General features: G+C 39.5%; 1 protein-coding gene across 4 annotated transcripts; it reads left to right on the top strand.

Moving 5' to 3' along the window:
* The first annotated feature begins 33,123 nt into the window (after nucleotides 1-33,123).
* rerea (arginine-glutamic acid dipeptide (RE) repeats a) lies at nucleotides 33,124-141,708 on the top strand. Of its 4 annotated transcripts, none has more exons than XM_082144752.1 (22): nucleotides 33,124-33,719; nucleotides 59,223-59,694; nucleotides 72,043-72,113; nucleotides 97,621-97,726; nucleotides 98,591-98,687; nucleotides 100,404-100,508; nucleotides 106,040-106,088; nucleotides 108,608-108,732; nucleotides 108,827-108,926; nucleotides 115,383-115,481; nucleotides 122,659-122,739; nucleotides 132,262-132,424; nucleotides 132,743-132,835; nucleotides 133,805-134,004; nucleotides 134,118-134,276; nucleotides 134,372-134,485; nucleotides 135,019-136,403; nucleotides 137,279-137,501; nucleotides 137,613-138,333; nucleotides 139,034-139,174; nucleotides 139,260-139,428; nucleotides 139,521-141,708. In XM_082144752.1, exons 2-22 carry the CDS (start codon nucleotides 59,367-59,369, stop codon nucleotides 139,552-139,554), a joined length of 4,563 nt encoding a protein of 1,520 aa, XP_082000878.1. In that variant the 5' UTR covers nucleotides 33,124-33,719; nucleotides 59,223-59,366; the 3' UTR covers nucleotides 139,555-141,708. The 4 variants fall into 4 exon arrangements, with proteins under 4 accessions (XP_082000878.1, XP_082000877.1, XP_082000879.1 ...); XM_082144751.1 differs by having other exon boundaries at nucleotides 33,126-33,719; nucleotides 139,004-139,174; XM_082144753.1 differs by lacking the exons at nucleotides 33,124-33,719; nucleotides 59,223-59,694; nucleotides 72,043-72,113; ... (1 more) ...; nucleotides 98,591-98,687; nucleotides 100,404-100,508 and adding an exon at nucleotides 102,409-103,134.
* Nucleotides 141,709-144,179: the final 2,471 nt, after the last annotated feature.

The following is a 144,179-nucleotide window of genomic DNA, read 5'->3' as shown; positions in this document are numbered from 1 at the left end:
TAATCCTGTTTTTATCTGCCTGTGGAGGAGGAGATGAGCACAGCACCTCCCCAATACCAGCATTGCTCTTTGTTTTGTGAAAGACTCCAGTAGCTCTAGGCCTAGGGGACAGACTGGAGAGCAGAAGAGGGGCTCTGCCACTTACTTTCCCCAGAGATCGTTCACTGCTGCCAACCCGGCGACTGCTGCCGAGTCGCCCACTGTCACCTGACCTGGGTGTAACCCACAGAGAGACCACATGCTCCTCTGAGCAGAATGCTAATTAGTGGGGAATTAAATTTCTCTCAGTCTCATTCATCTACACTGAGCAGCAGGAGGCCTGTGTATTCTCCAGCACAATCAGTTTATTGCTTGGGAAAAAAAAAAATCCTCCCGGTAATGCTTGATAGTACTGCTAATCTGCTGTGAAGCTTTATGCCTGTTTTGGTTGACATATATATATATATATATATATATATATATATATATATATATATATATATATATATATATTTATATAAAAAAAATACAATATAAATATAAACCCTAAACTTTTGAATAGTAATGTATCACAGTATCTGTGAAAATATTAAACAGCAAAACTTGTTTTCAACATTTATAGTAATAAATGTTTCTTGAGCAGCAAATCATAATGATTTCTGAAGGATCATGTGACACTGAAGACTGAAGTAATGGCTGCTAAAAATTCTGTTTTGCCATTGCAGGAATAAATTACATTTTAAAATTTATCAAAATAGAAAACAGTTATTTTAAATTGTAATAATATTTCACAATATTACTGTTTTGCTGGGGGTTTTTTTTGCCAACTCGGCGTCTGCTGCTGCGACTACTGAAAGTGGAATGTAGTATGCCAATAAAAGGTCAAATTATCTGACATTTTTAAGAGACATATTGACCTTGACACACTGTAATGAATTTATTTTTCATTTTTTATTATGCTTTCAGGATAGTTTGAAGTTGTATGAATTGCATTTTTAAAGCAATTGATACAAAATATAGCATTTTTATTTTTTTCTCTATATCTTCGCCACGCAGCTTAGAACCAACATATGGGATATTATTAAATGCCCATCCATTGTGTTTGTCCATGTTGTCATCTCTCACCTCTGTGTCGACTGTCAGTGCACAAAGCGGGTTTTCTGTCAACAATTATCATGTACGAGCTCATTGCAAACATGAATTAATAAAAGGGAGGAGAGGCGGTGTTGCCTCATTTGCCTCACGTAGAGACGGGCTTGTCTCAGGCAACCGGAGCAGCACGTCGTAATAAAAGCCAAATAATGCTCCTGACAGCAGCAGTTTAAATTTCACTCCTCACCCAGGCAGCTTTTTTCACATTGCAGCCATCAGTCACTCCACAGTGTGCCCTAGAGTAAAAGAGAAAGAGAGTGAGAGAGAGAGAGATAGTTGTGGAACAGCATTATTCCTTCAGTGCCTCACCAAGGCTCAGTGTCGCAGTCTGCTCTGCTAATCAACGCCATGCGCTGTGAATTACAGAGTAAACAATACACAATGCTTCCTCTCACTCGTGCATACAGTCTCTCTCTTTCTCTCTTCCTCCTCCCTAGAGCATTTTGTCTTGCCTCTGCAGCCGTGGAAACAACAACAACAAAAAACAGGGGAAAATAAATGGCAGATTCATTTCATTGTCCCTTCTAACCTACCTTCTTGAGCTTGTGCCAGCGGAGAGCTTGTCTGCCTTGTAAATGGCAGTATGGTGATAAGAATGATGAAAGGGGGCAGTGAGTGTGACCTTTCCTCTGATAGAACGATGGTCAGAAGCGGGAAATGGAGAGCAGGGGAGAGGTAGAGAATATGGATATGTTTGGGAAAACATACTGCCATAGTCCTCTTACTACTGAATGTGGAATGTAGTGTGTATATTGTGCAGAGCATGCACATTTTCTCTCTGCATGCAGAGTGTGTGTGTATATGTATTTGCTGAGAAAAGCCCTTCAATGAAGATAATTCAAAGACTTTAACTGATATTGTGGCAGAAGAGTAACTCATTTTGTAATAGGTGTCACAAAAGTGGTTTTAGTGATTGTATAATTTTCATTTTTCTGACCATTTAATTGAACAGCCTATGGTAGATTTAGGGGCCGTTCACAATTAATCACACTAAATCACTCTGCTTAATTGCCAACCCTAAAAATAACAATTTGTAATTCCAATATAAGGGACGCCACTTGATAAATTAAACATGCGGAGTGATAAAGTCAAGTGACAACAATGTAGCTGCTGTCTCATATAACAAGGACAGTTTTACTAACTGCCTTTAAGAAACAGTAGCTGCTGTTTTCATATTATTCAGTAAGTAATTGAGAAGCTAGTATTCGATTCCAAAGAGCGTGTCACTTAAAAGGGAAAAAAAATTTGAGTTTGGAAATGGTCCCGAGAAACCATAACAGGGTAACAGTTGGCCTGTGAGATTATAATCTCAGGCTGCAGAGATCTGAGAGCGGCGGAGGGGGCGAGCCATGAGAGCAGAGTGTTTTATATTCTCTCCCAGGCTGTGATGGTGATGCTCACAGTGCTGGCTGTTATGTGTTGGTGTGAGGCGAGCTCTGCAGCACCACCTGATTTGACTTGGTAATGCGGCATTGATGAGTCTGGGGGGAAATCGGCCAGAGGAGCACAAATGTGCTGCAAAACTGCAATGTTAAATATGCTGTCATTTCTCTCTCAGCCGCTGATAAAAAGAGAGAATGGAGTGAGAGGGAAAAGGAGGAGAGGGCAAGGAGAGCGATATAGCTGTCAAGTGCACATGCCCGTCACCGCCCGCCTCTCCTGACGGACGTGAATGCGCCGGCTAAAAGGTTTTGATTGGCACCGATGTCAACGCTAAACTCATAATGTGTTTCTGCAATGCTAGATCTCTCCTTGAGAAATGATTAGGCCATATCAGAGAAAGGAAACACTTTCACTGTTTAAAACATCGTGGTGAGAGAATATTGAATATGTTCTGGAGGGATGAAAGCTGAGAGTGGAAATAAGGCCAAGCTATTAATTCCTCTGATGGTTTTTAAGAGCACAGTTTTATTGGTGCTGTGGCCTTTCTTTGCACTCAATCTCACAAGCACAGTAGTTTCCTGAGGACGAGGGTATTGGCCTTGACTAAAGGTAATTAACTTAAAGATTAGGTATAGTCAATTTCCAACACTTAGTTTATAGGTCAATGACAAATAAGAGTGTTCACGATGAAAAAAAAAAGAAGGAAAATTCCTTTAAACATTTAGTTTAAAACACATGTTGTCAAGGTTTTGGAAAGGTACTCTTTAGATTTAGATTCAGTACTCTTTACTGTTTTATACGGTTTTGAAAAACATTTTAAAACTTTTTAAACATCTTAAAACATCTTAAAACTAAGTTTCTTATGCTCACTGATGCTGCATGTAATATGATGAAATATTATTACAATTTAAAATAACTCTAGTTTTTCAATATATTTTAAAATGTAATTTATTTCTGTTATGGCAAAGCAGAATTTTCTTTAATAAATCATTCTAATATGTATTTTCTAATATTTTAATAATATCTGATTTGGTGCTCAAAAACATTTATTATTATTTTCCTTCTTAATATGATGCAATTATTTTTTTTTGCATTATAAATGTCTTTACTGTCACTTTTTAAAATGTAATTCATTCATTCACAATAGTGTGTGTGTGTATATATATATATGTATATGTGTGTGTGTGTGTGTGTGTAGAGAGAGAGAGAGACTAATTGATACAGTGATGAGGGTGTACATGGTTTCTCTCAATTAAATAATTTCGTGTTTTGTTTTTTCACAACCCAACCTCCTGCTTCATGCTGCCGATGTTAATTCCAAATTCTGTGCTATCAGTGGATGTGGACGCAGTTAATATTAATGCACTCTGAACCGAAGAATGCCAGCATAGCTTTATCCCTGTGACTAGGTAGAAGAGGAGCAATAAAGCCTTGTCTGGAAAAGGATCAATACAGGATATGACAGTCCTAATGTGATGTCTGAGCTGGAGAAAAGGATAAAGAGAGAGGATTTAGGTGGACGCAAACACAGTAGCAGCACCATGATGTTGCCACCTAGCTGCAGTGCTGTTTATTTAGTTGTTTGATAATGATGCTTGACCTTTCCATTCAAGTCTGCCTCTGAGCATTCACACCCCTCTGCAGCGAATCTTTATTCGTGCCTGTAGTCCGAGGCCAAAAAAAGCTGTTTGTTTGTGTGTATGCGTGTCATCGACGTTCCTGGCTGTTAGTGTTGATGAGCGCCTCGCTTCTCTCAGGCCAGTCCCTTCATGCTTTTCCAGTCCCAGGAGTGGATTGTTTCAAATTAGTATGCATTAGGTGGTTAGTGCAGAGCGTTTCATTATGCAAGATTGCACTAAACTGTCTATGTTATGATTAGCCAGTTTCCCCTAAATCAAAGTCAGGCACATGCTACTGCCTTAATCTCTTCATTTTCTCACAGGGAGCCGGCGCTGCGGAGAGAATCAACGAGCGAGCGAGCCAGCGAGGGAGGGGCCGAACGAGAGGATAGAGGAAATCAGGGAAAAATGGTGTCTGAAGGAGAGATAGTAAATCATCTGGCATTAGATGAGCTTGGGTAGTCTGTGCGGTTAGTGTTTCACACTGAGAGATCTGGGGTGTCCCGGTGTTTAATAAAAAAAAATGGGAAGGGGAAGAAATATGTGATGTTTTGTTCCATTAAGTGAGGCAAATCTTGCACCTGTGTGTCCCTGAGTTTGCACCGAACCGCTTTCATCCGTGAGATGTTTTATTTTTTATCACGTTGGCCGGTGCTGCAGTGCAAGCCTCACCTAGAGGAGCCTATTATATCAAACCATGAATCATTTACACCACACGTGCCGTCTGCATTTTTAATAAGAGATTATTGCATTTCATAAACAGAGCTTTAAAAAATTCAAATCGTATTGATCCGCGCTGGGAAGCACCAAGCTCGATTTTATCTTAGACGTTTCGCCCGTCCCACTCCCCGCTGTTTCTCTCCGGGGTTGATTGACACTCCTTTTTTTGTTGCTCTCTAGCTTCTTCTCATTTAATCAATTAATTTGGTCTATCACGGCTTCATTTTGTGTTCGGTAGCTGTGTTGGCAGGCTCCATCATCAGCCACCCACGTGTAATGAGAAGACATTTTAACAATTAGCGCAGGTGAGAGACAGGGGCTCTGTTTAAAATGGTGGCGGCAGCGGCGACGTGCCTCTTGTGGTGTTGCGTTCCTGCGAGGTGTTTGGACAGGCACCGGGGTTAATGTGCTGGAAAAGAGTGATTTAGGTCAATGGTGGTGTCTACATCTGTCACAGAGAGAGAATAAGAGGGAGGAAGGGAAGAGAAAAGCTAGTGTGAAAGAATATTATAAGCTGATGCTCACGGCAAGCTGCAACGGTAACAAATAAGCAGTTTCACCACTTTATAAGGGGGCAGACGGTTAAAACCTGAGCAAATACAGAATGTACATCTCTCTCCTGTCTCGTCTCAGGAGTACGCTCCAGTTTCTGTGTAAATATCACACTCGCTGATGAGGAAAAAGTACTTGGCTCTGCACAAGGGGATTAGAGCAGCTATTTTATCATTTATTAATGCGTGTCTGTGTCTGCCACTGACTCATGCTTTTTAACTTTCAAATAGCATCGTGCTGGTTCAGGAACCATGGTATGATGTGATTTTATTGTGAGTAATTGGTCTACTTGTAAAGTAGACATGCATTGTGTGTCAAATTATATTTTTGTGCCAGTTTGTGCAGCTAACACTTTTAATCATATTTAAAGGGATAGTCCACCCTCATGGAGGATTTTCTTTCTTCTGTGGAACACAAAAGAAGATATTTTGAAGAATTTTGGTAACCAATTGTATGGACAAAAAAAACCAAAACGAATCATTTCTCAAAAATGTCTAAAGAATATTCAATACAAGGTAGGCTCAACTGACTGCATTTATGACATAATGTTAATTACAAAAAAAAATATTTTGACTTGACACTGTTACACTCAAGATCTAACAATGGAAGTGAATTGGGGCTATAATGGATTGTACATGTTAAAATACTCAATGTTTCAATAGTATAGCCACAGTACATAAACAATGTGTGTGGTAACATGATTTTGGTGTAAAAAAAAAAAATGCTTTACAACCTTTTCGGTGTAGTTATATCTAGTTTTACTTTGCTGCCATGACAACCTAACACATAAACCCCTAAAATGACAAAAAATTATGAAACCAACTGAACAGAAGAAAAATTTTGCCTCTGTAAAATTATAAACTTTATGCTTTAAAGTCCTCTAAATATTGGCCCAATTCACTTTCATTGTAAGTCCCTCACTGTAATCTTTTTTTAAATTATTATTATGTAAGTAAAAACATAAATTGAAACCAGAACACGTTTTTGGGATGTAAATGCAGGAGAATGCATGAAAAGCTTTAAACATTTTTTTTTTTTTTATGAATAGTGTTAGGCCAGACTCATTTAATATGACCCCTCATTTGAAACAATTTTCTGTAGCTTGGCATTTAAATAATTACTTGGAAGTATAATAGATGCATTTTGGCTTGTTTTGCATGGAAAAAATGAAGCATGCAACAAACACGCTTCCCACTCAACCAAATTATTGTGTATAATAATTATCCTGTGTGATCTCGAGTTCATAAGCTGTTGTTGCAATGCTAATAGAAGGCTTTTTGCAGTTTGCATTTGTTTTTGTTTTTTTCCACAATAGTGTCAGCAGCCTTAACTGCGACCTCTTCCACTCTGGTATTTCGCAGGCTGTCCCTTCAGAGCGGCCCGTTTTTGACCGTGCCAGCAGTGATTAATGGGGGCACAGGCTACGCAGTATAAAACTGGATTTACATGGAAGCTTATGGCACACAAGTGGATTAGCTGGCTTTAGAGGTGAACGGATGTAATTGATTCTGATGTGTTTTTTTGCCAAACAGCGGTGGAAAAAACAGAGTTTGACCAGGTGCAGTGACCCCTTCCGCCTTTTTTCACTGTGGCTGCCCGCGTCATGTGGTCATGAATGCAGCACAGCCCCGAGGGGCACTGGTCGTCCTGTCTAACCTCTGCGTTTGAATTACATTTGTGTGTGGTTTGTTCATGGTGGGTGGTGAGATGGTTGCATACACGACTATGACTGAACCGGACTCTGCTAGTGACAGCTGTGTAGGCTCCGAACAAATAGCTTCCTTCTTTTCTGAGCATGAGCCCTGCCCCCTTCCTTCACACACAGTGTCACATCTGTAGCACTGGGGGGTGGCAGGGCCTTTCAGCTGTCATGATGCCGTTCAGCCGAGGATCCTCTTGGGGCTCGGAGATTGATGCATTTATTTATCTCTTTATCTTAATCAGTGATATTAAGAGGGGAAGGTAATTAATTGGCTTTGACTCTATTGGACAGGACGTGGCGAGGTGTCTGCAGGCGGGCCGGTGACACGGCGTTCTGGGCGGGGCAAACCACAGTATCCATGTAAGTAATAGGCTCTCATGTCTTCTAGTAGGTGCAGTGATTTTGTTTCCTGTAGGGATGGGAATTGTGCTGAATTTAGTGATTCCGATTCCATTAATGCTTTGTGTTTTTGAGGTAGAAATATTTATAAAATCATTTCGGATTTTAACAAAACAAATCAGAAAAATAAATAACCCTTACAGAAAACGTGCATTTTTACATTTTCAAACACATATACATATACATATACATATACATATACATATACATATATATAAATAATATATGAGGGGTGTGACAAGACACTTATCTCACGAGTCGAGACACGAGATTGGGTTCATGAGAACGAGATGAGATTTTTGCACTATATTTGATAAAAATCCTCAATCACAAAATTCATGACTGGAAAAATAATCTGCATGTGCATTTTGAAATGTTTTAACTAATAATCTTGTAATGAATGTCATTTCAGTTCTACTTTATGAGTATGAATTATCAAATGCATTAAAAGACAACAATAAACAAGCACTGTAAAATGTTTGGCCACAAACTCAACTGACTGGCTTTTCTCCTGTATGATTTCACAAGTCCTTTCAGACCTTACTGTACATGAATACTGTACATGAATTATGAGTTTCCAGAACTTCTGATTGAGGCTGTGTGTGATGACCTAATTGAACTTTCCACATATTGAACAGTATAAATCAAAATTTTAAATAAAATAAAAATTCTTAGTCTTATAAAGTGCAAACAATAAGTGCCAGTGCAACCATAATCAAAGTACTCTCTCAGTATTCAAACAGTGCAAACAGAGACCAAAACGGAGACCAGAGCCACAACTACACAGTCCAGAGATTGGTTTGATATTGAGAAACAGGCTATTGAATGCGGCATCAGGGAGCTTGCGTTTTACTTTCTACAAGATAAGAAATTTATCAGACATTTAGGTTCTGTTGCGATATCGCGAGGCAGCTCTTTACTCTACGAGAAATCTCATCACATTTTAGTCTCGCGAGATCTTGTGGCACCCCTAAAATATATAAATAAATATATAAATATATATATATATATATATATATATATATATGTGTATATAATATAATATAATATAATATAATATAATATAATAGTATAATTGTCTACTATCCTGAAAGGAATACCTGGACCACACATACATATATTTTGTTTATATAGATTTAAATGGACAGTTTATTCATTCTTGACAACCAGTCAGTAACTACACTGTCTTAACTTACACTGAGCCTTAAAATCATAAACCACAGTAACAATTAGGTCTATTAGGTCTAAACTTACACAAGCAGCATAATATCTTAATGTCTGGAAGCATCGACTCTCTTCAATATGTCCATTCCACTGTTTCCTCTCCATTTTTATCCCTGTCAGTTTATTACAGCCAAGTAGTTGCCTGTGCTGTTTGTTTGATTCCTACAGCAGGCAGGACTGTCAACGCTGATGAAACGGTCTCCTCTAGTTTGCTGCTCAGCATCTGTGTTTACTCGTCTGTCATACTGTGCACTGCTAGGGAAGAGAGAGCGACAAGAGGGGGCGAGAGACAAGAGTTTGAGCAGAGGGCAGGACATCTCCATCTCTCCTGGATTCTTATCAACAGAGAAGTGGATGACTCATATGAAGTGCAAGTATGTGTATGTGTTAATCCTGCCTCAGCCCAATGTAGTCAAATTTCTGAACGTGACCTGTCATCAGAGTAAAGTACTCATCACACTTGGATCATTTAATTATCCTTGCATCATCTTCTGAATATATTTATCCAAACATTTAGTCTCCTGTTGTGGTGTTAGCAGAAGGTACATGTGATGATCTCTTGATTTTATGATGAGCTAGTGTCAATGGGTGTCAATAGTTGATGGTTGGTTGAATAGTAGGTGAAGTGAGTGATCCTGAAGCCAGCCTAACCATTAGAGATGCACAAAATATCAGTACTATATTGGTTATCTTTTTATTTTATTTTATTTTATTCACTGTTAAAATAAGAAAATATTTTCTACTGTAATATGATAAAACCGTAACACTTTAAAATTACAAGACTAATATTTCTACTTTACATTAAGCTGGGTGCACACTGTATGATTTATAATTTGTAAAAAAGGTTGTCTAAAAGTAATTTAAGACTGTATGAACATGATCCTCGCTGTAAGCCATGTCACACTGTAGGATCTCAGTTGTCATTAATGTCAGACTGTAAGGCAGTCAAGGTGCTTTATGAACGGACGCACACAAGAAGACTCGTCTGGAGTTTTTTATTAAGCCGTTACACGTTCGGCGACTGTGAGCTGCATTTACAGGTGGGATAGAAATGGCGGCTAGCAAACAAAAACAATCTCTAGCGTTAGTTTTGATTTTCTCTAGAAAAGAAAACTGGAAAAAACAAAGTCTGGCGAAGTGGTGGTTTGTTTTTGTTTCACTAATCGTCAGGTTCGGAGTTTCTTTTGGTTTTTGATTTGTCGGTTGTCGTAGGAGAAGCCACACTACAGGACTGTCTGTCAAAACTACTGAGACTGCCAGAAATTCGTTTGAGGTAAAATCTTAGCGCAACGGTCATTAATTGGCTGTCGGTGAACATGTCAAACTAATAATCAAAGACTTCAGATTTGGGCCCTGGATCCGAGGAATGTTTTAGGATTGAACCTGGCTTTAGACAAAATAGTAAAGAATTTTAGCCATAACATGAAAATAATTATTGGCTTATCATATCAGGCAGAATTTGTATATTTCATCAGTATTAATTATATAGGGCATCATAAACCGTTTCGTACATCCCATGGCTAGTGCAAGTCATGTTTTAAACCAAGGAAAACAACCACAGTTACAGTGAGAGAGGGTAGGAAAGATTAAACACTTTAAGTACTTTATTTGTCCTTTGAGAGAAACTAATAAGTGTTCTAAAATAGTGCCACGGATGAACCTGTAATTTCAGCGGGTTGTTGGAGAATTCAGGTGATGCATTTGGCTTAGCCCTCAAGCTTAATGGAGAAAAATCACTCTCCGACATGTTTAAGCACAGCAGTTGGTAGAAGTGTAATTTTACACCTGCAGTTTTGAAAAGGGGAGAAAAAAAGTCCCTTCCATCCAATATGCGGAGGACCACTTTGCCAAAAGGGTGACAGGAGGGTGTAATGTATTCACAACCACTCCCAGAACAAGCATTATTTTACCTGGGCTTAATTGAGGGTACGCTCCCTTGACACGGGCTCTTGTTCGCTGAATCCTGTTAGAAATAAAGCTCCAGAAGGCCACTGAGGGGACCGAAAAGGAAATTTATTAAGTTGGGCTCCTTCCTCTCCTTTATGTTATCTTGATCATCTTTACCTGAGCCTGTCTGGAAACTCAGCTCTGGAGCCATTCTAAAATAGATGTGCTAGTGCCGTTATCACAGAGAGAGACAGCAAACATCTGAAAAGAGTAATGGAGGGAGGGGATGGGGGAGGACAGCGGACAGAAGGTTTTGACACCCATTGTTTAGGTGGAAAGAGAGAAAACAGACAGTGGAGTCCAGGGCAGGAAGGGGCAGAGCTCTCATTGGTCCACAGGGTGTTTGTTGCCAGCTGCCTGCCTGATACCTGAACAAACCCTCTGAAAATATTGATGTTTGGCTGTGTGCTCTTTTCGCTGTGGTCTCAATATTGATCTAAATTACGTAGAATGTAACAATATTATTCCTTCTCTTCACGCCAATTACGTTTGCCGTAATCACTAGCATTGCGGAAGTTTCATATTTAGCAGCTAAATGAGTGATGATGGGAGGTGTCGTGACAGGTGCTATATTCTTTGTCATAACCCCAACTGCTGTGTTTAATCAAGCGGGTCCTGCGGGTATCGGCCTCGGGCCGCGGCTATCTCAGCATCCCACCGGAGAGTGGCAGATTAGGTGTCAGTTGCAGGGATATCGAGGTGCTGAAGAGAAAGCATAAGTGTTCATGGGATTGATGGTGTGCTCATATGGTTAACCCCCAAGGAAAGGGTAAATACACACACCATATTTTATTCGCATCGCGCCCTGTATGTGCAGACGAGGATGTTTTTGCAAACACTTTGATTAGCTGATAATTAAGCAGTGAATTATTTCTTCCTGCAATCACTGTTATTGCTTCAGGGATGTTCACACAGCAAACAAAGACAAAGCGACCAGAAGTAATTTATTTTCAACAAAAGTTGTTAAGGTAATGTGAGAGACAGATTGTTGGCAGTGCAACTGAAGTTGAGAAGAGTTTGTGTATTGATTTATATTTTCTGATCTTTCTCTGATTCTCAAGCTTGATTTGATTCCAATTAAATAGATTCTGATTCATTTTGGGATATTTCAGTTATAATGTCTGTTTAGCTTGCATACTCTTACATGTAGAAAAAATGTCTGTAATTTTTTTCAAGAATTGGGGCGGGGGGTTGATTTCAAATCAGTTAAAATCAGGCTCATAAGAGGCATTTTTCATCAGTATGACTACATTAGTTGCGTCGTATATTTTTAATTCACTTAAACAAACCGCCTGTTAAAGCTTCTTTTGTTTCAGGAATTAGGTTACACAGGTTGGCCTGTATGTTTTTGATTCACAAAGAATTGGCTCAGAAGAGTCATTTGTTTGTGAATCGGACTACACTGCTCATGTTGTATGTTTGGTTTTGCTTGCAGCTTTTAAAGACGACTCAGTTGAAAGATTTATTACTATTTTACCTTCTAATTTGCTACATATCTTTAAAAAACAACAGTGCCTATATATGTTTTCTATCAGTATAATAGGTGAAGACATATGGTACAAAAGGACGTGTGTTTTAAGTAGATAATTTATGAAGGAATGCTCTTTAGAGGAAAAAGCCAGAGGGTTGAGGTCATAGTGAGGAATTCCTCTCTGCATTTAGAGCCATTTCATTCATAATCTCTCTCTAGCTCTCATCCCTATGCTGGATTACGCTAAATAGGCTTATGTTACACAAAGCATGTTGGAGCCTGTGTTCAGAGAGAATTCCACAGAGGTGACAGGTCCAGTGTTTTTGGATATTTAATTGAAGATTCAGATTCCTTTAATTAGCCAGCTGCAGTATGTTCCCCATCTGCCACTGTGCTTCACCCTAAGAGATGGCTGATGGGGGAGGGAGGAAGGCCACAGCTCTCGTCTACAAGAGAGAATAAGAGGAGGGAGGTACAAGGGCCAAAGCTGTAAAGTGAAAAGAGAGTGACAGAACCGGCAGAGAAAGGGCGACTGAATGGAAGTATTTTTGGGGATGTTTTGTTAGAGCTTTTCCTGATCAGACAATCAGATTAAATCATTGTGCCTTCATCAAGAGGATGAAGAGTGTCAGCACTGGTGCCTTGCTGTTTATTTTAAAATGGAGGATGTGCGTATGTTCAATGCATCAAAAAAAAAAAAAAAACTTAAATGTCATGTAAGTTTACTGCTTGAATGCTGTAAAATAATAATGCAAACTATTTGTGAACTGAAAATGAAATTGAAAATTTTTTTTTATTTTATTTTACTTTACCACAGTCTGGTTGCACAACAGCGAATTACACTAAAATCCACATGCAAAAGTGGTTATTTTTTCATTTTGTTTATTTTATTTTTATCTTATCTCCAAGTCTCCAACAGTCAGATCTGCTTGTAAAAGTGGTCTGTTGTACAGTTAATGTGACCTGTTACAGCATATCGGTTATCGGTTGATATTCAATTTTATTTAATTATTGGTATTGTTTGATATTGAATATTTAATTATGATAATTTACCCTATTTTTACCTTATGATTACCTTTGCTGTCATCTAATGGTCACTTGAAGTTCACCTATAAAAATGCCTAATCATTTAATAACACTTTTAAATATAATCTTTATCAAATCTCAGAATTAATTTCCTTTTTTCATACATTATAATGATGCCTAAATTCCCTTGTAGCATTCAGAATTATTGATGTCAGTTTTTATGGTTTTATTTTACATTTATTTAGACTTAATAGTATAGATTTTTAGTATATTACAGTATACAGTTATCGGCTTATTGGTATATCTTGCATACTGCTGGTCTCTGAATACATTTCCTGAAAAGAGCACCTCGTATTCTTTGCATTTCGCAAACCAACCTAAAATCAAGTTAGTTCTCTTCATCATGCATAATATTTCCTTTTCGCCATTCTCCCATCTCTTCCAACTGCAAAAAATAAATAAAAAATAAATACATTATGATCATCAGAGCTTTGCTTTATCTAGCTTTTGCTCTAGTCACTTACACTTTGGACCACAGAAACGCTGGCTTTGGTATGAGTAACCCAAGTTGTGTAAAGTAAGCGTTATGTAGCCTAAATGTTATTTCCCAAGGCACTTTGAGTGTTAACCTACCGTGAAGTACTGTGATGACTCCAGAGCCTTACCCACACACATTCAAACGCACACCAACTGCTCAGCCAAGCAATCAGCACGCATACTGCTCAGCATTAATGGTGTTTGCTTGTGAGATTCGAGTGGACTACGGTCTCTCATAAAGTCGTGTTGGGTAAAATTCTTGTAGCATTTTAATGTTTACTGCAAATTCAGACGTGCTGTGAAAATTTTGCTGCTCAGATTGAAATCTACACAACCTGTAGTCTGTTTAGCGCAGTGTTCGTTTGCATGCTAACCCTATTTCCTTTTATACAGCCGAGTCAATAGCTTGCATAAGAGTCTGGAGTGGTTTGCAGTCCGTACCGTCTCTGTGCAGATGATTGTGTTAGCGCGTCTCTTCCGGGCCTCGCTCTGTGATTGTGATAGAAAAATAGCACGGTGAGGAAATGGAGCTGACCTTGGATCAGTCTCCTCTGTAGCCGGGGTGATGTATAGGCTCAGCGCACAGGCTGGCAGTAAGTGAAAGCCATGTTTTTATTTTCCTGCAGAGGGCACCGTGTCAAGGCGCATAAGCGGGTTCATTTCTTCCCCCTCCGTCTCTGCTGCCAAGGAATGTTAAATGTCAGCCATCGGGCCAGTGTGGTAGAGCACTGATATTAGCCTGGATTGAATAAGCATCGGCCCGAGCAATGATTTGAATTTATTTGCAGCGCGAGGCACTGTGTAGGAGAGGGTCAGTCTCTGTGGGCAGTGGAACTGAGTTTGAATGACTTGGAACAGTTCTTGCCTGTCTCGTCTTTTGTCTGTTTATTTTTAAGGCCAATTTGTAATTGTCAAATGGAAAATTGGACGCCATCTGTCGTCGCGGTATTAAATTAAATGGACAAGACTGTACACGATAAGTGCACTCTGTTCTGCTAAGCTTCTGTAATAGAAAGGGAATGATTTGAATTTGATGACATATGGCATAAATATTAGTCATATAGGCCTTCATCTATTTGTCATTTAGCATAAAAATTTATAATTTGTATTGCAGACAATTTTTTTTTATTTTATTAACTTGCAACTAAGGCTACTTGCTATTGCTCACACTTAAGTATAATTGAATATTACAATTATACTACATCCAACTCCTTGCATTCACACACATTGTTCCTGTTATGGTCTAATTCAGGGGTCAGGAACCTTTTTTGACCAAAGAGCCATTTTTTCATTTTTGATTTAATGATTAAATTAGATTTTTCCAAAAGACCCACAGCAAAAAATAATGATATATATGTATATGTATGTGTGTGTATACAGTACAGGCCAAAAGTTTGGACACATTACTATTTTTAATGTTTTTGAAAGAAGTTTCTTCTGCTCATCAAGCCTGCATTTATTTGATCAAAAATACTGAAAAAAATGCAATATTGTGATATATTATTACAATTTAAAATAATTGGTTTTCAATTTATTATACTTTAAATTATCATTTATTTCTGTGATGCAAAGCTGAATTTTCAGGATCATTACTCCAGTCTTCAGTGTCACATGTGACATCCAGTCTATAACATGATCCTTTAGAAATCATTCTAATATGATGATTCATTTTCAAAGTTGGAAACAGTTCTGCTGCTTAATATTTTTTCATAACCTGTGATACTTTTTTAGGATACTTTGATGAATAAAAAGTAAATACAATAAAATAAAATAAAAATAAAAGAAGCAAATGTTTTAAAAATAGAAATCTTTTGTAACAACAATATACACTACTGGTCAGTAATTTGGGGTCAGTAATTTTTTTCTTTCTTTTTTTGAAATAAATCAATACTTTTATTCAGTAAGGATGTGTTAAATGGATAAAAAGACTGGAGTGATGATCCTGAAAATTCAGCTTTGCATCACAGAAAATAAATGATCATTTAAAGTATAATAAATTGAAAAACAATTATTTTAAATTGTAATAATATATCACAATATTACTTTTTTTTTTTTTCTGTATTTTTGATCAAATAAATGCAGGCTTGATGAGCAGAAGAAACTTCTTTCAAAAACATTAAAAATAGTAATCTGTCCAAACTTTTGGCCTGTACTGTATGTATATATGTATGTATATCCCCATAAATAAATAAGCAATATGGAATTAATTGTGCAGGGCTTTCACTGCGAGGTTGAGTTACCTGCTGAGTCGCATAAATCTTCTTCTTGTGTGTGTGTGTGTGTGTGTGTGTGAGGGATGGAGGAACAACGCACGCAAAGTGCTTACGTCGAATGTGTTTATGTGAATAGTCACCAGGTGGGCCTTTTGACATATTCTGTGGCTACTATGCTTGTCCGCGTCCCGCTCTGAGCGTGCGCACAAAGCATCCTGTCAGTAAAAGATTCAGTTCTCTTTTTGCGGCTTATTGCGCTTTTAATATTTTTTTTAAATATCAAGTACATCCTGCTCTTTACTATCTCATTCATCCTTGTTTTGTTATTAATAACTTATTATTTACTGTAAAAAACAGTATTGTCCACTGAAAACTGCGCGTATTATCAGAAATTCGACACATTTATGTGTCTCTGCAGCAAAAGCGAAAGTACCTGTAAAATGTTTTGAAATGTCTCTTGGCACGGCACGGCACCAGTTTCAATAAAATATGTTTCAGCCCAGTCACTTTTTTTATATAGCCTACTTTTACATGTTCACTGCTATTAAATAAATAGTTTTTCCATACCACAAACAAGCTATGTAGCTGTTTGAGCTCTAGGAATGCTGTCGTGACACTCGCGAACAGCACTGAAGACACTTTGGCCATTACAACTTGAAAGCTAGGAAACTGATCTATTGATGTTTAATTTTTAATTTATCAATCATTAATTGGTAAAGGGTGCGAGACCTCGTGAGCCACATGATTTTTTAGTCAAAGAGCCACATACAGTTTGCAAGCCATAGGTTCCTGATCGCTGGTCTAATTGAATCTCACTTCAGTTTGGTTCTCAGTTCTCACTGTGTTTTTTATTCACATTTATGGTTTCTACACTCTCAGAAAAAAAGATACAAAAGCAGTCACTGGGACTGTACCCTTTAAAAAGGTTCTAATATGTACCATTTAGGCACTAATATGTACACTTTTGGTACCAATATGTACCTTTTAAGGTATTGATGAGCACTCTTTAGGTACAAATGTGTACGTTTTGAAAGGTCCACTGACAACTTCTGTAACTTTTTTTTTCTGAGAGTGTATAATAATAATAATATTTGTATAAATTATATTGTTGAATTATTTATATATTTATATATACACTCACCTAAAGGATTATTAGGAACACCATACTAATACTGTGTTTGACCCCCTTTCGCCTTCAGAACTGCCTTAATTCTACGTGGCATTGATTCAACGAGGTGCTGAAAACATTCTTTAGAAATGTTGGCCCATATTGATAGGATAGCATCTTGCAGTTGATGGAGATTTGTGGGATGCACATCCAGGGCATGAAGCTCCCGTTCCACCACATCCCAAAGATGCTCTATTGGGTTGAGATCTGGTGACTGTGGGGGCCATTTTAGTACAGTGAACTCATTGTCATGTTCAAGAAACCAATTTGAAATGATTCGAACTTTGTGACATGGTGCATTATCCTGCTGGAAGTAGCCATCAGAGGATGGGTACATGGTGGTCATAAAGGGATGGACATGGTCAGAAACAATGCTCAGGTAGGCTGTGGCATTTAAACAATGCCCAATTGGCACTAAGGGGCCTAAAGTGTGCCAAGAATACATCCCCCACACCATTACACCACCACCACCAGCCTGCACAGTGGTAACAAGGCATGATGGATCCATGTTCTCATTCTGTTTACGCCAAATTCTGACTCTACCATCTGAATGTCTCAACAGAAATCGAGACTCATCAGACCAGGCAACATTTTTCCAGTCTTCAACTGTCCAATTTTGGTGAGCTCGTGCAAATTGTAGCCTCTTTTTCCTATTTTGTAGTGGAGATGAGTGGTACCCGGTGGGGTCTTCTGCTGTTGTAGCCCATCCGCCTCAAGGTTGTGCATGTTGTGGCTTCACAAATGCTTTGCTGCATACCTCGGTTGTAACGAGTGGTTATTTCAGTCAAAGTTGCTCTTCTATCAGCTTGTATCAGTCGGCCCATTCTCCTCTGACCTCTAGCATCAACAAGGCATTTTCGCCCACAGGACTGCCGCATACTGGATGTTTTTCCCTTTTCACACCATTCTTTGTAAACCCTAGAAATGGTTGTGCGTGAAAATCCCAGTAACTGAGCAGATTGTGAAATACTCAGACCGGCCCGTCTGGCACCAACAACCATGCCACGCTCAAAATTGCTTAAATCACCTTTCTTTCCCATTCTGACATTCAGTTTGGAGTTCAGGAGATTGTCTTGACCAGGACCACACCCCTAAATGCATTGAAGCAACTGCCATGTGATTGGTTGATTAGATAATTGCATTAATGAGAAATTGAACAGGTGCTCCTAATAATCCTTTAGGTGAGTGTATATACTGTATTTTTTTATTAACTTTATTACATGAATGATATATTTTTATTATTAATTAAAAATTACAGTATGTAATAATTATTATAATAATACAATAAATAAAAATAGTACAGTCAAATAAAAAATACCACACTCAAGAATCAATATGTCATAGATACTTGAGGGACTATTTTAAACTTGGGCCAGTAAGCAACTGCCCAGAACACCCTAGTAACCACATAACAACGCCTTGGAAACCACCCACACCCTAACATAAGTGTTGCAGTTAACATAAGTGTTGCTCTATTGCTTTTTAATAAGTCTCTTGCCAGTTCTGAGAGGGAGTGTGTTTTTTGCTGTGTGAGAAGCTAGCATCTCAAACCTTTTAAAGTTCCCCTGTGGTGAAAATACAGCTTTTAATGTTATTAATATGCTTATGTGGTATGCTTTAAGACAAACCATGTGCAAATTCATAAATCAACACCATTGCTGAATTTTTTCTCTTAAAACTGCTGTGAACTAAAGACAGTCTCAAAAATGCAGCTTGAAATCGCTGGTGTTTTTGACGTCACAAACTACCTTGTAACCAATCAGTTCAACGTGTGATCGTCAACGAGTGGATCTCTGAGCTTGTGTGAGTGAGTGGAGGTGGGACTAATTTGCATATTCATAGTACTGCGTATACTAAATGAGGCAAGGGTGTAGAGTTACATTCAAGCTATTTTAAGAAAGAAAAAAACATTTAAATATGTAATTTTGGTGATCAAAGATGAGTTTTTAGGGATATAATTATTGACTACAGGGGGACTTTTAAAGACCTTTTATTACTTGCATACGTTTTGTTTTTGAAGTATCATCGAGTATTGACATGCTCAGTTTTGTCTGTCATCGGTGCTTATTTGTGTTTTCGAGTGTTGGATTATCATTTCACAGCCTCACAGCCACCAGCACTCAAAATTATGAATAATTTCCTGTCACCATCTAAGGCCAAAGAACTAAGCGAACACGACACCTCTTTCTCCGAAAAAAAAGAAGAAGAGGGAGGCTGGTGGATGGCAGGACTGTGTGTCATTGTGTGCTGATGGATGTGCAAGGCTCACTGCTCAGAGCGCTTACTTAATAGGGAGCGGTAGGCTTGTCGTGGCACTTCTCTCTCTCAGCTGGGAAAGACGAGGAGGAGCCATGCTTGGCTTAGCACAGAACTGGCAGTCTGTTTCACAAAGGATAGAGCTGCCCCATAATACAGGCTAATCAGCAGGTGATCTGTTTTCTTTCCTTTATATTCTCCCTGCTCAACAGTGACCAAAGTCCACATCTCAGTGCAGAGGATTGGAAATTCTCATTTTCCAATATAAGGTTATATGATTGTTGTCAGGGTTACGTTTCTATTGGGCTGACAAACTCTCGAGATGCTCTGCAACCTGTGGGCAAACTGAGACCACTGGCTGTGGTCTAAAAAAGCCGGCAGAAGCTTTTTTCCGAGAGCATTAACATTAAATCACGCTGATCTAGTTAAAGCAGGAGCGTTTAAACCTATAATCCCAGCCACCAGCCTGGAAAAGGAAGCAAAGCTTTTTTTAAAGTACAATCTAGATTGCATTTTTTAATAATGTACGTTTTCTGGCGGCTGTTGGGTTGAAATAAGAGGTAGCACAAGAGACAGTACTGCAGCACTGCTAAGTGCTTGAAAATGTCACTAAAGCAGTGTTACGGGAATGAATGGATGGCTGATATAATGGTGTTTGACATGAGAGTCTTAGTCATGAAAGCTGTCAGTAGAGTTTGAAATCAGCCAGAGAAGCAGGGGCCGTGGCAGGCAGGGAGGTGAAGAATTTCTAAAGCTGATTCTGAAGAGGAAGTAAAAGAGACAGTTTAGAGAGAAAAAGGGAGATGAGTTGCATAATGAGATTGAAGCTGCTTTAAAAAAGGTCAGTTGTTTTCAGCCATTTGTAGTCATTCACAGACTCGCTGCACTTAGTGAACTGAGCTTTTGAGGTTTAATTCATCAGTGTTTTCAGGCATTTCTACTGACCATCTCCTTTTGGAGTTCACCCAAAGATTCTGTCATCATTTACTCACCCTTATGATGCCACAAACCTGTATGACTTTCATTCTGAACACAAATGGAGAAATTTTAAAGATGGCAATTATAAAAAAAAAAAAGATTGGAGCTTTAAAGCATCATAAAAGTGGTCCATATGACTTGTACACTACATTCCTAGTCTTAGTCGTGTGAGAAACAGACCAGTTGTTATTCTATTGAAAATATTAATGCCCATAGCAGCTCTTCTTGGCATGCCCATGACACAGTGTCATGGTTCATAAATGAATAATTCTTTTGAGTCAGATCTTTTCAATGAAATGGTTCACAAAACTCATCTGCATGATCAGATCAGAGAGAGAGAGAGCGAGATTGTTAGTGTGCGTGCGCCTTATGTAATAGTGAAGCTTGTTAGTTTATTTATAAAAACAGTTATCACCTCGTTGCTGGGAAATATAATGTAGCTTACAGTAGCGAAGCTGTTTTATTTATAAAATTCATGGGGCAGAGGTTGAAAACCGGTTTCTATGCTCCTGATTGTTTCTGTGTGTGTAATTTCTTTACTATAAAGTTTCCATCTCAATAAATAAAGCTGTGAGTTTTAGTGTGAGCTCATACAGGCATGTCTGCTTCATAATACAAAAGCCATCTTTGTGGGCAAACATGTCATCCTCGCCTTATGGTGGCTTGGTATTCCTAGGGAATCGGGTACGTGTTTAGACTTAGGTCAGATGTCCAGATGTCAGATATGTATCTGATTTAAAACCACATTTGGAAGTGGCTCAGAACGGATGCGAAAAAAAATATAGATTTGTGTGTTTACACTTGTGCAACAAATTCCGTTCTGTGTCAGATCACGTGAGTAAAAAATATGATTTTTGTGCCAGTGTGAACAGCCAGAGTCATACGGTTTTGAAACATGGGGGTGAACTTTTCCTTTAATAAATCTCCTTGGTCTCATTGGACCTCATGATGAAATGCAAACCAGTGAATTTCGGTACAAATCAATTGTAAAACCATCTCTGCATAAAGTGTCGCATTTAATTTATGCGTCAATGTGTGCGAGAATGGTTTTACACTGAATATTCTGTATTCAAATACATCACAACACAGAGGGTAAATGTGATGTGGATGTTGCTTCATATTGAGTCGATCTTTTTTTTTTTTGCTCCTTCCATTACAAATCAATGACGGAGGCTGAACAAAAACAAACCAGTGATGAATTACTCATTATAAAAATATGACCCACTCAAATCAAGGCTGAAGCATCCTTCCAAGCTCAGTCTCTCTCAGTCAGGTTATTTTCCATTTTCTGTGTGCATGGCTGTGTTCGACGGCCATGTTGCTGTGGATCAATATCAAGTGATGTCTGGAGGAAGACAGAGGTTGTGTTCAGAATTGAATACAAGCTCACTACTGAATACTGCACAGTATAACCTTTACTGCTGTTTTTACAAATAGTAAGTGTAAACATTACTCCATCCATGATTTTAAACTTTAAACGGTATATGCAACAGTATGTTGTCGTCATATAACCTATGTTTTCCTCATGATTGTTATCTTTGATTCTTTATTCAATTTTATGAAAAAATGTCGTTAGTAAATATGTCTTAACATTTGGTAATTAGTTACTTTTGGTTCATCTATTGCTTTGAAAGTGCGATGACCCAAATTAAATAGTCAAGTCAAGAACACTGCACCAAGGATAGTTTTCCACAGAATATGCTTTGTTGCTCACTGTGCACCTTTTTTTTTTTTTTTTTTTTTAACAAAAGTAGGTCATTGGATATTCAATGCATACTGAAAATGTGCATACTGTGCACATTATACATACTACATACTTCAGCATTAGTATGGTGGTGTCATCCAAAAATGTAAAAAAAGGTTGGTAACCTAACAGTTTAAGGGTAAATAGGTAACCCTATTTACATGTTGTATAGACCCCAAAAAAACTGTTTCATGGAGGAAAGTAAGTCAGTAATACAGGTTTGGAGTGATGTGAGAGTGAGTAAAAAATTTATTTAGGGTGAACCATCCCTTTAAACATCATGTTCTGTTGAATTTACTATTCCTTGAGATAGAAACACACAAATGGACAGACGTGAGCATGCAGCTGTTTATGAGGAAAAAGCCCAATGTTTTAATACAGTGATCTAATCCTGTGAGTTAATAACCTTTATCTGTAGTAATTGCAGCCGGCTAAATGCTCTAATTCTGCGGAACAGATGTCCCAGAGGCTCAGAGACCGTTCAGCAGACCAACGGCCATGTCACAGGCGTGTGTTGGGGAAACAGCGCTTTATTTTTTTTTAACTGTATTAAATAAAGCAGACCATATGCTCGGACACACACGACAAATCCAAAGCATACGCAACCGGTGAATGTTGTTTTCCTCCCACTTTTGGTCAAGGGCTTGCTAAATATTACCTTAGCACAATAGATACACACACACAGATAAAGGGAACACTGTCTCTCCTGTGTGAAATGCTTGGGATTAGCAGTAAGTGTGTTTTAGTCCTCATAAATCAGCCCTTCCAGCTGCTTTCTGTTTTCTCTTTGAAAGGCTTGCGAGTGCACGGATGCTCCACCGAGCGACAATGCTGAATGTAAAATGTCAATGTTTTTGAACAGGTGCTGTGAGGCAAGGTCCTGATGTTTTTATTTCCACTGCGCTGGCTGGGAGGGAGAGCTGCTTAAGAAGCAGGATAGGAGTTAAAGGCGCGTGGAGGAGGGATAGAAATCGGTGTGTGTGTGTGTGTGTTTTTAAGGTGGCAGAGGGGGGGAGGCAAATCGAGTCTCCAAAGGGAGTTCATGTTTGGATTCATTTCTAAAACGCAAATCAAGTGGTTGTGAAAGCAGCCATTGCTTAACTTGCACACTGTTCTTTTTCTTCCATTTCCCCCCCTCATTGTTTATGACAGCAGTTGCCATTTTAAATAAATCATCAGCGTTAATACCAGGTGACGCATTAATCTTCAGTTTGTTTCCTCGTGTGCATAAAGCCCCGATGGCTGGGTGCTGTTTCTTCATTTATTGCCTGCTTTTATTCACTTGCTCACTCATGCATTCATGATTTATTTCCTTCCTTTCTTTTCTTTTGTCTATTTTTCGCTTCCCCGCTTCCCCCAGAGTGTGGGACTGTGAATGCCTGTAAGAGGGCTGCAGGTCCTTGGAGACACAGTCGAGGTTAGTCAGCATTACAGCTGTAAATCCACCTGTTCCTTTTCTAACATCTTCTTGTTTTCCACCTCCAATGCCAACAGCACACGTATGATGCTTCCCAGTACTCCCCTTTGTTTGAATCAATTACCACATACGATCTGCTCATTGTCCTATAAAGCAGTGTTTTCCAACCGCTATTCGTCTTGAGCCCCATCAGGGCTCAAGCACCTCTTCATCGCCACCAAGCCAAAAACATGCTCCTTTTAATCATATTATACTGTTTTGTTTTAGTTTTTTATGAATGAATTTACATTCATATTGTACTAGATATCATTTAGCGTAAATTTTTTTTTTTTTTTTTTTTGCTTTCTTATTTTAAAGTCATACAATTTTCCCCCTGCTTTTTTTCTGCATAGTGGTCACACAAAGTGTGTGTGTGTCACATTTGTTTCTAATATTTGTAATGCATTTTTTCATCATTATGAAATAAGGAAAGTTGTATCACCTTGAAATTTTTTACTTTTTGTCCCTAAAAATAGCTCGTACATAATAGGTGTATAAAAGTCATGGTATGTATGAATTGCAATTTTAATATATTTTAGAATAAATTAAAAGATCCAGAAAATAAAAAGAGCATCAATATACTGTTTTATCGGTTAAAAGCAAAATCTTTTCTCGGTAGTGACTTGAACCTGTACCCAATGTGGTAGCCCTGGTTGGGAATCACTGCTTTAAACCTCATCATATATTGTGCTAACAGTGAGTAATACTGTGTAATAACAGTGTCCTTGTAATAATGTTTGAACGACCCCACCCTGTTTAGCATGACAAACACAACCGTACCACTGTTGTCCGTTCTCAATGCCACCCACATTGCATGCCGACCCAGAATGTGTGATGCATGTGATTGTTTTGGTGTGACCCCTCCTGTTAGCTCGTTGAAAAAGTGACGGGCTGCATCAGAGGATGCAAATGACGGTAATAAATCCAGCAATGATATTGAGGCAGTGCCTCTTAAAGCACCAGAGCGGCTTACTTAATGAGTTTGATAATTGGCTTTCTACTGGCTACGTCTCCCTTTTTCTCGTTACACCTCCCTCTCTTTCTCTCTGTTTCTCCTTCTCTTTAGCTTTTGCTGTGCTTCATTGTAGGGATGGGCAACTGAATGGAACAAAATACTTTAAATACTCGGTTGAATTATGATTTAAAGTACCCAAGCTTTCAAAATGACCAAAATTCACCTCCCTTTTTACACTATCTAACTTTTTTTGTCAATACACCACCAATCCTTCCTCCAAAACAGGGTTTTGTCTTACCCTGATTCACTGTGGTAAGCCTATTATAAGTGTTTATAATTTAGACCTGAGGGGATAGTTTTCGCTGGAAATTGTATATATGCGTCATATCTGCAAATAGAGAAAAATTGAACTGGCTTAGACTAGTTGTCACGCTAATTCATGGAGGACGCTAATTCTCGAACCTCCGTTTAACAGAGGAAAGTCTGCTGGCAAAAAGAGAATACGATGGAGCCCGTAATAAAATGAGAATCAACATTGGCTGAGATATCGAGAACTGAGGGATTTGAAATGTTGTAAAGGCGATATGGAGATGGCTATTTCTTAACAAGTTATTTTATTGAACAGATATATTTCCATATGTAGTTCTCTAACAGAGTTCATTGTAAAGCATTATCTATTGTGAAGGGTCATTTCATTATGGGTTGTTGAAGAGCTGTGCTGGAATTTATTTTCTAGGAAGTACAGTGTCTGTTATTGGGTGTAATGTCTTCAGCTAGTCAGCTTGAGATCCTTTCAATCTAAACTGGTTAAATCTCTTAAGCCTATAGTGAATGTTTTATGAGCAGTAGGATAATCTCTGTCTTTTTTAGATATGAGAAAGAACCATATTCATCCGCACAGACATGCAAAGCCGAAGCACAATCAAAACAATGTTCTTCTACAAAATGCATGCAATTTAGTTTTTTGTTTACCGCTAGAGGGCCAAAAGTTACATACTGTACCTTTTAAGCTGCGTTACATTAGCGAAATGTTTGTGGGCAAAAAAGTCCATTCGTCTGTTGTCAATACTACACTCTAAACAAAAATGGTGCTAAATAGCACTAAAAGTGGTTCATTGGCTTGTAATCATAGGGGAACCACTTTAAGTGCCATATAGCACCTACCTTTGTCAAATGGTGCTATGTAGAACCATAAGAGGTGCCATATAGCACCTTAACCACCCCAAAGAACCGCTAAAGAACCGCTGAAGAACCAAACTGGGCTTAACAGGTTCTTTAAATGGTAGTGGTGCTATATAGCACCTTAACCACCGCAAAGAACCCCTGAAGAACCGCTGAAGAACCATTTTTTTTTAGTGTGTAGTGTAGCGACGTTTGAAGCACCGTTTACACAGAAGTCACGTTCAAACAAGTAGCTTTATGTTGGTCAACGAGGCAAATACTCGTGTCCAACTTAAACCCGATGCAAAATCTGCATGGGGAAATGTTTCACCCCCACACAAAATTCGCAGTTGCTGGAGGGGAATATTGAAATTACTAGATTTCACCACAAAATTTTGAAGGACGTTAAATTTAAAGGGATAGTTCACCCAAAAATGTATGCTGTCATCATTAACTTGCCCTCCGCTCATTGCAAACCTGTATGACTTTCTTCTGCGGAACACAAAAGACATATTTTTTTGTTGTTGTTGTTGTTGTTTTTTTCAAAGAAAGCCAGTGGGTTCCAATTCTGTTTTGGACCCCATAGACTTTAATTGTAGGGAGAAAAAGTTCAAATGTTCTTCAAAATATTGTCTTTTGTGTTCCACAGAAGAAAGTCATACAGGTTTGCAACAACATGAGGAATAATAAATAATGACAGACTTTTAATTTGAGAGTGAACTATCCCTTTAACTGTCTCGTTTTGAAGTGAATTTAAGACAGCTTCTCAGAGTCTTCTCTAAAATCTGTGCTGAAGAAGGCCCCATTGCATGTAATTTCTTAACCGATAGCATGCAGATATGTGAGAAATCTGTTGTGACACGAAGACAGGCTACGGAGACAACTGTCATGATGTCTTTGCTTGAGATTTTCACAATCGTTCACGAGCCCACACACACAACTGCCCTAAATGCATGCTGACTTCAGCGTTGAGAACGTCTCTGGAAAGATGTCAGCGTTCAGGATGATTCAGTGCCCCAGCGGAGTGACTGTGACACCGTTTCACTCAGCCAGGCTTGTGTAGCTGGCATTGTGGGGTTTGTTTTCCACCATCTGGAAGAATGTACCTGATGTAAAGGGAGAAAACAATGCTCCCTCTGTACTTCCTGTGAGCGTTTTGGGCCACTACATCGAAGATGAACCCGTTTTGTTGTCATTCCTTGTCGTTCTCCTGTGAAGAGCGATACGAGGGCGCATGGAGGGTGCAAACCTGACAGTGAGATCTTAGGACGGGGCGAGAGAAGTGTGAAAATAACACCTTCCCAATTGAGTATGATCTCATCTGCATTTGAATGGTTTTCCAGCTGGTAAGCACAGCCTAGGGCATGATGACTGCTGAAACAACAGTGTGAGATACTGCTGAGAGCATTTACTGTGTGACAATAGCCTTAATGCTTTGCTTTTAGCTCTTCAGCTTTAAGATGTTAATACAGCGGAGGAATATGTTCGTTTTTTTTTTTCCCTTTCCTCTCTTTTTTTGATTTCCAAGAAAATATTTACAATCTTACAGACTGCTAATTACTTCGCAATCTATTGAACATTTCCGTCCGCTGTACATTTATGTGGCATCTATATATGTGGTTTGTTAGTCACCCAAACCATCTTGTTCTGTTTTGGGTATGGCTGATGGTAGCAACTTGGCACTGGTGTCTGGAGTGAGAAGTAAACAATGAATCACCAACAGCAGTTTCAGAATTTCCCACTGCTGTAAAAGTCATCAAACTCCACATTCCAGCTCAACATGAATGCTCTTTACTACTTTTTTTAACCTCAGGGAGATTTTTGTGTCTTTTTGTCTTTTTTTTCTTCTTCTCTGAGATGGGAACATTGGTGCGATTCCTCATACTGTCCATTGGGTGGCAGAGTGAGAGACTCCAGTCGTGTGAACGTGCCTTCTCACATGGCAGACATTAGCGGCTTGATCTAATGGGTCTGGACAGAGAAGCTTAAAGCAACATCCTCCATTCACTTCCCTTTTGTTTTACCCTTTAGAATCAGTGGCATCCCAGAAAGGTCTCCAAGTGTCAATTTGTAAGGTTTTTTATTTATTTAAATATTTAAAGAAATGTTTATAAATTGATTTATATTTATATAAATTCATTTATATGAATTTATATTAAATGGATAAATTCAATACGTCTTGTAAAATTGACATTTTTTTAACCTTTTTATTTATTTGTATATAATTTTGATTTTTTGCCTTTTTTATTTGTTAATTTTAATTTTTATATATATATATTTTATAATTTTATATAATTATATTTAAATGGATATAACAAGTCTTTTAACTTTTTCGTAGCTGTGAGTTTTTATTTAATTATGTTTAATTGAATAAAGTATTGTACTTTTTATATTTATTTTTGTTTATATTTTTTTGTTTATATTTAATTGGATAAAAACAAGTCTTTTAATTTTTATGGCAGCTTTTAAATATTTTAAGAAGCCATTTTTTTGTTAACTTAGACAAATGCATGCCTGCTCTTTCCCTGAGACAGTGAGTGCTCTTAATATATGTACAATCAGGGGGTGAGTGAAGTAGCACCTGGGGAGGCTTGAGTGTGTGTGTGTGTGTGTGTGTGTGTGTGTGTGTTTATACCTCTGTCTTGAGCAAGAGAGTTAGAGAGAGCAGCGAAGGGAGGGGTTGCTGCCCTGATGGACTATTTACCACCGGCAAACAAAGAGAAAATTCAAGGCGTCCACACGGGAGCTTCACAGCTATTTACAAATCGGCAAACATTCGTGTATGAATCCGGCCAAACGCTTGTGTTTATTTTCAGAAGTAACCACTCATTTAGATCTGAGTACGAGTTTACGCATGAAGCTGAAAACTAGTCAGCCTGTCAGGGTGGTTTGCCACTCGTCTCTCAGCGAGCTCTGCGCTGTGTGTAATTACGTGAGAAGAAAGACACATAGACCTCCCCTTCACATTCCCTGATCTAATTTGTTTGCCGGGTGACAGCAACACATCTGGAATTGTGGATGCTTGTGTTGCTTTTTCTTAATGTGATGGTTTTTGAATCTAACTGTCCCTTGAAAGATGGATGTTTATGAGTTTGTGTAGCTTGGCAATACGATAAATAACCTTGCCGAAGTGTCGCAGGGTTTGAGGTTTCGCCAGCCTGCCAAATATGGATGAATGGCAAAGTAAACAATATAACTATGTAGGGCTTGCCACAATGAAATTGAGCGTTCCTGCCTCACATCAAAAGACTTTTTCTTTTTTTTTCTTGTGCTGTTTATAATGTTAAATAATGGGTTGGAATGCAGTTATCTCTAACTACTGTTTAAAAGTAGATGCTTGTAATGTTTTAGTATCTCGTGCTTGTCAAAAAGCACAGATTACTCTGGAATCCTTTGATGAGATGATAAAAGATGATGTTTATGTGGTGTACGTGCACTATGAACTGATCCAAACCTCAATCCAAACCTCAATCCAAACCATTACATTTCCTTTGTTCAATAGGATGAAGCAGTACATCTTGTAAAATACATTTAAATTGAGCTACTTCATTTATTTTTTATTTTTTTTACAGTCAAAGAGGGTTTGGTTACATACATGGTGTGATTTCTGCTTGTTTTCACCCCACAAGTCTGTCCCTCAAGTCTCAAAACTTGTAAAATAGTCTCATCCTGAAAGTGGCAGAATGCTAAAATGGCAGCCGGCAAATTGAAGTCAAGGTATTTTCGTCTGCTAGTATAGAGAGGCTGTCAGCTGATGGAGTGTGTGTGTGTCTGAAGGAAAAGTAAATGGGGGTGGAAGTTCTGTTGAAGGGAAGCACGAGTGTTTGTTCCCGATGGCAGGCATCAGAGTGTGAATATGACCTCTGGTGGAAAAAAAGTGGGCGAGAAAAGAAAAGGCAACGGCTGCTGAGATCAACCTCTACTTTCAGGCACTCTGGACTACTGTTATTTTGTACCACTTTGAAATGGGCTGTTTCAGGCGGTCTCGTTTCCTCAGACACAGGGAAGAACACGTTTTTTTATAAGTAGTGGAATAAATCCTGTTTATCTCTGAAATGGTGTGAAAGATTATGCTTAATTTCTTCATGCTGTTTTTACTGCTCGATAACTTGCCGAACCTCATACCAGGGAATATTTGCTTTGAATGTTTTTCTTTTTTCTGTCTCCCTTCCGCTTGTCTGCTGATCCCTGGTGAATGCATTAAATGAAGTTACTAGATATGAGTGCTTAAGGGGCCAGGGCCTCCCAGGCTTGCCAAGGCGCTCAGAAGCTTGGCTCACTCAACCATGTCATCTTTTCTTTCTCGTCGTCTTTTACTTTTCAGCTACTGGCTGACTTATTAGTATGGCAGGGCATTTCAAGTCTTCAAATACCTTCATTGAAAGACAATCAGGCAAGAGGAAGCATAATAAATCATTCATGTACATCTAATTCTTTTGTTCAAATTCATCAAATCAGTAAGGAGGAATCTTTATTGGTTACAATAAAGGACTTTTATATCTTTCCCTCCTTTTAATCGCCAAATATAATATGTTTAGCATATTATCAAGCTATTAATTCCTAAAGGAATATTCCAGGTTCAATAGAAGTTAAGCTCAATTGACAGCATTCTGTGGAAAATTTCCCAATACTTAAAAAATGGTTGACTTGATTTAGAGTTTTAGGTGTTATGTTATCATGGCAACAAATTTAAATTGTGTATAACTTTACTCCAAAAAGTTTAAGTGATTTTTTTCCCCACACTAAAATCATGTTAATACAAATATAGTTTACATTGTGTAGCGATACTATTGAAACAGTGAGTATTTTAGCGTTTATAGATTGGCCCCATTCATTTCTGTTGTTTGTGGCTCACTGTAACCTTTTTTTTTTTTTTTTTATAAAAGAAAGTACAAGTCAAAATAAATGTTTCATGCCACAAACGCTGTAGATTGAGCTTACCTCATTTTGAACCTGTAATATTCCTTGAATTCTTGTCATCTCAAGCTAAAGTCTTCAATAATACAGTGGTGTGAAGGGGTCAGGGTACAGTAGCTGAGGCATTGTGATGGGTATTGAATGCAGAGAAGAACTGAATAGACATAGTCAGCTTCCTAGATACATGCTTAGGCCTGTAGAATGCAGAATGCTTTGCTTGTAACTGCACCGGTTGTCTCCTTTCATTATCGGTTAATGGTGCCCAACTTGACAGGGCCATGTGATAAACAGAGGAGCTGTGAAATCCTGGAGGTGGAGTTCTCGTCTGCCTGATAATGGGATCTCATCTGCTGTTGCGAATGCCTGCGGAACAGCCATCTGAGTGCATGAAATGCTAAGCATTCACAATTTTGGTTCCCTTTTCAGTCTCGTAAAGCGACTCCGAACGGCTTACATTTCTCCCAAACGCCTGGCTTGTTTTCCGCGCTGCTCGATATATCTGTCAGAATGCTGAGCACTTTACAGCATGCATTAGTTGAGAATTTATTAGAGCCATCAGGGTGGTTTTGATTATGTTACTGAGTGCATTTTGTGAAATACCATGCTTTACCATGCCGATCATGAATGTCAATCATCCAGATGAAATGTTTGTTTGCACATAACATAATGATGATTTAATATTCCTCGAATGAACAAGATCTATACATTGTTCCGGCATTCCCCGCATGGCTCGCAAACACGCACCTTCCGTCGTGATTCATTTCTGAGCACTAATTAACTGTGTGCCACCATGTCAAATTCATTGTTGTGTTTTTTTTCTCATGAGCCAGTAGCTAATCTCCCATTGGCTGATAGCAGTGATTGGTATCTCTTTGAAAACTGCATTCTCTAAATATCTTCCCTGTGCCACAGAGAGGATCTCGCATAAGCAAGTGACTCAGGTTTCCTGTTGGGCACATTGTAAGTGCTATCAGGGCGGCTCGGGGAGATAAATATGGATGCACTTGAGTAAATGTAATAAATACGCCTGAATGTGAAGCTCAAACGCTTTCCAAGAGGGGAGGAGGTAGCCTGCTGGGGTGTGAGTGAGTGTGTGTGTGTAAGTGTGTACGTGTGGGTGCATGGCAGAGCTAAGGATTGTCAGGAGAAACAGAAGTCACACTGTCTCTGGCTCCCCTGGAGCTGGAAAGCGTTTGCCAGCACTGGGATCACTAGGGACACCTCCTCCTTTTGAAAACCTGACAGGCTACATGGTTTGCAGCACAATAAAGGGCCTGCAGTACACCAAACTCACTTCCTATTGATCTTAGCTGCCTCCGCAAATATAATGTTGGTGGAGAGAAAATTATTCTTACTGTTAAGAATGTGTGTGTTGGTTTATTAGATTGTGAGATATTCTACAACATAAAACATGTCATTAGTATCTGCTATATGAACGTTTACCATTTCTGAATTAAAAGCCATTTTATTCACTTGTTTTGTGGAGGCCTAACGTCAAACATGTCTTGTTGGTTTTACTGCTCAGATTTAAGAGATAGAGAGAGAGGACAAAAAAGAAAAAAGTAGGTGAACAAATATGCAGGAAGTTACTTTTCTGTCCTGTGATAAGAAAACAGTGGACTGCTTTAGACCCACATGACTGTGAGGTCGTTTGTTTATTTATACATTATATTATACATTTATTTATACATATTTATTTTATTTAAACAAGGTTGCTTATTTGTTATATCACATTGACATGTTATAATTAAAAGGTGATTTAAAAAAAAAAAAAAATTAAGTTTGAAACCTTATTCCAATATATATTCAAGTGTAAGTGTAAGGGAAATATTTTATTACTTGATCAGACGACTTGACATTTCCAGAATCATTAAATCAAATTTTTTTAGAAAGTGGACTACATTGATTTTTTTAATGTTTGACATCTCTGGCATCCTTTTAGCAATTCTGCTATCACAATTGTTAAATTATTTGGATTCTGCATGGAAACAAAATCGGCAACAAAGAATGCACGTTTCTTTTTAAATGCACAATTGTGAATACATGCTGCTTCCACGTTGGGCGGAGGGAATCGGAGTAATTAATTCATTATGTGAATATGCAAATGAGAATGAGAGCACCAACGCACAATGTATGTGTAATTTTCACTGGTTGTTTTGTTCTCAGTCCCAATCATTTGGCAGCGAAGCACGGCAATAAAAACGGGGCGTTCATTATTGGACAGTGGACACTGAAAATCAATAGCCGGAATCTGTGGCTTATTTGAACGGTAGGATTGGCGTGTGTTTTCTATGATTATCTATTTGTTATTATCAGTGCTACATAAGGTGGAGTCGTCAGCATGGACATTAATATTCCTTACAGCAGCCGTGTGAATCAGGATTCAACGTCTTGCTTACCGATGCAGTTTCTCTACCGTACCCCCACGGTTTAAGATCAATCACGACTCCCGTCCGATCATATGTCGCAGCTAATCATACGAATCCAGTCCGTGTTTTTGTTTTGCTCGCTTTTTAGAAGTGGTGTGTATGTGTGTGTGTATGTGTGTGTATGTGTATGTGTGTGGTGGAGGGGAGGGGGGTAATTCTCCTTCACTAGTGTCTGGATAAAGAAAGACTAGGTCAGCCATGTGGATGCGTCTGTTGAACAGCTGAAGAGGAGGAGGAGGGGGTTCTACAGAAAGAGAGTGAGATAGAAAGAGCGAACGTGCTGTGTGTGCATATGAAAGAAAGCGCGAGGAGAGAGCGAGGGAGCGCGTGAGTGTGAGCGCGCGCGTGTGTGAAAAAGGAAGCGGAGTCTGTAAACGCCGAACTCACTGATTTCCTACCCTCCACAAACTCAAGCTTTTGGAGTTATTACACAGCGAAAAGGAGGAGGGGGGACCGCATACGTTCAGAAAACGAGTCCCCGGGCGGTCCGAATGCGAATAAATTAGTAAAGCGAGGTCGTCTTTTGTTGAGGCATTTGCCCCGTTTCTCCTCTGTATGGACAGCGGCTCTCTCAGGATAAAGTATCTACGTGATAGTGCTCAGCCCTCGGCTTCTTGGATTTTGGCCCAGGCCGAGAAGTTCGGCTGGGTCATTTTCAACGAACAGACGTGGAATTGTGTTTGAAGTTGTTTGCAGCAGCCCAATAGGAACTTAGATCATCATACTGGCGGGTGAGTAGTGCCTTGGCGACATTGGCTATGTACAAAAAGAAAGAAGACAGAGGGAGTTTAGAGGTCTTGAGTGGGTGGGAAGGTACATGGGGGGATAGAGATGGAATGTTGGCAATTGCTACAGGCTCAGAAGTTGAAAGCAGCAGCCTGTTTTTTTTTTTTATTATTGCATGTTTCACTTTTGCTCTCGCTGTTGAAAGAGACAAGCAGTGTGTAATCTTTTTAGGATGTTTTATGACTTTCTAGTAAGTACTCTATCAAGTTTCAGCCTTCTAACTTGCATCTTCTGTGTAGTTCTTCTGTTTGTTTCCATTGTATTAAGTGAGGAACTCAAGCATTAAGTGAATTATTAATGCTCTGGTAGCAGCATAAATGGTGCATTTAAAGTTGGAGGTGCTGAGGAATGAGGATCTTCAATACATAAGCATGCTGTTTATCTCAGTGTTTAGTATTATCAAACACCATCACTACAGTGTGTTTTCTATGACCCCAATCCTGTGCTTTCCTTCACATGTTGGAAGGGACCTTTTGTTTACTGAAAACCCTGGGAGCAGGGGAGGAGAGCTTTTGGTAGACCTGCCTGACCAGTTGGAGTCTACTGTGGGACAGCCAAGTCTGCCTAACTTCCCTTTGTTAAATTGAAACTCATGAACCATGGCCTGTCATGGGAACAACAAATATGGCCGGTTATGGTCCTCCCAAGCTCATAGTGATGTGTTGTTGGTGAAGAGGGGTTGTACTTTTGGAACAGCGGATCCAAAAGGTTTTCACAGTAATGTCATAGAAGAACAATTTGGGTTCCCCAAAGAACCTTTCAGTGATCAGTTCATAAAAGAAACATTTTTCTTTTTCTTTGGTGTGGTAAACATTTTAATAATCTAAAAACCTTTTCTTATTATGAAGAACGTTTTGAACAATGGAAAGGTTCTATGGATATTTAATGTTCTTTATGGAACTACCATAGATGCCAAGGATATTTATTTTTAAGAGTGAAGGTTGAAAAGTCACAGCTTGCCTTATCTGATCTTGTTCTCCATGCTGTACATGTGGTGGTAGCATCTTGTATATCCTCTTTGGAGTATTGGATACTTGAAAGAACACGTGACTATGTTCAGTTCTTAGGGTTAGCTAGCTTTAAAGGATCCATGCCACTTTTTTTCTCACTTTGCATATGTAAGAGATGTAGCTATTTGTGCTAAGAAGGGCCCACTCTTTTGTGGCCAAAAGTAATCATCCCCCACACTGGGATGTTTTTCCTCCCCAGTTGTGCAGCAACATTGTAATTGGTGTATTTAAAGCTTAGAGGTGGTCAATCACAATGTACAAGTAGTTTTGTAGGTTACCCAAAATTAGAAACCCAACATCAGAGATTAGTGGTCACACCAAAAACACAAAGATTAGGATTAAACATTGCTAAAAGATGGAATTGACCAGTCTGGAGACACACAGACATCAATAATCTGTAATCATAACATCTATGTACAGAGTATCTGTCCTAATCCTTTGGTTCATAGAAAATGGAGAGCGAGAGAGAGAAGAAAAGCTTTTATAAACCCCCGTTACACATGCCATGGCTTTGAGGGTAGCCTGAGGTGAAAGAAATCAAACATTTAGTGAAGCGTCTCCTGCAGAGGAACTAAAGACTACATCAAGGAACAGAATGTTTTCATTGTCTTTTGTTACATTCAGGGAAACCTGTTTGAGCTAGATTACTTTAAAATGCACGGATGGCAAGTTTAATATTTGAAAGCAGCCTGTATGTTTGTAGCACTCATCCGCCCTTTTTTAAAGTGTTGAGTTTTGAATACTGCTAATTAGGCGGCATTATGTGATTTCCTCCTTGTGATCTCTAGTGAATGAGTGTGTTTACACGCAGGTTCTTAACTAGGGATGCTCGTAATTAACTGGTTAACCAACGGTAAGAATATTGACCGATTAATAATATTGGTTAAACGGCTTAAAAAGTAATTTTTTAAAGTAGGCTTATTTTTTACGATATTTTGAAAACTTTTGCTACATGTATAAAATTTAGTTTTTGAATGAAAAAACGGCCCACGCTGAACGACACAGATTGTATTACAGACTCTTTAAATTGAGTAGTGCAACTTTTTATATGTTTGGTTGACTATTTTATTTTGATGTTAAACAGGCTGCGATGTCAAGGTAGCAATGCTAGAACTGATAGGTTGTGTGTGTGCACGTCTGCGCAATCACTTGAATTGTTTCCTTGTAACAGTGGAAACAACTTGGAAACTCTCATTTATGGTCATACAGAAGAGTAAGACATCATTCAAAACTGTAAAGTTACTTTAATTTGTGCACACCCACAATAAAAGCAAAACATTGTGCTTTTGTAAAATAAAGAAAACTAACAGGATGGTGCTTTCTGCCGTCTGTTTCCTTTCTGTGATCTTGTTTTTGGAACGGAACTCGGCAAATAATACTTGTCGCAGTTTATTTTCTTTCATTTTGTTAATCTGTAAATTGTTTAAGTGAAATATTTTGCACATTTATAAATATGATTTTATTTAATTTTTCTCGCTACAGGTGTGTGATGTGACAATGTGTAAATCCTCATGTCCTTTGTGCTGCCATTTGCGCATGAAAAGTTTTACCCCTGGAAAACAAATAGTTATTTTTAATGGGTCACAGACACTACAGGTTAGGGAAAAACATCCCTATTCTTAACCCAATTATGTTAAATAAGCTGACAATGCATATGGTCATGTAAAAGACTCCTTTATCAGAGTTAGGTCACAAATGTCATAAACTGATTGTCACAGCGAGATTTTTGGCCCTTACTTTGATTTCGCCCGGTTTACACATGACATATTATTCAAGTGCGTGTATGTGATGTAACAAAGTCTCCTTACTACGGATGCAAGCGCATCCAGACAGAGCGAGCGTTTCGCGGTAGGGGAGGAAGAAATATATCGCAAACTCAGACTCTTTTTTGCTTGTACTGTCTATTTATTTAACATAAAAAAATGTAGTACTTGGAGTCAGATACACAAAAGATTAGGTGTTGACGTCACTACTGGGTAATAACCTGTTTTTGGCATTGCTGGGTATTGGTTTGCATTTAAGCTGGGACATCATGTTAATTCAGCTGATTAATTAAGCAGATTTTTTTTATGTTATCAGCATATCGGTGTGTATGTAAATGTGCTCAATGACTGAGTTCTCTTGCTCTTTTTAAATGACTGGTGAATACTGTATGTTTTCATGTCCGTTATACATCTTAGTGTCGGGCCTTCATTTGCAGCGTGTGGGTGTATGATTAACTGTGTCATTCTTCTCCCTTAACAACTGCTTGCCTCTTTGCTTGAGCAGCCGAGAATGACTACTAAATGTTTAATGCCTAAGCGCACAATGACATTTAGCCTGTGTGTTTTCCCTGCAAAAAAAAGATAGTTCATCCTTTCGCGTTAAATTGAATTACTCACATCTTCGAGATGCGTTCTGTGTTATCCTCCACCTTAAAAGCATCAAACGGGCGATACTCGGATCAAAGGCGGTGTGGCAGGGCTGACGGAGGGGTTTCTTCATAGAGTGTGTTGTAGCTGATCAGTTGGCGTGCGGTGGCTGCTGAATGTTTGACGGGGCTTGGGTAGGCATGTTATTTAATCTGCTCGCATGATAGAATTGGCTGGTGTTACGTCGCACATTTCTCCTCCGTCTGCCGAGAGAGGCCTCAACAGTGCCGCATCCGTAACGCGGGCCGAGCTATGCAATGTTATGCTTAATGAATTGGAGAAAGGGCAGAGGTAATTAACATCACGTTTTGCATTGCATCGTGGGAAAACCTTCAGCAAAATGCGTGATTGACTGAAAGCTTATTATTAGTCTAAATTTGTTTCTGAAAGAGATTTGAGAACAGCTCAGATTGTTTTGAATGGTCGCCTCGAGCATTTTCAGGTTGGGCTTTGTCTCGGTGAACTTGTAGGTAGACTCTCCTTTGTTTACAAGAATGTGTTGGCACTTTCCCCTTGATAATAGATACAGTAACCACAGGCGCCTTGCTCATAGCCCTAGTGACAAAGAGACCTGACACTGTCAAACTATAAACAGCCCAAGCAGCTGAATTGTCTGAATGCTTCCACAGCAGCAAGTACTAAGAGCAGATTGATATCTGTCTGGTAATAGGCTCGTCTTTGTTTGACTCATTCCTCTGGCTTCAGCGACACTCTCTTTGTCTTATTTGTTGTTCATTCCTCCGTTTAGTCGACCCATGCCCAGGTGGTTGATTTGTAGATGATGAATTTAACCTGATAAACTTCGATCGGTCGGTTTGTGCATTAAACATACATCTTGGGCGAGAATTGGCCTTGTTGATGTCAAATAAATGTAAACCTGAGGAGCGCGAGAAGTTAATGGGTATAATTGAAATTGATATTTTTTTAATAAGCCCTAAAGCAGCTGAGCCCTTTGCTCGAGATGTCTCGCACATGTTAAGTGAGAGGGGACATCTGGACCTGTTAATTCAGCACATGGTCATAAAGTGAGGTTGGGGGTCCCATAGGCCCCACTGTTTTCCTGCTCTGTTAGGGATGTCAGATGGAGTCTTTTATGCCTGCACACCCTTACTAGTATTCACTCTGTCCTTGTCCTTGTAGAGAAACACTCTCTGTGGTGATAAACATATTATAAAAATGCAGTCCTCACTCAAGTGCTTTCATCTTGAAAAGTATGTTGAGTTGAAGCATTTCTCGCTTAGAAAGGATATACATTTCTTAGACTGCTGGAATGAAGCACAATCTGTCCTGCAACGATTCATAAATATCCAAATTTTTTGCAATATGTGTGTTATGGAAATTCTTTCATTATTTTACTCATCGTCATTCCATTCCTACTAAGTATTGTTATCTTTCTTACATGAAACACAAAGGGAAGCAGAATGTCCTTAGGCAGTTTGTCCATACAATGAAAATTGATGCATTTTTTAAATGCCAAGCTCAAAAATACAAAAGTATCATAGAATTTAATTTCTGACTTTCAAACTATCACAATACTGTGATTAATTGTGGTGGACAAGCACTCAAGATCTTTATGTTAGTCATGCTACACTGTTAGTAAGGTCCAGTTGAACCACATCTATCTTAAAAACTATATGCACAGAGAGGAACTATTTTTAGCTGAAAAGATGCATGGGAATGCTGCAAACATAATAAGCCAAGAAATGTCATCTGTATTCAGAAGTCAGGCATGTTGATTTCTTTAGAATAATATTTCATTTTAAAGTATTTTTAATTAATAATGGACTAATCAGCCATTTTAAGGCAGATTGCGGAGTACTTTTCAGTTACATCGGCTGTTCCAGGGCAGGGGATTTGTTTTGGTAATTTTTTTTCCAGGTGATGATTTGTCTTTGTGTGACACAATATGCGTATTGTTCTTTATAAGCCAGGCCTGTTGTTGTCGAATAATGATTGCTTTGATGGATCAAACTATATCTCTGTGAGATCAAATAAACCTTTAGTGAAATCTTTAACGGCTGGCAGAAGAAAACAGCACTCTAGATTTCAGTCCTTGACTCATCCTGTTAGTGTATAAATAGTTTCATTATCAAGTAGTTGAATGTAGGCTATGTGTCCAGAAACGTTTGCGGCTGTGAAAATAATTACCTCATCTAGAGAAATATGAGTGCATGAGGGAAAAGGTTAAGAATGAAGTTATATGCCTGTAATGAAAGACCGTATGATGACAATCATGTGGCCTTATTTCGTTGACCACATATATAAAAAAAAAGTGGTGTTTCAATGTTACGAAGGTTATTTTAATTTTTTTGGGACTCTGTTTTAAAATATATTAAGTATAACAGTTATTTTAAATCGTAATAATATTTCATAATAAAGCGGTATACTATATTTTTTATCAAATAAATGCAGCTTTGGTGAGCATAAGAGACGTCGTTAAGAAATCTTACCAACCCCAAACATTTGAATGATACAGTGTATGTTGTGGGTTGCTTTGAAATAATTTATGAATTTGGAATAATAGTATGAAAAACCTGTATGTTTTTCGGACATCCATTTGCATGCATATCCTCCAATTAAGTGCAAACAGGGCAAAATAGGAAACATCCAACAGTATCACGATGATATCCATTTTAAATGTGTTTTTGACTTGATTAATCCACAGGGTGTTTTAGATGCTGTTGGAATATTGTCTGTCTTTATCACTGTCTTTTAAGTAGGCCAGCCTCAGCACAGGGGTCAATAGCGTGGCCTGTAGGGAATTGTGACTGACTTGTTTGACGTCAAAAGATCGGTTCCCTGAAGCAGCGTAATTAACCTTTTAACAAGAATTTCGTGTGCTTGTTTTCTGTTTATAATGTATTGTTTGCTAACCTTTCCTCTGAAATCTGCCATGATCCATTACATTTTGAAAACAGCTGCAAAGAGGAATGAACAAATTGAATTATTTTCAAAATAGCCTCTATTTTCTGCCACAATATTATCATATGAAAGAATCATCAATGGAATTGCTTTGGATCAGAAATGAGTAACTTGGACATGGACGTCCTTCACTTCTCATTACAGTGTTTGCGTTCGCTGAAAGACAAACACGCTAGCTCATGCCTGCAGACCTGTGTTTTAAATTAAGTAGTTGAGATTTTGTGCTTAGACATCTGAGTGTCTCGTTTTGATCTCCGTTTATGTTTCTAGGAGGTAAACAAAGCAGGTCGCGGGTCTCGCCACCTGCAAACCATTTTCACTTTTAGTCACCCAAGATGAAAAAAAAGAAAGAAACGAGTGACACGTTTCAAACTTTCAAAGGCACCGCGTGACATGCTTGTAGTTTCAGATCTTATTTTGGTGAGTAAACATTTAAAGCAGGTGTATCACAGCTTTATTTATGCATTAAATCTGCTGTTGGCTCTGAATTATACATTAGCCAGTAAATAATGCATCAGCCTCCGCTCCTCAGTGATTACTGGCCAAGATACAAATGGCGAGTTTGATGATGATATCCTCGCTGATCGTTTTAGCTAGTTTAGTATCGGCTCCTGAGGATATTTTCTGCCGCTATTGTGATTGGATGCAATTTGAGTAACGGACACGTCACTGGGAGTTTTTTTGATTGTTTGTTTTATTTATCTCCTGCGGTTGAATGCCCCATCAATAGAATGGATGTAGGAATGTATTTTCTAAACATTTATCCTAGTGAGAAATAATGAAGAGTTTGTCACTTTAAGAGGCTTCGCACATAATTATTGTAGGGCGGCATTAACTAGTTTTTCCTTTTAGCTTGACCTCTGTTTTAACCTGTGCGACTGGGCTGGTGTCATAAGAGCTACTGACACCTTTGATTTGATCCACTTCATTTGTCATCTCTTGCTCAGGAATAATTACAGCAGTGGCAGGCTGAGCCCTGGGGAGCGCTCAAGCTTATGACCTTTTTGTTCCCTTAAACATGAGCCAGAGACAAAGGCGCAGAAGAGCTGGAGTTGTGATTAGGAAAATAATGGCTCTGACAAGTTAGAGATTAAATTGTAAACAGGCCGCGAGACATATCAATACTTGCTGAGGTAATTGATTTTGCTACCGCGGTTTCACTGGCCGTAACCGGCTGTTAACGCCGCATTAATGAACGGGGGATTTCAGATCGAGGTTAAAACCTCGCCGTACACTGAGACCTTTGCTGTTTGTTTACCCTTGTTGGAGCAGGCTGCGTATTTGTCGTAGCCTTTCACATCATCTTCGATTACAATAAATCAATGAGACCTGAATGGTAACGTTTGAAAATTACAAGCTTGTTGTGCCGTGTGTCATTGGAGGACAAAAAGGAGCGCAGGGGGGTGGAAACACAAACTGTGGTCATAGAATCAGCTCAGTGCTCCTGTTCTTCATCAGAGTGAAGTGGCTCCATCAGAGCAGGAGGGAAATTATACTCTATTGTGGCAATACACCACAATCCCACTCCATTCGCCATTAAGCAGAGCTATTGAATATTTACATTCCCACTTGATAGCACTACTTTCTATCAGGGATAGGACAGTTATTGCATCCATTTAGAGACATTTGAAACTCTCTTTTCCTTATCAGATCTCAATTGGTTATGTTTGTGAGAATCATTAAGATAGTGTATTATTCATTCGCCATTAGATTCTACTGTATTTACTGTAGTGGAAAAAGTGAGTATGTGTCTCTGCACTTCAGAGCCCACAGGGTTATGCAGGATCATGGCTTTCGCAGGGTCACGGTGCGGTTCACCGTCGGGCCAGTGTTAGTCATCTGTGTGACACATCATCAGTTAAATACACCATGACCTCTCCATTCATGTAAAAATTAGATTACACTGTTCTGGCTGCTCTACTACAGTAAACTACAGCCATTCTTCTGTATTAACGTAAAGTAATGCAGTGTTTACCTAATAGTAGTTTTAAAACACAGTGCATTAAGTGCAGTATCTGTAAAGCATACAAAGATGCAAATGATTGTATGCTGAGAAATAGGGTGGAGTTGTGAATGATTCATGATTTTAAATTTTTTTTTACAGCTTTAGAAATCGTGTGTATGTGTGTTTATAAGTCAAGTCATAAGTGTGTGTATATATACTCACTCTCTCTATCTCTATATCTATCTATATATATCTATCTTAGATATATACATACACACATATATTTATAGAAAGAGAGAATTTTATGTATTTCCACGTGCAGTTGGCTGTGTGTGAACTAAGGTATTCACTAAAGTTCATTAGATCTCTTTTCTTGTCTTGTGGAGAGCTACTAGCCCATGTGTAGAGGCTCTGTTTGGAATTCAGCCTGTCCGATTTGAACTGCCATTCCTCTGGCAGGCCATTCCCTATTGAGCCTTAAATGTTTTTTTTGTCCATCCAAGAATACCTGTGAAGTACTGTAGGTCGGTCCTAGAAGCTTTTGAAGCATGCAGGGTCCACTAGAGATGCATTCACACCCAACAGCAACCACCCACAAGGCTGAGGCATGAAATCTTTTCATCATTATATGCTGTAAGATGCCAAATTCAACCTGAGCCAAACACTCACACAAGCAGCAGCAACAAGCAGAGGTGCTGCTCAAATTTATGTTTGATTTGCTATGAACAACGATTCCATATTTGGCAAAGCTAAGTATCCTATTTTGTTTCAGCTTGGGTGTTCATTTGTTGTGTCAGGAATACTTCCTCTGGCCCGGCCTCTTTAACTTTCTCTACAAAGGAAGGGGTCTTCCTCAAATCAAGTGATTTCATCCTTTTGGTATTTAAAAAAAGATTTCCATCTTGATAAAACCAGCAGAGCGCCTTTTCCTTTGGTAATGTGGGCACTGTTTCAGTCCCGTCCTGTGTCAATTAAAGGAGCTTTTCTAGATAATCTGTTTGAATAAACGTCTCTGTTGCATATAGGGGGAAATAAAGGGTTAAAGACATGGGAAATGGGTGGAGGGGGAGGGTTGAAAAATTTGGATTCCTAAGTGCTTATCACCTCAGTACAATCCGCCACTCCGCAAGGATAAATATTTAATGACGGGGAAGCTGAAATAGAGCCCTAACAGACTGGGGAGAAATGGATCTGCTATTTATACGTTATACAGTTCCATAAACCAAAGGAACGGTTAGATAGCCCAAGGTTATTAGTGTACGTGCTGTTGATTCATTCACGTGTTTGTCTTTCTGAGAATCGCCTTGTATATTCAAAGGGAATTTGGTATTGTGCCTTGGCACTGGCTTGTAAAATGGCTGCAGAGAGTCTTGTGGCTTGAAGCGAAGTGTTGTAAGATTATCCTAATATTTGTCTGATTCCTTTAACAATTTATCAATTGACAAAGCTCACAGTCTTGAGTGTTTCTCAATAGCGAATATATAATCTTTCCATTCCCATTGGCTTGAATAGTTAATGAGTATAGTTGTTGGCAACTGCTTTTACTGAACTTAGTTTATGTAGTTTTTTGTTTTGCAACCGAAGCACAAGCCACTAGGGATCTACTCTGGATACCATTAAATATTCACTTGAAAAAAATAAAACTAGTTATTGCCTGAGTCATGGTGTTACACCGAGACTGTGTGGAATGTTCTGGAGAGCGGCAGTGTTTTGACAGTTGTGCATCACTATTTCTATGGGTCATTCAAATGTCATTAGAAGTGGAGTGGTGCAGCCGTTGCCAAGTTGAAAAACGATCCTCCCCACGTTGTTTATACTAGCAATGATTTGGGCCGTTTTAGTGCAATCGAACAGATTCCAAAACGCTTGCCGAATGAACACAATGGATTACATTGTGGACAGAATGTTTCCATTGTAGAGATGCAACTCTCTCAGGCACTTCCGAATGGCTGGATTGGATTACCGAACCCTTTTCATGGTCGGTTTAGATGACTGCTGATCAATGGGGCTCTTAGCTTCAAATCTAATTTGTTTTTGGGCTCACTTGGTAATGCTGATCACAGATTATTCCTATATAAAATTAATCAGGTTACTGATGTATTTTTTTCAAACCGCTTGGATTCTCATAGACATTAATTGCAGGAATTCCACATTCATTATTGAATTTTTGATCTGCTGTTGCTGCAGAGGGTTAGAGATGTACAGCATGCGATGGCTCCATAGAGCGATGTGTTATCTTTGCTCAACAGCTCATTAAGATGCTCGGCTTTGTAACAAAGAGTAAATCTTCATCAAATTGTGTTTTTTTTTCAGAAGATAACCAGACAAAATGCAAACAAAAATGGCTGTGTAAGGCTTTACTAATAATTAAAAAGTCCTTTTGAATGGGATACATAATATTTCACTTGATATCGAAAGAGAACTCTTTGATTTAGAGCATGTCTCGTTGTCGCTCTGTTTTCCGCCATACTGTTAGCACAGCTAAGGGGATGCAAGGTAGAAGGAACCTATTTAACAGCGTGATGCATGAGGGGGACTGGACATCCACGTAAAGGAGCGGCTGAAAGAAAGATCGGAAAAGGTCAGGCCACATTTCATTTCAGCCGAGCTTTTTATTAGCTCTGCCCAGTATGCAGTTTGGAGGAAAATACAGTTGCTCAGCAGTCAATGGACTACTCATTTAGATTGACACATGTGTATACACTTGGATGAATGTGGCTCTGTGCTGAACATGCTTGCTCTGTTTATGAGCTTACTCGTGCATTTGCAAGCTATTTTAACTTGGACCCGCACAAACCTTCCCCCTGAGGTTTATTCCTTACCGTGCTGTGGAAGGAATTGTAATGCTCACTAAATAGTGCGAAACCTGTGTACGAGTTGCCGAATAATACTGTGATCATTGCACACTGTTAAAACCTATAAAATTGACTATTTCCAGTACCTTTACACTGTCTGATTCAGCTCTCTTGGGAAATGGAGGCTCTGTGCAAAGAAGTGGCAGGAATTCCTGTTCACTAATTTGGAAAATTGTAACAGTGTTTTTTTTTTACTTCCAGCTGTAATAAAGGTAATTTGGGGCTTTTATTTTTCTTCAGGCTTGTTAGGGATAGTGCACACAAAAAAACCCTTGACTTGCTTTCTTTCTTGGAACTTGGAAGATATTCTGAAATGTATCATTGTTTTTTTTTGTTTGGTCCAAACAGTGGATGTCATGTTAATATGAACTATTTGCAAGTTGATAAAGCTTTAAATTAATAAAGTAAACAATCTCTCTCTCTCTCTCTCTCTCTCTCTCTCTCTCTCTCTCTCTCTCTCTCACTCTCTCTCTCCTCTCTCTCTCTCCTCTCTCTCTCTCTCTCTCTCTCTCTCTCTCTCTCTCTCTCTATGCATGTTTGTATATATTTTCTCTCTCTGTCTCTGTATGTATGTATGTATGTTTGTATATATTTCCTCTGTCTCCTCTCTCTCTCTCTATGCATGTTGTATATATTTTCTCTCTCTGTCTCTGTATGTATGTATGTATGTTTGTATATATTTCCTCTGTCTCTCTCTCTCTCTCTATGCATGTTTGTATATATTTTCTCTCTCTGTCTCTGTATGTATGTATGTTTGTATATATTTCCTCTCTCTCTCTCTCTCTCTCTCTCTCTGTATGTATGTTTGTATATATTTCCTCTGTCTCTCGCTCTCTGTCTCTGTATGTATGTATGTTTGTATATATTTCCCCTCTCTCTCTCTCTCCTCTCTCTCTTCTCTCTCTCTCTCTCTCTCTCTCTCTCTCTCTCTCTCTCTCTCTCTCTCTCTCTGTATGTATGTTTGTATATATTTCCTCTGTCTCTCGCTCTCTGTCTCTGTATGTATGTATGTTTGTATATATTTCCCCTCTCTCTCTCTCTCTCTCTCTCTCTCTCTCTCTCTGTATGTATGTTTGTATATATTTCCTCTGTCTCTCGCTCTCTGTCTCTGTATGTATGTTTTATATTTCCTCTGTCTCTCGCTCTCTGTCTCTGTATGTATGTATGTTTGTATATATTTCCCCCTCTCTCTCTCTCTCTCTCTCTCTCTCTCTCTCTCCTCTCTCTCTCTCTCTCTCTCTCTCTCTCTCTCTCTCTCTCTCTCTCTCTCTCTCTCTCTCTCTCTCTCTCTCTCTCTCTCTCTCTCTCTCTCTCTCTCTCTGTATGTATGCATGTTTGTATATATTTTCTCTCTCTGTCTCTATGTATGTTTGTATATATTTCCTCTCTCTCTCTCTCTCTGTATGTATGTTTGTATATATTTCCTCTCTCTCTCTCTCTCTCTGTATGTATGTATGTTTGTATATATTTCCTCTGTCTGTCTGTCTGTCTCTCTCTCTCTCTCTCTCTCTCTCTCTGTGTATGCATGTATGTTTGTATTTCCTCTGTCTGTCTCTCTCTCTCTCTCTCTCTCTGTCTCTGTATGTATGTATGTTTGTATATATTTCCTCTGTCTCTCTCTCTCTCTCTCTCTGTATGTATGTTTGTATATATTTCCTCTGTCTCTCTCTCTCTGTGTCTCTGTATGTATGTTTGTATATATTTCCTCTGTCTCTCTCTCTCTGTATGTATGTTTGTATATATTTCCTCAAGGAAGTAAATATTTTAGGTCAAAGAGGTTCATCTTATGAAAAAAAAAAAAATTGGGAATCCCCCTTTTAAGCTATCCATCAGCTCTTTTACAATAATCACACTATAACCTGGTGCCTCTGTGAAACGTTTTGACTTCAAATGCGCTTGCTCGACTAGAAAAGCCACGTTGCATGAACGGCAGACCCCCGCTCTCCTCTCCCGCCTCCCACCATGCTTTGTTGTAAAACACCGGGGTGTTTTAAGAGTCTGTGTTGTGCGAAGGTACCAAAATGCTGCAAGCGGTAATCTAATATATTACGGCTGTTTTTCCAAAATGATGAAAAATCATCAGGCTTGTGTTTTCTGGAAGCCTCGTAACACTATCAGTTAGGGATAAAGTCTCCATTTCACACATGAATGCGTTACGAGTTAATCTCCCGCCTGCCACTGTACACTGCTTTAAACACAACCCTGAACCCGGAGAGCAGTGGCAGCCTGCTGTTTAGATGCCTCCCTCTGGTAAACACTTGTTTTTTTTGTTTTTTTTTAACAGCTGCTCTTTTACGTCACTACATGTTTAAAATAAAAAGCAGCAGGTCTGGTGTGTATATAGGTTGATAAGTGTGCACTCTTCCTGGGAGCTGCGCGCCGCACTAAAACGGCAGAATGGTAATAGTTCTAGTCAATGCATGTTTTATGAGCTGTCCAGAGAGGAGAGGGAAGCTCTGATCCTGCTTGTTTCAGCAGCGTTTTCATTACCCTCCAGTCACTTCCCCTCCTGCCTGCTGCTCCAAGGCAAGGAAACAATCTCAAATCATTTTTACAGTGCTGCACATTTGGACTATACTGCATCAGTATTATAGAGAGCAGTGATTTGATATTCCTCCAAACATTTGAGCATCCTGTCTTCTCAAAGATGTCACGGATGACAAAGGTTTGACACCGTAGGATCTCTCAGGCAGACTTTTTTTCATCCGCTTTAAACAACAGTGTTTTGTGTGGCTTGCAATGGAAATGGGACTGGAAAGTTTATATTTATATTTGAGCTGAGTTGCCTTAAATGGAGAGGTGGTGTAACAAAGAGGGTGTTATTCAGACTAGAGCCTCTTAAAGACTGTCAGGCTGTGGGTTTGGAGAGGTGGCTCATCCAGAAACAAAAGCCGCTCCTAATTAGTGGTAATACCGTCCTGTGGTATCTGGGGTGGAGGTGCTTTTGGCAGAGCCGTTACGCGTGTTTTTGAATGCCCGGCTTGTTCGAGAGACCATCTGCCGCCGGTTGCCAGTGTAAAAAAAAAAAAAAAAAAAAAAAGCGCCACTGCTAGATAACTAAATAATTTAGTCTGAAAATGGTCTGACGCATTGACCTAATGGCATCGCCGCTGCGGCCTCATCATCTTTAACCTTATGTTCTCGAAGATGAGTTTGGAATAACGTTGCAGCGAGAATAAATGAGGTCCTGAACAATAAGCCTGAGCTGAGATTTCTCCTCCAGGCCCTGTGTTTCATGTGATGATTAGTTGGGAGTTGGGGAGTGTGACGCAAAGCTGAGCCCCCCCTCTCTGTGGGTGTCTGTCAGGACCAGTGCTTCCCTGAGACCTCCCTGCTTTCACTGTGAATGAGGCTCAGGCTGAGCTGCCATGAGGCTTTTGATCAATTGACTACATTTAGATATCTTCTTTTTAGGGCTGTCACTAACGATTATTTTGGTAATTGGTCGATTATTTTGATGATGACTTGAGTAATCAGATTGTTTTTGTGTGGTAACAAAAATAGACCTAGGCAAAGACCTAAGCCTTTAAAAAGACTTGAAATACATATATAATAAGTAAGGGATAATGCACATCCAGCTGGTTATCACATAAAAAACCCAGACAGGACGATAAGAACCCTGACGCAAAGCGGAGGGGTCTTGCATCACTCTGAAGAGGTTTATTCTGAGATACCCAGATGACATAAATAATTGTACACAAAATATTGATTTGATTTTTAATATTTTATTAGCTCATCAAACACACAACTTCCATGAAGGAAACCTGTTACTAGCAAGCGTATAGCGCTGACTTCAGTTGCCTGGGTGACCATGTGCTGTCAGTTTTTACTGGTTGTTATCGGGGGATAAAATACCCCTGGATGACGCGATTGACCAATCAGAATCAATTATTCCACAGAGCCGTGTAATAATATAATGCAGTATACAACGACATATAATGCACTATACAACGACGGCGACGCCATACAGGCGTCGTTGCTGCACAATCTGAATCTTTTGATACAGTGAATGGGCTTTTGTAAACTGCTGCATTCGCATTAGATTCATTGTATTGTGAATCAAAGCATATCAGAGAAGGTGGTGTAGTGCAATGTTAATATCTTCTCTATCTAGGATAGATTTAGAAAGTGACGTATGTGTTTATCTGCCATTGATTGAGTATTGATCGCATATGCTCGGGAGAGGCCAAGCCAAGAGCGTGTCTTCTGCAAACACTGGATCGGCGGTTATTCTAGGTTTACCCACCTTAAATACTACCTCAAAATATGTATTGATCATTTCATATGCATAACCTCATTCCCTTTTTATTGAATGTGAAGAGACATTACAGCTTTCTTTGTATCAATAATTACCTTATATAATTTGGCCACTGGTAGGATATTTTAAAGGGATAGTTCATGTAAAAAAAAAATCATTTATTCAGACTCTTGTCGTTCCAAACCTTTTGTGACTTTCTTCTTTGGAACACAAGGTATTTTGAAGAAAAAAAATTGTCCATACAATGAAAGCCAATGGTTTCCAAAACAGCACTGAACCCAATTGACTTTCATTGTATGGACAAAAAAATTCTTCAAAATATATTTTGTGTTCCGCAGAAGAAAGAAAGGCATACCGGTTTGGAACAACATGAATGTGGATAAATGGTGACGTGATTATTATTATTTATTTATTTTCTGTGAACTATCCCTTGTCTTGTTCTTGTGTTCGCACTTCTCCAGTGTTGATGCTCCCTTTAGAAATGCTCGTTGGCTACACGACCAGGCTAAAAGCACAGTGATGGACTGTCCAGACGTTCCCCCCACCCTTTCTGCCACACGGACAAACTAGTCTGAAAGCCCTCAGTGTGGTTTGCACTGTTTGTGGCTTACAGTGTGAAATGAAGTTACTCTCAGGCACGATGCTGATAATAGACACAAGTGCTGATGGGGAGCCGGCCCCTACGGGAATTGTGCAGAGGGAATACACACTCGTACACAACCACTTACTCACATACTCGGATTGCTTGGAGCCTAGCCTTCAGCCTCTGGTTTACTGACTCCTCAGGGCTCAGATTAGCCCCTTGATTTCAGTATATAAATCATCAACGTGTGTAGTTACATGCTACAGAGATGCACCAAATTAATTTCCAGCCAGTGTTTTGCGTAAAGATGCCCTCATGAGATCTTAATCCGACAGTATATTAAAGAAGAGTGGTAGATGTTGATTAGATAACATAAACATTATCCTGAAACGTATAAGTGCATATATGAAAGTATTATTGCTATCATATCAAATCAGGTCTCTGGGGTTTATTTTATTAGCATATATATTATGTATTAGCCTTATAAGCATATTGATATTGCTAACAAGATCTCAGAAGTCACAAAAGTATGTTTGTTCATGAAGGCTACATTAAATGTGCAATAGGTGATCTGGGAAATGACCTGGCTTTAGCCTGCTAGCATCGAAAGCATACAATCCCCCCCTCCCTGCAAATCGCTGTGCGATTTCCAAAGCCAGGCCTCCTCCAAAACACATGAACGCGCACAGACCAGAAGCGAGATGACCAGACAATGTAATTGGATTATATCATGTGTCATTCACCGGTGAGAAAACTTTACAGGACAGTGAGTAACAGTACTACAATAACGAACGTAAACGACTGTTTGCCTGCCATTCTCGCTCTGTCTGCACAGTGTATGTGAACGTGCTGATGACGTATGATGTTTGCGTGAACAGGCTGTGCAGTGGTATGCAAACACACGTTGACTGACAGATAACACGTGTTCACATTTTATGGTCCTACACCTTCCACAGACGATATATATTTGTAAAAATACATTTAGACCGATTAACATTAGGATATGAGGAGCCTTTCAACCAGCATAACAAAAAATGTTTCTGTAGAGAATCACCTATTCCAACTTTAAAGGAACAGAATGCATAGGAGTTAGGCTGTGTGTAATATGAGTCTTTATAGAGTTATGCTTTGAAGGAAGGCCTTTTCTTTCATTATTTAACTTAATGGAACAGGCTGTGGTAATGCTTAAAGATCCATCAGCCTGTCTACACAATTTAAAACTCAGTAAAAACAGTTCCTGTGTGGAGAGGGCCCTCCACCGTACTACACGTCCATATCAATAAAGTAGACATTTATTGAGGAGCACTGAGTAATTGTTGGGAATAGTCAGTAGTGGCCATTAAGATTTAGAGTATGCTACATTTTTGTCAGGACAATCTCTTCCAGCAGGAACCGTTTCAGAATAAATGTGTGCCATCAGATAAAGATGACTGCTATTAGCAGGCCGATGGTGTGAGTCAGGAATTTCAGTACGGATTATACATGCTTGTTCTGTGTGATCATGTGAAACTATTAGAATTGAACTGCTGCAAGTCATAATTTTACACAATACGGAGTCAGTGTGATGCTTTCATCAACAATAACTAAAATCTGGTGGAGAGTTATCAAATGGATTTCTGTGTTTTTTGTTGTTGTTTGAGTTCTGCTTCAGATGTCTGTATTTATTTATTTATTTCTTGAGCTTTTTGCTCTGGCAAAATAGATTGAAAACAGCTTTGTTGAAATCAGAGTAGCTCTCTTGGATGAGCTTCGAACAAGACATTTGTCTGATAAATCTCAGTTACTCGTATTGCAGATAATGTTTTGTTTGATATGTTCCAAGGCTAATCTCGCTCGCCGAAAACAATTACATCAAACGTGTATTTCACAACTTCCATCTGGAAAGCTTTCGGTAATTCTCGCCAGTCAAATGTCTGCATTTTGTAATACACTGTTTGAAACCAGTGATCGGGGATCTCCCAAAACATTTCCATATAAGCGTGTCGCTCACTCTCTCACTGCTGTCTGCTCATTGACTTTATGTATCATAAACATTCTTCGACTAAATTTGCAAATGAATTACAGTTGGAACGATGCAATCATTTGTGTGGAATGCGTCGAAGCGTCACACTTTTTACGTTCATCCCTAATCCAGTCACACAAAACTAGACCAAATGCTAATGGCTAGTATGGCAGCGCCGCTTACTATGTTTGTCTTCATGCAGCATTATGTTTTTTACAAGCGTGATAACCGCATTTTATAACCGTACTGGCCCCTGCACGTTTTCAAGACTCACAGCTGCATTTTTGACAACCCCGCGCTGAATGAATGGAACCGCACTGGACAACTAGTTGTCCCCCACGTCATATAATGTAAGAGTCACACTGAACTGTATAGTCATGATGGGTTTAGTTTACTCACGGAGACAGAAATTATTTAGGCGCGTGTCTCAAACATACTCTCTGCACTCTGTAACAAAGCATTAAAAGTCATTTTTGGTTGCTTAAAATAACTGATGGATAAACTTGCAGCTCGATTGGACTCATTTGTTTAATAACACGCTGTCAATTGTGATAACATTTCTTGGTGTTATGGACATCGCCACTTAATACTGTCACTAAATATGGTTGTGTCTTCAGCTGTTCCTTCATACAGATGTATTCAAGCGGATACTTTAATCTGCTGAACGAAAGAAACATTTCAAGACTCACCTTGCTGTCAATCTCAAACAGTGACATTGAATGCAGCCATCATGGTCATTTGTATTACTGATAGATGCCTTTTAATTCTTGCCAATTTGTTTTTACATTGGTATTTTTTATTTTTTATTTTATGAAAACATGTTTAAAGATTAATGGCAGTTTACGGTTATTTATTGGTAGGTTAACTAAAGGGTTAATCAGAAAATAATGAATCGATTATCAAAAATAATTGTTCGTTACAGCCCTAAAATGAAGCACCTGGCAATACGGGTGTCTTGGGGAAATAGCATTTGTGTTGCCTGACCCTTTATTGGCTTTTGCCTCAAATCACAGAGATGAATGCGTCGGCCTATTGGCGTAATAGGAGAGTGATTTAGGATGAATAAAACATGCAGCATGAAAGAGTAATGTTGAAAAAGGAGTGTGTTTTGTAATAGAGCCCTGCTGTGTGCCCATTGTGAGGTGATGTGTTAATAGTGGCAGAGCAACTGTGTGGTTGGAGGGGTGAGAAGGTCTAATTTATCCGCTGCTCTGAAGGAGAAATGTATTTTTATTTAAAACCTCCTGGCTCACACCCCTTGACTTCATTGCAGTAATGGAAATGGTAAAATAGGTGCTGTTGGCTGAGACCCCTGAAGCTTTTTTTTATACCGGCTTTCACAAATGGCTGATTTTTCTCCCTCCCTGCCTCTCTCCCTCCCTTTTCCATTAAGACAGCTGGTATCTTTCAAAAGGTCCTGCTCTGGTGATTGATGTGTAATGGCTTCAAGCCTCACCTGCCCCACAGCGCGTTATTCATCTGTGGGTAGTGTTGAGGGGAGTACTCGCCATTGCTTAATTGGTCCTGGTCACCATTCAGACGCCACATGAACTGATGCATTGTTGCTGGTCAGTGTTGTAAACCTCACTGCAGCCGCTGCCTATGACTGGTTGCTAATGCTCCTGTTGGTATAAATAACACACTCTTTACATGTGAGAAGGTGTGGATCGCTGAATTTTCTGCAGTAGTAATTTATTAATCATACGGCACAAGGTTGTGCAATGCTCGTCTAATGGAGTCGAGATGCAGGAAGGTTTTTTATTAGGGATGCACTATCACTTTTTCAAGAACGAGTCTGATACTGATACTTTCCTTTTTGGTACTTACCGATACCTGTATTTTCACTGCATTTGTAATTTTTAAATATATTGTGTAGAGAAACCAAAAGAACATGGATCATATTAGTTTTTTCTGCTGAACACAAAAGAAGATATTTTGAAAAATGTCTGTAACCAAACAGTTGATGGACCCCAATGACTTCCATAGTAGGAAAAAAAAAATACTATGGAAGTCAATGGGGTCCATCAACTGTTTGGTTACAGACATTTTTCAAAATATCTTCTTTTGTGTTCAGCAGAAAAAAGAAATTCATACAGGTTTGAAACAACTTGAGGGTGAGTAAATGATGACAGAATTTTCATTTTTGGGTGAACTATCCCTTTAATTTGATTAGCAGCTATATATTTCCTTCAGTTATGTTCATTCTTATTTAAGCCTACTAAAATGTATTGCATGAGCTTCTGCTACTATCATATTTTATCTATCATTTGATAGCACAGCGCATATGTATAGCTGCTCCAGAAGGGCTCAGTGCTAAGGATTGGGTCAGTGGATCAAATGTTTAGATAGATACCAGTGAAATATCACAATTCTTTATTCCAATTTTGATTCTACAGCAAAAGCTACTAGCCTAATTAATGTAAATTGAAAACATTATTAAAGACAAGAAAGCAGTCAGTAATAAAATAACAAGTAATCAAATTACAAATAGCACAAATAAATACAATAGAACAAAGAGTCTACAAATGAAATAAACAGTGTTTTTGGGGGGTTTCGGGTAGGTCTAACAGTAGTTTTCAGGTACAGAAATCGAATAAAATAATCAAATGTGAAATAACACTGCATAGTGCTGGGCGGTGTACCGGTTCATACCGAATACCGGTGTTTATTTTTTGTTATGATATGAATTTTTAAAATACCGCAATAAAATAATGTATGTCGCATTAATAACGATCGGAACGCGGCACGGTCCTTTTTCACTGTTGCACTGTGGTGATGCACGTGTTACTAAGCGTGACTTTGAAGATGGATAGGTTAAACTATAATTGATAGCTGTCAAATTATATTACAGTGTTTCCCATACATTGGTTCACAATATCAACACAGCCTTTTGTAAAATCTATTTGTGGTTGGCATTGACATCAATGATCGTCGTTGAATAAACATGAGCACTGCACGTTTCAAAATCAAAACGTGGCGCGAGTGTTTTTATATGAATGTATCTGAAGTGAACTGACGGTCTTTAGAAAAGTTTCTTTGTTATTACGATTGAATCTTTCTTTATCTTTCCTGATAAAGCAGCGTTGATGAGCGTTGCTGCTTTGTGTACAGCCGTTACCGGGGAAACCGCCAGTGTTGCCAACTATTTTCAAAGGAAAGTAGCTAACGCCTCCCCTAAAAGTCGCTAAATGTAGCTAGATGACGTCATACGTCAATTAGCATATTCATGACGTCATCACGGCGTACTTGCGTTCTGCCTGCCTAATGTTTTTTCTCGTTAAAATCATGCTCACATACTGTATTTTAATATAACACACTATAATATAATATAATATAATATAGCCGAATGTCCAATAAAGCTGTTTAGACAATACAACGAGTTGCTATTGAATGACTATTTTTTATATGTGTAAAATTATCTGAATTGAGAGAGTTCGGGAACTGGGTGAACTAAAGCACTGTGATAGTGAGTATTACAAGTGATAAGCAGAAGTAATAAAATAAAATGGTCAAACTAAATTCTTTAAATATAAAATAAAAGATAAGTGATAAGTCCGTGGAAACAACACTGCTCATTCACGTCTGTTCCGTCCGTGCTGCTGCTCCTCTCTCAGCCATTCACTGAACAGGGTGGACGCAGAGAGAGGTGTGTGACGGCAAGGAGAACGCAAACCTTGCGCTCTCAGGACTGTGCTGGCAACATTTGGAGGTTACTGAGGTTTGTCCAAAAAGTAGCTAGATTTGTCGCTAGTCGCTTTTTTGAAAAAATTTCGCTAAAGGGGTCTGAAAAGTCGCTAAAAATAGCGACAAAGGCGCTAAGTTGGCAACACTGGAAACCGCTATTTCTGCCGCTCCTAAAGCGCCTCCTGCTGGCACCTCTTTGTAAATAGCCTTGCAAACCTGTATAAATACTAGTGCGGATTTTTTTTCTACAATATTCACTCATGACAGTAAAATAGGGCATTCTAAGTCAATCTACTGCAGTATTTCCTCTCTCACTCAGTGAAAAATGGGTTTTACACCCAGTCATGCTAAAAAAAAAAAAAAAAAAAAACGTCATATACCGTGAAACCGGTGTAATTTAGAAAAATACCGTGATGTGGATTTTTGGTCATACTGCCCAGCACTAACACTGCATATTCATCACTGTATAAATAAAAAATAGATGGATCTTTATAAAGTTACAAAAGTTAGGCCCTATTCAGTCAAGAGAAGTGAGTGATTTTGTCCTTTGTTTGGTTAACATTAAAACAGAGCAGCAGGTTTATTAGACTGCTGCCCCTTTAAGACCGAATGCACGGATCCAATATACTGTTGCACATTTTATTTCTCAACTGTCTAAGTTCACTTAAGATATATCCGACTATGTTTACTAGGATACTTGCCAAGGCGTTCGTTTTTACATAATTTAGTCTGAATTCGTCCGTTCAAGCACAAGACGTGAAAGAGAATTCAATTCAGTTTTTGCGCGGTGTCTGATGCCCAGCTTTCAGGGTGCAACGCTTCGGATGTTTGCGCACAGAAAATGTTGTGATTACTGTACCTCCTTCCTGTAATAATGTAGGGAACATCTTGTTACACATAAATCAAGTAGCAGTTCATGTTTTACTTGCATAGCCTATACGATTTAGTTCTAATCCAAATGATGCATGTGTGCTGAGTGAACTATCAGCAACCAAGAGCATTCAACAGAAGTTCTCTCTCTCTCTTTCTCTCTCTCTCTCTCTCTCTCTCTCTCTCTCTCATATCAGTTAACGTTAATAATACATGCCTCGTTTTACTTTAATTTCCATATTCGACTGAACTACAAACTTTCCACTGATATCTGTGAAAAAGGGATGCGCTCGGCCAGCTCGCACGTCTGTGCTGCTGCATGTTCAATCCACTGCTTGTTTTTCCACTTATCAGCTCGCGCTCCACAGCTATATAAGCGTTACTATATTTTGTTTAATATTCCACTAATTAGATACATTTACTTCATAGACAGCCTTCTCTTTTATCCTTTATACTCTCTGTTGTTAGTGTTTCTTTGTCTGGACACAAACACTGTACACACGCTGCATGGTATCGGTTATTGGTATCGGAGCATTTTAATGAATACAAGTACATGAGCGCAGTATCGGGCCCGATACAGATACTAGTATCAGTATCTGTGCATCCCTAGTTGTCATGACACCTTAATTGTCTTGTAATACTGTTCTGGAAAAAAACAATTAATAACCAAATACTATCATAAGGTGCTGCCTCCAAATAAAGGCTTATTCGCTGGACTTCAAACTCGCTTGTTCAAAGCATTTGAGAACCACACACTTTTTCAATGTAGTGCTTGTGTGATTTCTTTTTTTCTTCCTTTTTTTCTTAGATAATGTATTATATAATTTATTATTATTTACTTTTGTTTACATTTTTAATCAGTTACAGTTCTAATTTTATGTACAGCTATTTATAACTTTTGAAAGCTAGTATACATTATATTTTCTCATCCAACAATTTGAGATTGACTGACTGTCTAGATTGTACATCTCATTGTATTTAAGCGCCCATAATGCAATAGTTGTTTTTTTTGGGTGAAAAAATATGATGTGTTTTGATGATCTTGCGCTCTGGCTGGCTGTATTTGAACACCAGAATGTATCCTATTTAAACGCCCCCTAAGAAACATGTCTGATGAACCCTGATTGTGCAGGACTTCTAATTGTGCAGGACTTCTTCACTGATCGTTTAGTTGACACGACATTTTAGCAACCCACTGTCTAGTTGATTTTATGGTTTATGTATGTATGTAGGTGTGTGTTTTTGTATGTTCAGGCAGGCGGTCAGCATGGTAACTCATCATGCGTGATTAATCAGGCCGTGACGTGGCGGCACAGCTCTGTAATCAGTCTGTAGTGTTTGAGGTTGATGAGGGGAGCAGCTGCCCCGTCAGTTGCCGTCTACTCAAGATGACAGGCTGTCACTGACAGGGCTGCTTGTCAACTGCACCAGTGTGCCTGTCATAAGCCATTTCTCTTCATTTTTATACCTGCTCTATAAACACACCTCTCACACTGACAAACAGCCCAATTCTGTCCTGCTGCTGTCCTCCCGCAGGCTCCTCACATTTCCAAATTCACTCGCTGTTGTCAGGTTTAGCTGCACTAGAGGCTGTAATCTTTAGTTTCCCGTTTAACTGAAGAGGGGGAAAGCGGCGTGGACTCTTTCAAGTGCACTTCATTGTTACGCAGCCATTTCATGCTCTCATATTAGCGGCCTTGTTTTGTTTTTCACTTCTCACTTTTCGGCCAATGGAAGATTGATCTTTATTTTCATGAATGTTGACTTAAAAGAGGCAAGTAGCAGCGAGCGTTGTAAAAACAGGATTTGATCCAAAGCTGTTTTCTGTCTGAGTCTCTTGCCAGGTTTCTTCTCCATGCCTGTCTGTTCTGATTTCCACGGGTGATCGCTGTGCTAGCTGAGGTAGGGCCGCCTCTGGCCAGGCTGTAGTTGCCTGACCAGCATGCACAACCAACAACCAACAAACACTGTGGCCTGGAGGGAGCACTAGGTCTTATTCCAGTCTAATGTATTACTTGTAAGAAATTCTATTCTCGATAGCCTTAGCTGGCTAGTTGTGCAAACGTCTATATAAGCCTAATATCCTGTAAAACGTGCAGCTGAGCCTGTTTGATAATGCAGTGGGGAATCCTGTTTAGGCCACTGTGCAGGGAAACATAGTGGCGCTTTTCATCGCCAGGCAGAAATGAGCTGGGGAATAGAGCAGGGAGCTTGAAGTTTGTGCTTTTTTGATATAGCTTTGCTCAGAGCTCTCCTGAGGACATGCGCTGCTGCTGTGGAAGAGACGGCGATTGATGTTCCTTTTGGTGTGCGACGTCACAGCGCTGCTCGCCGGCTGTGATTGATTAAACCGATTGCATGAGTATCAACAGGCCCTTGGTTTTACAAATATCTCACTGTGTGTTGGGGAACATGAAAAGCACATTTAGAGCACGTTTAATGTTGTAACCATCAAGTAAAAAGTGGTATTTTTTCCACATGGCTTTTATGTATGAGTATACATATCTTCATTATTTTCAAAAGAATATTGAGCAAGATGCACCAAATTACATTTTACATCTAACCTTGCCTTGTCATAAAAAGGTCAAATTATCTGATATTTTAAGAGACTCTGACTCTGACAGAGTCTGCACAGGTCCTATCTATGATATTTTTTTCAAATGAGGCTTTTAACTTCACTATGAGAACAGAATAGTTGTATAACTGTGGCATTTGATTTTTTTTGCCCCTTCAAATACATTTTTTATGAAGTTTATTCCCGAAATTCATTACAAAGAGGTGTATTCAAGTAATTGTGTTGATTGCCTTTTTTTAAATACATTTTTTAATAAATTAATAAATAGAACAAAAAAAGTGTCACATTAACTACTCTAACAATGTCTTTTTTTTTTCTTTTCTTTTTTTACAGCTCTTCTGAAACACTGGGGTTGTTGGTGTGGCCAAATTTTCCCTGGATTTGATTGGTAAATTCAGAAGACTGAAGCCCAGGCTCACAGTCTACCTTTCACGGAGGCCCAGCCGTGAGAGGACAGAAGAAGGCACGTGGCGAATCATGACTGCCGACAAAGAGAAGGACAAGGAGAGGGAACGCGAGCGTGACCGGGACCGGGACAGAGACCGCGAGAAGCGGGACAAAATGCGAGAGTGCGAGAGCTCACGGCCCCGGCGAAGTTGCACGCTGGAGGGCGGTGCTAAGAACTATGCTGAGAGCGAACACAGTGAGGATGACGACAATGAGACGCCTGGGGCCGCCAACGCCGAGGAGGGCGGCAAGAAAAATAAAAAGAAGCTGCCGAAAAAGAAGTCGCGCTATGAGCGAATGGAGAACGGCGAGATTACTTCCTTCATTACGGAGGATGACATTGTTTACAGACCTGGCGGTGAGTTCTGGTTGTACTCAAGTTGAAGATGTGTTTGTCATTAAATAACCATGCTGTTTAGACAGCAAAATGTATTTGGCAATATTTTGTATGTGTTGCTGAAAATGGTGCTTCAGCGTAGCATAAACATGTCACATCATCCACTACTTGGATGAAAAAAATGCATTTACATTGGCTGCTGTGCTTGACTAAATACATTCACTGCTTCTTGATGAAAATGCAGAAGAAATCACAGCGATGATATTTGAAACGGTCATATTTTTCACACTTAGCCTTCCAAAGCACACAAGGTTCTTGTTTTTATTTGTATTTTTCAGTGAGTGGCAGAAAAAGCGAAATGGTCCACATTAGGTCTTTATTAGGCGCTGAGATTGAGCCTAGACCAGAGCAATAACCTTTTCCTGCGCTGTAAACATGGCCTCTCTTTCACCTGCTGTTTAGAAATTGGTTGTACATGAGACTGGGGGGAAATGTCAACACTCCGGCAGAGGGCAAAGCACGGCTGCCATAGTTCTAAATCATCCTCGCCGTGTCTTTCATTTATTTAGCAGCAACTGAAAGGTCAAGCAGTATGCTTAGTTATTTAATGCGAAGACTTCAAATTATAGCCATTTGTGTAATTTCCAATCTCATCTCTCCACTCCATCTCTTCTGCTGAGCAGAAATGTGTTTGCTCGGAGGGGGAAGGTGAGGAATGGTGTGATGGTTGCCCCCTCCTCCTCCTCTTCCTCGCGCTGTTGCCCCAGTGGAATCGGGTTGGAGGCATTATCTGCTGAAGGTCCTTGAAAACACAGTTGCTGAAGCTCTCTGTCAGTAATAACCCAGCAGACCCCTTCCCTGCTCTGTTTTGGAGAGTACCGCCAGTCTGTTTTAGATAAGATTGAATTGAATCACTCACATCTCAGGCATGTTAGTTGATTTTGTCACTGCTGCAGTAGAGAATAGAATGGGATGGTCACCATGTTTATGAAGATAAAACTAGCAGCTATTTAAAAAAAAAAAAAAAGATTTTAATTGCACTGCCATAGATGCTGTTTGTTGTTTTAGGGATCCAAGGATTAAGTTGTTGCATTATTCTGTTTATACTGCGAACCTTTCATTTGACATCTTATAGCTGATCTGTTAATGCTTTAGTGACATCATTGTGTTTTGGATAACTGCATTTTTTTTTAAATTATTTATCACAAAATAATTCTCCATACAATTTTTTCAAATTATGTTTTTGTGCTTGTTTGTAGGAGTTTGGACAAATTTGTGAATATAAAATATATTGATATTTACAACTATTTATTATTATTAATGTAAAATAAAAATAACATCTTTAAATATAAATATAAAAAATATCAAATATTACTATTGTAATATTTCACTGTAAAATAAAAATTTGTGAACCGCACTGCTCTGAAACTAGTTCATGAGCTGCTTGCCTATAAAAGGCACACAACACATATATTTAATATGTAAACATTTTGCGGTTTATTTCGATAATTGTGCAGGCCTTGCTGTATGTGCATGCCTTCGGTTTGCGGTCAGTTTCTGCAGCCTTATTGCAATCAGATTTGATTCGAGCAGCTTAAGTAGACACAAAGCCTGTGCTGGATTAAACCCTACTAAATGTTAAATCCTTTTATATTTGTCTAGTGACACACAATATGTAAAACTGGCCACCCTTGGAGTGGGTATTAAAAACGGCGAGAAGCCGACGGAAAAAGAGAGAGTGTAATCAAGGGAGAGAACTGAAACAAGACAATAATTGCTTTTGTGGCTCGAGAGAGTCGGCCGCGTGTACGTATGACACTAGATAAGAGGAAGTAATATTGAAAGCCAACACGAAGATCTCCCTCATACATTTTGTCCACTAACGTTTTTATAGCAAGCTTAGTGTGCATTTATTAGGATGTCTGCAAAAAAGCAAATAAGGCACGTAGTTTCGTCGTTGGAGAGATGGATTGTGCTTGAGTGAGGAAGGAAGGAACGAAGGAGAAAAGGAGTGAGTGTGGAGTGTGATACAGATGGGGAGAGAGAGATGGAGAGGCATTTGTATTGCAGACAGGGCCACTCGGATGGAAGGAAGAGTAAAGCATCTGAATCGATCAGGCCTTTGAGTGGCGTTCTCGTGTCCAGGCTCCCTGTAGCTTTGCGGATATTCGCTACACAGAGGCAGCTTATGGATCCAGCCGGGAGATTATACACACATGAGATCAATACTCAGGCCTCTGCGAGCTGGCCGTGGCTGTCTGCAGTCCGTCTTTACAACCTGCAGTCACACCAATGTCCTTGTACTGTGACGGCAATTTGTCTCCCTGGCTGCCATTTGGCTTTTAAAATGGAGAGCTCATCAAGCGGGATTGGCTGGATGAGTACCACTCCCACCCGTGTGATGAGAATGCTGACAATAAAGAGAGGTGAATATCCACAGTGGGCTCGGCTGAGGGTTGGGGTGGGCTTTATTGTGCTCATTATAACTCTCATCCAAAACCTAGTGGGCTGCCTACCTAGAGAGTGTTTTATACCTGCAAACCAGTTGCTTTTCAGCAGAATACTCCGTTTTGAATAAATGTCATTTTTGTAAATCAAAGTGGCAGGGGAGGGGTTCGGGGTGAAATTGCAAGCACAAACCTCACAAGAATCCAAAATGGGCTACTTTCTCATAGACCGGAGTGAGACCTTAGACGTCTCTCGAGCTGTCGTAATCTTGTTTGGTGCTCTGTGGCCTGACAGTTTGTTGTTGCGCCTCAGTTCAAGCAGAGTGCTTGTGAACCGATCATATCTTCCGCTTTACTAGTTACAACACGAAATAAACATGAAGGTATGTTGAAAGATACTACAACCAGTCTGTATCATGTCACGTGTAATTGCTCAGTGTTTCAACTGTAGGAAGGAGTCAATAAAACAGCTTGTAAATAATGTCACATTTACCTCAGAAAAGCCATTCAATGTCCGAAAACTCGTTAGTCAGCTAGTTACTTCGAGATGAGATTTTTTTGCTAAATATATGCACTTAGGCTATTGCATATTCATTGTATTTTTACTTTACCGTTAAATGTATGTTTGAATAAATCCATTTTATGACAGCCACCATTTAAATGTTTATATAAAAAAAAAACTAGATGAAACATTGTCATTCAATTTATTATAACGTTATTATAAAAACGTCCTTATATGTAGCCTACTAATAATTAAACAATTAATTTGAACATTTAATATTAAAATGATGTACCAACTGTGGTTCTCTGTATAGTTTACAGCATTAGTTGAGTGATTTTATTTTATTAAATTTTTTTAGGAAATTTGGCATGTTCTAATAAATATTGGATCGAAGACAGTAGACGGCAAGACAGCTTACTAGGTTTTGGAACAGAGCTTATTGTTGGGGTTATGATTGAGGTGGAGGTCTAGATGTTGAATTTACAAAAGACTGAGTAGGGATGAGTACGTCCCTGAAGATGGCCTCTCTTTCTCTCTCTTCTGGCTGCCTGTGGGTGTCTGGACAGCTGTCACCTAATTATGGAGCCACCCAAAGCCTGCAGTCTTTTCCATAAGGCTGAAATCTCCACCGGGAGCTTGAGCACATCGTCCTCACCTCTATACAGAGCTGAGTGGCTCCTTGTCAGCTCGCTAATGTCATTTCAAGACTGGTTATTTGTCTGCTCGCAATTTTGCCTGATTAGCAGCTCGGTGTAAGTTTCATGTTTGTCAGTGGATCCAGTAGAGAGATTATAGAAACACTAACAGGCGAACAAAGCTTCCAATCTTTCCCTGGAACAGAGTCAAAAATGAACTCAATAGACTTGGTGGGGTGAAAATGGACATGCACCACCTTCGCAAAGAGCATTCGGGCCATTGCTGAAACAAACTTCTCCGTTTGTTGTCAGGGGGAGAAACCAGGCTCTCTCTTGGCTTAGAGTCATGTTTTATTCAGCGAGGTGAGACTAACAGCATTTGACCACCTGAGTGAGTCATCAAGCAGCAGTCTTCATCTCCCTGTTGCTCTTCTGAGGAGACAGCAACAGTATCACCCCATGTAGAGAGACAACTTTTCCATGCATGTCTTCCACTCTGCTTCCAGCTGTCTCAAGATTTAGACAGACAGAAAGAGAGATGGGGGATGAAAAGCAGACAGAGGCAGAGCAGGCGACAAGGAGACCCTCGTATCCTTGTCTTGAAGGGTAGAACAGAAGCGTTGCTGTTTAAATCAAATCAAATCAAATGGGTGAAATTAAAAGGGCCACATTTTATACTCATGTAGCATTTATTTTCCTCCGGAGAGTCACTCATTTTAAGGATTTTTGTGCCAGAAAGGTCATAATTCAGTTAGTGAACCTCTGACTATGGATGCATGATTCATCTTTACCACATTGTTTATCTTAGTGATTTATTTCTGTTTTATTTAGATTTTTTTTTTTTATTAATCTAAAAGTAAAAATAGAAGACATTTGGATGTACCAATAGTTGCTATCTAATGCTCACTTAAAGTTAATCTTTAAAAACAGTAATTTAGTACTGTACTCTTTACTGTTGTAATCTTTAGCAGATCTCCAAAATGTCTCCATTTATCATACTAAATTCACTTGTAGCGATTAAAACGATTGATATTAGTTTGTTTAATTTTAATGATATTAGTTTGTAACTCTTTTATGATTGGTTTACTCCGCATAATAGCAAGTGTTGAACACAATGCATCTACGTTAAGATGTACAGACAATCATATATTGTTAGCCGCTTTTGTTTGTTTCTTGGTTTTAAACCCCATGTGTCAAGTTTTATTCTTCCCAAAATAAAAGGCTTAAGTGTCACTGAAATTCTTCCTTTACAACATTTCAAACAGTGCGCAGAGAAATTCCTACCAAGCCGATAGCTGAAAATGAAAGAGCCAGATCTATTCTGAAATTTCCCCCCATGTAGCATTGTATGACAGGGAGACTGTAGAGGCTTTTGTGAAATTGAACCACCTGCCAATTACAAATTAGAAAGCTGCTACAGACTAAGTGTACCACACTTGTCAAACGGCTTCTGTTCCCGGCCCAGAGGGAGTCAGCTTTTTCCTGCCTGCTACTCTGAGGGCAAAGCTGCATAAGGTTTGATAATTCAGGCTGAAAGTATTAATCTCCTGCTATGAGATGGGGCAAAAATTTACAAACTTGAAATGGTGGATATGGTAGAAGAGCAGAACAAGTTTGTGTGTGTATGTTTGAAGCTGCAGATCTCAAGGCGAAGGAAACGAGCAGCAGTGTAAATTGGATGAGCAGGGTTAAGACCGGCCTGTTCCTCCTGACACGGGGCATTGGTGCCAGCTGAAGCACCTGCACTGAAGTACTTCCCAGTACGATGTGACACGAGTGGCGTAGGTCGACACTTCGCCGCTTGTCGGTCATGAAGGAAGAGGGGTGTGAATGTGACGCGTGGAGTGTGAAGTCAATACCTTGTCCAAACCCCCTACCATTTCATTATTGCATTGCTCTGGCTACTTTAATTTCAAGATAAGCATGACCACAGCGAGTGTCTGCATTTAACAATGAGCCAAGACGTCACCTAGCAGAAGGTATTATCGAAGGTAACACCGGCACTCTTTTGAAGGAAACAGCTGAGCGCTTGTGAAATATTAATATTTTACTTTAGCCTTTTTGTGTCTCAACCTTTCTCCTTGGAGGTGGAGTGGATTAAAACAGCAACTGGATTGACACGGAAAGCAGGGCAGGTTTCTTTCATCGGTAAAGGTGTGTTTTAAATTAGCCACGCTTTACCGGTTTAGAAGAATGGCTGAGTGAACAATAAGCCTCGGCGGAAAAGGAGGACGATTGGATGAGTGCTACCCCTCTTCCCTTTCTGCATGAATATTCATGTTGCTAAGTGACAGATGACAATACATTAAGAAATAATAGCTGCAAACAGATCAACTTCTAACATCCGCTAGGGTGTTTTGTCAGTTTCTTTAAGTACGGGTGCGCGTGTGTGTGAACGCATCTCGGCGTGTGATGGACTATTTCTTCAGCTCAATAAATCTCAATCTTAGGATGAGGCTAGGCTGCTTCAGTGGAGTGGTCGATAATGGATCTGTGCTGTTTGCAAAGCCCCCACCCTTCTGTTCTCTTCAGGCCACTAAGAGAGAGAGTGAGAGAGTCAGGTAAAGAGTCTGTGTGAGAGACAGAGAGAGAGAGCTGGGACCTGTGGCCTGTGGGAGGCATTTGGGAGTCCACAAAGCCTCTAGAACTGCACATATCCCCTCAAATCCTATACACCCCTCCCCCAGACCCTCCTCTCTCTCTTTTTCTTTTGGTCTCTTTCCCTTTATTCTCTGCCTGCTCACTCTCTGATGGAGAGGGGCTTCTCTAAAAACACAAAATGGCTGGAACGCAGCTGAACAGATTGGAGTCTTAAAGGTCCGCTCTCAAAGTACAAAGCAAATTACAGCCTCGCATCTCTTCACGGCCAGGGAGGAGTGTCATTATTGTAAAATATTAAATACAGTTTATCTCCCGAGGACCTTTTGTTTGGAAACGAGTTTCACAGATGGGTGGGAAAAGTACCTTTTGGGTTGTTTTTAAAAATACATTTTCTTTGCTGTTTTTTTTTGCAGATTTAGCAATGATTTTTCTGTCTTTTTTTTAAAATATCAATGTCACAATTGCTTTATTATTTGGCCAGCGTATTTCTCGTTACATTTCGAGACCGCAAATGGTGGCATTAATAACATCTTTGATTTAAACTTGTCATAATGTTAATGTGGGTCCACATTAGCTAAATGTTGAGGGCATAAAAGGTCCATTATTTAATGTCAGTGGTACAGATGTATGAAGCACAGCTCACTTTCAAACCAAGCAGCTTTCTATTGGCCAATACAGCGACTCTGTAAATAAGCTGAACAATGATAAATGTTGTTTTTGATATAATTGTTATAATCAAAATTGTAGTAATTTTGTTTAATATTGGAGTAATTAAATAAAAATGATTAAATATAATTAAAGTGATATTCCACCCAAAAATGAAAATTGTCATTTACTCGCCCTCAAATTGTTCCAAATCTGAATGAATTTATTTCTTCTGTTGAACACAAAAGAAGATATTTTGAAGAATGTCAGTAACCAAACAGTTGGTGGACCCTCATTGACTTCCATAGTATTTTTTTTTTCTTCCATACTATGGAAGTCAGTGGGGCCCATCAACTATTTGATTACCCATATTCTTCAAAATATTTTAAGAAATTCATATAGGTCTGAAACAACTTGAGGGTGAGTAAATGATGACAGACTTTTCATTTTTGGGTGAACTATCCCTTGAATTATTTTGAAAAATGCATAAATAGTGAAAAATGTTTTTGTGGCTTTAATCCCTAGAAATAGGCTAAAGTCATGTTTACAATTTCATTTACCCTAGGAAGCATTTTAAACCAGATCTTTATACTTCAGTATTTTCCTTACGGCTCACAGCACAGACATCTATTGCCTTGTCAGAATGTTGGGAATCCATTTCCTCTAAATGAATCTACCAGCCGGGTTAAGAGACTATAAGCCGCAGTTCTCAAAGGTAAATCCCTCTCAACGCCGCCCGGGATGTTCTGAAACATGTCATCTCATTTCATTGAGATTTGTCTCTTTTGTTCTTCAGCCTCCCCTCCCCCTCCATGGAAGGCTGTCAGTCACAGTACTGATAGATATCACTTACGTTATCTTGTAAATGAGAGGATGAGCGCAGGTAGAAACAGTTGGACAGAGCTCAGCCCACCCCACTAACGCTATAAAGCCTTAGAATACCCTGTGCGGACCAGCTCTGATAACGAGCCTTTCCTGTCACACATGCAACCCACTCAAAATGGCCCCCTTGCATTCTTAACACACACACACACACTCCCAACAAATGGTTTACAATGTGCTCAGACTATTAAATATCTTTATTCCGCCTGCTGCATTGAACAGATAAACGCAACAAGATCAATAACAGCACCAGGCAAAACAAATAAATAAAAGATGTGCACTAAGAAGGCTGGAACAGAATTGCTCTCCTTTTGTTAGAAGTAGCTTTTAGCCTCCTCAGCCCATGCTACGTGGATTCATCCCTGGAATACTGAAGTGTTCAGATAAACATTTATCTCCTTGCAGTTTTAGCACTACGGAGACACAAAGACTTCTAGCATCTCCAGATCTGTGCTTAGAGCAATGACACACACACACACACACACACACACACACACACACACACACACACACACACACACACACACAGAGGCTGCTATCCTCGCTATGGTGTGAGAGTGTGTTTGTGCCACGCTCCAGAAGCTGTGTGTTCAGATATGGCTGCCGGGTAACTGTGAGGCTCAACCCCTTCAACAACACACACGAGTGTTGCTTATGACTTTAGGAAACTGGAGACAAGATGGTGGAGTCGCACTTGCTTGTTAATGCACAACTTGTGTTTTTAACACACGCCATGGCCTGTTTATGAGCCAGGAAGTGTGAATGAATCATGGGTTCAGGAATCTGTAATGATTTTTTAATTCAGCTTTCTGATAAGCCACTTTTTAACATCCTGCTTGCTATTAGCTAACTCTTTATTGACTTTAGCCATGAATATTCTGTGACTTTAAAATGAATGTATATTTCTATTTTAGCAGTATATAAATGTTAAAAAGTCAACATGAAATGACATTCGTGAACTGTTTTAGTTTTGTACAGTGACTTTTGACTGAAACAGTATATTCAATGAGAAAAAATGTAATGGTAAGACCTAGAAGTTGATTGGATTGTGAATCGTGACAGGTCCCAACACAAATTTAGCTGGGCTTGAATGCAAAATAGCTAGTTGGCTGTTGTTTAACATTATCTAATAGACCGGATGGCCTAGGTGATGTCATCAGAAAACTAAAGTCATTTCAGAGGTAGAGCAAGTTATTACATTTTGATTTAAGACTTTGTTATTAGAATAATGTGACTGGACAAATCTGGCATTAGGAATGTCTATGAACCTTAAAAAGGGTTTTGTATCCTGGGGGATACAAACATTTGAGAGGCTGTGGGAAGAGGCAGTGAAAGTGTAGGTCTCATTTCTTGGTTTCATGTTGAAAGGGTGTTTGTTGTGAATATTTAGATCTGGTGACTTTGTTCATACATTCTTTGTTTAGCTCACGGGCAGCATTTAAAAACAACATGACCACCTGTAGTGGGAAATCTACTCGCATTCAGATAAAAGTTGATATTTCACATATTTACAATATTTGGAGGGGACTTGCTTGTTGAAAAAGTTGTTTTTAAGTGTTAGCTTATTACATTTATGTTGACATTTTTATGCATTTTTTTATTTTTATTTTTTTACATCTGTATGTAGATGTTTTCTATCCCCAGGATTTTAGAAAATCAGTTCAATACTTAATACTCTTAAATAAAAAATTACATTCAGTCATTTAGTCCTTAATAGTCATTTAGTTAGCTATATTGAAATCAGTTTTAGATCAACAATACATGGATTTTTTTCAGGCAATTTGTCAACACTTTTTATGGCAGAAGGAAGGGACCGTGTCAGGCAGTAGTTTCTCCACCTGGGGCTTTGAGCCCCCCCCCCTCCAATGAAGCTATGGGCTCTGGCTACTTATACAAAACAAATATAGTGTGTGTGTGTGTGTGTGTGTGTGTGTGTGTGTATGTGACCCGTGCTGGCACAACGAGTCACAATGAACACATTTTTTACAAATTATTAACACATATTATTTTCACATTCTCTAATAAACAACATTCAAAATGATGTTTGATTTGTTGGAATCAGGCAAAAAAAATGCCTGAGCTTCACCTGTTTGATGGCGATTGAGTCAGTCAGGTCAATTTTCAGCAAAGTCCATTTTTTAAGTCAACCACCTAGCAACCATACCTTAATATCCCTGGTAATAACACCAAATTTGGCACACACCAAGTCAAACCCAAATATCTATAGGAAACCTATTCAACTTTATCGCATGATACCAGAATTGTTTGATTAACATTAACAAAACAGCCTATATATTAACCTACTGTACCGCACGGATGCAATATAATATTACACATCAGATTTTTTTCCACAACAGTTTACCAAACATTCTAAGACATAACAGATAATGTTTGCATGAATACTTACCAAGACAGATATTTTTAAATACTGTAATTCTGTGTGTAAGTAGGGATTGCACGCTGTCTGAGCCGTCTTTGCTCACACTTCAGATTGTCAGTGTGAGATCGTTTCGTTTACATCAGCATGAGTTTGAAAATCACATTTCATTGGTTCAGACTCATGCCATCGAGAATTCGCTATGAATATTCACAAAGTTGGAATGCTGCGCTTTCCAGGGGAAGCACCAGTCGGTGAGAAGCTGGCTGAGAAAAACAGCATTTTTCATGGACAAAAGAAAGGTGGTACTCTCAGAAAACGTACAAAAAAAGATACTTTTAGATGTTTAATTGCTATTTGGAGCAATGGGATCACTAGACGAGGTCTTATTGAACTCATTTTTGTGAAAACCTGAAATTCAACCAAAATGTACTTTTGTTTTTTCACTTTTTTTGCCTGTAGCTCGTAATTAGCCCGTGCGCATTCCGACTCATTTTGCCAGCTCGTGTGTGTGTGTTTTTGTCGAGTATCATATTTTGTACATCAGGCTTTTATGGCTCATATATGCAATTCAATGATAATTGAGAAATGGACAAATAAATGTTCCCCCATAGCCTGTTTAACATTTACATTAACATGAAAAACTGTAAAAATTATCTTTTATTTTTAACATTAAAAACAATGATGCATGAATATTCAAGTAAACCCAAGTTGCTTACATTTACTTTATAAAAACCATTAAAGATTTCACAGCAAAAAAGACTTTACTTGATAAAAACAAAGTATGTACTATCAATAAGAGGAATGAAGGCATGAACTAGATTGTGTACAACGTTTTTCAGCAAAGTTTTGGTTGTTGATCATTTATAGGCCCTATACATTTGCATATTAAATATTATGTAGTTGGCTAATAGTATATTCATAAATGGGCATTATACTTATTCTTTGTAAAGTTATGTTAAATAATGTTTACTTTAAGTTAAAATAATACATTTTTTAAAAATGCCAAACAAGCATTATTTTTTCTATTAATTTTACGCCCAAAGGGGTGATGTATCCTGGGGGATATAAAAATTAAAACAAGTCATGTTTTAAAGAAAAAAAATCATGAAATTGTATTATTTGTGTCCTAATAAGAAAATAGAAATAGAACAGAAATAGAAAATAGCACTGAAGTATTTTCTGATGTCTCTTTATGGTCTTGCCCTTTTTAGGGTTAAAGTAAAAATGGTCCGTTTTGATTTCATGTTGACTTGAAACCACAGCAACCCCATCACCTCATCTCAAGCTGAACGGTGCAGGTGTAGGTAACGTAAATACCGGCTTGGATGCCAGTGTAAAATGGATTTGTATAGTGAAATAGTATTGTAATGTAATGAATGTTTTGAATGGAGCAGCGGCTGGCACCTCAGAGTCTGACAGAGGGTGATCCAAGCATCCGAGCACAGCAGTCTTTGCGTTTTCAACACATTTGAACTATCAAAGAATGCTTGTCTTCAAACTGGAGGGGTAAATAAGATTCTTATCTAGCAAACAGCTTGAACACTCCCTTTCTTTTAAACAGACACCCCCCCCCAAAGAAAAACCTCACAGTAATTTTGATGTCGGTACAGCACAGCGCTGAAGTATTTTCCATTTCAAGAGCGCCTCAGATTGTCTCTCTGCGGAGAAGCGGGTGGAACAAGAGGGTGATCTTTTCATCCCCCGCACTCTACAAATGTTTGGCAGATTGACCGCAGAGGAAGGAAGTATGTGTGCGTGTATGTGTGTCTCCTTAGCTAAAGCTGCTTTCTCTTGTTGGGGCTGTGCAGTGTGAATGTTTTTGTTAAGGAGACGAAGGTTCATGACCTGGCCATACCGCCAGTCACATTTAATTTAAACACAGAGGCCCTCTGCTCAGCTTCACTTCAGAGGAGAAAGTTACATCATTTTTGTGTAATTTAGGATACGTTTTGCATCGTATCAGCTTCACATTGTCTCTTGTGTTGGGTTTTGGGGTTTTCTTCTCTACAAAAACCCCTGCCATCACATAATTGTTGGAACAATACTGACCTTCTTTCTCAGACTCCCCTTGATGTTTGTTCTGGAAAGGGCGGACAGTCCTGCATCCAAAAGCTATTTAATCCTATTACTCGCATTCCAGTTGTGTTTTACAAAGGGAAACAGATTTTGTGCAGGTTTGAGAAATTCAAATAATTGAGATCTTATCTGACAGTCTAGATGATGTTGGTAACACTCTTCTTTTGTTTAAATTTTTTATTTTTTTTGTCATCCTCACAGATTGTGTGTACATAGAGAGCCGACGGCCGAACACGCCCTACTTCATCTGTAGCATTCAGGACTTCAAGCTGGTGAGTTGACTCGGCTTTTCAGATCAAGGCTCACTCTCCACTCGCCCTTATGTAACTGTGTTGCCATTGTGTTTCATTTGTTATCTTTTTCTATACATCAGAAACAATATCAAACATGGGCGTTTGATGTTGGTAATTTGCTTTGATTAATTTCAGTATGGTTTTGCAATGAGATGGCCAGTTGCTGTTGATGTCCAGGAGCAATTCTGCTACATTGTTGAAAATTAAGTTTCATACGTTTAGATTTTCCTTTACACTTGGTTAACCAGGCTTATGGGGGTTTTTTTGGAAATGAATTGTGCTGACAGTTGGCTTTTTTCTACTTTTAATGCTGTTTTTTTTACTCTATAAGAAAATCAGCCTGCAACACACTGAGATTTACAAGTTTAATTAGCTTGTGTGAAGCGGAGCACCAGATATTCTCTACAAAGCCCTGTCTAGCTCACACATGTTTACGTTGTAGCGCCAGCTTGGTTTTACATGCCGTTAATTGATCAATTAAAAAAAAAGCGAGAGAAAGGGAAAGAGACACTCCTTTTCCAGATCGTAGTTCTCGCTACTTGATCCGCTCTTTGCTGATGCTTTTTATATAGATTATTAATCAGCTTCTTAAAAAGATTGAATCTTCAAAGGACACATTGATCAGAGTGCAAAACCACCTTAGATTTAGTCTGCTTTATTAGGCCAATATTTCCATGATTTATTTCCCCTAGCAACTGCAGACAGCTGCAGGTTTTTTTTTTTTTGCTATGGGTGCCTCATTTGATGGTCACTATGTTGAGATAACGTTATGTCACAAGTAAATAAGCACATTATGGCTTTTCTAATGGCTATTTCCCCACAGCAGGACACAATTAGCCAAGAGGTCCTTCGGCTTTACCCGCCACCCCCCCCTTGTAGAGTGTGTGGAGGAAGACCCATGAGGCTTTGTTAATGGTACTGAACAGCTAAGGTGCTGATGGGAGGGGGTGGACACGGGGCAGAATGGCTTATGACAGCCGCAGGAGCTGAAGTGGGGGGTTCAGGGCTGGCTGGATGAGTTAGAATGATGTGCAGAGGAAGGGAGGGTAGGTAGGGGACAGTGTGCCAGAGCTCGGGCATCCAAGCAGCCTGTAATCGGATTGCTCGGAAGAGTGCTGAGGGCAGCAGAATCTTGCTCTTGCCAAGAATAACATATAGTATGTTTCGTGATTATCTTCACCTTGATTAAGTGCAGATCTAGGGGTCTTTGTCTGATGGCTGGAAATGTTACAAGACTTCACTGGCCCTCCTTTCTAGCTTTTACCACCTTAATCCATCTTATTAGTCGATCCTCATCCATGTTGTTGCCTGTGAAGTTGATTGGATACTGGTTTGTCATGTAATTAGGTTGTGATGATAAACGAGTCATATTGTTGAGTAGTCGATTAGTGAGGTCAACTAGTTTGTGATGTCTTATTAATTAATATTATTAATAGATGGATGGATGGATAGATAGATATTGTCACGGAATGTAGTTTTAATTTTTTTAGGCCATTTAGACCTCAAATATGCAACTTATATTTAAATAGTGTTGAGTATATCAAATTAATTTTGAGTATATCAAGCTTGCAATCTTTTGTCTTGTTAATCTGTTACTTGTTTCTGAGCAAATCGATTTGGCTAAGGGCAAAGTTAAGTTTCATAACTTTATATTTTTATTTAACTGAACTATTACTAGCTCTGCTTTTGTACTTCTGACTGAAGTGTTTGCTTATTTATTTCCTATTGTACAAAGTTGTTCTATTTTTATAATGGCTTATTTAAATATAATTTTTCGATAAATATTTTTTTATATAAATAACCATATTTGGTATTGAGAAAGGGTCCGTTAGTGATTGTGATGTCGACTTCAGTGAAAGTTAGCTACATTATTACACCATTAGATGGCAGCAAAGACTGTCTCTATGAGTGAGTCGGTAGCAAAGACTTTTATATTGAAAAGGAGGGACTGAAACAAGGTTGTAAACAAGACACAACTTTCAAATGCATTGACGAGTACTATCATGGGAAATCCCCTTAAAGAGTTAGTTCACCCAAAAATTAAGTACCCGGATGACCTACTATTTCCAGCGACATTCTGAAGTGTGCATACTATGGATGGACACTTTACAATCCCATGAGGCCATGGGAGGAGATTAGTGAATGGCAGTGAAGCGACAACTGACGCTGGTAGGTCACTTGATAATGACAACATGGCGTATATAGTACGTCTGGATAACAGTCTTACTACACACAGTGATACTAGTATATAGAATGTACTTTTTTAGCAGTCATGGAGTAATTAATTATTCAATATAAGTACCTACTCGAGAGTATGCGATTTCGGACACAGCCCATGAGAGAGTGGGGAAACGCAGCTGGTATCGTGTATCTATTTGGTGGAACATGAGTATTGGAAGCGTTTCAGATATTCCAGCATAAATATGTATCGAAAATCTGAATTTTTGACAAAACCGCATTGCACTTAGTTTATTATTTCAGATGCCTTTTTAAAAGACTACAATTGAAAAATGTATATATAAAATTGAACCCGCCAAAGTGGCTAGTTGGAGTGACTGCATTTTATAATTGTTTCTACAATACATTGCATTGTAGACGTGGATCATTCTGCATCGATGCAGACCACCCACAGACCATAATTGATTATAGCCGTTTCTCTGAAGTCATTTGTCACATACGCGCTTGCCTCGCTAGCGTAAAATGGCGAAGGGAGGCAAACACAAAAGCTAGTAATAAAAAAGGCATCTGCTATTTTAACAATTACAGTGTGTGTGGGAGTGTGTGTGAGCGTTATTGTGACTTAAGTACACTACTTGATGTGCTTTTAGTTTTTACTAGTGTTTATTAAAATTTAAATTAAATGTATTAAAGTTTAGTTCTAAATGCTCCTAAATGTTTGTAAATGCACCATTTGTTTAGTTTTTGTTAACGTGTGGAATATGAGTGTTTCATGGCTGTGGCAATGTTCAGTTCAGTTGAAACAACTGTAATGGATGTGCAGCTACAGCTCAGATGCTCACCTCTGAACACCTGCTGTCACCCCTCTCCTCTTAATTGGGATGTGAGCATCTGTCCACTGAAATGTTAGAAAAGCCTTAAGGTCAATTGCCCTGACCCCCTCACCCCCCTCTTAGATGTCCCTTCTTATGCATTTTCTCCCTTTCTTAGCTTTTAACACTGGGTTGATTCATTCACTTGTATTGAGCAGGGCAGAATAGGGATAGCGGGCCACAATGGTAAATGAGGATATCGGAAAGGTTCCAGCATTAGCGGATTTACTAAGTGGTTCTACATAATAAAGTGAATTCATTACATGCGTAACAATCATGGCTCTCTGGAGGACCGGTTTCTGCGGCCGTCTCACACGCTGCTTTAGCCGTATTTTTGCTATCGTGTGTTCGAGAGCTTCTGTTTCTTGCAGCGTCACGTGAGCCTCTCTCTCAGCAACCCTCTTCCGCCGCGAGGTGAGGAAATTGCCTCGCTTCTGGCAAAACAACCTCATTAATATGGTTCTCCTCTAGTCTTAAGGGTTGAACAACGTCACCCCGTGTACTTTATCTAATGACTTGGGAATCCAGTTAGCACCGCAGAGAAAACCTGCATGCTGCAATCGATCTCTCCGCCCTCTTTGAGCGATATATATATTTTTTTTTGTGCCGTGTGTGCGCTTGTATCTTGATGCACACACACCCACAGACCTTCACACTGTCACAGAGATGTTTCCACCCTTCACTCAGTCCAAATTAAACCCTTAATTGACACGCTTTTCACTCAACCTTTTCCTTTTCCCCCTCAATCATATTGATATTCTGAATGAGCCTCCTGCTTAAACGGGCTTAAAGATGTACAAAGACAGGTGCCTCCACCCTTGTTTGTGAGCGCACACGGTCACTCCTACACACACACACACACACACACACACACACACACACACACACACACACTGTGATTAAGGCACAGCTGACTGAGCTCTCCTCAGCTTGTGTAAACATTTCTGTGGTAAAGACAGAATAAAAGAGATTAGCTGGGGTAAAAAGGGGTGGGAATAAGTTGCTGCCATATGTATCTCTTCTGTCCGTCTCGCCATCTTTTACATTCACACAAGCGCACACTTGCCTTAGTTGGAATGAAAGCCCCATGAATTTGAGTGTGTATACCACTGCATTTTTTTATTGCAAAATGTATCATTTATATTGACCAAATATTCATATTCATCAAAGAATCCTGGGGGGGAAAAATCACTTTCCACAAAAGTATAATGCAGCAACTTATTTTTCTACATTGATATAAATGTTTCTTGAGAACCAAATCAGCATTTTAGAATGGTTTCTGAAGGATCATGTGACACTGAAGACTAGAGTCCGGCTGCTGAAAATTCAGCTTAACCAACACAGGAATAAATTTGAGTATTTTAATGATGCCTGATTAGAATTTAATATTTGTATATTGTACCGTTATTTTTCTTATTTGATTGTGTTCAATCCCATGAACCTTTGTGGAAGAGTCTTGTACCTTGTGTCTTTTTTTTTTTTTTTTTATACCTTTTTGCTGTGTTGTGATTTTAACTACAACTGGCTTGGTTGAGTCTTTTGAAATGAATGGGAGGTAACTGTTATAGCTGAACCAGAATAATTTGTGTTTTTTTGTGTGTGTGAGTGAGAGTTTTGAGCTAAAACAGCAACATTCATGATACCATAGTAAGATTTTATTGCTCTTTTAAAACATATTGTTCACTTTAAACATAATCTTATGTAGTGTTGAAGATTTGTCTTTCTCAAGTAGAGACGAGCTATACTTGTATCTTCTACAAAACAGGACTTTCCTTCAGTTCAGGTATGATACTGGGCCGCTGTTAGCTCAGCACCATTTTGTGTGTCTAAAAGCCAGCGGTGCATACTGATTTCAAGGACACGGACAGCCTCTGTGTATTTATTTTACGGCCTCAGCCCATTAGTGCTGTGCATAAGACATATGCTGTATTAATGTGATGGGGTGACACATTCAGTTAAGTATCTGTTGCTAATAGGAAAAGCAGCTATGCAGCGAGTCCTGTTGACACACTATTGGCTGGAAACAGCCTTGAGACATTGTCGCCTTTGAGGAGAAGAGGTAAGACAGAAAGAGAAAGATCTCTCAGGGGTTGCTCAGACACAGACAATTCAGCACCGAATCGATCATAAACACCACAAGCCTTTATCCTCAAGTCAATCACAGTCTCCAGCTCTACCCTCTTTGTCTCTGTCTGCCTCCCTCACTTGTTCCTCCTGTTAATTTGGGCCGGCTGCATATGCCCGATGACTGACACTGTTGTTGTCGGTGTGTGTTGCCGTGGCACCCTTCCCCCATCCCCGTGGCTAAACTAATTTGCTGATATTGGCCAGCTCAGCTGCAGCACAGCGCTGCCTCTAATGGAGTGATTGCTGCTTGCCTCTGGGGGCTCGGGCGCAGGCAGAAATGCCCTGCTCTTCTCGCTGTATTGGTGCTTATGGACATTTAATTAGGTGTGATGTACAATACAATTATCAAAAAGAACTCATGATTTCCAATGAAGCACGGCAGCAGGACGGAGCAAAAAGACAGGTTGTTATTCATTGTGGTCCAATTTTAGAATTTTTTTGCTCAAATGAAATTTGTCATTTACAACGTGATATCGTTCCAAACCTGTATGAGTTTTTCTTCTGTGGAAAGTAAAAGATATTTAGAAAAATGTCTCATTGTATGGACAGTCAAAGCATTCTTTAAAGTGTCTATATTTGTGTGTAATGCAAATGAATAAGACATGCAGGTTTGGAAAGACATGAGGGTGTAAATGACTATTAAAATCTTTGGGTGAACTGTCCTTTTAAGAAACCTTGAATTAAAGCACTTCATATGATAATAAACTCACATGTGCAATGTGCATAAAGCATACATTTACAGGTTAGGTAGGGGTGTAACGGTACCCTGACGTTCAAAAACAGTCAGTCACAGGCGATCCACACTCCAATCCAGAAGGGGGCGCATGCAGTAACGCTGTTTGCTAACCGCCACAACAGGAAAACCACAGGAGACGATCTATGCAATGATATGTTCATGTATAATCTCTCAATCAGTATTTCAGACGCATCAAGCTGTTAATAATAAGTGAGAATTCAAATATTCAAGTGAGACTAATATCTCGCGTAGCATCACATTTACCTCTGGCAAGTTATTTAGTGTCCACAGCATGTTAGTTCACCAGAGAAATGAACTCTAGAGGGGAGCATTTCATTAAATATATGCCCTATATTAGCTTATATATTCATATTTACTTTACCTTTTAGTATTTTAATATATGTATCGGAGAAGTTAATGCAAAACCTGCTTAATGTGCAATTTTGATAATCTGCACAATGTAGCAATGTTTTGCCTAAATCTCTTTAGTCAAACTTTGAGAAATTTTTATGTGAAACATTTGGGTAGAAACCCAGCTATTAACTCACATGCTAATGAAATCACAGACAGGCTTTTTATTCAAACATCTTGAGGTTGTTTTTCTGTCTAGCTTGTGAGAATGAGATCTTGAAGATTTGGGGAAGTCTCTACATGACAGATTTCTGAGACATTAGAATGCCCATCTTTCACAGTTCTATAAATGTTTATTTTGAGCTAATTTGATTTGTTCAGTTATATTACTGTCAGCTCTGTTTAACACATTTGACCGTTTTTAAATCCATTTAGATTTTCCCTCCAAATCTGAAAACGTGAAAACCGTGTTTCATCTGTCAGCCTGCTAAAGCGCCATTATTCCAGACATGGCTTGCTCATTGAGCCGAGCTATACATAGACCCCTAATGATTCATTTGAAACAATAGCTTGGTGGATGGCAAGGACACCGCAATCTGAACTGGCCCTGCATTGACCCATGCATCTGCACTCTAGCTGTGAAATGGCAATTAACAGACTATTGATTATTGGCAATGCGGATATTGTTGATTAGGGCGTGCGGTTTGAGTGTTTGATAAGCCCATTGCCAGCTCAACCTAATGCATTGGATCCTGCGTTCATGGAATGCAAATAAACTCCCAGTGTAATTCACTCCTGATGGTTTTTGTGCTTATCTCTGCGCCCTCAAAAGCTAATGATTCAAAGCTTTAATTAAAACGCTTTCATGAAGATGCAAATATATGTGCATACATGCATGAATGATCATTAAAGTGGGTTTAGGAAGAGATGTGTGCGTGCAATGCCCCCGTGCATATTTTTACAAACCGTAAGGGTTGCCTATGCGCCACAAAAAATTTACGTTAACGATTAGATGAAAAATCAGCGAAAATATTCTTACAAACATATTCGTCCTTGCAAGCAGGAACTAGATTGAAAATAACATTAAAGGAATTCATTCACCCAACAATGAGAATTGTCATTTACTCACCCTCAGGTCGTTCAAACCTTGTATGACTTTTGTCTGCAAAACACATTTTTGAAAGTCATTGGCACCCAAAGCAGCATTTGATACCATTGACTTTCGTTTGTATGCACAAAAAAATATTGAGATGCATTCTGAAATATTTGTTCCACAGAAAATGATCTCATAGTTTTGGAACAACATAAGGGTGAGTAAATGAGAATTTTAATTTCTGGATGACCTGTCCCTTTAAAAGTGTAATGATGTCCTGTGTCTCTATAAATTGCCCTCTGCACCTCTGATTAAATCCTCATCCGGCCTGGGGGTGGGAGTTGCGTAGGTTGCCTCATCAGGATGTTGGAGCCCCCCCTCCCCCACAAGCTCCAACATTTTGAAATGCAATTATGGATCAGTGAGCAGCGCCATCAGTCGCAGTTCTTGTTAATATTTATTGAGTGGAGCGGCAGCCGCTGCCATCTTTACATCAGGGAGCCTGCAGTCATTAAGAGGCTCTGTGTGGACGGGTGGCTGTGCTTTTTCTATGTCTCCCAGCGTTACACTCGACGTGTTACCCCCCCGCCCGCCACTCCTCTGCCCGCCACTCCTCTGCCCGCTCAGCCGCTGAAAATGAGCTGGCACATTTGCATGTATAAATATGTAAAGGTGCGTTTCTCACAAGTGGCCCCCAGGTTTTTGTTGTGCCCTTATTGTGTGCGGCTCTGAAAAAGCACCTCTGGCAATGTGGGCTCTGCTGGCAGCCAGAGAGCCTCCGCTGCATCTCTGCTCGGGAGCGCGTGATTGAAATATCCCTGCTTGCACTTTGTCTGCAGGGTTGCGTGTTTAGAGTAGGGCAGAATTACAGAGCGGCTACAGGTCTAGCAGCGAGTGTCGGGCGCTGAGGGAGCGCTGTAGGAGGGGGTGCACTTTTTGTCAACCAAGCAGGATGACATCACGCCCCATGCTAAATTCAGCAGCAGAAGCAGCAACATGCTAAAACATGCATTTTCCTGTGGGGGGCTGTAATGTTAGTCAAATAGTGTTTTTATTTCCGCCATATTTTTTGAGCCAATGTTTTTTTTGTGTGTGTGAATTGGCTTTTCATTGTTCTGACGTTGCACCTCCCCAAAACCTGACTGTAAAGCCCTTCAAGCGTGAGGCCTGTGTAAGTAAATCTGCTGTGAAATGCTGCAAGTTAATGGTCGTTTTGATTAATGTTCTTGAATGAAGTGTGTGACTTTTTTTTCTTTCTTTTTTTTTCTCCCTCCTGTACACTTAAAATTCCACTAAAGGAAGCATTAATGCTGCTGGTGGTAATGACATTAGTACTTAGCACTGTGCAAAATACACACAGCCCATGCTGCACTGCTTCCAAATGGGCCTCTCTCCAAAACCAATTGAAGCTCTGTTTGTATCAGTTTGTTTTTGGTGCTTTTTTGAAAAACACATTTTCTAGTTCATCTCCAAAATTAAGCCATTTAGACAAATGAAAAAAACCAAATCAATACATAATTGATAGGGTTGTCACAATACTAATTTTAGTGGTCGATACCATTATCAGTGTAATTTCACGTTTCTTGATACCAATTTCAATAACACAGGAAAGAATAATGTGGTACTGAATGAGCTCCTTTTATTTAAAGGTTTGTCTTGTTAATATTCCAATTTGATTCATTTTAGCAATAGCATTAAGACAGACCTATTAGGCTGCATTTAATGCACAGAGCTGATAATTGGACATCTTATTTTAAATTTATTTTGTATTTTATGTAATTATTTAGATACATTTTTTCATACTTAAATACCAGTGCTTTTGACATTCTACCTTGACAGTAGCCAAATAAAATAAATGAAGAGAGAATAGTCAACTTGTGTTATCACCCAATTTGAAAAAGATCAAGAACCTTATTCTTATTTTTTTCATCGCACCTCCCTCTCTCTTTCTTTCTCTCTTATGCCTTTAACAGCTCTGTGCTTTCAGTAAACGCTACTATGGAAACCAGCTGTGTGGCCAAAGGGATAGAAAGAGGGATAGAGGGAGGAGGAAGAGCAAGAACAAGGGGTAAAATCAAAATGGAGGTGTGTGGGGTCAACAATGGGGTATGGAGTGGTGATTACATTGCCAGATGGAGCCGAGAGACTACGAGGCTGGAGATAACATTTTCATAAGACACCTGAAAGCACAATCAATAGCAGATCCTTGACGGCGAGACTAAATTATTAAACAGAGCCTTTCTCGACACATTTCATTATCGCGGCTTTCCCATCCCGGACTACCGCCGTTGCTTTGCTGGTGGCGAGGTTGGTATTTGTCAAGTATTTTTTTATGCATTAGAAATCATTTGGGTCTCGGTGGAACGGCTATGTTAATTTCGTTCTGCTCATCTCGGATTGCCGGAATCTGCCACAGAGACACAATGCTGTTTTTTGGCACATCACAGGCAAATTCCCTCTTCTGATGTCTTTACTAGCATCTGAAGCTGGGAACGCTGAGCCCTGGCATTCAACCCAACTGTTTCATCTTAAAAAAGGAAAGGCAGGCTTCTCTATCTCGTCCGCTTTGATGTCAAAGAGAAATAAATTGACAAAAATACCAACATGGAGGCAATGTTTACACTTTCCCAATCACACTGTGAAAAAACTACTATTGTACTAGTGTAATCCTCAGCATTTTAATTACAATTGAAAATTGGCCTGATAGTTGAATAGTTTTTTCTCACAAAAATTATAGTTGAGATTGAAATGATCCCCCCCCCCCCCCAATCCAAACACTATCATTTTATATTCCCCAGTTAGATTTCCTGTTCTTGTTAACTGAAACATTGTAATTGATATTTGCCTCCAAGTAATTTGCTTCATTTTGTGTATCAGCCAAGTGCGTTATGCAGTCTTTGCATGGCCAATATTTATTGCAACAATCCTGTTCTCCAAACACATGTGCTTTGCCTGGCTGCAGTGTAATTGGATCCTCCCTTTCTGACACGACTAGCGGTCCTCTCTCTGACTCGCAGCACCTTACGCCACTTCCTTCTCATCTGTCTCTTTTCCTCTCCTATTCTTCCCCGCCTTTCTAGAGTGTCTCGGCACTGCTTCTCAGTTCACCGAGTGTAATTTCCAGCTTGTCCAAAGTGTGACATGCCAATAAAAAAAGCTGTGGAAGTGGAGATTTACAGTGGTATCGAGTTCACATGCTTCCATCGGGTGGCTCTCTCCATTAAAGAACACATGTTGCAAATTAGCTCTCGCTGAAGACGAAAAAAATTCTAGAGGGGAGAGTGGGAGGGCTTTTTGGCCTGGGGAGGATGGGAAATACAAGGCGCTTAAATTCCAGTCCTCCATCTTCACGCCCCTCATGTTATTCATTCCCCTTCTTTTCTGTATGCATTCTCCCTCTTGTTTCATCACAATGGCTTTAAATATGCCTGTTTTATGCCTAGTAGTGTTTGTGTGAATGCTTGAAAGGTGATTTTTGTTTTTGTTTAGTTTTTTTTGCATCTTTTTTATGTTGTCGTATTACCTGTGGGCTAATTGTCACACATCTCAGACACGTTTCAGAGCTTGTTTTTGTGCAGCAGGCTTGCTGTGAACGACCAAGGCTGCTAAAGTATTTTATATCAATAACATTTACATTAGTCATAACTGAGCTACGGCGTGTTTTTGCGCACAGTTTTTGAAATCTCTCAACCCCCTCACACAAGTACTTGTCAACACAGTCCATTTTTGTTGCGTCTTGAGTAGTTGCTCCGTCTCTTTAGTTTCTTGTTTGATTGTGGAACAAGCCAGGACAGTGTAACCACCTTATGGGCAAAAAAAAAAAAAAAAGATTATATATAAAAATAAAAAATTCAAGAAAAACATCTCGCTCATGTGTGAGATGAGCGTATTTAGTCTGGCTGTGCATACAGTACAAGTGCACTATGCTAATGATGAAATTTACCACACACACTATACACACCCTTAGTGTACATGGAAAAAATGATGTATACTTTGGGCTTTTTGCTGTTATTACTGCCTATTTCCCAAATATAATACCCCATTGCTGACTCTGTCTCACAGCTGAACCCACAAGCTCTGTATTTTCCAAATCTGTTTATTTGTCTAAATTAATTCAAATCAATTGCGGCAGATTCCAGAAAGAGTGTGATACCAAAAGAGCCAGATATGGATTCCTATCGTGGACAGGATGTTTTATTATTATTTTTTTCTATTTTTCTCTTCACCTTCATGCCAGGACGACGTTCATAAATAGTGCTTGATGCTTCAGCCGTGTGCTGAGACCAGACTCATCTGAACTCTTGAAAGAACAATGCAGAGTGCAATGAAGTGCTCGAGCTCTCTCAGCCTCTAACCTTGGGCTATTGAACTTAACATCCCATTTATAGATTGCCGTTATGCCTGAGCCATTTGTAGCAGAATAGCTCTTTATAGCTTTAAGAAAAAGTAATGAGATAGAGAGAGAAAGAGCACCAGATAATTTTCTGCACACTTACATGTTGAGAATGTTTGTTTTCTTTTTTCTTTCTCCTTTCTTGGAAGAGGCTCTGCCGCTGACTGGTGATACTGATAAATGTGTGCCTGCGGGCATGTTAGAAGACGAGGCCATGCTCTCCATTTATAATGTCCTTCGTGTGCCGGACACACGTCCGAAGCTGATCCATGCTGTCGAGGAGATGCACAAAACTCTTCCCTACCTCTGAAGATGAAATGGGCTGATTTAATGTGTAGACCTGCCTGGAAGGTGATCTTGGAGTGTGTGTGTGTAACTAGCTGAGCCGATTAAGACCCCAGTCTGTCTTTGTATGTTTCCCTGGTGTGACACACATGCTCTCTGACGTTCCCAGTGCCACTCAGAAATATGTGAGCTGCACATCCGTGTGATGCTCCGTCCGACACAATATCTGTCCTCGGTTCGCCTCTCACAGGTGAAGTGTTTTTTACTCCTCCTTTGGTCTTGAACTGTCTGTTCCTCTGGCCTGATGTTTTAGGAGCAAACAGGTTGAGCTTGGTCACGTGTTAGGAAATACCAAGCACAATGCAAGTCCTGGATTAGCTGCTGATATAGAGAAAAGCCAGGGCACTTATGTTGGTAGGTGCACCCTGCAACTTTTTTTCCCCCAAATTTAAATAGTATGTTTCAAGAATTTTTTTTTTTTAATGGACTGAAATGTATTTTAGACCTTTAACTGATTGCCTTTCAGCCAATCAGTTGGGCAAATGTTATGTCAAGGCATTAATATGAAATGCATAATGAGACCCATATGAGATGCAGAGTTTAAATCAGTCTAGTTATGATATTGACTTAGAATATGTTGTGTTGTGAAATATAATGTATTGCATTGTAAGTAGGGCTGTCATAGTATCAGGTTTTTCACTACACTGTTATCGTGGCCAAAAGGATTCACAATAACGATATATTGTGATATCTTTAAAATAACATAAAATAAAAAATGATATGGGTCAAATAGAAATTAAAAAGAAATTATATTATTTTTAAGTGTTATAAACACTCGATTGGCGTTGCATTATAAATGTACATTATCCTTACATAGAAATAATACAGTTTTTGCCAATACTGCAATATACACCCAATTAGGGGTGTATATTGCGACAACCCTAATTCTAAGTTATTCGGCCACAACCCTGTTAATTTGTAGGCTACTTAAATTACATGACACTTAAATAAGTCTATTTATATGACAACTTGTATTGAACATATTTACAAAAAAACACTGAGATGAATTGCTTTAAATAGATGCAATTGGTATGCATGTCGGTGACATTAATTCATTGCATGGGATCTTTGTGAGTCACCTACAGGGGTAAACTGGAATTTTTACAGTGGTAAAAATGGAACTGCTCTTAAATCTTTTTTTAAATCTTTTTTTTTTCCTTTTCCCTCTCCTTTTACCTTTCCAAGGTCGATTCAGTGTGATCGTGGCAGAGACGCCTTTGTAACATCTCTGTGCAACACATCATCCAAGCAGGTTTAGAGTGCAGGGGAGGCCTCTATCTGTGTGTGTGTGTCACACTAAAGCAAAGGCAGAGCTTATGGTGCTGTATAAAGGCCAATTGATTATAGGCACCGCTGGGGCAGCAGGACAGGCTGATGGTGGAGTGTTTGAAGAACCGAGGCGCTGGCCAACATCTCAGAAGCCGGGAAACCCTCGCTGAGATGTTCTGAGCAGTGGGCCAATTTAGTATTTAAAAGGTGAGCTCTCTTTTAGCGGCATGGGAAGTTGAAAGGGCTGGTGCTGGCTGCCCAGCTTGCTTCAGTGTGGAAAGGCTGGCCGCTACAGCTGCTTGCTCGCTGTAATTAAGTGTGAACTGTTTGCTGCCACAAATGGCATTTAAATGCCAAGTGGTAGCCAGAGCAGGCATAATATCAGGGGTTTATGGCTTCAACCTTGCCTTTTTTTCTTTATTTTACTCTTTCTTTCCAACCATGGCTGGATGGATGGAAGGGATTTAGTGTATATAAAGGTTTACGAAGAGAGATAGGGGCTATAGAGAGGAGTGAGTGGAAGTGGTTTGAGCTCTACAGTCTCTCGTGATCTGGGGCATCGACACACTGTAACGATCATAAGCCAGCGCTGTCAAACCACTCTCACCGGCAGCCATTAGAGAACTGTGTGTGGGAGGTTGACATTTAGGCATGAACATTTTAAGAATTACAGGCAAGACGTGAGAATTATATCATGCAGTCGCACATATTCTTGGCAAATACCGTCTTTATATTCTACGACATGACTGATTTATACACTGAGGCATTCAAATCATGCCAGTCACCATATATGTAATATCACATTATGTGTTTCATGTAGTAAGAGCAATCCCTGACAGCTCTTGACATACTTAATTGTATGAGATGTTGTTCTTCATTTGCCCAGGGAGAACTTCTACTTCAGAAGTCTAAAGCCATTTTACAGGCAAATTTTGATAGTTTTTAGAGTGAAACAATGTTCTGTGAGGAAAATGTAGTGGGATTTAAAGTTATCCATTGGAAATTGATTGTTGGATTGTGAAAAGTGGTCATTTCATTTAATAGAGTGAGACATGAATGCAGTTTTGCTAAAATAATATTTGTGTGTGGTTGCAAAGCTCTATTTTCAGCATCATTACTCCCAGTCTTCAGTGACGCTTGGTCCTTCAGAAATAATTCTAATATGCGGATTTGGTGGCCAAGATTTTTTATTATTATCAAAGTTGAACAGATGTGCTGCTTAATATACTTGTGAAAAAAAAAAAAAGGATTCTTTGAATCGAAAGTTCAAAACAACAGCATTTATTTGATATAGATATCTATTATAAACATTATAAATGTTTTTGTCACTTTTGATCAATTTAAATCATCCTTGCTGAGTAAAAATCTTTTTGTTTGTTTTTTGGTAAGAAAAAGTATAATATATAATGCACAGTAAAACCAGGAATGTCTACTACAGTAAATACAGTAAACTTTTGATGTCATGTCATGTTTTATACTTCCATTATTTTCTGTCACTCCATTTTGCATGCTTTGCCCATATTGTGCATGCTTATTGTTGTGCTAAAAAGGAAGTATTTGTATATTTTTAGCTTTAAAATGTTCTTAATGCACATCACCTGTGTGCAGGAGCGTGCACTCTTTTTTCCGTGGAAATCGCACAGAAATGCAGGTCTAATTAGAGAGCTGTATTGTGGGATTATGGGTAATGGCAGTGCTAGTGCATTAGGGTAGAGTGTGAGCTGTTAGATCAGGGTCATTGTGGAGAGCCTGGGAGTTGGATTAGATGAGTGATGAGAATGAGATTTTCTGTCTCAATGCTGCTTTCTTGATGGCTTTCCCAGAATGCAGTCCTTTTAAAAAGGGTAAAATTGTTGCAAAAGTAAGATGGTAATAAGAAAAACAGCAGACACCCATTGCCCACTGGCTGTCACTGGAACCAATAAGCAAAAGAGCGCAGGAGCTCTGGGCTTTTACACTCTCCTTGTGGAGCGTTTCGACATGGGGCTTGACAGTGTGTAATCACTCACACACACACACTTTGTGTAGGTTGCATGCATGTTTGTTTGCTTCTAGGAGAGCTAGCTGGTCAATACTTCAGGGCTGCAATCAGGGGAGGCTCTGCAATCAATATCATCACAGTGGGCTGGAAAATGTCCTCCGTGCACACAGCACTCTACGCAGGCAAAGAGAGAGAGAAAGTGAGGACGGGAAAAAATACAGCAAGAAAGAAAAACAAATGCAGGGAGGGGCAGTGCAAATGGTTGTAAATCTCAGCAGGCTTGCAAACAAACAGTGCTTTTCAGTCATCATACACAAAACGGCTCTGATAGCGCTTTATCACCTCATCGTCTCTCTCTGCCTCTCCGCCACTGGCTGTTTAGGGCTGTCAGTCATCCAGCTTGAAGCTCATTGGCTAGTGTGTGGGCGGACCTTTTGCAAAAGGCTGGAGGGAAAATTTACCGACCGCTGCACTAATAATGCTGAGCCGGGTGCCATCAATAACCACACCCCCTTCACAACACACACTCATAGACTGAAGACCACATTGAGCTGTCACCCCCACTTTGCGTCGTCCTTCATCTCGGCAGACGTTAACGCACGCAGACGTTTCTCCTCTTCTTTTCATTTTAATCTAGTAGAGGCTTGATTTGACATGAGTTCGGCAGTGGAGGCCGATACCTCGCTCTGCTTATTGAGATATCAGTTTACTCCAAGTGTACTACGGTACTTGATGAAAATGTCAAATGGCTGATGTCTCTGCAGCCCTCCCCCGACCATATGCTCACATTTTAGCGCATGGGAAATTGTCTGCGTGGTTGCATGCCTGCCTCTGTGTGCGTGCGTTTGTGTGTGTGTGTGTGTGTGAGTGCGCTGCCACCCATTATGTCTAATTAGATTGACCTCAGCTCTTATCTGGCAAGGCTGTGTAGGCACTCTAAAACAAAGAACGGACTTGGTGGCTGCCGGTAGAGATGTGTTTGCTTTTGTTGCAAGTGAGTAAGGGTTGAAAAACAGCTGAAAGATGCATGCTGGGAGTGTGACCGTGTCAGCCATTTGACCCTTCAACTCCAGCAGCCTTTCTCCTCATCCCTATGAGAGATATTCATTTCGTCTTCTCCTTGATGCGGAGCTGAAGCCGGTGTGACCGACTCGACAAGGAGATCTGCATTGTTTCTTCTTTGTCGCTGTGAAGTTGTGCGCATGCGCGGTCCCGTATGTGTGTGTTTGTACGTGGTGCGGGTGTGTAATTAAAGAGGACAGAGGGATTGGAGAAGGCAGATGATCTCTCCTCATGCCTGTAGTGCAGGGCTCCTGTGGCAGATTGACAGTCTGGAGCACAGATAAGCAGCTTCCTGTGGCGCTCCTCTTTATTTCTCCCCCTCCGCACTGTAGGGAGCTCTTTCAGCCATGCACACATGCTCATTAAAATCTAAACGTATAGGGAATGAGGCTACATGTGCGCCTGTCTGTCTACATGAGGAACTGCGTTGTCATTCAGATGTATTTCCTGTATCTATGTCGTGTTTGTATGAATATTTGTCAGCGATAATTTCCCTCGGCCACCGGGTACAGCACTGCCCGTCGAGCCAGAGGGCGGTGCTCCAGCTGGCATGTCGCAGGCCAGTTAGTTTTCAGTCTGTCTTTGCACACACACGCTCCCCGACTCATTCTAAGGACCTTGCGCCACGGTCCTCCTAGATCGTTGAGCGTTTGCCCACCTCTTAGGATGCGTGAGCTGGATCAGTATGCGGATCTGTCTCTCTGCCATCCTGTTTAATGCTTTGGCTCCTTTATTTGAAAGATATTAGAGACTAAATATTTGCAGAGGTTGATGTTTGAAAGAAAACCCAGTGTGGGAGGATGCTGGGTAAAAGGAGTGTGTGATGAATCGCAAGTGAGGATGGGAATTGTGCTCTTGTCCTTCCTTATTTTCCTGATTCTTCTTCCACTAGAGTGTACTTGGTAAAGACTACTTCCCGCTGAGTATCATTGTCAGGCAGTTTTAAGAATCAGCATTTTTTTTCTCTTTCTTTATATCTTCATTTTTAAAAATGATAGCTCTGACACATATAGTGATATACATTGCTGTCTACTGTATGCGTAGGAAACTGCCTTCTAAAGGAGCATACAAACTGAAATGAAACCTCATAAGCCGAGATCTTATGGTTTTGAATTTTTAATGCCACTTTATTTTCATTTTTGTCTTTTCAGTCTTTTTCAGTATTTTGTGTTTTTTTTCAGTATTTTTATCAGTGATTTATTTTTTTTAATGTATTTTGAATTTATTTATTAAAGGATAGCCTCTTGAGATGCAACATCTCATTTTCAAGAGGGTCCTATTTGTATTTTAGGGTTGTTAATGCACTGTCTGGTATCATTTAAAAAATAAATAATTCTCAGCACAAATCTAGTCTTATTGTTGGTAAAACAATAAATAGATTAAACCATTTTTATTGATAATTATTTGTATTTTTTTTTATGAAATATGAACACTGAGCTCGTTGCAGTGAATTCTGGGATCAGTTTTTCCGCAAAGTATTCATGCTGCCTTAGAATCTGAACAAAACAAGCAGTCTTAGAAGGCAGCAGGAAGTTTTTAGAACAGCTGTTATAGCGGGAGGTGCTTATGATGACTTAAAGGGATAGTCACCCAAAAATAAAAATAATTTTCATTTTTTACTCACTTGTCGTTTTCTTTCTTTCTTTGGTCAATGCAATGAAATAAATGGGTTCTAGTGTTGTTTTGGACACCATTGACTTTAATTCAGTGGACAAAAACGGTTCTTTAATTCTTTTGTGATCCACTGACAGTCATATAGATTTACAATCACATAAAGGTGAGTAAATGATGACAGTATTTTAATTTAAATGCTATCTTGCTAGACAGCAGACTAGGTTTTGGAACAGCTAGAGTTTTTATAAATATTTCCATCAGCTGCTGTTAGCCGAGTCAGCAGGGGAGATGGCAGAGTTAAATCAGTCTCTTTTTGCTCTCTTTCTCTCTCTCTCTCTCTCTCTTTATTTCACCTAAACCCAAACAGCTTCACAAATATACAAAACCTGCTCTTGTACTCAGTCCGCAATCGTCGAGCCACATGCACACTGGCCAATGAAAGGTGAACGCCGTAATCAGCCCAATCAAATAATCAAAACCCAAGTGAATCAACGAAGCAATTAGAGCTAGAGCAGAACAAAGACCATTGTGCTAGAGTATAGCTGCGCAGAAAAGAGAGGAAGGGTTTGCGCAGCGTCTGTTACCACAAGCCGCTTTCCCTGCATCAGCTTGGCTCGCTCTAGCCCAAACACACTGATCGATTAGCCGTGGCTTAACCAAGACTTCTCATTTCCTGCCTTCCATTACCGCGCTCCATCACACCCGGCACTGCTCAGCGGCCCATGCTGCAGCCTCAATGCTGGGATTAACCAGCCAACCAGGCATGGTTCACATTTAAACACATACACGGCATGTTTTTCTCTCTCTGTGTTCTGTATCCTAACAAAAAGGCCCCACAGCTTGTGCTTCATTCATACGTCAGTCTCGTAAACATGCTATTTCTTCATTTAACTCTTGCTGCAACCAATGCCTGTGCTTCAGCCCTTTTCACCCTACCATGATCCTGTCTGTGTTTATCTATGAATGCATGGCTGCTCCCCTCCCCGGCAAGTGAAACGACCCAGTCATTAGGCCACACTAACAAGGCAGCGCATTGTGTCTCTCTCTGCTTTCATTCAGGAAGTGCAGAGACATGAGCAGGGACTCAAGGCTAAACTGAGTCCGCTGCTTGTGCGACTGATCCGCCGTCGCTCTCTACAGATTTCAGGACTGGATAAGCTCACAGGCTCATGTGTTTTGCCTTTGTGCTCAAATGTTTTGAGATGTTTCACATTTCTGGGAGGCTGTTCGCCAGGCTTGTGCTCTTGTAGTACATTATCTCACCGGCCGTGTGACAAGGTTGTGTCAGGGAGCTGTAGAATTATGGAGTAACTCTATACTACGACAGTGACCATTGAGGTCAGGAACACAGATCCGGCGTCCCCTGAGCTCGCAGGCATTCTCCTCCAAGTCGCACTGCTTCAGTCCATAAATCTATGCTGTCAGCAGCCATTTAGGGCTGGCACAGTCAGGTTTTAGATAAGATGTTACCCAAGACGAAGGAAGAGGTCAAATCCGAGGAAAATGAATTCACCAATGGTAAACAATAGACTTTGAATAGGCTGCTAAATGATTACCCTCCAAAACTGGTCTTAATTGCATATTAAATATATATTTTTAATACATTTAGTTTTTTTTTACCTAATTTACATGTTTTCCTTAATGTAAAAAAACCTTTGTAATATTAATTTTTTTTTAATGTTTTTTATTTACATTTACATTACAGCAAAACACTTGAATGTTATGTACACGTTTTTCAGTCAGTAAGCAAGTCAAAACTTAATTCAATAAGCATTCTTTAAGTAGAAGTCATTTTTAAGAGTTTTATCTTTTTTCTTTAATCTTTTTAACCACTTCATTAAAAGAACCTGCTCAGAGTCGTTTATGAATCAGACAATTTGTCGAGTACCGACAGGTACTTACACAATAGTAAGGTGTTATGTCTATTCATTGTGTTGGATGGGACTGGATACAGCAAAATAATACAATTAAATTTAGTTCAGGCTGCAAATGTACATGTGATTTAATTTAATTAATTTTGTCTGGGTGCTGTCGATTGAGCAGCGGCATTGTGTGTGTGTGTGTGTGTGTGTGTGTGTGTGTGTGTGTGTGTGTGTGTGTGTGTGTGTGTGTGTGTGTGTGTGTGTGTGTGTGTGTGTGTGTGTGCAAAGCTGTGTGATTTGGCCTGTTATCGATAGCTGTATTCAGAGCTCTTCATTTCCTTCTATTGTCTGGATCACTCAAAAACAACCATGACTGAAGGAAAATAAAGAGTTGTCTGTATTTAGCTATTTTAGAAACTATGCGGGTATCTTATCAGTCTGCAAACATGTTTTACAGATTGTTTCTTACAGATAAAAGCATTCATTTTTATGGTACATTGTTTTAAGCATATTGAAAAATGCCTCTGGTTTGGTTTGCATCTTTTAATGTCTCCCACAACAAAACATTATGAGAACAATAGAGCTGTACCATCATTGTCTCGTGAAGGAAAAAGTGTTCCTTTATTGCAATACAATAACAACCTTTTAAATATTAACGTTGTCTTTCCACCCATTGTTTGCCTGGAGACTGCTGTCAATCATGTCTCAGGAAACACCCCCTCCTTTCATGTCCAGCCCCCAGCATTCAGTCAGTAACTGAAGAGTTTGAGTACCAGGTGGGGGGTTGAGTGAGGGGTTGAGTTTTGAAAGAGGAAAAGGGGGGAAGGGATATGAGCCGGTCACACCTGCTGTGTGTAGCAACCCAACACACGCTGTGATACACATCACAGCCACTGCCTCTTCATATCAAACACACCTGATGTGATATCGCCCAACGGCCAGCTACAGGAAATAGCCTGTGAGATCAAGAATCAGGGCGAGGAAATAGAGACAGGCAGATTATGTGAAGTGCAGAGAGTTGAGTGTTATAAGTGTTGCTGTGCTGTTGAGTCTGGTGTAATGGATGCAGCAGTAGCAGTGAGATCTTAATTAGCGTTATTTGTACACCCAGCACGACTCTAGCCACTGCCAAATGAGTGAGCAGCCTCAGTAGGAAGCATTCTATTTCATATCATTTCTGTTTTTGAACTTTCTACTCAAAGAATCCTGAAAAAAAAAAAAATCATGTTACATAATCATGTATCATGTTTCCACAAAAATATTAACTGTTTTCAACATTGATGATGATGATAATAAGAAATCATATTATAATGATTTCTGAAGGATTATGTGACACTGAAGGCTGGAGTTAAAGGCTGCTGAAAATTCAGCTTTGCCAAAATATATTAAAAATAAAAAGAGAAAACGGTCCTTTTAAATTGTAATATTTTTTCCAGAATAATTTTATTGTATTTTTTGGTTAAATAAATGCAGCCTTTGTGAGCAAAAAAAATAAATCTTACCGTCCAAACAGTAGTTTACATTAAAGTACAATGTCATTCCAATCACATTGCCTTTATTCTTGTGCTCTTTGTTTGGCCAATGCTTTCTATGACAAGCTTCTAATGTAGATTTGTTCCCAAACGGTTACTATTGAGGTTCCATTTCTGTTAGAAAGCTCTAATGTAGGCGGTGGACAGTGAAGCACCTCACTAGGTTCTGGGACCGACTTTTAGAATTAGGCTAAAATGACGTCTTAGTAAGGTTGCATAATGGTGCTGTCTGCCTTTGTGTTGAGAACATGCCTTGAAATGTTACCTAGACCGCTTCACTAGGTTTTGGAGCAGAGCTAACATGAGTCGATTGGTGTCACAAGGTTGGGGGGGTGCAGTTTTATCCTGGTTTTGTTACACTAAAAATCTCCCCCTTTGAACTGCCTAATGCTCATCAAATCCAATATAGAGAGTGGCTGACAGATGGGCAGACTTTGTTCAAAGCGAGTCGAGATTTAATATCTAAACAGCAGAGGGAGAGAGAGGGGCCCGGTGTTTAGCAGCATAAAGGTCCTGACTGTGCCGACATCACAGCTGTGACTCTCTCCCTCCCTCCATTTGTGCTTGTAGACAGGCGGAGGAGTAATCTGTACACAGGCTTTTGCAGGGGAGAAACATGTCATCAGCACTTGTTTACCATTATTAGTTTCAGTCTGACTGTGGCAGGGCAGCACATTTGTTCTTCAACTGCTCGAGCCGAAAGGACTCTACTTGAGACTTTTTATTTATAAAAAAAAGGCAAGAGCATGCTACATGTCTTTGTTCACATTGGACTTTTTTGTTCACAGGGCTGTTTTGGGGCCTACAACTATGTGTTTTTCCTCTCTTTGTCACTCAGGCACATACAGCTGTGAGCTGAGGTCCAGATGGAAGTGCTTGTGTGTGTATATGGAGAGAGCTGCGTCTGGTCTATGTCTGAGAGGCAGTTAAAGAGAGAGCAAGCTTATGGGCGGAAACGTCTCTGTGTGCACATCCATCATGCTTGAGAGAGTGAGCCCTTCCTGTCTGCCTGCTCCTCACTAATCATATTACGTTTTGTTGAGCATAGATCTGTCCCCCTTGATGCCACCAACATGTATGCATGCCGGGAAAACAAGCCTGAATTTCTGCACTCAAGCCATTGGATTATTTGCATACCTTTCCTGCAACATGATCACGGGCCAAAGCCTTCAAGAAACCATTTTCCACAACCACCTTCTCCAGGAAGTGTGAAAACCCCTGCTTTTCTTCGGTTCCACTGCAGTCTGAGCCCGGTTTGGTTAAGAAAACCGGAGAGAGTTCTGGTGCCGGATGACAGAAAAGCACAACGTTGAAATTGAAAATAAACACACATTTCCTGTTAATGTGCTCTAGGTGGAGAGCTTCAGGGTCTGGCTTTGCTTAGCTGCGGGTTGGTTATGTGAGAAGAGAGTGCGAGGGCCTGGGCTGTGGTTGTTTTACCCTCTCCTGTTAATGTGGGAGCCATGTGACCGCTTCAAGCTGCAGATAAGACCTGCCACCGCTGCTGCAGCTGCCGCCATGTTTAATGATTACGCTAAACAGACAAAATGTCAGCCGCCAACACGCAGCGTCAGGTCACAGGGGTGGGAGGTTATGCCACGGCGGTTGTATCCGAGTTGGTACCTTCAGCAATAGCATGTAATAAACCGTGACTAATTCAAACGGCGTGTGCGCAAGCATTCGCTTCGTGTAATTTTCCTCTCATTACCACCTCGGTTCTCTGTCCAAGCATGGCTCAAGAGCCCGCTTCTGTGTGCAGCTCTTTAATTCTCACATCACTAATGAATAGTCCTCACACATCTTTTCTCTGTGATGTGTGCCACACATCAGGTTATTATTAGCACAGTAGCTCCCTGTGGAAAGCCCAGCTGTTGGCGTGCCGGTGGAGTCTGCTTAACACCCCTGGTAGACTCCACCCTGCTCTGTTCCCCCTCTGGCCAGACCTCATAAAGTCCAGCTTCAGCCTCTTATAGCACTCTCACTGGACTCTTACACTGGCTGCGCTGTAATTAGTGCTGCCCGCGCTGTTTGTGTCGCCCTACATCCCCCATGCTTCTAACATTTCTCACTTCTCTCTTCTGCCCTCTTTAGGTCGTGCTTATATCATGAATGTGGTGTTGGGCATTACAATAGGCATGTTTGGATTGGATCTGGGTTTCTCTTGTGCATTTTGCTCTATTTACATGGAGATAGATTGATGATTGAATAGACAGACAGACAGACTCCCAGGTTTAGAGCTCAACGAACAGACAAAGGAAGCCGCACAGCCATTATAGAGTGAAGGAGAGAGCGGGCAGACCACCACTACCCCCTCCATTCTCCTGTGGTATGCCTCGCTCCTCTGATGGAGGGGAAATCTCTCCCTTTAGTGTCTCCATCACTGACTGAGACCTAGTTTATAAGTGAGCTGGCAGGCCCCTCGAGCAGTCTTAATTCAGTCATGTGTTTGGAGAGGTGGCTTTAAGCTGTGCTGGGATCAGCCGGATGAGGAGCAACTCGGGGAAGGAAGGGAATGCTGTGTGGAATGTCACTAATCAATTCAGCATTGTAATTGTAATAGGCTCCTCACCGCTGCCTCAGTTTGGCTGCCTCTCTCCGTCTCAGAGTGCTTATCTTGATAATTTGATTCTGCACAGTGATCTGTTCAGTGTAACATGCAAACATAATTAGGGTCTGATAATGAAACAGTAATTTCCAGCTCTAGAGCGACAGGAAAGGTTGAACGATTCGGCCACAGGGATCTGTTTGGACAGCACAAATATCTTATCAAACTGTATGCATTTGTTATCAAAGCCTTAGTGTTTATTCATGTTTAAACTCAGTGTTTTATAGGTTTAATGTTAATGCAGGAGCTGAACCAAGGCACTGAAAGCTCTGAAATACCCTGGAGGAGCACAGGTTGTCTCCCCATCTGCGGTGTAATAAGCACTGACAACACCTCTGATGACACATACAAGTGGCCCAGTTACAGAGAGCGCCTTTAATCTCATTTAAATTGGGTTGTAACCATCTCAACAATCCCACATCAGCACACATTTTAATTTAGCCTAGATTACTCTTACTCATCGGTCTTTAATGCCAAGGATTCTTTCACTTTTACCTTTAGTGGGCAATTTGAAAAGATGGCATTCTGTTTGAACATTTCTGTATTTTAATTTCTGCTCTCCTAGTATTTTCCAGTGATCTCAGAAAAGGTAGGAGTCTTGAAATATCTCTACAATGAGCTCAGCCCCCCACTCCCCCACCCCCTTTTAGAAGCCAGAGCTGCATGAAGTGAATCAGGCTTTCAATAAAAAAAGACCCTTGGCTCTCTGATCCACCCTGGATGTTTTTTTTCCCACTAGGCTGGCGCGGTGGCACACACTCGGCCTTTTGTGGGGAATGTGGTAATCTGTAGTCATGTTAAAGATGACTGTGATTTCTGGCCGCTGCTCCGGGGGTCTTGTCGCCAGTGTCTGCTGAGCTGTGGTTTCTTTAATGTCCTTTTAAACCATTTGAATGGTCAGTTGGCTTCGTGTGAGAGGATAATAAATATTTCATGTCAGGGAATAAAAACAGTGCTTTGCCCTTTTCTTCTCCCTCTCTGGCCCCTCTTGGAAGTGCCTCTGGGAGGTCTGGACATGACTCAGTGCTGCCACTTGCTGGTCATTATGTGGTACTGAAGCAAACTGGAACTGTGTGCAGTCCCTTGGATAGACAGCGGGTGGCAGAGTTCAAAGTGCAGCTTTGGAAAAGAGGGGAGCGGCAACTGATGTGTTTAGCTAGACAAAGCTGGCCTCTTTTCTTTTTCTTTTTCTTTTTCTTTTTTTTGTTACCTAAATATGCCCCATCCATGTTTCTTCACCACCCTCCCACACATGGTCATGGAGCCATTTACTTTATTAAAGAATGAAATGCCTTCAATCCCTTTTTAATTGACTTTGTTCCACCAAGGGCTTTTGGCACAGGACGACTAGAACTATAAACCCAGTGGTGGCACAAACTCACGTTTGCCAAGAGCCAAATTTGAGACGCTGTGAACAAACAAACAATATCTGTTTATTTTACAGAATGTTTATTTTTCTCTTTCAGAGTAAACGGGACCATCTGTTAATGAATGTGAAATGGTATTACCGCCAGTCTGAAGTACCTGACTCCGTCTACCAGCACCTGGTGCAGGACCGCAACAATGAGAACGGTATGTGTGTGATGGTCGAAAAAAACAAAGAACTTTGTTTGAAGAGTCCTTCTCATTTATGTAACCACCCCTGGTTATTGGTTTGTGAAGTTTCATAGAGAACGGCATCTCAAATAAATGAGGATTCAGAAAAAAATACCACCCTCCTGCCCTTGTTTCCCTGGTAACGCTCCCTGAAGAGCGACAGCGGTGCCATGAAGTGCAAATAACTTTCAGTGTAATGTGCCCTCGGAGCTCTCATTCTCCCGACTATCAGCAGCAAATCTGAGCTTGATACACACATCAGGCAGTAATAACAGGCTGAGGGGGTCTGCCGGGCTGGGTCTTTGGCACTTTGATTCACACTGCACTCTAATAAAGCATTAAGAAGGCCTGCATTATTGCCAGCCTTCTGGAGAGCAGCAGCCACCACCTGCTGCACCACTGACTAGTCTGACATGGCGGCCATTGTTATTTGTGCTAATGCCATCTGAAGACAAATGTTCACCCAACACTGTCTGTATGGATCTTTGTGACATTTGCCATTGGAAATATTTACCTGAAAAGCCATACATATACAGTTTAGCATCTAATGCATTTCCATTTGCTTTTCCATTTGCATTAAATGTTTTTTTGTTGTTGTTGATGAATTGAAACCCATTGTTTAATTTTATTCAGTTTTATTGTTTATTTCCAAGAGCTACTGTACTGTTACTGTCATTGTCTATAAGTATATAGCTGTAATATTTCATAGCCGCACAAGTGTCTGTGCATTTTTCTGGTTTCTTTTGTGTCGCGCATGCGTTTATTATGTGTGCGCGTTTTTATTAGCGACAGTCTGGATGCCTCTCACGCTCCGTGTCTGCTTTCTGTCTCTTTCTCCAGACTCTGGTCGTGAGCTGGTTATTACTGATCCTGTGGTTAAGAGCAGAGAGCTTTTCATCTCAGACTATGTGGACACTTATCATGCTGCTGCCCTCAGGTAACACACACACACAGACACACACACAATTCAACTGTGGTCAGGAATTCAATCATTTATCCACAGTAGTATCACGTTCACTTAATAAAGGAAAACAAAATCTCTATTATTTTTTTGCCTTTTGACGGTTATATCAATATCAATATTTATGTGTTTAATTTTTTCCAATCAAAATAACTGTAATATTCCATCAAGTGTAGTCAATTAGATTCAAAAGGTTTACTTGAAGTCTTTTTTACTAAATGAAGACAACATAGATAATTTTTTTATATAAATATGCAAAAATCCTTCATAGTGTCCTTTTGAATTACAACAATAATAATAATTATATTTATATTAAATTTTTAAATATATGAAACACCCTGCACATGGTCTTTTTGGATAGTGCAAACAAGTAGCTACTTTGAGTTTTGAAATTATTCAGTTAAAAAAGCAGTTTGAACTGATTCGTGGAAATCAAACTTACAATTGCAATTACTTTTTTTTTATATATATCAACAATTTTTTTTTATACATTTAATTAATTAAACATGTCTTATACTGGCATTCATACTCTGTGTAACACTCATATTGGCAACTTCTAAAACTAGTCTAATGATTGCACCAATAAATTGTGAATATTCCTTTTAAAATCCAGTACTAGCTCTGATGATTTATGGTCATTAAAGAAACCTCTGGCAGGTACAGATGCTCTGGGATCTAAGACTTGAGTATTTAAGAGCTGTAAACAGACATTTTGATCCTCTCAGTTCACTACGGGAATGGCCGTCTCAGTACAGACAACCATTTCACAGCGATTCTGCATGCAAAGCATTACTGAAAGCAATGATGTTTTTTTGCAATGAGAAAATGGCTCAGGAAAAAAAAAAAGAGTACAGGCATGCTTATTGTCAAGAAACCAGACCTTTTCAGTCTGTCTTTACCCAAGTGATGTATTTTCCCCTCTCTCTTTCTCTTCCTCCCTCCTTTCCTTTCCTTTCCTCTCTCTTAACTGAAACCATCTGGAGGCAGCGCACAGCCACAGCTCTGAACCACTGATTTCAGGGCAAATTAGCTGCAACTTCTGCTGCACAGAGACCCCTTTGATTTGACTTATTACAGGGCTTTAGATAAACTCAGTGAATTCCGCTAGCATGTCGTAATTCCTGCTCCAAACCTCATGTTCCTTTCATCTTATGGGGAAGGTATTGAACCAGTGCAAACACTCTAATGCCTATTATTTTGATGGCCCCTGATGTCGAAAATGTAAAGTGCAGAAGGGGGGCATTGTAAAAATGTCACAATTCATAGATTTTGTTCGCTCTGCATTGCTTGAAAATCCTGTGGTGTCCGGTATCTTTTGTTTGTCTAACAGGATGAAGGGAAATGGCATTAATAAAACAACTATACAGGAATACTGTAACCCGCAAGATTACCCGCACTTACAAACCTATAGCAATAGCTTAGACAAGACATGTCGGTATTCAGACACTGTCTCTTAAAGACATAGTTCACCCCAAAATAAAAATGATTATTATTTACACAAAGGTGGGAGGAAAATGATGACAAAACAGCATATGGTTTTGGAACAGCATTTGGGTGTATTCAATAAATAAAAGGGTTAGTATAATAATGGCAAATATTCATTTGTAGAGTTTTGAGTGAACTATTCCTTTAAGTAAACCTGGAAATGTATTTGCACCGTGACACTGATTTGTTTGCTCTATTTCTTTGCAGGGGGAAATGTAACATTTCACACTTTTCTGACATATTTGCTGCCAGGGAGTTCAAAGCACGAATCGACTCTTTCTTCTACATCTTAGGATATAACCCAGAAACCAGGTAAGCCTTTACTGACTTCAGTAATCAGTCCTCCTCAGGCATGTTCTGTCTTCAGATCCTCTGTTGCAATATTTTACAAATAGAGATTTTATGATTCATATCAGGTATGCAGTATCTGGTTTTGTTGTATTCACTCTAAATTGTCCTATAATACATAAAGGCAGTTGTGAATAGATTAAATCAAGGACACTGGCATCTGTTTTATAGCCTGTCTTTGACAAGCATGTAGAGTTTTATTTTCCATCTCCTGCGTTTTGGGGAATTTTATCATGCTTTAATTTTCCATTATATTGGGAACATAAATACAAAGTTTGGGGTTTATGTTTGATCCTTCAGAAATCATTCTAATGTGCTAATTTGGTGCTTAAGTAATATTTCTTATTACCAGTGTTGAAAACAGTTGTTCTGCTTAATATTTTTGTGGAGATTGAGATACTTTTTTCAGGATACATTTATGAATAGAAAGTTCAAGAGAACAGCATTTATTTGAAATGTTAATCTTTTGTAACATTATAAATGTCTTTAATGTCACTTTTGCGTCCTTAGTTAATAATTTATTTCTATATAAAAAAAATCCTACTGACCCCAAACTTTTGAATGGTAGTGTATAAAATAAAAACTATATTTAAGAATCATAAATGTTTTATATATATATATATATATAAAACCATAATATTTATTTAATAGCATTAAAATATAATATTCTGTTGTTCTTGGAGTCTGATTTTAAGCTTGCTTGCTTTAAGAAGAAATTAGTTGTTGTTTTTTACGCTATGTTTGTTCTTTGACATCATTTTCTCTAGGGCTGCACAATATATCGAAATTATCGAAATATCGCAAATGTCTATATCGCTATATGCATATCGCAACGGCTTGCAGTAACTGGGGTCATGAACAAAAGACAACAAAAATTCACTCACTGCTCTTGGCTGAATAACTTTTGTAGCTTTAAGAATCAGTATATATTTCATTCGTACAGTGAAAACTAGGCAGTGTTTTATTTTTACAATTGATTATTCAGTTTTTGTTGTTAAATACCCTGAACCCTGTGGTTTACACTGATGTTAAAATAACACTACTTATGCTACAGTAAAACACTGCTGTTCACTTTCAGAAGCTGTAGGGATGTTTTCTTGTCACAAAAAGAATGGGAAACACAGGTTGTAGGTTATATAATTTTAAAGATATTTTAAAGATAATTTCATGTTTATTTTACACACTTTAAGCATTATCATATCGAATATCGCATTATTTAATGTTTATCGCATTTCGCATTTTTCTTCAATATCGTGCAGCCCTAACTTTCTCACAGGTGCATGTTATGATGAATTAAAATATCAATACAGCTGAAAGGACAGGAAATGGATTTTGTATGATGGTTTTCACTGCTATGATGTTTGAAATGCTAGTCACATTGTTTCTAGTATTAACAATGTAACTTAAGACACCTCTCACAGTTTATTACTTACTGTAGCAATCCCGGTTTTGCTCAAAGAATGTCCATTGAATGTTTTACGGCCTTGTCTCTGTGTGGTGCACTCGCGCTACTGTGTTTTAAAGGACAATGACTTGTCTTTTGTAATGGCTGTTTGACTTTTTGTAAATAATGGGCTACTTATTTTTTTATAAAAATTGACTATTTAGACGCTCAAATTTAAAACCAATGTAATCTGAGATGTATTTAAGCAAACAAAGATTATTTAAACATTTGAAATCCAAACCACATCTGCAAATGAATTTTAATTAGGATAGTGTAAATATAAAATGCTGCATCAGACTCAAGAGTACTGCAAATATTTTCGTCTCCAGATTTAATCTTAAAGGAATCATTCACCCAAAAATGTAATAAAAATGATTATTTACCAAGTCATTATTTATTTGCCTTTATTTATTTATATGTACCCTAATGCTGTTCCAAACCTGTGTGCTCCTCTGATTTTCTTTTTTTGGGGTGATAAAATGCTTTCATTTGCAGATGATGTGCAATAATTATATTTAAACATGCGATATTGACAAAAAAAATCTGTTTCACGCTTCTAATGTGACATCTCTATTAAATGTTCAAGCGTAATGGGAATGAATAGTTAAATCCCCTATTCCTTTGTGTATAACAATCATAGCCTGTATGCTGTTGTGTCAGGGAAAAAGCAGGATTACATTAGGACCATTACCATAGTCATGTGATGCTCCAATAATGGGGTGCATTAGGAGCCCGGGGAGAAGAAAGGGGATATTTGAGGGATATAAGATGCTGTGGCGGATAAACAGGAGCAATGGTGTACTGTTGCTGGTTGGGAGCCCCCTTCACGGGTCCCCCACTCAATCACAGTCTATCGCCCTCTCCACTCCCTCCTCCCGCTTGTTTGGTATGCAGCAGCAGCATGGTGTGTGTGAGCAGGAGAGATGGGCTGTGATTCCTCTGCGTGTGTGTGTGAGGTCGCGGCACATGCTCAGTGCTGTCTGTCGGTCACGGCACAAGCTCAGTGTAAAAGCTGACTGAATGCCTGAGCCTCCATTTTGAGTACCTACACAAATAGGTGCGAGAGGACACTTTATTCCTCCTCACTCAGTCAAAATCAAACCGCAGCTCTGGCTCCGACATGGACGACCTGTTCAGTCCGCGCAGGTACGTTAGCATGCTCGTCTTCACCTGTTAAGATATCGGCGTGCGTCATTCTGGACGTACCCGCCTCGCGCTCCTGTTGTAATGCTATATAACGTTACGTGTTTGTCTTGAAAACAGCTGTCCGTGCTTTAAATCGCGTTGACAGTGCTGTCCGGTTGTTTGTGTTGCTGTCATTAGCATTAGCCGTCTGTGCTAATGTCAACGTTGTGTGCTTTCATCATTAGTGCTTTGAGCGGGTGGAATAAAGCGGGTTTGCACGCACGCTAGTGCGAATTGTCCGACATAAGATATTTAACTTTAATTTGTTTTAGACTTGAATATGAAATCGTCCTATTAATTATGACTTGACAGTACGCTGTGCTGTGACTAGAGTCATAATGTCATGGCGTAGGATAGAGTTTCAAATGTATAATGCAAAGCCTCCGTTGTTTTAAAGGGGTTTAGTCGGTGTGTAAATAAAGTTGAGGCGCTCGCTGTATTTATTCAATGTGTTATGAGCGTCCCTAAATCGTGCGGTGATTGGAGGATATTGATGGAGGGGGCGGGGCTAGGCTTGATTGCTGTGCTCGTGGTCGAGTCAAAGTATGCAGGATGTTGTGCTTGTGTTGACAGCGCTTCATATGCTGGAGATACTGTTGTAATTAAAGATGTAGTGTATTTGGGAGTTGTTTCTTGTTTGTTTTATTTCATGAACATTAGTTTATAAACTGTTTATTCTATCTAAGTTAAAATGCGTTGATCTGAGATTTTGATCTTAAATGTTTTAAAGCATGTGACTAAGGAATATCATGCTGATATTTTTCATTTGCCCTTCCAGTGCAATTTTCTGACCTTTGATTCAAAGGATGTCAAGCCAGGAAGCATCACTGCAGAAGTGTTCACACATGTTGCTGTTTTATTTTTTAAGTCAGACTCTTATTATACTAGATGTTTGAATTTTAGTTTGTCGCTTCAGATGAACTCTATACTTCATCATCTGGTCAGAGTTTTTTCAGTTCTTCAACAGAATACCCACTAAGTGCAAAAGGATTTTACAAAATAGTTTGTTTCAAAGTGTATACGTTTATATTTGACATGTCAGGCTTGCCCGGGAGTCCTAGTTACACCTGCGAAAAGGATATGGCTCATTAAAATACATATTCTCTATTTTTTTATTAATCATGAATCCAAGTTAATATTTGCCTGTGCTAATAGTAAACCAATTAAACATTTTGTGGAGTGTGTGTGTGAGTGAGTATGTATGTATGTGTATATAATACATTTTATTCATATTATTCAATTATATATTAGTCAAATTAAAATATTTCTGTAGGTCAAACAATAAAATTCATGCATTTAGCAGACAATGGCAAAAAATGTATGCAAAAGTTTAAATACATATCATTATATCATTTTAAAGTTCTGGAATTTAAAAACTTAATGGAACAAGTTTTTAAATATTGACAAACCTTGATCCTGTGAATAGTCATTTTTAAATATAATTGTTTATACATTATTTACATGTTGTAGCATTAATCTTAATGCATCCTCTTGTAACCTATATTTTGTAACTATATTTTGAATTTAAACATTCATATGTAATAATTCTATTGAGAAAAATTTTTAGTTGTCCTCCTCGCTACATTTTTTCATATTTTCTTGACGCATTTTGGAGAGATATTTCTTTGCAATACGTGCTGTTTGCGATCTAACTGTGGCGTGGCAGCTCTCAGATCACTGTCAAGGCTGATCGAGGCTCTTGTGTGCTTTGCTGCCTAATTCAGACTTTCCAAAAATGCAGAGCCTGCAGAATGTTTAGGAACCCGGCCGAGTGATTTCTCCCCTCCGCTATCGCCATCATCTCGCAGCAGATTCAGTTTCAGACAAGAGCGCATTAATGCTTGCCTTGCAATTTATTTCATGTGGATTTGTCTTTCACTAAGAGTCGTGAGCATTAGAATCAGACTCTTAAAACGTTAAACAGCTCAATGCTGAAAAGCTTTTAATGAAGGCCTGTCTGCTTTTTCTTCATCTGTCTGCCATATTTGCTTCAGTGTGGAATTTCCTCCATTGACAGAGCTTGTGTTTTTAGTGGATCATGCTGGAGTGAGAGAGAGGGGTTGTTTATGAAATGTACCCAGATGAAGGAGGGATATGATTTGAGGCCCTAACCTCTCCTCACTTTGCAGCCAGGTTCGGGCAGCCAGCCCGGCGGTGGAGTGAGAGCTACCCTGGACGCAAATCATAGTGACAGTTTCTGGGCCTCGCTCTGTGCCTGGCTATATGAAAATCAGTGCTGTTGCCGTGGCAACAGAGCGGGGAAGGCTTTTCAAAAGGAACATCTTGTCATTTTCTTTAATCCACTGCAGCTGGAGATCGGAACACTATTATTAAATTGTAGTTGCCATGGTTACTGCCATGGGTTTGCAACAGCAGCCATTTCAGGGCTCCTCTCCCCCTGCTTATCATCTGGTCTTTTGGGGCTTTGTAGTGTACCTCAACAAAAACAATGAGAAACGTCAACTGCGCTGTTCGCCGCCTTTGTTCGGTCATTTCCTCTTAGGCTCTATTGTGCATTAATGTGAATCTTGCATTAATGTGATTTATTTTTATGTGCTGCTAAAGCCATGTAATACCCTAAAAGCACCATCAGAGCATTGAAAATGTTTTTGGAGAGGTAAAAACCTGTAAAGAAAGCTGCTAAAAGGCTGTTATAGGTTAACAATCTGGGCTTTTAATGCTAATATAATTTGAGTACTAACTACAGATGTCAATCTCCAATGTATGAAGCACAACACTTCAATTCAGACACATTTTCTATACTCTACGACACTTATATACTAAGAAAATAGCTAAACTGTGTATGACATTTCATAAACCACACAACCAATTAATTTTTCTTTTATTCTCTCTCCTTTTCTCTCAGGCGATTAAACAGTACACAAGGGGAGATTCGAGTCGGTCCCAGTCACCAGGTATGTTTCTTTACAAATCCTTAGGATGTTATCTGAAACCTTGTCTTCCCTGACATTGCTTGTGGTGTGGATTGAAGAGAGATATCCAAAGCTCATATTAAGCAGTGGCTTGATTGACAAGCTCAAGGATATTACTGCTGGTCTTGTGTCACCTGCATACTTAACTTGAACGTGTCCTCAGCGGATTCATGAAGATGCTTAATGGATTTTTCATGCAGTGCAGCGCTCATATGGAATAGTGTGTTTGGAAATTGGCTGCTCGGTGTATGTGGGATTTATTAGAAACATTCAGCAGTGTTTTATGGGAATTAGGAACGGTCACAGTGGTCTGAAATTGAAAAGCCAAAAGGAAGATCGCTAAAGATGATGGCACACGATGAAAAAGACAGAGCACCACCAGCAATTAATGTCAGAGATTTTATAGTGTATATTCTCCCAGAGATCCGTTCGAGTTATCATGTGGAGTGGAACCCGTGGCAGGACCTCTGCTCAGGGTTACTTCAAATGACTTTAGATGAAGTTCAGTAATAAAGCTCTACAGGGCCGGCTATTACAGGCTAGCGCACCATGGATATTGATCCAACCCAGGACGGATCTGAATGCTAGTTATATGTTAGGAAATTACTTTTGAGGTTTTGCACTAAGATTTATTTGAGCACATGATTTTTGTATTTAACTCTGGCAACATTCTACTGAAGGGATTTAGTCAAGGATTTCAGGACACAGTGTTCAAGAAACATGGGTAAAAATAACACTATTCAAAGCCATCTCCAAGGTTTTTTTGTTTTGTTTTTTTCTGTGTGAATATTCACCTTATTTTTAACGGAAATACGGACACAGCCAGTTGACGGTATTTTGTGCGAGACTTCCGGTCAGGCACTTCTGGTCACTGGCGAGCGTTCTCACTTTTCACCGTAGGCGGTTAATCAAACAAGTCTTCGCTAAAAACTAACTCATCGTTATGGCTTCGAGGAAGACCGGGATTGTTTGTGCAGTTAGAGGTTGTCATAATAACTGGTACAAAAGATAGATTTACTTTGAGGAGTGTTTTAATCATCGAACGTGTACGAGAGCTGAATGTGGATGCGAGTCGCCCTACTTTACCCCCCGCCGAAGAATGAGGAATCCCTTCGCCTGTGGTTAAAAGCTTTAAATTTGAAGAAACCACCGAAGCGACCGTGTGTTTGGTCTTTTCATTTCGTGAAGACAAGACCTACAGAAGACCACCCGATACCAGAAAAGTGGCTGGGCTACGAAGTCCCAATAAAAACTCCAAGGAGAAACAAAATCATTATAGTAACCCCTGTATATAATCTAGTCATCATGGCATGATCATGGCATTTATTTTGTATGATTTACAATTATTTATAGCCATCTACTTATTGCTATCCTGTGCTTTGGTTGCATTCTGATGGCATTATTAATACATTTGACATGACAAAATACCTCCATAGATATATTAGTCCAGCGTTGGCTCGACCGTGTTTAGGGCGGTGCTGAAGGCGCCGGCGAAGTTTTGGCACTCTGCCAGCTAGATGCATGAGTGTTTCAAGCAGGTCTGGTACCCGAACTGGGTGAGGTGGGGCTTTAGTTCTTTGTTGTATTCATCTGCTACGGCATGTGTAAAATGTATCTGTCAACTCTGCATAATCCTTTGCGATCGATATCGTTAGTTAGCACGGGGAAGCGAAGAAACGGAAGAGCCGCACAAAAACCGGAAACTGGACCCACATTTACTTCCGCGTTCGAAAATAAGGTGGATACACTAGCGTTCAAAAGTTTGGGGTCAGTAACTTTTTTTATTTTTTTTTATTTAAAAAAAAAAAAAATTTATAAAGAAAATACTTTTATTCAGCAAGGATGCATTCAATTGATCTAAAGTATTTTTCTAAAAATTATTTTATAATGTTACAAATGATTTCTATTTCAAATAAAGGGTGCTGTTGATAAAAAATAATCAAATCAGCATATTATAATTTCTGAAGGTTCATGTGACTACATAGAAAAAGGTTATTTTAAGTAGTAATGTCACAATGTTATTGTTTTTTACTGTATTTTTTAATTAAATAGTTGCAGCCTTTGTGAGCATAAGATACCTCTTTCAAAAACATAAAAAAAATCTTACAAACCCATGTTGTTGACCCCAAACAAAATGGTAGTGTATATCTGTTATGCTTGCTCATACTTTGGCATTAGGCCTCCAATGACCTCCTAATAACAAACTAAAAACCACTCTTAGCAGCTGCATAGCAGCACCCTGGTAACCACCTATGTCTTGCGTCAATATCACCTTCAAAAGTCTAAACGTAATATTTATACACACAAGGGGAAGCTAAATGTTTAGTTGCCTCTTTGATTCAAGAGAGGTCATTTAATCACCCGTGATTGTTCGCACCCCTCCGTCGGCTGGATGCATACAGAGATTAAATGATTTTGAAAATTGATATTTAGCACTCATCACTAGTGCTATTTGTGTTGTGACCGCAGCTGTCTGTCCCCTCTGCGCTTTGCCAAATTAGGCCAAGCTGCCAGAGCTCCAGCCCTTTCCCTCTCCTGGAGGTCAGACAGTGACAGAGAATGAGGAGCTGGTCTGGATGCCTGGGGTCAACGACTGTGACCTGCTCATGTACCTGCGGGCAGCCAGGTAAGCCCTACCTTCACCCCGCATTTTAGTCGTGTTATACAATGTGTTGTTGTTAGCTTGGACTTCATCAATATTCCCTCTCTCTGGTTGTCAGGAGCATGGCAGCGTTTGCAGGGATGTGTGATGGGGGGTCAACAGAAGACGGCTGCCTCGCCGCCTCACGAGACGACACTACACTTAACGCATTAAACACTGTAAGTTCACACACACACTGTTCACAATGTAACTGACCCTTATTCCAGATTTAAAATTACAGGTGCTCTTTTAGCTAACAGTAAAATTAGCATTGAGTAACATACAACTGAAAATGGAAAATCAATGCATCTGGAGGGTTAGTGATGTGTTTTATGTAGAAGCTGTGTAGCAACTCAAAGTCATAAAGTATAATGTAATAGCTACACATGATGTAATGGGTATTACATTATTAATGTAATAAAATGTTTATAATAATTTTTGTCAAGATGTAATAAAATCTTGAGCTCATAATGTAATAACGATTTTCCAGTGTAATAATAAATGTTCACAATGTAATAGGTTATTGTATGATAAATGTATTGCATTATGAACACAATGTGGAAACTTATGTAATCACAATTCATAAGGTAATACCAGCACAATGTATAAGTGAAACAATGTTTACGATATAGTAATTATTTCAATGTAATACATTTGAGCACAAAAGGTATTAATAGATTTATGTAAAATAAGCTATTACATTAAAAGTAGGCTAATTAAGCTACATTGTGAACAACAGTTTCATTCATTTTTGTGATTGACATGCTCCATTATTTTGAGCCACTTTAACCAAGAAAAACATTTTAAGATTTATGCACGAAATACAATTTAAGTTTCTGCTTTCAGTTATCGTAGTTATACGTTTTATAATCATATTTGAGATATACTTATTCAAATGGTTGTAATAACTTGTTTATTCTACACATTTTTTAAAATGCATTAATTTTAGCTATTGTCACGTACTGCTGGTCAGTAAACACGACAACATTGTCTTCAATTTAGAAGTCTTTAATTTACATCCAAAAATACTCGCAGTACAGGAACAAGGAAGATCAAACACAAACCAAACATACAACGTTTTGTTACGTCACATTACCGCAAGACAAATAACTGGGGAGAACTAAGAGCTTAAATACATGAGGGAGAGAATTAATAGAACTGAGAACAAGTGTAGAACTAATTAGAAACCATGGGAACAAATAAGGACCTAGAAATATCTAACTAAAAACACAATGAAACTAGAACCAAAGCATAAACCTGACAACTGTGTGATTCTTTAGTTCATTATTGTTTATGTATTAGTCATCTAGAAAAATTTAAAGCATCTCTATAAAGACATTATTGGGTTATGCAATGCACTGAAAGCCAAAGTGACACACAGAAAATAAACTTGAAATCACTAACTGCATAGTGTTCACACCCCTGAACTTATACTTAGCTGAGGCACCCTTTGATTTTATTATAGCACTCAGCTTGTTTGGATATGAGTCTATCAGCTTGGCACATGTCGACTTAGATATATTGCCCCACTCATTATCATGCCGAAAGCTGAAAGTTCTGTTAATTTTCAGCTTTCTAGCCAACGTCAGAAGGTTCTGTTCCAAAATCGACTGATAACTTGGAGCTATTCATGATTCCTTCCACCTTCACTAAATCCCCAGTCACAGCTGAAGAAAACCAGCCCAAAGCATGATGCTGCACTACCATGCTTTACCATGGGTATGCTGTTCTTTTGCTGATGTGCTGTGGTTTTTGTGCCTTTCCTTTTCCATTCCTTTTAAGAATTTGGCCAAAAAGTTAAATCTTGGTGTTATGTCAGACCATAACACACATTTCCACATGCTTTTGGAGACTGAATATATGTTTTTGCAAAGTTTACTATGCTTGGAAGTTTTTTAGTCTTGTATCTCAAAGCCCAGACAGATGGAGAAAAGGGAAGATAGTTGTCGCATGTAGGGAGCAACCAGTACTTGCCAGAAAGAGCTGCAACTCTTTTAATGTGGCTGTAGGCCTCCTGACATCCTCCCTGACCAGTTTTCTGTCTTCTCGTCAATTTTGGAGGGAAATTGTTCTTGACAATTGTCATTATTTGTCATGCTTAGGGCTGGGTATCGAGTTCGATACTTTATAGGCACCTACCTAATTGCCTCGATACCATCGAGTATCAAAAAATGTCTTGTCGTTCGGTACCAAATTTTGATACCTAAGGGGTTAATCTCGTCAACGTCAGTGAGCTAATAAGCATGCAGCATGATTGGCTGTGGTGAGGCATGAAGTTTACGGCCAGAGACGTGGCTCACACGTGAGGCTGTAGTGTGTAAGCATCCCAATCCCCATAGGTGTAAAAGATGTGTAAAAAGATCAAAAGTGTGGCTACGTTTCACCAGGCTCGATGCAAACAGCTAGCGATGCAATGTTTGCGACAGGATAATTGCTGCCAAGACCAGCAACACGACAAATCTGATGAAGCACTTGGCAGTGCACGAAATAAACTTAAAGAGCAGAAAGTTGCTCCATCTTCGACTGCAAGAGGAACTGGAACGCATCACAAATGAACCGAAACTCTGCGTATAGGCTTCTTTCCTCACAGACTTGAGAAATAGGCATATAGAAAGCTTGAAATGTCTACTTTTAAACAAACCAATTAGAATCGAAAACAAATAATCAACGATTATGTAATCCAAATGAAAGGTGCATTTCTCTCTATAGGTGCATGTGCATTCACTATACTGCGGAGATGACGAGTAAGCAACGTCAACTTCATCTTTATAGTCGACACTGACTCAGAAAACACTAGGTTGTTAATAAACAATAAAAATGTCTCCTTGCTATTTTTTCCCTGCACATTCATTATCCAAGCTACTTTTTCCAGTGCTTTGCGGCAAGATTTTTGCGTGTACTTGAGCGCGAGATATATATTCCACCCCCCAGTGGCCTATATGAGTCTTTAAGTCTATTAAAAATTAAAAAAAGTCAACAAACTGAAAATTTTTTTTTTTTTTTAGGTGATATGTAATTTAATCTTGTTAAGACTGATTTCATAAAATTGGTATAGAAAAAAGTATTGTTCAGGAACCGGTATCGAAATGGAAAAAAAATTAATGATACCTAGCCCTATTCATGCTTTCTCTACTTGTTGATGACTGTGGTACATCTAATGCCTTGGACATTTTTTGCAGCCCCTCACCTTAGTGATACCTTTCAAAAATAAGATTCCGTTGATGCTTGTAAGCTCTTTGTGGTCCATGGCTCTTTTAGTTGCGTGCAACCAAGATGTAAAAACAAATCTTTCTGAACATCAAATAAATCTCTGCTGTTCTTGTCACTTCAGAGTCACTTCATGTGAATACAAGCGTATACGTTTACACGTGAGCGTGATTGGTTAATTCTGAAGTTGTAGTTTTTAGTGGCATTGCATAGGTTGTAATTTCACATTTAAATGTGCAAAAGTTCTGATTTTATTTATCTATCTTTTTTACGTCACACAACCAAACTGTTTTAACAGGGGTGTATAGACTACTTTTATAACTACTGTACATGATTTAATGTTGTACTGTATTTTTCAACATATGCCCTCTGATGTACATTCAGGCTTTGTTTTGCTGTAACTTGTATTAAAGTGAAGTAATGTTTGCTTAGCTTACACTCCATGCTGCCATTGGCTGAAGCACACACACACCTCATTTCTATATTGATACTGTGATTTAAAAAAAAAACATTTGTACACAGTGTTGGTATTTAAAACTGTTTGTCATTTAACAGTATGAATACCTTATGTATATAATTAGTAGTAATAATAATATCAGTAATCTGGTGGATTTTGTAGACAGGCCAAGACTGGATTTAGATGTTTAAAATGTACTGTAAAGGAATACCAATGCTAATAATTGAATACATATTTAAATCTGTTGCATTTCGCAGGTAGTTTAAGACTGTATTTAGATTTTTTTTAATGCACTGTAAGGGAATACAAATTTTTATGTAAATTTTTTTGTAAAAGCTATTACAATTATGATAGTATGACAATAGTTTTTGGTGAGATTGTAATTAATACATTTCTTATGTACAAATGATTACATTATGAACATTTTATTACAATAATAATGTAATACTTATTACATTATGTGAATTTATTACATTATGAGTTGCTACATTATTATTAAATAATACAGTAAGGTTTAAACACACTAAACAAAATACTAAGAAATAATTTTGTCTCTTGCATGGGTAATTGCTTTTAGCAAAGTCAAAGCAGTGTTTATCAAAAACAGCAAGTGTTTATCAAAGTGCTGTACACACATCACATATCAATGATACAAACAATAGCAGTCATTGAATTTATCGTAATCGTGTAGCAGTGTTGACACTTAAAATGGTACTTTATTTGATCCATGGTAAAACTTGTTGGTCTATTCAGTCATGATTTTTTTTATCACCTGGTCACTTTTGCAATGCAAATAAACAGCAATGTAGGTTCTTCAATAAAACGTTGCTGCTGAACGGAATGCTTTTTCAGACTCTGATCTGCTGCTTTGTAAGTGGTGATTCAGTCCAAGTGCATTTTTGTTATGCAATTACCAGTATTTATTGTCATTTTACTGTGGAGCTATTTAGACAACACAAAGAGAAATTAATCCAGTCACATTACTCAGTTAAGAAAACCATAAAATGTCATAATGTCAAAACCAAAAAGAGGTCCAGGCAGTAGAGTGATTTAACAGAGACCACACATTTCAGTAAGAGCCATTTTCTATATAACTAATCACTCAGGCTCATGAGGAGAAAGTTTTAACAACCCTGTTTCTAAAATAGATTATTACAGGGGTTTTGTGGCTCGATTTACTCCCCAGTTTAATTAATTGTTTGGTGTGTGGTCTTGACACATTTTCCTGACCTTCAAAGTAACTTAAGTGTGACACATCTGCCTGTATATGACATCTTTATACGGTAGACTCTTCTGTGCATCTAATTCTCCTCTACTTGCTCAGTACAGCAGCTAAAACCCAATTTGTCTTGGCCAATTAAGCGCCCAGCACCAGTGAGACACAGTGAAGTAAGATGTCCCTAGCAGGCTTCATGCCTAATTGTCAAAAGATGAAAAAAAATCCCTCAGCGTTTTCACTCACATTTGTTCACCTTCTCAGCGGTGCACCACAGGCTGCCGCTCTCTGAACACAGCCTCGCCTCGGGAAAGACACAGGCACCAGGGGCCTTCAAAACACGCTAGTAAATTGGCGTTGAAGAGCTCCTCAGTGATGTCTGCGATTGTAAGATGTCTGAACAAGAGGGGTGTAATTCATGGCTTCATTAATGCACAGTGGTCGCTGACAGCTGAGCTTTTTTTGCAAAGCTGAATTTACCAGCTCCTAGACGGTCAGGTTACCCGATCAAGTACTGAGCATATAGCATTTATGCGTTTATGAAACCAATTCCTCTGATTGTCTCCTATCCTTAAAAAAAATAATTTGACAAATGAACCTGAAATGCAATAAACATGAATTTTCCATTTTGACTTAGAAGTGGATAAGCTGAGAATTAATATGAGCTGAGGTTCACAGTTTCTTGACCTTTTTCCACTCATCTGCAATTCCAATGTGCTTTCGGCGTGAACTGCCTCATGCCTCAGTCAGGTATCTGTTTGCCTTTGACGAGCTGCTTTGTTGTAGCCATATTAGTAATGATCGCTGATGTCGAATTGTGTATTTTGATCCGGCCAAAGTCTCCGGTGGTACAGGAAAACGGATTTAGCACTTCACTTCAACCAGATATTGTTCTGTATTCAAATATTTTTGTAAACAGACCTGATGTGTGAAACTTTAAGCCTTTTAATAGTAAGTGACATCATTTTGAGACAAAACGCTCCATTGTTAACTGCTAGTTATAATAAGCAGCTTGTCTGGACGTTCTGAGTCATATTAAAGTGTTTTTCTGCATCATCCGTGAGGCGTGCGTGGCTGCTTTTCTGGCAGTATGTTTTAGGTTATTTGAGTTCACGCTCATCTGCCTGCTCAATACTTAATGGCTTTCAGATTTCTAGTCCAGCTGTCCAAACTCACCCTATCTGTCACTTTTATAGAGATCCAATCACTGTTAAAGTGTTCAGGCTGTCCTTACACTGGGAAAATGAGTCGATTGCAATCACATATGACAGTTACCCCACATTGTAACAATGAACTGAGGAGTAACTAACTAAAAGTTGCAGCACTACTAACTTCACTGTTTTGCAGAAGTGTGATTAGTTGTTGTTAGCTGTTTTCAAATAGTTGTTAGTCCCTTTTCCAGTAAGTCTTTTTTGTGTGTGTGTGTCTTGGAAAAGTAGCATTGCTGTTTTTCATGACACATTTTTGACAATAGTTAAATAAGGATGTTTTCAAATTTTATTAGATTTTAGTATTTTTGACTCAAGTAAAGGTTAAATTAGTGTTCACTTGTATTTGGTGTTTTCAATGCTTTAAAACTTGTATTAGCATTTAGTAATAACACTTAACTTAATAAACATTATTGTAAGTGTACTGTTGTCACTCTAGCTGAGATTCATACAGATGATTGGCTTGTTAGTAATGAGTAGCTTGTAAAGATACATTTCCAAAAGGGCTAACATTTAATGTGATTTTGTTCTGTCTTCTTTCACACAGCTTCATGAGAGCAGCTATGATGCCGGGAAAGCCCTGCAGCGGTTGGTGAAGAAACCAGTGCCCAAGCTGATTGAGAAGTGCTGGTCGGAAGACGAAGTGGTGAGTGAACGAGTTAACTTTCTTCATTATGTGGAGAGGGAAGGCCGGATTTCGCTGCATTGCTGGCTCTTTGTCGTCCGCTGAAAAGCACTCAGGATTCCAGCTCCTCCAGCAGAACAGGGCAGCTGCATCCTGTTTATGGCCTGTGGAATAAATCTTGCCTGTGAGGGAGAAGCAAAGGAGGGGGAAACAAAGTCTTGGTCAGCTTGTGTTAGTCTTGATCTGTGTACCTGAAAGCAATTTGTGCTTTCAATTGTGCTTTATAGTATAAGGAAAAAAGGTGGAAAGAGATCTGTTGTGTTGATAATAGCCTGAAAAGCAATTATACATTTACCTTTAAACAGTCCATGAAGGGTTTGACACAGGCATCTAGTGTAGAATCCCAGGGTAAACCTTTTATTTATAAAAATAAAAGACCTTATAACATTTTCATGGTCTGCACCCAGTGCCAAAACTCCTTTCATACTAGGGTGACCAGACCCGTATTTCAGCTCTATTTTTAGTGTCCCGATTTATAATGAAAAAAATCATGTTTTGTCCTGTATTTCTTCTTTCCTAAGGTCTTTGTTAGGTGATCATAAAAGTGAGTAATAGTCTTGTCATGTGAGAATAGCCTAATCAAAGGTAACAATCTCGTCATAGTATATTTTGGAGAAATCCAATAACAATTTGTTTTCGATTAACTTGCAGTTAGAAGGCGGGATATTAGAGAGTGCCTAGGAGATCAAGTCAGGCATAAGGATGTCAAAGAAGCATGTGTACATTTAATGAGGATCTTCAAAAAGAGTTTATCAAGATATAATGCCCAGTAAGTTGTGGGGTAAAAAAAACTCAATTTGGTATCGCACGGACACGCACCAGAAGCACCTCTCTCAGACAGCGCGCGATTCTAAATTAAGTTCTCTGTGCGCCTGAATGGTCCCATCATTTGGAGTATCTCTTATTTATACAGTAAAAGCATTCGGTCTTAAAGTCACAGCAGCTTAAAATACCTGTCTGTGTAATTAATGTTAATCAAACAACAAAAGATGTTAAATAAATATAGGCCAATTATACATGTAAAATAAACATGTACCTGAAAAACATAGTTTAATTTATATATCTTTGTCCTATAGTTTATAATTTGCTTCTTTTTTATCAGGCCTTATCAGATGTATATCTTTATCACAAAATAATTTATGAGAGAAATAATTCCGCCTTGTCCCATATTCCACCATGAGAAATCTGGTCACCCTAATTCACTCGCATTCAAATTCTCTCCATTCATAGTTGTCATCTAATAAACGAGATTTCTTTTAAACGTACTTTCAGCAACACACACTTTCAAGAAGTCTCCTAAATGTTTATTAGGTTATTTCCATCCCATCTGGCTTTAGTATGCTGCAGCTTTTTTTATTAAATCAATACTCATGTTGTGTGTATATGTACATATGTACACACTCAATAAAAGCTACAAGGCTGAATTTTAAAAGTAGTGGTCATGTTAATGGTGCCAGCAAGCCCATTAAAAAAGATAAATTAGCTGTGTGTATCGATTTGCATCGGCATGTTTAACTGAGTGTGGGCCTGTTTTTTAATGTACGCAGAGACGCACGCGTGTGTGAAGCGAACTGTATAACAGTCTGTCTGAGATGAATAATAGAGATGCTGAATAAATACTGCATGAGCGCAGGCCTCGATTACACCACTGTTGGTATTTTTCTCTGTGGCGTGCGCGCACCCCTCAGGAGGCTGTTTGGGGCAGGCAAGCTGCCCCCTCCTCCCCGTCTGTAACCCAGCCAGGCCACCACTGCACTGTCAAGGACACCGCTCCCCCTGATCTGATTTCAAGTTGTGCTTTTGCAGCCCTGCAGCCTTGAGGGACAGGTGTAAATGTACCCCTGACCTTGGACGCTCGCACCAGCCCCGCTGTTCCTCATTTATTTATTATCCCTCGCTTTCCCTCTCTCTCTCTGCCTGCAGGTCCACGGCCTCATTATTCCTGCTCTTTTTCCATCGCTCCTTTTTGAAATGTGAATAAAAGTGACAGTGACTGTCTCAGAAATGACAGAATCATCCCCTCTTCAGGGTCACTTGTCACCCGTCTCCCTCAGCCGCTCGACCCGGCCCTCGGAGCCTCTCTTCTCAACTAGCCTGCAGCGCTTTCAGCCGCAGAGAGGAAGAGAGAGCCATTTTATTTCTTTTCCCGTGCCACAGTTTATCGGGAGAATTCTTTTCCGCGGTAATGCTCTAAAATGGCATGTCATATGTAACACCCTTTAATCTTGTAAGCCATTTTAGTAATGCAGTGTAAGAAATATTAGCCCCCTGTGAGGTTTTTATTCTGTATTTCCTCTAAGGATGGGCTCAACTACTCGAATACGCTGAAGTAATTTTATCAAAAGGTAAACAGTAAAGACTTAGTTTTACAAAAAAATATTTTTTTCAAATAAATGCTGAACTTTCTATTCAAATTTTTCCAACATTGGTAAGAAGTGTTTCTTCTCCAAATCAGCATATTAGAATGATTTCTGAAGGATCATGGACAGCTGAAGACTGGAGTAATGGCTGCTGGAATTTCAGCTTTGACATTGCAAATTAACTTATAAAATATGCCAGAATAGAACAGAGCTGTTTTAAATTGTAGTAATATTTCACAATATTGCTATTTTTACTATTTTATCAGAAAATAATGCATCCTTGGTAAACATGAGACTAAAAACATTAGAGACAACAGAGATTTTAAAATATTTAAAAAAATCTTACTGACCTGAAACTTTTGAATGGTAACATAGAGGGTAGATAGTTCGGCCATAAATTCAGTCATAATCTGATCTTCGTAATTTTTACCTCAAGTCGTTCCGAAGAACAAAAAGTCATACAGGTTTGGAATTACATTAAGGTGAGTAAATTCATTTTTGAGTGAACTATCCCTTTTAAGAGAGGCTTAGATTGAATGTGCCTGTGATGCCCAAAAATGCAGCTCACTGTGTTTTGAGAAACAGCCAGTAAAGAGCACTGAGTGCTGTTTCAGGGTGTCTGATATATGAGCACAGTGAGGACTGCTATCTGCTGCTCTGCCCTGCTGTGTATTATCTTGAGCTTGTCACAAGTTGACAAATGACAGCGTCAAGCTCCAGATAGTTGAAATGCTCTGTGCAGCAGCGGGCAACCTGGCAAGATTGTAGCCCCCCAGTGGTGATCTAAGAAGCCTGCACAATTTGTCCAAAAAAACACCTCCCTACTCCTTAATATTAATCTCATTGCACAGTAATAAAGGGAGATGAGTCTTTGGAGAAGGGAAGAATACCCCCAGTACAGCAGATTATGACTTTTTCCTGCGGGCCACCCACATGGAAGGTTACATGTTTTTATAGTTCAGTGGTTTTAAACTGGTTTTGCTTCAGGACCCAGAATTTACATGGGACATCAAGTGATGACACAACACAGTACAAAAATGAACTAAAATGTCCTTAAAATCCAGCTTTGAAATATACTTGTATGAATAATTATAATATTATTATATTATGAAATATAAATATTATGTTATACGGAATAAAATAGTAAAGTACATATTTTTGTAATGAAAATAGTGAAAATAAAACACTAATTGCATGATGGTTTTTTATTCTAATTTTTTTAGACTAAAAACAGATCGAAATTCAGTGAAGCACTATATGCAAAAATATAACATATTATAATTTTATTATAAAAAATACAATTTATTATATCAAATAATTCATGTGACCCACTAGTTGACAACCACTGAGATGGTTGGAGATATTTTCTGTCACTGGACTATTTTAGTTATGTTTAAAGTGGAGTCACTAGCGCTCAGATTTAAAGACCGTTTTATTGCCATGAGACTTGCGCAGGCAGGAAGGGTGTGTTGGAGAATTTCCTGTCACCTTTGGTTTTACACAGTACACAAGAAAAGCTGCGGTTAAGCTAAATCTATGCATATTTATAGACTCGAGCGCTAAGCAAATGCTTAAGTGGCGGCAGCGGCAGCCTGATTTAGAGGCTCATATTAATAGGACTGATACTACGGCTGGGCCTATGATAGTTTTCCCCCATGTCTCTCTTCATTTCTGTTGTGGCTTTGATGTTATGTAAGGTCGAAATGGACAGGATGTGGGCTGGCTCTAATCCCTCTTTGTGGTTGCTTTGTGTGTGAAAATGCCATCATCATTGCCGTCATGTCAAGTCATATTTGTGTGCTGTGCTATCTGTGACTGTAATTGTATACTCTGCTCATTCGTCTTCGCCCATAGCAGGTCAGCCTCAGTGAAAGGCCAAGCACACTGGTTTCATAAGACCCTCGTGTGTTTGTGCCATAGAGCTAAATGTTAGGCATTCTTGGTATTTGAGGAGTGCGTGTGTGTGTATGAGTGTGTGTTGGACCCACGTAGTGTGTTTTGTATGGAGTGTTCTGACACCATCTGTTTGTTCATGCTTGAATGATCTTAACCAGTTTTACAGCTTTTAACAATTATGATTTAGGCAGGAAGTGCGCACGCATCACAATAGCCTTTTCAGTTGTATTCCCTTCTCACCGCTCTCTTTTACAATAGAGCACTGTCGAGCCGAAAGAGAGAGAGAGGCAGAAAGCAGAGCCAGCGCACTGGAACAATTTTTGACAGAAAGAAGCCTGTTGTTTCGACAGAGCGGGCTGCTGGTGACTCGGTAGCGCTCGCCTCCCCCTCTCACCCCTCCTCCACTCTCCCCTCGCTCTCCAGCCCCTCCCGTTATCTGCCCTGTTGCCTAGCAACGGCGGGCCGGAGCAATCGTAGCAGAGGCAGAGCAATTCAGGGAGCAGATTGGTGGATGATTTATTAGTTGCGCTCAGAGTGCAGCGAGCCCAGGCAGCTGAAATGGAGCCTTAAAGTGGAGCCGACATGCAACGAACGAGACAGCCGCGCACGTAGACTCCTGCCTGCAGTGCACTGTAAATATTACAGTAGTGGAAACATAATTAAGGTGACATAATCAGGCTGCTAACATGTGCCGCTCTGGCAGGTGTAATTGATTTTTGTCCTGCCGGTCAGGATCCGGGACCTCAGATAATGAAGGCACGCTCGGATCCCTTTAACGCTCAATGTGTTCAACAAAATGAACATGTTCACACCTTAGACCTGTAGTCACCAGGCTGGGGATTGATTAACACATAAGACTGTTAGATACTCATCAGTGTGAGATTAAAATAGTTATGGTTAAGTGGTTGTTGTTGCCCGTGGTCCCAGTGCCAAATGCTGGTCCTGGTCAGGGTCACCAGGGTGTAAACATAGCTAGATAAACATAGACTTTGTAGATTTTGAGTCTAATTTATCTCCTTAACTTTTTTCTCCCCCTGGCCCTGTTATTTTGCTTGCCTCAATGTTAAGCCCTTGAAAACATTGAGTAAAATAACTTTATACTTGGAGAGTCTGACATGACCTAACTCATAACTAGTACTTTAGTCATTGGTGCATTTAAAGATCATCACACACTCGTTTTGCACATTGCACCACCTGCTGGTTAATCATCCGCCTCTTTACCACACCAGATGAAAAGTGTCGTCTGTGGTCATTTTGTTTCTAATGCTTGCATATCTCGACCCATTATGGTTGCCCTGACAAGGCTAGATCTACTTTAAAGGCTTGTAGTTTTAATTTGCAGGATTAGGAATTTCATTATACTCAAACATCTAATTTATTGCAAGTTTTCAGAGCTTTGAGGCATAAATCTTAAGACAAACAAGTAAAACTCCCTCCCTTCTCACCGCAGATTGTTCTTTTAAACGCCATGTGTAAACAGTTCCTGGTTACATAACTAGTATGCATTTGAGAAGTTGGCTGAGAATGCCAGAGGAAATCCACGACTGGTTTTGCAAACGACTTGTATCGTTTTACCACATCTAAAACCTCTACAAAGATTGCCTTAAATTTTTCTCACTAGTTTGTGCTTTGTGATACCGTATGGTTCCCTTGTAAAAGCCACCATAAGGGGGTTGGAGTTTGAGTAATGAGAAGCGCAGCCGTAGAGGTGATGTACATACCGCACACACACTTAAAAAGAGCTCTCAGAAAATGCATGTGTGACACAACTGCTGCGATCCGCCATGCATCGCATGACTCCGCTCCAGGTTTTCCAGCCAGCCGCAGACCAGAGGCTCTCTAGCAGAAAGATCACATGTAAAGCCTTCCCCTTTGTAGTGGAGGAGCAGAGAGTGACAAGCTATCTCTTGCTCGTAAAAAAAAACGACGTACCTTCGGAGACTCAGTGGATTTGCAGCTCAATTTTTTTTACTGCCTATGAGTGGACGTAGAGATTTGGGTCGTGTGCCGAGTGGACTTTTCCCAGGCTTTCCGAACAGTTTGGTTGTTGAGGACCGTTGACTGAGATTACTGTGGAGCGGGGCTCGCCGCTGGAACAAGAAAGTAAATCTGCTGGTTGTCTGCTTCGCTGGTTATGAATGTTTCTGCCTCCGCTTTTTATGGCTCACACAGTCTGTGGCTCTTAAAGGAATAGAAAAGCATTCAAGCTACACATTCTACTTTTATTTACAGCATTCTGTGTCAACACGTTTTATTTTTGAAGTTACTCTTCGGTTTGTGTTGTAAAAGTTGTTTTCTCATTGTTTAATTAAGTGAATGTTTTATTTGATATCTGTACTAGTTTAAAGCTTCAGTCATTTTTCACATTCACAAACCTGGTTATTTTAACACTGTTAGCTTAAGTTCTGTTTGTTTGCAGTAACTGTTAGCAAATGGGTTTGTAATTCTAGTACTTTGCGCAGGACTCAGGCAGCTGTTTGAAGTGCGAGCGTGCAAATTGTTAGATCAGAGAGAAGTGTGTTGTGATTCGTCGCAACTTATTGAAGTTCAGTTTCAGCTTTGAACTTCAGTGTTGTGCGACCCTCATATGCATATCACCTTGCTGAACTTTCACTAAGATTTAGACGAGCTGCCATCGCGTTTCTACTCCGCTGTGGTTTAATCTCAGCTTCTATTCCTGCTTTTGTTGTCATTTCCCCTCATTTTTTTCATTGTAGCAAAGCTGTGCTAGCACAAGCAGAGATTTTCAGATTAAGATCACAACATTGTTTTCTTCCCCTTGCAGTTCACAATGTAATGTATGTGAAGTGCTTCATGTCAATTGTTACGGGTGCTTTTAAAAATGTAATTTTAAATGTTTTTCTCATTTCTTTTCTCAACAGAAACGATTCATAAAGGGTTTAAGGCAGTACGGGAAGAACTTTTTTAGGATTCGGAAAGAATTGCTCCCTAACAAGGAGACGGTAAGTAATTTTTTTCCTATTGAAAACATTTTTCATGGTTGGACACTAAAACAAGTTAACTCCTTTTCACTGTGGTTTTTCATGTTTTGAAACTGAAGCTATGTCTTAGTGGTTTCAAAAACGGTGAGGTTGAGAAAATGATTGAATGATCTTGAGTGCCTGAATATTAGATTTAACAGTGCATGTTAGGCGCTTGTACAGGGGCCCTGAGACATGTGTTTAGTCAAAACAGAAACATGACTGTTTATATAACATTTAGTTAAAGCTCTGTACAGCTACAAACTTATTTTAAGCGCAAAGCATTATTTGTTGAACTCTTGTTTTCTATGCACAGTGCAAGTAATAAATGGAGAAATGTCATTTTACCTTTTTTTAAATTAGGTGTTTTTTTTTAAGACTACGCATTTTTTAATTAATTGGTGAAATAATTACTTTGCATTTCACAGTATTCATGGCAGATTAAGTTTTTTTTTGTTTTCATTAGTGTATTAAGGTCATGGCTGATAGTCTCACCACTGCATGAGTAAAGTTTAGGATTCCTCTGTTTAGTTCAACATGACATGAGGAGCTTGTTTACATGAACATATTTAGAAGATATCTAGATTGTATTTCATTAACTGTTTACCATTAAAAACTTGTACTGTAAATAAATGTAACGTATATTATATACATTTTAAATGTTATTTATTAATTTTGATTTATAAAAAATTTTTAGGGTTGATAAAAGTTCAACACTTCTTTAACATTCTTATAGCATACTTAAGTACAGTATGAATTGTGTACCAAACATGTTTTTATCAATGTTTTATCAGATCAGCTGTTAGCTTTACTGGTGTCCTCAGTGTCATTGCAGATAGACTAAAACACAATCTCTGGCTAATAGGCTGGTTATCAAGTGCATGTTTTATGGGGTATTGACTTAGCTCAATGATTAGTCAATAAAGAGGATCCCTGCTAGCAGAAGGGAATCTGTGTAAAGGCCTGTCACCCTTAAAGTACCACAGTCATTGATAGTTTCGCTCTTCATGCAATAACACGTATTCCTCTGGCTGTAAATACATATTTTAAATGAGCCCATTTTAATGAGTTAATTGTATGACCCTGTTGATGACCCTAACCCTAACCCTCAAAGCCTAACCCTACACTCCCAAATACCTGAAATTTGTTACTCGTTGATTTTTCTGTTGACCTGAAACAAGGAAAAAATAATTGAAGGCTTTAACAATCCTGTAATTCTGCGAATTAACATCTTGATATCATTTTAGCATTGACCGAATACTAAAATAGTTTGCTTATTTCTTTATTTTCTTTTATGACTGGCAGTATTCAGAAGAAATAATGGTTTTGCAGTTGTCTGCTGATTTTTTTTTTTTGCCTAAAAATTTGTGTGTTTTTTATAAAGTTGTAACTAGGGCTGGGCGATATGGGCAAAAAAAAATCACGATCATTTTTTTTTATATCAGTCGATATCGATAATTATCACGATAAAAGTCAAATCTTTATTTCTTTCAAGTTTAAAGGCAGATTTTTGCTCCTAAGTGAAAGTTGTAAAAACCAGAGCGTTAATTGTGGTTTTAAACTACTCTTTATTGTCAGACCATATCATGACAAACACTTGCCAAACTGGTGAACATTTCACAAATCTGAGGTAGAACATTCAAACATTTGTCATTTTTCCTTAACAAAATAAATATCTTTATTGGACAATTAATTTCTTAGTTTCTGCATGTGCTAATTTTTATTTGGTAAAATGTTATATTCTGACTGTTTGAGTTTTATTAAACTTAACCATTGGTCATCCAGTATCATGCGTTTAGATCATGATAACCTCACTATCATGGCAAAATGTAACTTTATGGTTTCTATGGTATTTGTATGAAAAACAGTAGCCTAAATACATTATTAAATACTGTAATTATATTCCATCAGTCCTTTAATACATCATCAACATTAATAATATAATACAATTCAATATGTATATCCCACATTTCATGGTGCAGTTAATATTACTAGGCTAACGTTACAGTAAATCCATGGTAAATGGGAATTTGTAGACGGAAAAGCCTTCTGCGCACAGTGTTTCTCCTGTTTGTCAGCACTGTTTCATCTGCCTTTAAACTGGTTTAAATCACGGAGACATTATGTTCTTCGCTGAATTGAAGCGCTTCTCACTGGATCTCGTGACGAGAGCGATCTGAGTAAACGCATCGGCTCTAGTGAGCTCGCGCTGCGCCGGAGAATGTCGGCTCTGGCTGCGCTGCCATTTGGACTTTGAGCCGAGCGGATAAATGGTCCGTGTGGCGCGCGGTTCAAATGAGTTTCGTTCCGCTTTTGGCGCATAAACATTATCGAACATTTATCGAACTCTTGATATCGTTTTATCGAGAAAAAATATATCGCGATAATTATCGTTATCGTTTTATCACCCAGCCCTAGTTGTAACCCTTGACAGGACTTTTGAAAATTTAGTTTATATTGAATTAATATCAATTCCCATTGTAATGGAGACATTTGTTCCATTTATTTAATAATGTACATACATGCATAAACAAGCCAGCCTCTAAAAACCAGGACAAGAAGAAAGAATGATGGAAAAAGAAGACATGGAGACACAACAGTCTTGCTGAAGGGCAGGGTTGAGGGGTTAGTTCAATATACAATAAGAACAGCGAGTGTTCTCTAAAAAGCCCTACTTAGCTTAAGATTGAAGTTGCTTTTGTGCTGAAAGCCAGCTCTATGTGTAAGTGCCAGTCAATACCCTGCGGAAAGCTTGATTTATTTTCTCTACAGTCTTTCTCCCTCTCTCCCATTTCTTTTCCCAAATCTTTCTTTTTTGTGGGACTCTGAGCATATTCTGAAACTCCTTCCTTCATCCATCCAAGATGAAAACCTTTCCTGCTACTCGAATGCCAGCCTTTCTGCTGAAGAATCTTTCCTGTGAATTTCTTCCAGGTCATCTGGTCCAGGATTTGATATGACCGTAGCGTTTTTAAATGCCCAGGGCCGTGGAGGGTGATACAGTGCAGCTTTTCTGCCTCTCCCCATTTTCCCCCTCAGCACTTATGAGCTGAGTTTGTCATAAAGAGCCGGTGCCAAGGCTAAGCACCCACTGCTGTGCAAACACACCAGGCCTGACTAGCTCTTTGGAATGCTTTTATATGAAGTCAAATAAAAGAGGAAGTTGGGGAAGTGGGTGTGTCGTCTTACTGTCTCTGCTCTTTTCGCTGCCACCATTTCCTCCACTCGAAAGACAACGTCATGGAATTATTTGTGTTCTGGTATAAGAAATGTTCCCAAACAAACCCGGCATGATGTGTCTACAGATTACAGATAACACGGCTTTGCAGTTCTGCCCGTGTGCTGTCCCAGAAAGATTTTTTTGTACTTTGTACTCTTTTGATAGTTTTCTGTAGTGGTTTAGACCTATTTGTTTTAAATTATTGCTTACAAATCAAACCAGTAAGCACAGCAACATAAATGTAAGCTGCAAATAATCTAATTCGAAACAAACTATTGCAGATTGTTTTTATGATAATTTTTTATGCATTTTAAATGCCCAAAAGTGTGTTCCTTTATTTTATTTATTTGTATTTGACAGCTTATTATATACCGACTTTTTTTATTTGAATTTAAAAAGTAATTATTCATATTTTTATGTAGGGTTTTTTGGAAGATTTCCAGATGCTTCTCATATTAAAGGGCACATTGGTCTGTGTCTGGTAAATCTGAAATGTTGGTATGATTGCAGCACTTTGCGACAACAGTCTGTGTGCTTTTAACCTTTTGGAAATCTGCCCCTGGCTTTTGAATGCTAGGTAGACCTTTGTTTTAGTAGGGTGCAGACTAACTGGTAACACTCCAAAGCTTGATTAAATTGCACCTGCAGGAAGAAAGAACATTAGGTTGCACAATAGAGACTCTGTAATGTGGGCAGAGATGTATAAGGGACATTTTCCATCATGTTGGAAAAACAGCCATACCGTAAAGCAGCCATGGTGTAATCCAGCTGCATTGCTGGCGTTGCAGAAGATCCAATTGTGTAAGGAGGCAGCCCTGGCCCTCGGGCCCTGTAATTTTCAAGCTAAGATGGCCAAGATTATAGAACTGTTCTCGGTACAACCTTGTAGCAGATGTTTGCCCTGGTGCGATCTGTATAAATGTCAAATTGAATTCATTGCAAAGATGTTAGCCCTGCAGCCAGTGCCCTAGAGAGGCGCTTGTGTGATTAGAGGTATTGAGGGTTGGGCACTAATTAAAATGGCTAAAACTGGCGGCCTGCTCGATCGCCAGCAGCTGTCCAGTCGTGATAAAATTGTCTGCTTGGTTTGGTAAATGTTGTTTTTGGAAATGTTTTTGATCTTAGTGTACTTGGCCATTTTTTATGGTTTAGACTTCCTCCAGATAGGCTATACAAATAAATTATAATTATTTCTGTTTAGTGTGTATGAAAAGTGGGCATGCATAGCCTGTGTGTTGTTTGTTGTCTGGCTTTCTGAACAAAGCTGTGGCTGTACAACTTGATCTTTTGGATTAAAGAGATCGACCCCCATCAAAAAGTCTTGCTGTGGCGTACTTTTGCCTCCATTGACTGAAAGCGCTTAAAGCAGGGAAACACAACTGCTGATTCCTCTGCTTGTGCCTCGTTGACCTGCAAGCGCACACGGCTTATTTCTTTTCCAACAGAAAGCGACAGCGCAGCAGGGATTCGCTGTCTATTTAACATCCTTTTATACCCCGCTCTATCAGCCAAGGCCATTGTAGTGCACATTTTTTTTTCTCTCGAATTTTGCCTGATTTAACCAAAAGGTTGGGCAATGGTGTTTGAATGGAGCCTGTTTTTGCAGTGTGCTACATTGCTTTGTTGACTTTGGAGCAAGGTTACAGTAATAGACATCTCCTCTCAATGTGATTTTTCAGGGCTCTTCTCAGACAGTATAACAGCGGCATTTATTTTGACCATCAGTATGGAGTGCCTGGTGTGGGAGTGAAAATTGGTGACAAGGCATTTTTTTTTTAAATGCCAAGCGATCAAATGAAATCTTAGTGGTTACAGTAAATATACTCTATAGTAACTTTTTTTTTTTTAAACAAAAAATTTGTGCGATAATGCTGATATTTTGTATAATATACAAAAAGGATATTGTACTGTATTAAATTGTTGAAGACAACATTGTAAGTATCCAGTATTTAAAAGGCTGTAAAGTACAGTGCCATAAGAAAGTTAAACTTCTTTCAGATTTCTTTTTTTGTGACAGAGGATTGAATTTTTGTCATTACCACTGCATGTCTCTCCCTCCTGCATGTACTTGGGCACAGTCGGTTCCATGTAAGAACCAGAAAGCACACGGGCCAACTCAACTAATTAATGTTTACAGCTGCACATTGCCTGTCTGTACCTAGTGACCAAATGTTCTCATATCAAATTTTTTGTATTGTTTAACCAAGCAAATGCTCTTGAGGGTTTTTTCAGGCGGGCTTGATTGTCTGTTGCTATCTTCCATTTTCTCTCCCCTCTCCCCTCTCGCTGCCCTCCCTTGCATTCTCTGCTGCTCTCCTTCCCCTGTATTTGTCAGCTTCAGCCGTTTGGCTCACTGTCAAAGCAGGGGCCTTTTGTGGCTTCGTCACAAATCTGCCAGGAAAAACAGAAACCATCTGTTCAAGTCCAGGCCTGAGTGCGGATGAGTGTATAAATACAGGAGTTTAGGCCTCACACCCGTCCTACACACAGACGCACACATGACCAGAAGGTCCAGCTATGGTTTCTCCCGAATGGTCCGCTGCAATGAAAAAAAAAAACCCTGTAATCTGTTGGAAATTAGTCTGTGCTTGCATGCTCCCACATCGGTGGTTTTCTCGAGGTGAAATCAGAGTGGAAAAGCGTTTCTCTGTGCCGTGATAGGAGGTAAGCCCCTTCCTTGTCAGATAATCCACCCTCCAGAAAAATTCTGCAGATGGAAGCATTCTGAAATGTCTCATAATTCCAAGCTTACGTTGTCAGTATCTCCCGCTCCCTGGCACACACTCTTCTTCTTAAAGATTCGGGGCTAATGGAGGAAATTCCACATACACTAATAGCTGTACGCATTTATCCTGGTCTGGGGGGGACAAGCTATTCGGGAAAATGTATATATTTTAGTTTGAGTATTTGTGCTATTTGTACCACAAATCATTTTTAAAATGTTACACACCCTTAAAGAGAGAGTTCACCCAAAAATGAAATTTGTCGTCATTTAATCACCTTCACATTCAAACAAATTAGTATGATATTTTGAAGAATATTTCAACAGTTTTTGTCAAATCAATGAAAGTCAATGGGGTCCAAACAATGTGCACATTGACGTCAAATTTACGGTGAGGTAAATCATAAAAAAAATAATACATATATATATATATATATATATATATATATATATATATATATAGGCCTATATATATATATATATATAGGCCTATATATATATATATATATATATATATATATATATATATATATATATACACATACATGCATACATACATACATACATACATATACACATATACACACACACAGGTGTGGAACAGCATGAAGGCTGAATTTTTTCTTTTTTGCCTTGCCATAATTTTTTGCTCATTAGTGTGTAAAGAAAACAAGGAAATGCTTAAATTTGACATTTTGATGCTCACTACAGATAGCAGAGAGAAATCTCACTTTTGCTTCCAACAAACCTACCTTGACACACAAGTCCTGGCTTTGTTATTCAAGCTGTCAGTCTTAGCACTTGACACTAACTCACTATGTGCATCCAGCTTCATAGACCTTCACTTCAAACTGAAACTCACAGGAGACATTTCCTCCCCCAGATGTCATCTTTTATTTTACTTCACAGTAGGACATCTCCCTATAAAAAATACTAAATAGCTTCTTTGCCTGTCCTATGTTTCTGTGCTGCACCTTGAAAAATATTGCTTTTTTTTCTTTTTTTCTGTGTGGCGAACAATCCAGCAACATTTTGTCAGAAAGAATGGGCAGCACTGAAACGAGTGAGGGATGAGAGACAAACCCAGAGCCGTGACTTGGCACAGCCCCTCCATGCTTCAAATGAAATCATATTTCCTCTTCCATCTCCTCTCCTCCAGCTTGAAAGGAGATTTTTCTATAGCTCTCCATCGTACAGTTATCACCCGAGGAAATTTGTCATCATCACAGATGATCCTCTCAAAACATTTCATCACTCTTTTCATCCTCGTTCCCCTACTTCTCTACATATTGCTTCAGCAGATTGCATTAAACATCGCTGCGTTATCTTCGCCCGTGGTTGTCAGCTCTTTCCCAACCTTGACACCTGTCTTGATAGCCTATGGACTAAATTACTTTTGAATGACCACAGTGATTCCTTTCACAGTGTTATTACGCTGAACCAGAGCAAATTTTTTTCGTCTGCCTTCCTCTAGGATGTTTAAGAGCTATAAAGTGCTCTGGCAAAATTGTTGAGGGCTAAAATGACCTTTTCTTTTTATCTTCTGTAGCATTAAGTTGAGGTTTCATGCTTCAAAGCTCACATCAAATAGAGGGAGGGAAAATAAAAAGTAAGGGGCAACCATGAGGAAGGGGAGGGGGATGCGGTGCTGAACAGTCATTAGGCTGTGAAGAAAGCCTGCCCGCTGTCCTGCTGAACAGTTTTGATCTGCACATTTCAATTAAATTTCACATCAGGAAGCCTGCCATCCTTTGGCCTGCACCTGCGCCCTGACAGACCCCGCCAAAAAGCCTTTTGCTCTTAGACGCGGGCCCGGGCCTTTCGCCATTGCACGTTCCACTCATCATATCGGATAAATAACCCACAGGAGCTGGCCTGGGATTCTTTAAGTTGAGCTTGTCAGCCTTGTGTTTCTCATTTGGCAAGCATTTGTACCACCCACAAGTAATTGATGTAATTGTGATAATTGATATTCCTCTTGTGTGTGTCCATTGGGCCACTCAAAAATGGGCTACTCTTGAGTTTGATGCATGTGGGAACGGTTTGAGAACTTCTCTACTGCTCAATGTGCTTTTTTTTCAGTCCTTCAACTGTGATTTGTGCATTTTGCACATTTTTATTTTCTCTTCAGTGGCATATTCAGAGCACACCATTGTTTTGGTGTTTATGCTGTACCTTGATTACTTTTTTGGTAATTTACTTTTACCAAAAATACTTTTACTTATCTTGTGTGTTTGCCCATATCAGACATGCTAGCTTCGGTTAAGCTAGCCTCAGTTTTATAGCCTTTCCATCAGACTGTTTTCATTTTTTTGTGATTTATGTAAATGTAATTCATATGCTCAAGTGCAGGCATCCGAAGCAAATCTATATGGTTCAGTAAAATTCACTCAAGCAATAAAATAGCCTATGAATAGTCTTGATAGTATTCAAAGTACATGTTTTTCCACTTGCTGCCAAGAATAGTTTGAAGTGTTTGCCGTAAAGCTGTTAATGTGTTGGGGAGAGCAGCATTTTAATGACCAATTTATGTCAAGAAGAACAGCCGAAGCAAAGAGGGAAAGCAATCAATACGCATTAAAGACACCCAAGCCCTATTCAGGCTGAGTTTAACAAACCCTGTCAGACCCCATGTCTGTCCTCTTCACTCATTCCTGCAACATTAACACATTAAAGCATGTTAAAAGCTTAGCCGTTGACATGCAAGCCACTCCCATGCAATGTCTTGAAATTAATATCCAGAATCAGGCAAATGATTCAATTGGAAAGAAACCGAAAGGTACAAGAGAGAAACAAGAGGAACTACCACAGGAAAAAATCGTAATTGCTTTTCCACCAGACAACGGTTTTAGGGCATGTGTATTATTTTGAATGTGTCCGGAAAACGACAGTTAATTTGTGCAGGCTGCCTAAGCAAAGCGTCTTCTGATCCATGATTGCATGTGTTAATGTTTCAGTAGGGTATTGATTTCCTGGCTGGCTTTTGTGCTCGGGATTTATATGCCTTACTCCCTGGCAAGCGCGCCCTCTGAATGTTTGATTAAAGTTCAATTGACTCTTCTAGCGCAGGGGCTTGGAGCCATTTTACTCCCTATTTGTAGCGCCAAAGCTCTCCCTGACATGTTCCTTTGTTTCCATTCAAACGCCTGCCACCCAGGCAGCCACCAATGTACTGATCCTAATATCCCAGCATTCAGAGAGCTTCACTGCCTAATCCTGGGACAGACACGGCCACAGAACAACAAGCCGGGCTGCTGGCAAACCTGGCATGGATTCTTTGTCCAGGACTCTATACCTTCTCCCTTCCTTTCTTTCTATTATCAAAACTAAAATGGTTTCATCAACCAACTCCTGATGTATTTCAGTGCAGCTGCCTTATCATTTTGCCATTTGTGGTTTATTCTTTCGCTTATCAAGTCATATTCACATCACATCCAACAGATCAACAATATTTTTGTATAGTATTTGGAGTTTCTTTGATCAATTTTATACAGTAAGACTGTCTAAATGTTTGTTAAAACTCCTGGCTCATGAGGTTGTTTTTGTGTTTGCTATCTCATAGGGGGAGCTGATCACCTTTTACTATTATTGGAAGAAAACCCCAGAGGCTGCTAGTTGCAGAGCCCACCGCAGGCACCGCAGACAACCCGTCTTCCGCCGGATCAAGACCCGCACTGCCTCCACTCCCGTCAACACTCCCTCCCGCCCACCTTCCAGCGAGTTCTGTAAGTGCAATCTGCCTCTCTTCCCCCTAGAGACAGAGAACAGACTCTTGTCACAGCTAAACATGACATCCCTGAAACTCCCAGGACTAATATGGCTTTTCAGAGCACAGATCACCCTCTGTGATTCTTCAAAGTAAACAGCTGAAATCTCATATCCGATAATAGATGGAACAGGGAGGTATCGCTCTAATTATGTGTACTATCCTTGTCTCCTGAAAAAAGCAGCTGATAATGTATTAAGTGTAACGGGCCTCTGTTTTGTCTTAAACATCATTTGACAACTACAGTCTCCTTTATCATCCTCTTTCTATTTTCCAGTGGACTTGAGTTCAGCCAGCGAAGATGACTTTGACAGTGAAGACAGTGAACAGGAACTGAAGGGCTACGCCTGCCGCCACTGTTTCTCTACCAGTGAGTGCAAAATGTATTATCAAATTAAATATCACATCATAATATCATGCTGATATTTAGACCAACAGCATGACTGTGAGTGTGATACAGTTTTTATGCAGCAGCTCAATAAGTTAATGTGTAACTTGCATTTTAGAAAGGATAAAAAATGTTTTTATATTTATACATTTATTTGTAATTTTTATATTATGTATTTATCAAATTAAGCAATATCACACACCGTGCTGATATTCAGACCAACAGAATGACTACGAGTGTGATGCTGCTTTAATTCAACAGTTCAATAAACAAGAAGTTATTCAATCATTACATTTAGACCCTTAAATATCTTTATTTAAAAATATATTTATGTATTTATTGATCTTTTGTCACAGTTTATTTAATGTTTGTCATTTTATTTTAAGTTCATGCCATGAATATAAAGTTTGGTACTGGGAACGCTGCTTGTCCAATCAAATTAGAGGCCTGGCACTAATTGTTGTAGAATTTTGCCCATATTCTTTCCGATTTGCTGAGTGACCAAACAGTGTGACAAACAACAAACAAATTTTTTTTTTCTCAGTCCTTCAATTGTTCCCAAGGTGAAGTGTTGGAGGTATTAACCTAATAGAGTGATACCATGAGACAGGTGACTCTTCAGGAGACCATAATAATCCCCTCTGCAGGCCTGTAATTACTCTCAGTTTGAGAGTGCTCTGATGCTCGGCCCCGTACCTCATCTGGCAGATGGACATCAGAGCGTGTCATTTCTAATTTTATCCAATCTGACAGTTACTCATTTGTTTTTTGTCTCATTAAATGCTCTGACCTGTTGATGCAGTTGGCATTCATATCCCATTCAAGTCTGATACGAAAACAACTTATTTGACCTTAGCATGTCTATGAAGTGTTTGGCTAGCCTTAGAGCATTTCCTGTTAGTGTAATGTTTATTAAGCAGAGCTCAGCTGACCTGAAATTTGTGTTTACAGCCTCCAAGGACTGGCACCACGGGGGTCGCGAGAACATCCTGCTGTGCACCGACTGCCGGATCCATTTTAAGAAGTACGGCGAACTACCCCCTATCGAGAAGCCTGTAGACCCGCCACCGTTTATGTTCAAACCTGTCAAAGAGGAAGAAGATGGACTCAGTGGGAAGCATAGCATGAGGACTCGACGGAACCGCGGCTCAGTAAGACACCTAACTTTGCTACCTTTTAGCGCCATTTTAACTTCATATAATGTGTTTTAGCAGTATTAGCCATTTGTTACATCAGTTTTTTTTTTTTTTTTTTTTTGGTTCAGATGTCAACGCTACGAAGTGGCCGCAAGAAGCAAACCAGCCCAGATGGCAGAGCCTCACCAACCAATGAGGATCTGCGCTCCAGCGGGCGTACCTCACCCAGTGCAGCCAGCACCTCCAGCACTGACAGCAAGACTGACTCGATGAAGAAACCCAGCAAGGTACGACCCATGTGCACAGACTATTCATTGAAATCACACTGAGCATCACATGAATTTGTTTTCAGAGGAAACATGTTTTCATTTTGTCAAAACAGAAGACAAAGGAAGAGGCGCCATCGCCTATGAAGAGTGCCAAACGTCAGAGAGAAAAAGGAGCCTCTGACACAGAGGAGTCTGAGAGGGCAAGCGCCAAGAAGTCTAAAACACAGGTGAGTGAACTCCTACTAAACAAGCATCTCAATACATCTCAAAGACAAAATGAAGAATAGCTTTAACCAGAAATTAGTAGTTTCTACATTGTAGTTCTGCAATTCATGCTGCTGCATTAAAGATGGCAGTTTGATGAGTACTGCTAAAGATATGTGATAATGTGGCTAAATTATTGTTAGCGTGGAAATATGGGATGTGTTTGGGAGAAAAATGATCAATTAGAGGTTTACTTGGAAGAATAGCTCTCCATTAATCCAACAGACATCAATAAACTTATACTTAAGTTCACTGAAGGGTTTGTGGCAGCTCTATTTGACTCAGTCCAACAAAGACACTAGATTTACAGTTGTATTTTTTTGCTGTTACCTATGGTAACAATGTGATTGCATGTCCTTTAAATGTAATTAGTTCACATTACATCTCAATGACTGTGATATGCAAAGGTTATTTGTACTTATTTGCACCCATTATTCGGTCATCAGTAAATGTCGGTATGGCCAAATTTACTGACCCTTCCTTCCATCATCTGCAGGAACTCCGGCCGGACTCGCCCTCGGAGTGTGAGGGAGAGGGTGAGGGTGAGAGCTCAGACGGTCGCAGTGTGAATGATGAGGGCAGCAGCGATCCCAAGGATATTGACCAGGACAACCGCAGCTCCTCTCCCAGCATCCCCAGCCCACGTGACAACGAGAGTGACTCAGATTCCTCAGCGCAGCAACAGATCCTCCAGGGTCAGCACCCTCCAGTCATCCAGTGCCAGACGGGGGCTTTACCCCCAGCCCCTCCTTCCGCCGCTGCAGCCTCCACGCCACCCTCCACAGGCACACCTTCGCTGTCATCCCAGTCGTCCCCCTCCATCCCCCCTACCTCCATGCCTCCTCAGCAGACACCTCCAGCAGGTCCGCTGTCTCTCATCCAGTCAGGGGCGCAGAGGCTGCCCTCACCCCATTCCCCACTGCAGGGCATAACTCAGCCTCCTCCACCTACTCAGACCGGCCCTCAGTCCCTGCAGCCTCCACTACATTGCCCCATGCCGCCCATGGGCCACCCTCTGCAGGCGGGGCCGTCACACATGCCTCACCCTCATGCTATACCTGCTCAGTCCTTCCCAATCGGTCAGTCTCAGGTCCCCCCTTCACCTCTCCCGGGTCAATCCCAAGTTGCCTCCCTGTCTCAACAACAGCGACCTCACTCCCCTCCATCCCAATCGCAATCCTCTTCACAGAGCGGCAGCCAGCCTCCCAGAGAGCAGCCTCTGCCATCAGCACCATTGCCTATGCCCCACATCAAACCTCCGCCTACCACCCCTATCCCACAAATGCCAAACCCTCAGTCACACAAGCATCCCAGCCACCCCCCATTCCCACAGATGCCTTCCAACCTGCCCCCACCACCCGCCTTGAAGCCCCTCAGCTCTCTATCCACGCACCACCCTCCCTCCGCCCATCCGCCGCCCCTTCAGCTTATGTCTCAAAACCAGCAGCTACAACCTCCACCAGTGCAACCTCCAGTGCTCACCCAGTCCCAAAACCTTCCGGCAACAGGAAGTCAAGCGCCCCCGCCGGCTCCTCCGCTCCCTTCCTCTTCCTCTGCCTCACACTCGGCGCCTTCCCAGCCACCCTTCCCTCCTCATTCCTTCATGCCAGGCAGCTCGCCCGTCCTGTCACCCTCCGCCGTCTCTTCCTCTGTGGCGAGCTCAATGACTATGCTGCAGCAGCCACCCTCTTCCATATCCATGCCCCTGCCTGCATCGGTCAGTGCGCCCTGCCCAGGACCCTCCACTGTGCCACCTGTACAGATTAAAGAAGAGCCACTGGATGAAGCTGAGGAGCCAGAGAGTCCTCCACCACCACAAAGGAGCCCTTCACCTCCACCCACCATTGTCAACACTCCCAGTCACGCCAGCCAGTCTGCACGGTACATCATTTATTTTTAGCATGATCGATAGAATTGTCTTTAAGTGCTAATGTGCAGAATTTATTTTTTACATTTTGACAATTACTAAATCACAGTAATTTAGTAACTACAATAAAAACATTAATATTTATATTATAATATTCAAAAATGATAAAACATACTAAAACAATCTATTATAAAAACGATAACGTTTAGTACATTTTTATTTGATTAACTTTGTTTGAATGGTTTGAATAGTATTTTTATAATAATAAGTGTAGTAGTCGATAATAAAAAAAACATATTTATTAAAATGGTATATTAATTAATATTTGTTATACACATGATAAAAACAAACAAAAAATAATGAACAACAATAATCATTTGTCATTTTATTGCACTTATTCAAATGTAATAAGATATAATTTCATTAACATTAAGTAGTACTATCAATATAGCAGTCTAACTGAACCTGCCTTAGCTTCAGCTCCTCTGCAGTCATCAAGCGTGGACAGGGCACAGATTAATGACTGCATCATAGCGGTGAAAGCCTCCATCAGAACATGAGCGTGTCTTTGTAGAGCTGCTGTGGCCTTGTCTCGTACTCCCTTGCAGTGAATAGCAATAAGCCCACTAATGCACAGAGAGAGCAGCTCATTATGGCACTGGAGATTAAAAAGATTGATTGAGTAGCTCTAGTATAGTATAAGCGAGAGGACATGCTACAGGTTATTTATTTGACACAAAGTAATTGCATTTGTTTTAAACTGACTGCAAAATCAGCCTGTGGAAATATTTCTGCTCTTCCACAGCTTATATCGGTCATTAAAAATGACACGGACAGTGGTAACTTTAAAGATTATTCTGATTATTCTGTCTATCCATCCTGTTTATAGGTTCTACAAGCATCTGGACAGAGGTTACAACACATGTGCCAGAACAGACTTCTACTTCACACCACTGGCCTCGTCGAAACTGGCAAAAAAGCGGGAGGAGGTGCTGGAGAAAGCCAAGAGGGAAGCAGAGCAGAAAGCACGAGAAGAAAAAGAAAAGGAGAGGGAACGAGAAAAAGAAAGAGAACGGGAACGGGAGAGAGAGAAAGAGGCTGAGAGAGCTGCTGTAAGTTTTGGTCTAATGTGTTGCATTAAATGCTATTTTTATCTGGTAATTTCTGCAAAACAATTTTCATTATCGATTTCTTGCTCCTAAATATCTGCTCTGTCTTTATAGAAAGCTTCCAGTTCTTCTCATGAGGGTCGCATGGGTGAACCCCAGATGGCGGGATCGGCTCATATGCGGACCTCTTTTGATCCACCACCCACCACCATCGCCACTGTGCCCCCTTATATCGGCCCTGACACACCCGCCCTGCGCACGCTCAGCGAATACGCTCGGCCCCACGTCATGTCCCCCACCAACCGCAACCATCCTTTCTTCGTCTCACTCAACCCCGCAGACCCACTCCTGGCCTACCACATGCCCGGCCTGTACAACGCAGACCCCGGCATGCGGGAGCGTGAGCTGCGGGAGCGAGAGATGCGGGAGAGGGAGATCCGAGAGAGGGAGATGAGAATGGAGAGGATGAAGCCAGGCTTTGAGGTCAAACCTCCAGAATTGGACAGCCTGCATCCTTCCGCTAACCCCATGGAGCACTTTGCACGGCACGGGCCTATTGGTCTCCAACACATGGCTGGCCATCATCCGTTCGCCTCCTTCCACCCGGGCCTGAATCCACTGGAGCGGGAACGGCTGGCGCTGGCCGGGCCTCAGCTACGGCCTGAGATGACCTACCCTGAGCGGCTGGCCGAGAGGCTTCATGTTGAGAGGATGGCTTCTGTAGCTAACGACCCCATCGCACGGCTGCAGATGTTCAACGTGACGCCACACCACCATCAGCACTCGCACATCCATTCACACCTACACCTGCACCAACAGGACCCTTTGCACCAAGGTGAGAGACGTTTCACTCTACTGTTGTGTGCTGGATAGTTGTAGTAGGCCCACATGGAATCTGCGTGCCCAGATCTCATTCACAAACTTCTACACATCCATTGTGTGTTTATGAAGTATGATTTAGTTTGATTGTGTTTGGCTACCAACTCTCAGCTACGAGAATATAATGGTTTGAATCCATTTCACAGAATTCCGCCAATGTTCTAGTCCAGAAAATGTGAAAAATGTCCACAGATTCCATCTGGGCCATCTTGAAAAGGCATGGCTTAATTTTTTTATGTAAAAAAAAAAAAAAAGATTCTATGATATGATGCTGTCTCTGATGTTAAAATTCTGGCCGATAGCAATAAGCCCATAATTATTTTTGTATTATGACTGATAAAGGGCCGATTTAATATAATATTTTGTCTAAATAAATGGAAAAAACATGTGCATGTGCAAATAAATATGTAACATTAGCTCGATGTATTTAAAAAACATATCCGATATCGGCCAATAACCAATATGATACCGATTATATCATGCATCCCTGCTATTTAATATTGTTATTTTATGCTTGTCATTTTTGCGTGATATTCATTTTGAATATCAGTGCTGTTAGTAGTAAATGTGTGTTTCTGTATTATATTGACTGTGTACCATTACAAAAAGCTTCTGACACGGCGAAGGTGGTGGTGAATGTCTTGTGTGTCCCCCAGGTTCTGGGGCACATCCGCTCGTAGACCCACTGGCCGGCGGACCGCACCTCGCCCGATTCCCCTACCCACCTGGAGCCATCCCCAACCCCCTGCTCGGACAGCCCCCGCATGAACACGAGATGCTCCGGCACCCTATGTTCGGTAAGACTCGTACACAAGCAGCATTTCAATCTTTCCAGCTCTTTATCCAAGCATTAACTCATCAATCTTGCTGTGTGATCCCTAGGCACTCCATACCCCAGAGATCTCCCACCACCCATGTCAGCGGCACACCAGCTGCAGGCCATGCATGCACAGTCTGCAGAGCTACAGAGATTGGCCATGGAGCAGCAATGGCTACACGGTCATCACCACATGCACGGAGGCCCTCTGCCAGGACAGGAGGACTATTACAGGTCAGTCCCCCAGTCACACCTTTTTCTAGAAAGTTAATGTGCTTCAAACATCCATGATAATACCATAAATGTCTCTTCTCGCTATGTTTCAGCCGGTTGAAGAAGGAAAGCGACAAACAGCTGTGATCAGCCGAGGGTTCCCAGAGGATCAGCAGGACACAGGAGGTCACAGCAGAACAGTTACACACGGGAACTCGCGTGTTCTAGGAACGTTTTTAGTTCGCCGAAGCGACGAGGATCGTCTGAGGAAACTTCTTTCTGTTGTCAGCTTTCTTCACTATTCCGGACTTTTTTAAGACATTGACTTTTTCGGGGGGTTATATATCGTTCAAGTAGTGACAGCGTCCTCAAGACTGATTGTGACTTTCCTGCATGAACATACTCTGAGAAGCTTCCCTGACGTCTTTTGTAGGTGCTAGAAAACCAGATACTTTGTCACTGTGCTAATTGGGGGGAAAACAGAGGAACAGAACAGTCGGGCCATTATATCTGAAAAGTGCTATCTTAAATTCAATGTTTATTTTAATACATTGTAGGAGGTTTTCATAATGTTAAGAAAAGCTGCAGCATGGCATTTTTTGAGTCTGTAAATAGTATATAAATATATATATATATATACATATATAATTATTACTATTATCATAATAATTATTATTAGGTGTGGATTCCTAACAGATACGTTAGACCTCCGAAATAATAATTTTCTGAAGTGCCATCCCTTGTTTCAGAGGGGAAGGAGATGGCACCGTCAGAGCAGGTAACCATGTCAGATGGTTCGGTCCATGTAAACGGGGTTTGCTGGGTAGAATGGTACCGGATTTTAATCCAAACACCTCTAGAGGTCAAAGCTCAGATGACGCCTTTTTTAATTTTTGTTCGTTCATTTGATTTGTTTCATATATGACAGTGTTTGACAAACACTCATGACATCATGACCATATTTTTATTTTCATTGCTGAACTCATACCGAGTTAGACGTTCAAAACACTTGAAGGAGGAGGTGCGATGCCTCGTGAGTATTGGGGCAAGTAGCCCATTTGGAAAGAAGAATATTGCACTGATTAACCTCAGTTTTTTTTATTTTTTTTTTATACAATAATTGGCTTTCCTGTGACTTAAGTGTGAGCGAGTGCATTTCGAAAGCCGTTTCGCTCTGTTTTCTGTGTACCAAAGTTGAACGGCATTCAGTTTTGCAACTGGGTTCATATCTCGGCTAGTTCCTCAGTGCTTAGAGATTGCAAAACCTTTTTTTAAGTAACGATATGACATCTTGATGCACATTTTTTTACTTTTAGATTTACACATTGTCAAAGGGTGCTGGAAGAGATAGCAATGCCCCCCCCCCCCTCCCGGTTTGTCTCCTGAAGTCCTCTTACGAGCTACTCGCGCAGTCAGTTTCCCGACCTACTGTACAGATTCATAAAACCATTCTCACTGTGAAGCCAGGAGGAAGATGTTGGCAGAGACGACGTTGAGCTTGGATTGTGTACCTGTGTGTGCATGTGTTCACAGTAGAGGAGATGATGACTGTGCTTGAGCTTCTCTCTGCATTCCTGACACCACATTACCTATGATGCATGATGCCTCTTTAGTTGCTCTCCATCATGTTCAGGCTGTTTGATAGCAATCATAGACTGTTACATGCAGAATTTTTGTTCGTTTTGTTTGTCTTTTCCAGATCCATCAGAATTAACGTTCATTATTTGAAATGACAAATGCTAAAAAAAAATAGTTTTTACCTCTGGTGAGATTGTGTATGGGCCTTTTTTGAGCTTAAAGTTCAAAGTACAGTAAAAGCTCATAGTACTGTTTTTAATTCTCCCCTTTTGTTTTAAAAAAAGCCATTGTGCATCCTTTGAAGAGTATGCATAGAAGCCCGTTTTTAGCAGTATACACCCAAAGCTGAACACTTTCTGTAATTGGACTGTCATGTATCTTTTATTCTGTCTAAGATGTATACAGCATTTTACTTTTGTTTTAAGCATTTTCTCCTTTTGTCCCTCTTTTGTGTCTTAAACCTTTGATGTTGAGTGTTGTCAATGGTTTAGCTTCTTGTTTCAAAGCGGCAATAGCAGAATGTACATTCTGACTGCTAAGATTTATATATACTGGTATCTTGAAGCTTATTGTATATATTAGTAGTCGCAATGGGATGACACAGTGTAAACAAAAAGTAGAGATAATTAAGGCAGATTGTGAGTCCTGTGTTCTCCCCATTTGAGTATTTTGTAATTTTTTTGACAAATTTGTGGAATTAAAATAAAACTAAGTTACACCACATGGAAACTTGATTTCTAGTTAATATTACTTTTTGTTATATGACATGGCAAAAGTAAATGTTCATGCTGAAAAATTCCGGGTTAAAGTCTTTGTTTTCTCTCCTTTCCAGGTTAATTCAGATTTTCTACTAAAAATGAGTTGATTGACTGATTTATACTAGTGACTATAAAAATGTAAGCTCATAGTAAGTGTGTTGTGTCAACCATATCAAAGCAAGCAGTTCTAAAGTAATACTGTTGTCCATCATTTTACAAGCACAATCATTCTGGGAAATGAGCTCATAAAGTGAATTCTGAGAATGGGTCCCCAAGTAGCAATAAATGGCAGACCAAGAAAGGTTTCTAATCCACAAGAATTCTGCCCATTCAGTCACCAAGCACTAAAACCAATTGAACATTTTCAATACAAACTAAAACCAAGACAAAATCAGAACATTACTTTGTGTGGTCACTCCATAAACAGCTTAAATTATATACAATAAAAAAAATACATACTATTGACTACATTTAAATTTTCACTAAACAAAAAGAGATTTCTCCACATGCAGGTACAAAAAATGTGTATGAACTTTCCAGGTGCTGATTTCACAAGATGTTATATGGTAAGTAAAGTTAAGGTTGAGCGCATTTGTGGATTTTATCTCAAAGTTGGTTGCTTTTGCTTGCATTTTTCATAAAATTAGGACATAAAACATTTAAAGAACAATTTTTATAATAATGTTTAGTTATGCTCTTCCCCCCACCCGCATAATTAAATGTATTTGTGTATGTATAAAACAGACATTCAATTTATTAATAAAAATGTCAGAATATAATATATAGTTAAACAGTTCATATTTCATTAAATATGCCATGTGTATGTATAGTATCTCACAAAAGTGAGTACACCCCTCACATTTCAGCAAACATTTTAGTATATCTTCTCAAGGGACAATACTATAGAAATGAAACTTGGAAATATTTTAGAGTAGTCAATGTGCTGCTTGTATAGCAGCAATTATATTTACTGTCCTCTGAAAATAACTCAATAAACAGCCATTATTGTCAAAATAGCTGGCAACAAAAGTGAGTACATGTCCTATTAAGTTTACTGAACTTAAATATACGAGCTTGAAAAAAAGATCATTCTAGAAGAAAATGTCAGATGGCACTTAGAGGCTTTTGCATCTGAACTCTTAATTTTTATCAACAACAAAAGACATAGAAATCCCTCATTGCTCTTCACTGAATTGCTTTTGTAACTTTAAAACGAATCGTTATTTAATTTATTCAGTGAAGATTATATGCAATATTGTTTTACATTTGATTACTTTATTCAATTTCTGTACTTGAAAACTATAGATACCTGAAAAGTCTGAAAAGTACTGTTTATTTTATTTGTATCTTTGCTCTATTGTATTTATTTGTGCTGTTGCTTGTAGTTTTATTATTTGTTTTTATTCTCTTTATTTTTATTTGACAGTAGTCCTTTTTTCCCTGAACATATAGCAAATACCAAACCGTACCGAAATCGTGACCCTAAAACTGTGATAAAAACCGAACCATCAGTCACACCCTATATATTAATGAAATTTGGAATTGTATATATTCTTATTTGTAAATATGAATTCACATTTGTAAATATACTCATACATTTAAGATCAGTTTGGTCTCATTCATTCATATATATATATATATATATATACACATACATACATATATACACATACATACATACATACATACATACACACACATACATACATATATATATATATACATATATATACATATACATAGATATATATATATATATATATATATATATATATATATACATACACATACACACACAGACCTCTGTCATATTAGGAAGGGAAATGCAACATGAATATATTTTGTGCCTGCCTTTCACAGTGCTTTTGCATATTGCATGTCACTTGCAATTTTATTCACACAGTGCAGTGAATAAACGCATCCTCACAGTGAACGTAAAGGTCTTGCAGCACAATTTTAAAATCTGTCAGTGCGTCTGCAATTTGTTACTGTTTCTGTCTGGATTGCTTGAGGGGATGAGCGTTTGTGTGAAGAGAAAACTTGGAAGTGCTTCCTCTTCAAAGAGGCCATCTTGAAGGATACAGAAACACACAGTAATGATTTCTGTCCTCTCCCTGCGGTTGGCTGGTCCTTTTTTTTAAACTAGTGTGCAGTCGTTCAGTGAGTATTATTAGGCAGCTGTTGTTGTTGTACGTCCCTGTGGTGTTAGTTGCCGTGTGTGGACGAAAGTGCTGCTCCCCCCGCTTAATGATATCCCACTCTCACATTCCTGTCATAGCAGATCTCAATTCCCTCATGTGCTCTGCGGGACTAGATTCACATTTGGCCGGTCCTATGCATTCCGCACCCACTCTACGCCAACCGTGTGCACTTTCTCTCTCTCTTTCCGAAATCCTCCCTCTTTTTTTTCGTCTGATCCTCCCTTTTTCTGTCCAT

Source organism: Leuciscus leuciscus (assembly GCF_965113295.1).
Source record: "Leuciscus leuciscus genome assembly, chromosome: 18".
Taxonomy (NCBI): Eukaryota; Metazoa; Chordata; class Actinopteri; order Cypriniformes; family Leuciscidae; genus Leuciscus; species Leuciscus leuciscus.
Note: the sequence above shows the minus strand (reverse complement) of the source record. Positions and strands in the feature narration are given on the sequence as shown.

Bases quoted from the DNA above. Each gene is read 5' to 3' on its own strand.
- rerea (XM_082144751.1), top strand. From the start codon at position 59,367: ATGACTGCCGACAAAGAGAAGGACAAGGAGAGGGAACGCGAGCGTGAC. The intron at 132,425-132,742 runs GTAAGTGCAATC...TCTATTTTCCAG, and splicing joins CCCACCTTCCAGCGAGTTCT to TGGACTTGAGTTCAGCCAGC. The intron at 139,429-139,520 runs GTCAGTCCCCCA...GCTATGTTTCAG, and splicing joins GGACAGGAGGACTATTACAG to CCGGTTGAAGAAGGAAAGCG.